Here is a 144,179-nt window from a genome sequence, read left to right on the forward strand (position 1 = left end):
TTCCTTCTTCCTGTTGTTGAGGCTGGACTTAAACCTGCCATAGTCCTGTCTCAGCTTCCCGAGTACTAGAATCACAGTGTGTGCCACTGTACCTGGCTCCTATCTATTTATTATTTTGTGGTGCTAGGGATTGAAGCCAGGGGCATCCTGCCTCTGAGCTACTTCCCCAGCCCTATTTTATTATTTGGAAACAGGGTCTCGCTAAGTTGTGGAGGGCATCATGAGGCTGTTGACATTGGTCGTGAACCTGCCATCCTCCTGTCTCAGCCTCCCAAGTACTGGGATTACAGGTATGTGCCACCATGCTGGGCTCCTGTTTTACTTTTTATTTTGACACAGCCTTGCTAAATTGATGAGGCTGGCCTTGAACTTGTGATCCTCCTGTCTCAGCCTCCTAAGTACTGGGATTACAGGCATGTACCATGATGTCTGGCTCCTTTTTATTTTTCATTATGAAACAGAGTCTCACTAAATTGCTGAGGGCACCCAGCTTAGTGACTTCTTTCTTAAGACTCTATTTAAAGCCAATCTTTTAGCCAGGCGTGGTGGCGCACGCTTGGCATCCCAGCATCTAGGAGGCTGAGACTGGAGGATCATGGTCCCGAACAGCCTCAGCTACTTAGTGAGGCCCTTTGCAACTCAGTGAGACCCTGTTTTAGAATAAAGAATACAAAATAGGACTGGGGGTGTGACTCGGGGGTAGACTGTCCTTGGGTTCCATCCCCAGTACCACTAAAGAAATATAAAGCCAATCTTACTTTCCTTTCTTCTTTCTCTTTTCCTTCCTTCCTTTCCTTTTTTCTTCTTCCTTCCTTCCTTTCTTTCTTCCTTTCTTTCTTGGCCTATTATAATTTTACATCATATCTGGCACCAAGTGTCTGAAAAATAAGTGTTTCTTTTTAAGTGACAGGAGTAAGCAAATAAATAGGTTTTTTTTTTTTTTTTTTGGTGGTACTGGGGTTCCTGGAAGCCCTTCTACCTCCGGGCTACACTCCCAGACCCATTTTTACATTTTTATTTGGAAACAGGGTCTCCTAAGCCAGCGCGCGCGGCTAGGTTTGAACCTGCACGATCCTCCTATCTCTGCCTCCCAAGCGTGGGGATTACAAGCGTGCGCCACCACGTCCAGCTACCAAATAAATAGGTCTTGAAAAAATATAAAAAATACAGGCCGGGCGTGGTGGCGCACGCTTGTAATCCCAGCATTCCGGAGGCTGAGACTGGAGGATCGCAGTTTGCGGACAGCCTTAGCTACTTAGTGAGGCCCTCTGCAACTCAGTGAGACCCGGTTTCAAAATAAAGAATAAAAAATAGGGCAGGGGGTACAGCTCAGAGGTCACATGCCCCTGGGTTCCATCCCCAGACCTGCAACACACACACACACACACACACACACACACACACACACACACACACATATATATATAATGTATACACACACACAGATGCATATCAAAAAAATATAAAATTTCTCCTCTTTCTACCTTCTTCCCAGCTACTCCTGGAAAAGAAACCCCACATCAGGGAGAAATGGTTACTTTTTTTTTTTTGGTGGTTCTGAGGGTGGAACCCAGAGGCTTTCTACCTCCAGGCTATACTCCCAGACCTATTTTATACTTTATTTGGAAACAGGGTCTCACTAAGTTGCTGAGAGCCTCACTAAGTAGCTGAGGCTGGCTTCGAACCTGTGCCATCCTCCTGTCTCAACCTCCCAAGTGCCACCACACCCAGTCAAATGGTTACTATTGTAAAATAAATGGGGGGGGGCACCAATTTTTCACCTCTAGATTCTACCCAAAGGAAGCCGGCCGCATGGCTTTGGGAGCCACTGAGCCACCCAGCCATCCGCTGGGTTTCCTCAACCAGGGCTGGTTCCTGCGCCTCCGTTCCTCTGCCCCAGCAGGACCCTGTCCTGTGATACGGCCAGGGTGGGAAAGCTGCTGCCCACCGGGGCCGCATCTGCCGGCTGACCCCAGCCCTTCCTTCCTGGAAGCCCTTCCTCTCCCTGTCTCTGACCCGCCATGGCCTCCCTCCAATGTCCGCTGACGTGCGACGCTCCGAGCCGCAGCCTCTGGGGGAGGCTCATCTGGAGAGATTAGGTCTGAGGAGTGACGTCATCCAGACCCCCATTGGCAGAGGCTGGGCCTCCCTGTGTGGAACGAAGACCGTGCCCTCTCGAGATGAGGGGAAGGGCCGAGGGAGGCGCAGGAAGTCACCGTGTAGTCACGGTCACTCCCTGCGTCACGGGATTTGAAAAGCTCAGATAGATGGGCCCCACACGTCGCTCACTGTGTGCGATGTGCTGAAAGAACAGAGAGGTAAACAGGAGCGTCCCCCTCAAGGACGACCCGGCCACGACACGGCCTCCTTTGGACAGATTAGTCTTTAGAGCTGGCATTACTGAGGCAGAAAAATCCTGAGTGATGGCGTCTCTTGTTAATGAAGTTCATGCTGAGTCAGGTGTGTAGGTGCGTGCTTGTAAGGCCAGCTATGCAGGACAGGGAGGCAGGAAGATCACGGGTTCAAGGCCAGCCTGGGCAACTTAGCTTTTTATGTCTTTATTTATTTTTGAGGTACTAGGATGGAACCCAGGGGCATTCTACCTCTGAGCGACACCCATAGCCTATTTTTATTCTTTATTTTGAAACAGGGTCTCACTGAGTTGCAAAGGGCCTAAGTAGCTGAGGCTGGCTGTGAACCTATATCTTTCTGTTTTTGCCTCCCAAATGCTGGGATTACAAGCGTGCGCCACTACACCTGGCTTAGTTCTTTCCTCAAAATAAAAAATAAAGAAGTTGCTTGGCCATGGTGGCACAATCCTATAATTTGGCAGTATTTGGAAGACTGAGACAGGAGGATTGAAAGTTCGTGGCCAGCCTCAGCAACTTTGTGAGGCCCTCCACAGCTTAGCAAGACCCTGTTTAAAAAAAAAAAAGCCAAACAGGGCTGGGGGTGAAGCTCAGAGGTAGAATGCCCCTGAGTACAATCCCCAGTATCACATACACAAAAATAAAATAAAATAAATAAAAAGGCTGGAGATGTAGCTAATGGTAGCATCCCACAAAAACAAAATGAAAACGTCACCTCTACATACTGGCCCCCACTTCCCAGCCTCCGAGCCTCCTGGTCCTGCTGGAGCTCAGGCCGTGGCGTTGCTGTTCCAGGCCCTGGGGAGAAAGCAGGCGAGAGGAAGGCATGTCGGGTCCTTCAACACCCACTCCCAGAAGCGGTACCCATCACTCCTGCTCCTGTCTCTGTGTCCAGAACAGAGACTTGTCACACCTGGCTTGGGGAGGCGGGGGCACAGTCTTTGCTCTGGGGTGCGTGCTGGGGTCTGGGAGGTATGTTGGAAGCTGAACAGGGAGGGCTGAGAACGATTCTCCGTCCTAGCCACGCTCTGTGGCAGTGGGATGAGGCCAGAAGACAGGCCCTTACAATTCCGAGGTCTGGGTTGGATCCAGCTGGACTTTGAGGGACCCGGTGTGTCGTGTGGAGAAAGGGAGGCACCCCAAGAGAAGGGGGGAGGCTAGAGCCATCGGGAACAGCAAGCAGCTGAGGGGCTGAGGCCTGATCGCCAGGGATACTGGTCTGAACACCTTGAACAGTAAACCATTTCCCCAGCGCCCCAGGGGGCAGCTCTGTGCTGAGAGCCCCACTGTGCACGGTCTCCCCATGAGCCACCGCCCACCTCGACGTCCCACGGCCCCTTGGAATCACACTGAGACACGTTGCTGCTGGCAAAGAGGAGCCCCTCAACCTCTGACCCCCTCGACTTCTGACCCCCTCAACCTCTGACCCCCCCAACCTCTGACCCCCTCAACCTCTGACTCCCTCAACTTCTGACCCCCTCGATCTGTTAGACCCCAGAAACCCCAGTCTCTCCTGCCACACAGGCCGGGGTGGAGGCTCCAGTCTTGCCGCTGAGGGGAGCCAGGCAGAGCAGGCTAAGTCTGAGGGCGTGGCCATGCCTCCCAGGGCGGGCAGTCTGCCCACAGTCTGCTTTTTCCATATTTACTCCTGAACTTTCCTTCAAACAATCAAGAGGAAATACTTTCAACCCCAGCTGGCCAGGATACACGTGTCTACAGCTTATTTCAGGAGGGACCTGCTGCGTCGGGGGTGCCGGCCGCAGGAAGGAAACCCGACCCACGCCATCCAGGAAGCAATAATCCGGCTTCTGGACGCACGCGGCTTCACCCTGCAGGCCTGGAGAGACGGGGAGGGCTTCTCTTGCAAACACGCGGTAAGGCCCGGGGTTGGCCCTCTCCACGCACCAGCACACAGCTCCTGAGAGGCTCCGCGGCCATGGTGTCCCTTCGGCCACGTGCGCCTGCCTCACCCCTACCTCGGGCGGCACTGAATCTCTCCCTGACCTGACTACACCCCGCCTTTTCAGCCTGATTCATAGGACAAGCCTCAATCAGCCTTCAGAGGGTCCTTTCTTCTGCTACTCCTGCAGGCCCTAACAGGGCAGGGAAGGCCACAGGGACCTGGAATCCATCACTGTAGAGACCCCCTGGGGTGTGGGCAGAGCAGAGCCCCCACAGTACTCAAGGCCCCCCTGAATAAACCAAGTAGCTCTGACCAGGGCCGCCAGATGTGCTACTGTAACACAGTGCCAAAGCCAGGTGGCTTAGACGATAGACATGAGCCTGCTCGTGGCTTCAGCGCCAGAGCGAGGTGTGGCAGGGGTGCTTCCTTCTGGGGCTGTAGGAGTCTGTCCCAGGCTTCTCCCAGCCACAGGGTGGGTTGCTGGCCATCGTCTTTGACACGTCTTGGCTTGCAGACTCACATTCCCGCCTCTGCCTTGACATCCACACAGCTTTCTCCCTGCGCACAGGTCTGTAGCCAAGTTGTCCCATTTGTGAGGGCGCCAGCCATATTGGATTGTAGCCTAGCTAGTGACTGCATTTTGAGTTTTTGCGTTTTTTTTTTTTTTTTTTTTTTTTTTTGCGGTACTAGGGATGGAATCCAGGGCATTCTACCTCTGAGTTACACCCCCAGCCCTATTTTTTATTCTTTAAGTAGCTGAGGCTGTCCGCAAACTGCGATCCTCCAGTCTCAACTTTCCAAATGCTGGGATTACAAGTGTGTGACACCATGCCCGGCTCTGAATTTTGATTTGAATATGTCTATAAAGACCCTGATCTCCCAAGTTAGATCATATTGGGAGGTATTAGGGGTTAGAACGCCAATAAATGAATTTGGGGGGCAGCACAATTCAATCACATGTGGGGTCCCATACAATAGTTGGAATTTTTTTTTGTACTACTGGGGTTCCTGGAAACCCTTCTACTTCTGGGCTACACTCCCAGACGTATTTTTATGCTTTTTTAAAAAAAAAAAATTTGGAAACAGGGTCTCTTAAGCCAGCACGGCTGGCTTCTAACCTGTGCGATCCTCCTGTCTCCGCCTCCCAAGCATTGGAAAATATTTTTAATAAAAATGTTTTTTTGTTTTGTTTTGTTTTGTTTTTGAGGGTACTGGGGAGGGAACCCAGGGGCATTCTACCTCCGAGCTACACCCCTAGCCTTATTTTTTATTCTTTATTTTGAAACAGGGTCTCAATGAGCTGCAAAGGGCCTCACTAAGTAGCTGAGGCTGTCTGCGAACCGCCATCCTCCTGTCTTGACCTCCGGAATGCTGAGATTACTACCACACCCAGCTTATTCTTTTATTTTTAAACAGGGTCTCACTGAGTTGCAAAGGAACTCACTAAGTAGCTGAGGCTGTCTGCGAACCATGATCCTCCTGTCTCAACCTCCCAAAGGCTGGGAATACAAGTGTATGCCACCCCACCGGGCTAAAAATTGACTTTGTTTTATCTGAAATTTAGATGTCACTAAGCATCTGTACTTTTTTTTTTTTTAATGGCAACAACCCTACTTTACGCAAATCTCACCTGTGAAAACTCAGCTATTCCCAACAGAAAAACAGAGATGGCTTTTGCTTTACGAAGTAGTTAGTCATAGGATGTCTTTAAATAGCAAATTCCTCTACACGCATCAAAGCAATATAAGTAACGACCAACACCCCCCAGACAACAGCAGAAAGGGCATGTAGAGACTTAGGGCCACAGGAGTCAGGGTCATTTTGCAGAGCACAAACCCTGGACTCCCTGCGGGGTGCGGGCAGGCCAGCCCTAGCAAGTCACCACCGTCGCTGAGCCTCCGTGTCCTCATCTGCAGGTTGGGGTGTCCCCCTCCCAGCCCCTGGAAGGCCATGGGTGTCCAAGCTCCTCGTGACCCTGCTGTCTGAGGCAGATGGGCAGATCCTGAGCTTTGGAGCCAGGGTATTTAACATCCTGGAGTTAGAGCAAGCAGGGAGTGTGGTGCCTTGCTTAAACTTGGGAGCTGGCCATAGAGGCTTCAGGGACTCCCAAGCATGAGGGTCCTGGCCACCTGACAAGTCCAGCCTGCCACGTTGCAACCCCAAGAACCTGTCCTACTTACAAGCCTTACATCCAAATAACAGAGCCTGGATGTCCCTAAGGGCTCCCTCAGGACCCCAGAGATGCCCAAACACCTCGAATCATCTTGTGACCACCAAACTGATGTCATCCGCACATCCCTCCTCCTACCCACCCTCACGGAGTCTCCTACAAGAGGAACAGCGAACCCCCGAGGCCTCTCTCCCACTCGAGATGGCGGCCACATCCCCTTGAACGTTCATCTCTTGCTCTCCTGTATAAATCAGTCTGGAGCTCTACTCTTTGTCTTGGACGTTCTTTTCCAACCCGTATTCACGCCCTGACAGGGCTTCTGGTCTGTCAAAACGTGCAGCGAGAGCTGGGGGGGGGGGGGGGACACACACTTGTAATCCCAGTACCTGGGAGGCTGAGACAGGAGAATCACAGGTTTGCAGCCAGCCTCAGATGCTAATTGAGGCCCTACACAACTCAGTGAGCCCCTCTTTCAAAATAAATAAAAAAGAGGGCTGTTGCAGTAGCTTGGATGTAGAATGCCCCCTGGGTTCCATCCCCAGTACCACAAAAAATAAAATAAATAAAAAATCTGCAGGGAGGGGACAGGGAGAAGCCACAGGTCACAGGGGTGGGCAAGTACAGCACAAGGCCTGCGGGCGGCTGCTGTGAGATGCTCGCGTCCCCTTCCTCTCGAGACAGCGGCCGAGGACCTGGCCCTCGCAGGCCCGGGACTCACCAGGCCAGGAGGTGAGGGGACCGGCAGCCACCCCGCCAGGCCCCCCTACACATCCTGCGCTCCACAGGAAGGCGGAGCTGGTGGGCTGTGGCCCTGCTGGACAGCGTGAAGACCACTTCCCTGATGACTGCGTTCAGTTTCTCAAATCCAGAAGCTATCCTGGCTGGCATCCCACCAGGGATAAGAGATTCAGACAGATAGCATCAGATGTGGTCAGAATTCACCCAGGGGCTGGATGTCACGGAGCTGCGCTCACCACAGCGGGAGCGGGGTGCTAAGTTGTGGTGTCTGTCAAGTGGGCATTGCATGTGAGTCAGCAGCAATTAGCCAAGGGGCCAATTAGCAGGACCAAGCAGAAGCTCACAGGAGAACAGGGTCCTGGCCCCAACGCCTGGTGCTGGCCCGCCTCAGCCCTGCGCATAACTCCAGGCTGAACAGGGAGATGGAGCTGGTCACCATGGAGGCGCCCCGGTACTGCATGCTGGGCCGAGCGCCACGCTCCAGCTCAGGAGCGGGCCCTCTGACATGCCGCTCACCACCTCTCCCTTCCTAGCTCCTGTGCGTCTGAGACATTCACCCCAGAGAGCTGAGATTCAAACACTGACAACTCAGGTCAAACCTCCAGAACCTGCCAAATGGGGAACAAGTTTCAGGGAGGTGTCAAGACCCCACCTATACCAGGGATAGGCAAGAGTTCTGAGTTTATACTCACTGTGTGGTATAGAAAGTCCATGCAGAAGCCGGGCATGGTGGTGTACATTTGTAATCCCAGCACTTAGGAGACTGAGACAGGAGAATTGCAGGTTCAAAAATATTTTTTCCTTGAACAGAAATCCCGATTTGATGAGAAGTGGGGATGTGTGGACAGTTGGTGTGACTCGGGCAAGTAACCCGTGGCGTCCTTCAGATGGGCCACACGTTGCAAAACAAGGCTACTGACACAGCGCTCTTTGTAAGGATTTCTTACCATTCACACACACATTCTCTGAATGAAGCAATCCATAGGTCCACCAAAATTGCAGATAAAATCCCTGCCCTTTCATGTGTTTCCTCTTATATGTGCAAGTTAGGGAATAATCAGAATACCAAAGGGACCCCGATAGTGGAGGAGAAACCTCGGTGGATCCAGGGAGAGGGTCTAAGGGAAGGGGAAGACTGAATTCATGAATGGAAATACCACCCTTAACTATGTGTACGCATGTGAATATACCGGGTCAATCCCAGGACTCTGAATTGCAAAGGGGGAGACAGGGAGGCAGGAGGGGCCACCAAGTGCTCTGTGCGTGCGCAGCAATGTCAACCTGATTTACATCGTGATGCGAGACTATAATGCACAATAAAAACATATTAAAAATGCCTGCCCCTAATATGAATGCATCACTATGAATCTATCGTGTACGACTGTAATGCACCAATAAAAACATATTAAAAATGCCTGCCCCTAATATGAATGCATCACTATGAATCTATCGTGTACGACTGTAATGCACCAATAAGGTTTTTAATCCTGCCCCAGAGGTGATGGGCACAGAGGGGTGAGGGGCATGCAGGGCCGGGCTGGCCCGGGGCAGGAGGCAGCAGGCCGGCGGGTGGGCTGAGGGTGCTCACAGGGGAAGGGGTCGGAAGCCCGGGCCAGGCAAGATGGGCATGGCCACGGATGGCCTTTCTCCGTAAGGCTCAGCAAACATCAAATAGACCCACGGACTCGAGGTTCACAGGCTTTTAAGTCACAGAGAGAAGAGTAAGGAGTCCAGCCAACACCGGGGGCATCTGGTGTGTCGTGAGCGAGCTGTGCCGTCCACACAGCACTGTGTCTTTCCACGATGTCGGAATTTCTTGAATATCAACAACAAATTTACAGGCTACATCACCGTCACCTGTTGCAATGCAAGGAGTACGCATGGGTAGTCAGAGCTGGATATATTCGCCAAGGCTCTCCAGAGTAACAGAAGCCGCAGGATGTGCACATTATAAAGGGGATCTAGCAAATCAGCTCACACACAGAAGTAGCATCGTCTTGCGTGGCCGCCTGTCCCCAGATAGCCGGGGGGGACCGGCAGCTGGTGGAGCGGATCCAAGCGCTGGAGTCTTAGGAGTGACCAACAGCACCATCCCAAGATGCAAAGCACAGGGAATTCTGTGAAGGCGCCTTGGTGCAAGTCCAGTTAGAAGAGCTGAAGACTGATGCCTGATACCCAGCAACAGCAGATGCATCTTCACTCCGCAAGAACTGTGCCTGCCTTTACACTGCTCCCTCCAGGTACGCGTCACAGGGATCAGCCATCCAAGATGGCGGGGACCCTGGCTGTCAGGTGTCAGCGACACCTGGCAGTCCTCTGACTTCATCCCCGCTGCTCCCAGTCCAGTTTCTGGGCCACCCAGCTAATTAACTGCCTTTCCTGCAAATGGAGTGGCTAAGAGCCCTGCCCAGCTCACTCCTCACACACTTGAATTTCCGCTTCCAGATGTATGTGTAAAGACAGATAAAAATCAAATAGCAGGTATTATTAATATCCAGAATGTATAAATAACTATTATAACAAAACACAATAAAAAACAATTAAAAATAGGCAGAGAACTCGGCCAGGTGTGGTGGCGCACGCTTGTAATTCCAGCATTTAGGAGGCTGAGACTGAAGGATCACGGTTCACGGACAGCCTCAGCTACTTACTGAGGCCCTCCGCAACTTAGTGAGACCCTGTTTCAAAATAAGGAGTAAAAAATAGGGCAGGGGGCGTAGCTTGGAGGTCAAATGCCCTTGGGTTCCATCCCCAGACCTGCAAAAAAAATAAAAATAAAATAAAAATAGGCAGAGAACTTAAATAGACATTACCCCAAAGAAGATAAACACGTGGTCAATTCATCAAAATGATCATAATAATAATAAAAATAGAAAACAAGCGATATGGAGGAAGTGGAACCCTTATGTGTTGCTGGTGGGAATGTAAGATGGAGGACGGCAATGGGAAGGGCTCAGCGGCTCCTCGGAAAGCCAGGCTTAGAATTCCCATGTGCTCCAGGCATTTTGCTCTGAGGCAGAGATCCAAAGGAACTGACAGCAGGAGCTAATGGATGGCGCCCACAGGACGCCCGTGTCATTATTCGTGACAGCCAAAAGGTGGAAGCAACTGGACTGTCGATTGCCACATGAATCGATAGGTAAACGATGGCATGCACACACAATGGGATATTGTTCAGCACAGAAAGGAGGGCAGCTGAGCCTTGATCACTAGGTTAAGTGAAATTCTCCAGGCATGAAAGGACAAAGGCCACAGTTCCACTTATCTGAGATGCCTAGACCAGGCAAATTCAGAGACAGCAGGTCAAATGCAGGTTTCCAAGGGGCTGGACGGAGGAGGAAATGGGAAATTAGTGTTCAGTGGGTGCAGAGTGTCAACTATGGAAGATGAAAAAGTTTTGTGCATGGATGGCAGTGACGGTAGCACAACTGTAGACATACTTAATGCCACCAAATGCACATTTAAAAATGGTTAAAAATCAGTTTCATCCACGTGAAAAGAACAGGCTATTTTTTCTTGTCCAGAAAGTGGCCTTCCCATTAAGCCGTGCCCCACTTAACAGGGTGAGGTCCTGGGCCAGGGCTTGGACATGGAGCAGGACACTGTTCAGGTACTGGTACCCACAGCCTCCATCTTCAAAAACCAGCTCTGTGCATGGAAACCATGTAAGAGTGGGGAGAGGAATTCACGTTGACTCCTGCAGGATGTGCAGCCCGGGCAAGACCTCCAGACTTGGCAGCCTGGGAGGAAATGATCTTATTTCTTAGCCTCCCCTGTCACCAAGATGCTCAGCTGGGACGACTCTGTTTCCTATCTCAAGATGTTTCCAAACAGCCGTGCTCCTGAACACCTTCACAAACACACGTCCGGGGGCGGAACAGGCCAGGCTCCAAGTCTCCGGCCCCGTGGCCTCAAGTGCTTTCACAGGAAAAGGCCCATGGGCAACAGACGACAGGAAGCCTGGGAGCTCAAGGGCTGCTTTCTGGAGTTGACCTCGGCAGTTAAAAAATAGCAAAACAAGCCTGGCATGGTGGTGCATGCCTTTGATCCCAGTATTTGGGAGGCTCAGCCGCGAGGACCACAGGCTTGAGGTCAGTAACTTAGACCCTCAGCAGTTTAGCAATACCTTGTTTCAAAATTAAAAGTATAAGAAGGGCTGTGGGTGTAGCTTGGAGGTAGAATGCCCCTGTGAAATGAGGGTTTCTTAAGAAGAAACCCAGTGTTTCATCAAAGATGAAATGGAGTTTCTTGAGAAGAAACTCGTCGTTTCCTTACCGGATTCTTGTCTACGGTGAGCGAAGAATGACACCTGCAGACCGCAGGAAGGGGAGTAAATGGTTTATTGGAAGCAGCAGTCGGAACTCTGGGGTCCAGCAGCTGCCTTCAGGATAATACTTGAGAGTAGCCCAAGCCGAATGCCTTCAGTTGCAAGCCGCTTTCTTCCAGAGTCCACGCGATCTGCCAGAAGAGGTGCAGGTCACCCCTAGGGGCCCTGGTTGGCCTTGATGTCCAGCAGAGGTCTTCAGGTCACTACCCAAGTGTAGCCCGAGCCACATACCCTCAACTGCACTCTGCCTTCTCTCAAAGCTAATGCGACCTGTGAGAGAGAAAAGCTCCCCAAAGGGGAGGGGTTCCCCGAGAGGGAAAAACTGTCCTGGTGGTTGGTCTAAAGTTTTATAGATGTCTGCGTGTCCTCTGTTGGTTGTGGTGAGTTTGGGCTCCTGGGAATTCTGGGAAGCAGCTCTCAGAATTTGCATGTCCTCTGAAGAGTCTCCTTTCAGTGAAGTGTCAGACTTGCTCCAGTGATGTCTCCTGGGTTTGTTGATTAGTAACCAGATGGTTTTGTGAAGCTTTGGTCCTTCTTATCTCTGAATCTTGGCCCCTCGCCCCTCAGGAATTTAAGATTTTTCTAAGTTTTTTTCTACCGAGGCCTCTTCCCTATCTGCCTATTTCCTTTCTATCTCCTCACCTGGTCTCACTACTCAGTACCAAAACAAAACAACCTCAAAAGACAAAAGGGAGGCTGGAGAGGGCAGAGGAGTAGCTAACCTGCAAGGCACCCAACCTGAAGACCAGGGGGTCCTGCTGTCGCTAGCCAGTAGGGTGTAGCTGGAGAAGGGAGTGGCCTTGGGAATATTGATACAGTTCCTCCTTCCCCCATTGGTTCTCTTGCTTCTGGCCTCATTGTGATGGATTGACCTGGGTGGTACCCGGTAGGTCAATAGATTATGGCTGGAGGTCCCTGGGGGTGTGACCTCGGGGATTATTTATATAGTTCCTCCTTCCCCCATCGCTCTCTTGCTTCCGGCCTCCATGATGTGAAGAGCACAGCCATGAACTCACACGCTCTCCGTCCGTCTCGGTTACCATGTCCTGAGATCTGTGATCCGCGGCCTCACATGGACTGAATCCGAAACCACAAAAACTTCATCTAAGTTATTCGGTCAGGTCTTTAGATTATAGCTGCAAGAATGCCGATGAAGACAGGCGGGTACTGTTATCACTCCCATTCTACAGATGAGAACTTTGCCTTGGGTCAAAGCTAGCAGGTGGAGGAGCTCAGTCCAGACATGAGGCTCAGATGAGACAAGGGAAAGCATTTGGCCAGGTGTGCCACATGACTGGGGCACGGGGCACGTCAGTGTGACAGGGGAAGTCTGTGTGTCCCCTTGACTGCAGGACAGGCAGGTCCTCTCCAGTGTGCGTGGGCCTTGCCCAATCTGACCAAGGCCCAAACAGAATGAAAGGTGGTATACAGTGAGCTGGTGTCTGTCGTCAGGCTGGGTCCCCCTTTCCTTCATCTGACTCCATTGGACACACTGGCTCTTCTTGGGTCTCAGGCCTGGGTCCATAGGGCCAGAATGACACTGTGAGCTCTCCAGGGTTTCCAGTTTACCAAATGCAGATCTTGGGACTTCTTAGCCTCCATAATTGCAAGCTGACTCCTTACAATAAATTTTGTTCTATACGTATGCATCCTGTTGATTCACTAATCAGGACTGTGTCTCTACTGTCTGCAGCAAGCAACCACCCTGAGCGTCCTGGGTGCTGGGCACTGAGAGTTTGCTATCCCAAGGTGTGGGTGAAGCGCTAGTGATATGCTTGGGAGGGTACGATGTGGTCTTGCTGCCATAGAGGGCACAGGCAGAAGCCAGCAGACATGGCAATAGCTGGCTATCACCATGTAACTACTGGGAAGGGACCCGTGCAGCTCCCAATCAAGATAGAAACCAGCCAAATAAAATTTACTTATTATTGTGAGATTTATGGCCATGTCTTTTAAATGTGTTTTTCAAACAAATCCGTCGTCATGGTAACCCTCTTAAAACAAGATGCGACCTGGCTCAGAGAATCTGAGAGCTAATTACAATGGTGCTTTGTGTTTAGCTACGCCTTTCTTCTGAGGAGGTTAATGGACCTCGCTCATTAAGCTCCACAAACATCCTCTGAAGTCTTTAGGGGACAGATACTATTAAACCCATTTTACAGACGCAGACACCAAGGAACGGGCAGGCTAGGTGACTTCGGCACTAACTGGCGGCTCGGCGGGAGCAAGTCCAGGCCAGGCCCAGGTCTCCTCCAGCTTCCTTCTGCTGTCTTTACTAATCAGACTCCATCCTGGATTTGAAAACCCTCCATCATTAAAGGATTAGAGTTTCCCACAGCCTGGTCTGGGGATCCCAGACTCTGCTGTCATTCATGTATAAAGGCTGCCGAGGGGGCAGGTACCGGGCAGCAGGGGCACCACTCACCCGACACCCTGTGGGACACACGACTGTCACCCAGCGGCACCTGCCCCATCCTAAGAATCCTCTGCCCTGTGCCAGCCCTGAGGCATCCAGGGAGATCCTGCCTCCGGGCCTTCGCCATAGCCCCAACGTCCTCGGGTGGGGTCTAGGCCAGCAGCAGCAGCAGCAGCAGCAGCATCAGGAATGTACATTATTTTGGAGCTACCTCTGACCCACTGAAGCAAAACTCTGTTTCACAGCCCTCCACAAGGCTTCTGATAATACTCTAACCTCTGTGTAGAACATTCCCGTCTAGAACAGCAATGTTCTGGCCAGTGCCTCTCAGATCTCACCTCCTCTGTGAGCCCCATTCTGATGCCGGCCGACCTCACCGTAAGCGACCCGGCCGGCTCTCCCAGGCCTGCAGGGCGTACAGCGCCTGCACTGCCGGCTGGAGTCTGTGGAAGCCCGTGCCGTCCCTCCACGCCGTCACCGGCGCGGTGGTCAACAGTGGTGGAGCACACCGTGGCTTTTGTCGGGGTCACGGAGTGAGCCGTGCAGAGGGGACAGGCATTTGGGAGGGCAGGTGGAGAGGAAGACTTTGTCTGAGTAGACCACGTCCTCGGCAGGTGGCTCTGGAATGCCAGAGAGGTGTCTGTAAGGCCATGAAAGGTCGATGGAGCAGGTCCACCCCTGTGCAAGGGAAGGGGAGGGGCCACAGGCAGCAAGGAGGTTGAGGACGAGGGAATGCAGAAGGAGGCCAATGCTGTGCGGGAGGTGAGGCTGGAGGAGTCTGGCTTGAGCTGCAAAGACTCAAACCGTTCTGCAGAGCCCTGCAAGGGTGGGGAAAGAGGAGGTGCAGGGAAGGAGGCAGGAAGGGCCTGGTCCACCAGGTGTGAAAGCAGAAATGGGCAGTGAGCTGAGGGCCAGGCTCGGGAAATCCAACTGGGCCGGTTCCGGCCAGCTGCACGGCACCCCTCAAATCCTGAGGGCCCAGAGTTCATCAGGTCGTCTTGTGTCTAAAAAAACTCAAGGCTGCTAAAAAAAATATAGTTGGCCTCCCTCCCGCCCTACAGCTTTGAAGTTCCATTTGAGTTTATAAAAGTCACAAACAGGGTCTGGAACTGGCGGACGGTCAGAGAATAATGACTTCCTCCTCCGTTAAGTCGTGTGTGTGTGTGAGAACTCTCACTAGGCAGGAAGCCGGCAGGCACAGCGGGCCTCCACGCACCTGTTGGGCGGCTCCAGCAGGCCACCGCGTTGGGAGCACTGTGGGAGCACTGCCCCCCCCTCTCATGGCTAGGCAGCCTCCGTTGGGCTAGGGCCAACTCCCGACTGTGCTCATGGTGAGCACAGGGATCTGAGGGGGAGCAGCACCGCCCAGACAGTTCACGCAGATGGAAACTGTCCTACGTTTATTGTATTAATTAACTTTCAAAAATTTACATGTGAACAAAAATTAATTTTTTTTGAGGTACTGGGAATTGAACCCAGGGGCATTTTACCTCTGAGCTACACTCCCAGCCCTATTTTTAATTCTTTATTTTTAAGACAGCGTCTCACTGAGTTGCAGAGGGCCTCACTAAGTAGGAACCTGCAATCCTCCTGGCTCAGCCTCCCAAGGCCTGGGATTACAAGGGTGTGCCACACCCAGCTAAAATTAATTTTAAAAATAGAAATTATAAGCTGGGCGTGGTGTTGCACGTACTTCTGTAAACCTAGTACGTGGGAGGCCGAGACAGGAGGATTGCAAGTTCAGAGCCAGCCTTAGTAATTTAGTGAGGCGCTCAGCAACCTAGCAAGTCCATTCCCAAATAAATAAAATCAGGCTGGGGAGAATGCAGCTCAGAGGTAGAACATCATACACACACACACAGACAAAAAGGTTAGAACTGATGAAGGCTAAAATTTCCCCCACATATTTAGAGATGTGTCGTGCTTTAAGTTACTATAGATGCCTACGTATAAGGAAACTTCAAATATAAGGAAATTCTGTATTTTCCTAAGGACAAAGAAAAATAATACCAATTTGTACATATGAATGCATCAGGGATATAAAAATAAACAAATATTTACTCATAGCATTTATATACACACATAAAAATCACTTATTTTAGTATCTTGCTATATTCTTCCAAGGTATTGTGTAGGATTCAGTCACCCTAAGACATAGCGCGTTCATTTACTTTGGACTTTTTCAACTTTAGGGTGGTATGTAGTGATTCTTAACTTTGGGTTTTAGCCATTTGTGGGACATGAATTCAATTTAATGAGTATGAACTTGTTTTTTTTTTTTTGGGGGGGGGGTGAATACAGGAAATGGAACAGAGTAGAACACACAAATAGACCCAGTCAGAACTATGCAGCTAGCTGGGTGTGGTGGCACACGCGTGTAATCCCAGTACTTGGGAGGCTGAGGCAGGAGGATCACAGGTTCAAGGACAGCCTCAGCAAGTAGTGAGGCTCATCAACATAGAGAGACCTTATTTCCAAATAAATAAAATCGGGCTCGGGGGTGTAGCTCGAAGGTAGAATGCCTCTGGGTTCAATCCCCAGTAAAACACACACACACACACACACACACACACACACACACACACACACAAACACAAGCTACTACTGAATTCCTGACCCACTGAAACTGTTAGGTAATTGTTATCTTGGGCCACTAAGTTTTGGATTAACTTGTTACACAGCGACAGGTAACTACTACACCTGTTGATGGAGCCATGCGAGTGACTGCGCACACTGCCGGTGTCACACCTTCCCCTCCTGGCCCGTGCCAGTGGCGTTCTGACAAGCTGTACTTCCTGTCATATTAAAGAACTTGCTCCTGGGTCTCATGTGTCCTACGTGTTTCCCGGTATCCAAAGCCTCCCAAGCGTTACCCGTTTCTGACTTCTTTTCTTCATTCTCTCGGCTGGGGCAGTTTAGGTCCTCCAGCATCCCAGCCGCTCTCAAGCAGCTCCTGTCAGATGAGAGTCGCCCTCCAGTAGAACGTAAATCCGATCTCGGTCCTCATCTGACCTGACTCCGTTGTCCACTGATTCACTGTCAAGGAGCTTCGTGGAGCCAGGCACTGTCCTGGGCCCTGGACATCCAGCAGAGAGCAGACCGAAAACCCTTCCCACCCTTGGCGAGGACGAGCCAGCAGCAAACAAGTAAACAGCTGTGTGAGTATTCATGGTGCGACGACAGGACGTCCAGGACCCAACGTCCCAAATAATGGGGAGGGGTAAAGAAGACAGGCCGTCTGTGAGCCGCTAGCGCTGGGACGCGGGAGCTCCCGGAACCCTTCCTCACCCTGGCATGTGCTTGACGGTCTTCATCAGGTGTCTTTAAAAGCACGCTATGTTGGGTAACACCTGCAACCCAGGCGCTGGGGCGCGCTGGAAGTGGGGCGAGACCCAACGTGGGTGAGAGTGCCAGGCAGAGGGGACTACAGCTGAAAGGGCTCTGGCTTGATGCCCACATGCTTGGAATGTTCCAGAATAGCAAGCTCAGCGCCATGGCTGTGAGGGGGAGTGCAGTGACACCGGCAAGATATGGCACATCTTGTAGGCCACTGTGGTGGGGTGGTCAGGCCGCCACTGCGTGAGGAGGAGCCATGGAGGATTCTGGAAGAAGGAATGTGATCTGAACTCCGCCATAATTCAGAACTCCTCCTTACCCCTCACCCTTACCTGCTGCCCAGGGTCAGTCAAGGACAACTCCCTCCCTGCACTGCCAAGGTCACACAATCACCGTCACAGCCAGCTCCGCACCTTCCGGTCCTCCACCCTCGCGCCACAGCAGCCCCGCAGCAAGGAGCTGGCCCCACGCCTGCCTGGCTCGGGGCCTCCACTCCCGGCCCAGACCAGCAGGAAAATAGAAAGAAAGAAAAAGGAAATGATGTGGGCCACTCATGAGAGATGGAAAGCCCAGACTATTGTCTTAAGAACAGGAACTTCACTGTCGGCAAAATAAAACACTCCATAAACAGTGCTAAAGGGAACGTTATTATTAAGACGAGTCCAAGTACAGTACAATACGCTTCTGCTCTAGGACAGACGGTGGATAGAAAGAAAGCTATCCTAACTAGTACTTGGAATCCTCCCTCAAAGAAAGAAAAACCCCGAAACGCTCAAATGACACTTCCACTGGTTTCTACAGACAGGGCTTTCCTAATGTTACTATGTTCACTCTAAAAAGCAAGTTATTTCTTAAAAAGTCCTTTCTTTATATTTTTAGGCCAAACCACAATAGGCAAAAAGATAAATTATAGCTCAGACATATAATGGAATACTCTGAAGTTTATACAAAAGGCGGAGGCAGATTTCCCAAATACGTACAGACTTGGGAAACGTCTACATGATGTTAGTTATAAAGCCCAAGCTGAGGACGCGTGCCTAGGTGATGCTGTGCACGCCATCAAAACACGTGTATACTGTTGTCTATGAAGTGCATTTTGTCGTCTAGGAACAGAAAAATACTCGAAATAAATGTCTTCTTATACTGTTACAAGTTATCTCCGAGGACGAGACAGGCCCGGATTTATGAGGAGTGTGTGTCACTTTGATCAATGACACTTTCTAATTCAAGTACAACGTGCACGGAGAGCAGGCCGGCCTCGCGTGGTCCAGTGCCCGTGACGAGAACCACCCGGGATCTTGGCCGCCCGCCGCTCCCCGTCGCCTTCCCCTGAGAAGCGGGGTGGGGCCCTAGCTCTGCGGTGGGGGAGCCCGAGGTGGGTCTGGAGCTTCTGGGAGCACTCTGCAGGCAGAGGCCCGGGAGAGACAGGCGGCGCCCAGGGCTGGAAAGAGTACATTACAGTCCAGTCGAGAACAATGGAGTCGGGACAAAACGTACAAAACCCAAGAGGAAACTTCAAAGACACGAGGAACGCAGCGGCCTGGCAGGCGCTGAGCCCTGAAGAGGCGGCCTGTCTTCAGGGACCACAGGTAGGGACAGGCAGTGGATGGAATGGGGAGGCTGCAGGCCTTTCTGCAGGCCCTCGACACCTCGCACCGCAGCCCAGGCTGCTGGCTCTCACCTCGATGTTAAAGGGCAGGCTGGGTTCAGAGGTGCAGGTGAGAACCAAGGTGAGCGGATGGGGTGGAGGGGATGCGCTGCAGGTGCCCCCTTCAATCCCACAAACACTAAGTATCCAGCGGGTTTTACATGTGGAGAGTGACTCAAAGAGTGTAAAATCAAAGCATGCGAGGCCGGCAGGCAGCAGAGCGGGGAGTCAGCCCAGGGTGGAGGTCTGGACCATGCCACATGCCTGCCTCTGACGTCCAGAACTGATCTGCACACGCTCCTGCACTGGCGCCCTCACTCCTTGCTGCATAGAGCGGGTGAGCCCCTGGGTGCCGCAGCGCTGCCCGTGGAGTTTACCACGGGCCCAGGGAAGGCAGGGACGGGGCGGAGGGCCTGACCCCAGAAATGGTCTGCAGCACCGTCCCCAACTCCTGGGGGCCCCTCCCCAGCTTCTCCTGAGGCTCCAGCCTGAAAGGGAGCAGCGAGGAGTAACTGGAAGGGGGGCCGGCCGCTGGGGCGGCTCGCGGACAGGAGCTGGGGGGGCTGTGAGGGCCGGGGACTCGGGCCCGCGGCACTGCCGGCGCCCACCACATCCGCGCACCAGACACTCACCAGGCGGTGGGTGCTCAGGAGACTTCAGCTCACACCACAGAGGCGGATGGGGGCAGGAAAGAAGAGAAGGGGGGCCCTAAAGAGCTGGGGAGCCGCTGAGACAGGAGGGAAGGAGAGGGGAGCTGGCGGGACTCCCACCGGGCCCAGGTGCGGAGCTCAGTCCTTGTTAACTAACCCGTCTGCCCTCTGGCTGACGGCATTTCAGGTGACTATCACTGAAGGCCCGGTTCCTATTTCACTTGTACAAAGAAAGCCAAACCCTACAAAGGCACCTCCAAAATCACAACACCTGAAAAACTATGGAAACTAAAGGTAGTTTCCAAACTAACCCCAGGCATGGGTCTCTTCTCAGGGAAGCTATTTAAATGCACGTATTTATTCTTATGTTTTCTCAGCAAGCTGACCTCTAATTGCACTTAAACAGAAAAAAGACCTTATTTAATCTTGTGCCAAGGTACAAGAATAACCAGTAGTTTCTATTTCTTGTTTATTGTTATTACAATTAATTTATACTGTTTGTATAAAAATAGTTTAAAAATATATCAAACCGATACATAACAAGCACACAAGCCTGTCAACATTAATTTATCTGCATAAATGGGCCAATTTGGGCACGAGGTAAGTCTTTTTGGGTGATTGAAGGGAGACTGGCATTAGATAATGCAAGGAAAAGTACTAGAACATGATAAGCCTTTGTACACCTCTGACAATGTTAAAAACTACAACCTGGCTTGCCTGATTAAAACCAGGAGGAAAGGTCGGTATAAGGGTCGGTGATTAGAAAATGCACCCAGGGCTCTCCGGTGGCCAAACCTTTCCCTCCGTGCACAAGAAGCACGTGTTCCCTTGCTCGGGTTCAATGTTCTCATGTGAGGAGGCCTCCGTCCTGATCACACGCAGTCCCGTCAACTTCAGTGAAACGACCGGCCCCTCCTGGCCCTGGACCTGGACCTGGACCTGAGGTGGCCGGCTGAGCGGCGGAGCTGCTTCCTCTCCTGCCGATGCAGCTTCTCCGCCTCCTGTTGCTTCTTCTGCTGTTCCGACTGAAAGAGAAAAGGAGGTGAGCACAGGCAGGGAGGACTGAGAGGCCAGCGCCGAGAGCCTCAGCAGGCACGAGCACCGCGGTCGGCCTGGGGCCGCACTGCCCCCGGGCACAGGGTCTGGCCACGGGGCCGCACTGCCCCCGGGCACAGGGTCTGACCACGGGGCCGCACTGCCCCCGGGCACAGGGTCTTACCACGGGGCCGCACTGCCCCCGGGCACAGGGTCTGACCACGGGGCCGCACTGCCCCCGGGCACAGGGTCTTGCCACGGGGCCGCACTGCCCCCGGGCACAGGGTCTTACCACGGGGCCGCACTGCCCCCGGGCACAGGGTCTGGCCACGGGGCTGCACTGCCCCCGGGCACAGGGTCTTACCACGGGGCCGCACTGCCCCCGGGCACAGGGTCTGGCCACGGGGCTGCACTGCCCCCGGGCACAGGGTCTGGCCACGGGACCACATGCCACTAGCAGGCGGGAGTGGCAGAACCGAGCCCAACGGTCGCCCTCAGCATTAGTTATTGTATTACTGTGTGTGTGATGAACCCGGCCTTGCTCAGGTCCCTCTGAAAGCAGGAATTCCAAGCCCTCAGCTAGAGGAGAAGCGCCCAGCACACCAGCCTGACAGAGTCGGAGACTAGTTTTCGGCCAACACACACACTCCCGGGATGCTTTAAGAAGCTATGGAGAGCCACCTGACCATACCCCGCTGCTCGCCACAGGCCCGCCTCTCTCTAGAAGTCCTGTGCTTGTAAGTGGGACCCATAAGTTTAATCACATTGTCTTAAAACAGAAAGAACTGGGAGTCCTGCAAGAGCATTGTACCCACGCTTGATTACTCATTCACCACAAGATTTTTTGGATGTTTCCCAAAAGACCAAACTGGCCACCGACAGCAGAGATTTGCTGCCCAGCACCGACGGGAGCAGGTCAGGAAGCGGGGGCTCACCGACGCTGGAGGCCCCCGGGCGGGTGGGCAGTAGGCGCCTGCCATGACGGCGCCCCTGTGGGTTCCCACCCGTGCTGCTGCCGAGCGGGAGCTCCTCCCGACCCACCCGGCCTCAGGTCGAGTCACAACTTCAGCAGAAAATCTCAGAAGAGAAACAACAGAGAATCCACGGGACTGGAGATGGGCAGGCTCGGCTCAGCAGTGGAGGATGCACCTGCACCCTGAGGCTCTGCAACCCCCCCCAAGCTCTTGAGGTGGGGAAGAACCATGTCTCGGGGCTCACTGGGTTGTGGGGTGCCTCGCAGACCCCAGATCTGCCTCCCAGGAGCTATGCTTCTGCAAATATTCACCTGCACTCACTCTGGAAGGACTCCATGTGCCCTGCCCATGGGTGTTGCTCAGCATTTTAAAGTTAAAGAAGAGAGGGGCGTGGTGATGCTTGCTTGTACTCCCAGCATTCAGGAGGCTGAGACAGGAGGATCACAGGTTCAAGGCCAGCCTCAGGTACTTAGTGAAGCCCTCAGCAACCCAGTGAGACCCTGTTTCAAAATAAAAAATAAAAAATAGGGCCAGGGGTGTTGCTCAGAGGTAGAATGCTCCTGGGTTCAATGCCCAGTACCGCAAAAAAAAAAAAAAAAAAAAAAAAAAAAAAAAAAGAAAAAAAAAGGAAAAGAAAAAGAAGTTAAAAAGAAGTTAAAAAGAGTGGTAAGTAAATTACATCATTTACAAAGGGAAAGAGAGGTGGGATCTTGGTCATCTTCACTCCCTGATGCCTGTATTGAGGACTGCCTGAACGAGAAACCAAGCCGTGCTGTTTCATCAGTTAACGATCAACGTTTAAGCGGTCTGTCCCTCCTCCAGCGTTATACAGCCCGTTAAAGAAATCAATCTAGAATCGACCTAGACCAGGATGACCACTGGCAGCGCACTGGCCCTGGGCCGCTGCAGCGCCTGAGCAACAGATGGACTGATGGAGCTGGAACTGGCCTCTTCCCAGTTATGTTCTTTCACACCCTTACACGGTTAAGATGCCCGCTCCACAAGGCCGCACCACAGGTGCAGTGCTAGAAGCCAGGGCGTGGTCGGCATCAACAGAGCTGCCCAGTCCCTCAGGCCCGGCTGCCTGCCGCGGCCTCCTCCTGGCCTCCTCTTGGAGGGAGCAGCCTGGGAGGCAGTCCAGGTCAGATGCACACAGACAACGGAGAGCCTCACTCCACGGGAATTAAAAAATGTCATTAAAACACAACTCACCCTCTTCAACGTGAATGTCAACTGTTTGCTGCCGACAGTGGTGTCTGATACATTCAATGTCCCATTTTTTGCTTCGAGTTTCAGACGGTCTTCAAGGGTTTTGCTGTAGGAAATTTTAAAAATGACACATTAATTTAGCATTATGTTCTGATTTGCCATTTGAAACAAATTTTAATCAGGATTGGTTGCACGGACCTGCTTTGTTTTGCAGTACTTGGGACTGAACCCAGTGCCTGGCAAATGCCAGGCAAGTGTCCTGCCACTGAGCTGCACCCCTGTCCCCACCACCATTTTTGTTTTGTTTTGTTTTATCTTGTCCAGGCTGGACTCAAACTTGTGATCCTCTCGGGTAGAAAGAATTACAGGTATGTGCTACCAGGCCGGGCAAAGTCTTTTATACCTGTGGTAAACAGAACTTATCACTCTCAACACAGGCTGTGGAAAGAATCAGCTACCCCCAAACTGTCATTTCTTACACTCAGTAGATACATGGTAAAACCACACATCCACTCAGTGAGTTTTTTAAATAGCAGTACCAAAAGACCTCAGTGATAACTACTTATCTTACGAACTCCTATTTGTGAAGCTAGATGCAAGGAGCAACCTCCTTTGGAAGCCTGTAATTTACTCAAGGCCAGGGGCATGTTTGACTCTAGGCTTAAGCTGTGCACAGTGACGCTGAGTCTTTGGGCAGCCTGCCCTCCTACAAAAGACGGCTGCAGGGTGAGGCCCCAGGAGCTCAGGGAAGAGCGACAGCAACTGATTCTTCCTTCACTTGGCTGTAACAGGCCATGACCTTACAACAGGAGCAAGTGGAACATGAGCACACCCTGAGTGCGCAGAGGAAGCAAAAGCAGTTTTGTTTTGGGTAAATGCTATGTGATTCAGCCTAATCACTGCTATCTCTCTGCAAGTCTTTTTTTTTTTTTTTTTTTTTACTTCAAATGTTCTTTCAGACATCTTTTATCTCAAAGTTAAATCTCTTTCCTTTTTGTGGGCCTTGTGCATGCTGGGCAAGCACTCTACTGCTGAGCTCCACCCAGCCCTCATTTCACTTCCTGATCGCGCTCTCCACACCCCTCTGGGTCTCTCTCCATGTGCCTGTGCTGTGGTTCACGGTCATCTGTGTAATGACATCCCTCCAGGGCTCCCCATGACCACGCTCAACTGGAACGCTGGACGGGTGACATAACACCCCGTGTGCTGCTGGAACGATGTCCTGCATGCACCAGAACGCAGGCCCTTCTGGTTAATGTACCTTAGTGGGAAAAGGCTGAATTAAGCCTAAAGACACGTAGGGGTTTTCCCCCTTTGAGGTAGCGGGGCTTGAGCCCAGAGGTATTCTATCTATCACTGAGCTATACCTGTGGCCTTCTTATTTTGAATCAGGATCTGGCTAAGTTGCTGAGGCTTCATCTTCCTATCTTAGCCTCCCAAGTACTGGGATTTCAGGTGTGTGCCACTGCGCCTGGTGAGACATCTTTTCAGTAAGTTCAGACAGTGAGCTTTGACCGAACCAACACATTCCCATCCTTATGCTGAGACGGGGAGAGGTTGGAGAGGGGAAAAAAGCTGAGAAGACAGTTTTCTATTCAGTTTTCTCCTCTTCCCCGAAAGCAGCACACTACAGTGCCCCTTCCCACCCAGCCTCCTCTCAACAACCACGGAGGCACCTCTAACGCTCAGACTAAAACCTTGATGGGCTAAGGCACTCGTGCGAGATGGCCTCCTTTCCCTCAAGTGTGCGCTTCATAACTAATCACCGAGCAGGACACATCCCGGGATCCAGAAGCCACGCTCCTTTGAATGCTGAAGCTCATGTCTGATGTTCACACCAGGAGAAGTTTATCTCTACTTTATAACCAAGAGTCATGTACTCAACACGCCTTCTTTATATAATTTGAGACATAAAGTGGTCAGCATAAAAGTGGCACTCTTTTCTAAGCAATAATGTTATTAAGAAGCACTTTTAAAGTACTTTTCATCTTCAAAGTTCTTTACAGACGAACTAATTAATCCTTTCAACATCCCTGAGACAGAAGTATTTATCCTTTATAGACGGCAAAAAGGGAGGTAAAATTTTAAATGACTGGCCCCAGGCCATGCAGGGATCCAAGTGGAAACCGTGGGCGCCAGCGGGGAGGGGGCAGCGCTGCGTTCCAGGCGTGTGCCGCCCAGGCTGGCTCTGCACCGCCCTGCTCAGGAAGCCTGGCCATCGGCATCCTCAGTGACAGGCTTCAACGACAGCAGGCTGGAGTGAGGATTCAGTTTGGCTTTTTTAACCAAGGACTGAAAGCGGAGTTTAAAGGGACGCCAGCCAGGATTGAATAGTGTCAGCCTCAGCGAATTCCTCAGCCTGTTCACGTCAGTTTTATTCTTTCCTTTCATAGCTATAAACTCTGAGCTTCAAAGTTAACAGAATTCTGAACAACGGAGACAAAGTGGGACACAGAGAACACTAATTTGGGAAGAAAAAGACTTTTCAAGTAAATTGTGGGAAATTACTACTCTTTTAAGCATGACCTTATTTCCTCCATGATAGGGTATATAAATTCTGGTTTTCTCTCAATGTACTTTCGAAGCGTGCCTGTAAAAACTTGTTGTGTCTTGGCTCCTTGGAGTTTTAGAATGAGCCGTGGCAGGAGATCAGACACGCAGGGGCTGGAGATTGCTACACTAAAACAGCCCGCTCCCTCCCTCTGAAAGCCGCTTGCTGAGCGCGGCGGCTGCCGGCCATCCAGCTGCCTGCTGTCTCGGTGTGACTGGCCAGAGATGACACCAGAGGAGACAAGACCCCCACCATACACATAGACAGCGTGTGGCAGAGGCGCCCAGCCAGCAGGCCCCGCCCACTGTCCTCCAGCACCCCTCCCTCCTCCTCCCCTGGTCGCACTGGGCGACTTCCTGATTGATGGTAAAGTTAAGAATTTTAAGGAAAAACTTAACTCGGACAAGGCGAACAACAATCAATAGCTCTCCCTACCTATGACTACTAAGAAAACAGACAGCCTTGAATGGGACCACTCAGTGCAGAACCTGAATTATTAATAAGACTATCTTAAAACAAAAAAGAAAAGCGGGCATAAACTACAAGGGAAAATTAAATTAAATATTTGTTGGATGCCCCAGGAAAGTTCAATGGCTTCTTTTAAAATACACACACTGAGCCAGGCGTGGTGGCGCACGCTTGTCATCCCCGCGCTTGGGAGGCGGAGACAGGAGGATCGTGCAGGTTCGAAGCTAGCCCCGCGCGCTGGTTTAGGAGACCCTGTTTCCAAATAAAAATGCAAAAATAGGTCTGGGAGTGTAGCCCGGAGGTAGAAGGGCTTCCAGGAACCCCAGTACCACCAAAAAATAAAATAAAATAAAATAAAATACACACACTCTACATTTTTTCCCCAGTACTGAGGATGGAACCCAGGGGCATTCTACCTCTGAACAAATGGTGGCAATGGTGGCCCAAATGAGTAGTTCTCTTCACTTGACCTAGTCATGGGGCTTCAGAAAGTACATGTGTCTGTCAACACCTGTTTTTATGCCTGTAGTTCTCCAACTTTATTGTGGATTATTCATTAACGTATCAGCTTCTCTGTTCATCAAACAGATAGAGGTACTTTACCTCTAGTCCTATTTTTTTTTTATTCTTAATTTGAAACAGGGTCTCACTGAGTAGCAAAGGGCCTCACTAGGTAGCTGAGGCTGTCCACGAACTGCGATCCTCCAGTCTCGGCCTTCCAAATGCTGGAATTATGAGCCACCACACCTGGCTTTATTCTTTATTTTGAAATAGGGTCTCACTAGGTTGCAGAGGCCTCACTAAGTAGCTGAGGCTGTGCTCCAACCTGCGATTCTCCCGTCTTAGCCCCTTAAGTACTGGGATTACAAGCCTGTGCCACCAGGCCCAGCTTCCAATTTCTTTATAATTATGAATACTTAATTGAAAGTAATGCTTCTCAACTAAGGAGAAGATAATATAAAGATATACCCGTTAGCACAGAGTTTAGAAGACTTCAGTGGAGAAGTAGAGTCTACAGGTGAATGATGTTTGAAGCATTCTGAAAACCTGGAAAACCTTTTCCTATACGTAAAGGTTATTAAAACTCTACTTCAAAAATTCCAGTTTGCACAGGTTGCTTGAAAGCCCCTGCTGAAGTCATGCAAACTATGTAAGCAGCTGTGGACTTCAGTGCCTCATCTAGCAGGGTAAGATCCAACAGGACCTCTGGTCCCCGCCGCTGCTGAGTGTAGGTTAACAGGCACTATGCTAAGCGCGCACAGCGCTCAAGCCTGTGGAGGGCAGCTTGGCCGTATCACGTCCCCTCCCCTTTGATCCAGCAGAGTTCATTACTCTGCTGGATCAAATAGGTGTTTCCTGAATAAATACTTAAGCTGAGCACAGTGGTGCATGCCTGTAAGCTCAGTGCTTGGGGGGCTGAGACAGGAGGATCACAGGTTCAAAGCCAGCCTTAGCAAGTTAGCAAGGCCTTCAGCAACTCAGCAAGACTCTATTTCAAAATAAAAAATAAAATAGGCCTGACATGTAGTTCAGAGGTAGAATGCCCCCGGGTTCAATCCCTAGTACCAGAAACAACAACAACTTTGTGCACATATTTGGAACTGTGAAGAGAAAAACAAGAAACAGCCTAAACGTTTACAATTAGGGAAACACATAAATTACGGCACATCCATCTTAGAAAATACTTATGTCGCCATAGGGAGACCTCTTATACTAAAAAAGCTCTCTAAATCATTTTAAATGAAAAGAGCACGCTAAGCACTGATTAGCACGTTCCACTCATGTTAGAGCAAAGCGACACCAACGCTGTGTGTGGGGCACGGCCCGGGCGGCTCTGCAGGTGAGGGCGTCCGCGCAGGCCCGGCGCGCTCATGTGTTGTTATATGTTATAAGTGCTGTTCCCTGAGCAATAGAAGGCTCTCCTTTTTAAAGTCTCTATTTGGAATTGAATTACTTTCGAAATTAGATTTTTAAAGTGCTTATACATGACTTCAGCTCTTATCCACCATGAGCACGGAACATCAACTGAGGAAGAGAACAGAGTCATGGTTAATCCCAGGTGGACCAGGCGTAGCCACGCCAAGATGCTCACCTAGCACTACACTCCCCCCCAGGGAAGATCAGCTCCTCCAGGACAGGACTGTCTTAAAAATCTTTGACTTTTCAGGGCCCACTAAAGGGCAGGCCCTTCAAAGAAGGGCTACCCAGCAGCTAGTACTTATTACCCTAGAAGAGATTTCCTCAGCAGCTGGAGTGCTGGGCTTCTCGTTCTGAGGACCTCCATCCTCGTCCACACTCAGACAGTAACCTCAGCAAGGCTGTGTCCTGCAGGCCATGGCTGCAGGGCACCAGAAGAGGCCCCTGCCCTGGGCCAGCAAGCACCAAGCCCCTGGCTCCCGTCAATGCAGCTACTTCCACACGTGCCGACCACTCTCCCCACACCTCTGGAGATGTCTGTCTGTCCTTGCCACAGCTGTCTCCTTCACTTGGGCTCCCAGGGCGATCTGCTAGGATGGGAGCACCTTGGCACGTGCCTTTCCTTCCCGCCCCAGGGTGCAGGATGGCGCTTGGCTCCTATCGGCCCTCAATGAATGTTTGATGAACAGAGAGACTGATACGTTAATGAATAATCCACAATAAAGTTGGAGAACTACAGGCATAAAAATAGGTGTTGACAGACACCTGTAGTGTCTGAAGCCCCACGGCTATGTCAAGCGAAGAGAGCCACTCACTTGGGCCACCATTTGCTATTTACTTTTCCCTTCCTAGAAAAAAAGTCTCTACGTGGGGCAAGTTCAAGGGAGCGTTTACGACGCACTCAATTCTGAGGCTATCTCGTGTCCGCCGCCCATGGCAGCTCGCAGAGTGAACAAGGAGTCACGCGAGTCCCTGAAGGACAATGGGTCACTGCTCCACTGAGAATATCAAGACACGGCAAGCTCAGGATCTGCCACAATCATCCAGCCAGGACCAGACTCAGTAAGGAGTCCGTGCCAAACGCTCGCAACCTGGCAGCTATTCATACACAGTGGTTATTTATTTTTTTTGGTGGTACCGGGGTTCCTGGAAGCCCTTCGACCTCCGGGCTACACTCCCACGGGCTACATACTCAGACCTATTTTTTAACTTTTTAATGTGGAAACAGGGTCTCTTAAGCCAGCGAGGCTGGCTCCGAACCAGCGCGATCCTCCTGTCTCCACCTCCCAAGCGCGGGGATTACGAGCGTGCGCCACCACGCCCGGCGACCCAGTGGTTATAACTAAACAACAGGACTTTTCTCTCTGAGTTCATGAAAGTATTGTTACTTATGCAGCACTTCTTCTCACAAAGAATGTTTAGCTTAGCAAGAAAGTTTAACTGCAGAGCATTCGCTCAGCTACTGTTTATTCTTTAATACAGAATTTCTGTTTGTTTTTTACATTAATTTCCTGCTCTAAGCCACAGGCAGAAGGAAGAGTATTAGTGAGATTGGTCACACTCTCACCCCATCTTGGTCTTCTCCTCCTGTAGTTTTGCTCAAAGCAACTGCTTCCCATTTCCTCGACACGACTGATTGCTGGGGAGATGAGTTACTTTTGAGCAGGTCCTACAGGGCTGACTTCCTGAGCCGCCTGTGTGACCAGGGCTCAGAGAGCTGCACTTCCAGTGAGCGTTTATCAAGTTTATTCCATTCTAAGCACTAATACAGGAGCTAAAGTAGTACAGGAAGCAAAACAAAACATCAAATAATCTGACAAATTCCCTCCACAGAACTAGAACACCAGAAACAAGGAGAACTCCCGTGCTTCTGAGTAGGGCTCCAAATAAAACATCTAAGAATAACAGCCCTGGAAGAATGAAGCTCTCCGCGCTTGGGTGCCAGCGGCAAAACCACTTGGCAGTGCGTGCCCCTCGGCTGAGCAGAGCTGCTGCAGACCTGCGCCTCCCTCCTAGGGGCCGCCGGGATGACCGGGAACACTGTCCGAGCGCTCTGTCGAGCGAGGCGCTGTTCATCACAGCCTCGGCGTGGGCTCAGCCCATGTGCCGCCAACTGACAACTGGACAGATAAAACGTGCTGTGTCCGTACACTGGGATACCATTTAGTAATAAAAATGAGGAGCTGATACATGCCCTGACATGGATGAACATTAAAAACACAGCAACACACACTTTAATTCTATTTATATGAGCTGGCGGAATAGATAAATCTATAAAAACAAAAAAGTAGAGAAGGGGGCTGGAGTAAATGAGGTGTGACTATTAATGGGATACAGGCTTTTCCTGGGGGGATAAAGTGGTCTAAAACTGTGGTAATGGTTGGACAACTTTGCATACTAAAAACCTAATGAACTGTGTGCTTTGAGTAGGCCAACTGTATATTACATACATTGTATATCAAGAAAGCCATTTCAAAAACAGGGAGACCCGGAGGCAAGGAAAACATCTTTGAAAGATATCAAGACTATTACCAGCTTCTTTATTCACCAACATATCTTGTGTTAATCAGGCCCAGAATTTTGGAATGCTTCTGCGTTCAGAACGGAAGGCTCCCAAATGTGTCCTAACTTTGTGCTTTGAAGCTGAAGATGAGAAAGACAGGTCTCAATTCTAGAAACAACTCGGCCTGTTACTAATGTCCTTCCCACCTCTTTCCTCCTCCCCTTCTGAAAGCAACCAACAACAACAACAACAACAACAACAACAACAACAACAACAACGCGCGTTCCTGGGAAAGCTGGGTGGTGGAGATGTACACGGGAAAGGCCCTGGCCCAGCCTGCTGCCGGCCCAGCGTAGCCCGCCTGGCCCGCTCCTCCTGCACCTCAGCTGCTCGCAATCACAACCAGCTCCTCCTTCCAGCCGGCTCCCAGGACCATCCTGCACTCCAAGCCTGGCCTATAAATATTCTGTCTGGAGATTCCACAAACAGAAACACAGCTCAGAGCGGGTGCACGTCTGGACCCGAAGACTCAGCATGTTCCTTGCTTAGAGACCCGATGACAGAAAACTGTTCAAACAACATCACCTCATTTCTGAAGGCTGATTTTTTCTGTTCTGGTAAATGTGCATGGCACAGCACTTCCTATTTTAACCACTTGCAGCCTGGCAGCTCTACGCCCTCACACACCCATCTCCAGAACGCCCGGCTTCCAGAGCGCAGCCCCGCAGCAGCCCGACGCTCATGCTCCTGCGCTCCCCCCTGCCCGGGCCACGCTGCGCTTCCTGCCCCATACGTCTCACTGTTCTAGAAGAGCATGCTTTTCTTATCTCAGTTTCCCTGCTGAGGGCTTCAGATTTCTGGCAAGCTTTCCAAATGGAATGACCTTCTCAGTAATCAAGTAAACAGAGTGGTAAACAAAACTGAGTTTCTCATTTTTAAGAGGAACGTTTTGTTAAGTGGCCAAGAGTCTGCTACCTCATTGGGGCCGTGCCAGAGGCTTCACTCTGGTCTACAGGGTGCGGAGTGAGACCAACAGCTGGAGAAGGACACGATGGGAAAGTAAGGACGGCCAGGGCACGGGCCTTCTGTGCTTGAAAGCCTTCTCACGAACCGGGCGTGGTGGCGCACGCGTGTAATCCCAGTAGCTGGGAGGCTGAGACCGGAGGATCGCAGGTTTGAGGACAGCCTCAGCAAGTAGTGAGACTCTCATCAACCTAGTGAGACACTGCTGTTTCAAAATAAAAATAAGAAATAGGACTGGGGGTGTAGCTCAGAGGCAGAATGCCTCTGGGTTCAATCCCCAGCATAGAAAAAAAAAAAAAAAAAAAAAAAAGAAAGAAAGAAAATTAAAAAAGCTTTCTAATGTGTATGTACACTACTTACAGGGCTATACCTTGTGTTTTAGTGCAAGTAAATATACTTCCCAAGACAAACTGGGGTCAGCTCCCCCAAGCCCTCGCATCGCCTCACAGGGCCATGCCCCTGGCCCTGCACGCCTTCACCCCTGCAATCCCGCCATCCAAAGCAGACAGGGACTGACAGGTGGTGTCTCGGCGTGTGGAGGGCCACACTCACTTCATCAGTTTCTGCTTTGTGGCAGAGTCTTTGAAGCTCCTGAACTCCTCCCCCGCTTTGATCTCGTAGAACTGGGGCTTCAGCACGGCCTGCCGGTCTTCCCGGAGCTGGGCCTGCCTCTGCGCCTGCTCCTCCTGCTGGAGAAGTCTGCGCTGCTTCCTGACCTCTTCCACCCAGTCCTTTTCATCATCGGAACTCTCCGAACTCTCCGCATCACTGGGCTTTCCTTCTGGCTCTTCCTCCGCTTCCTGAAATTAAAAATAGTACGAGGAGCTCCTTCCCTCCGACGAAACGCTGACCCACTGTTTCTTTTCAATAGCACGAGCCCGTTGAAGGGCGTGACACTGCTGGGTTGGAAGAAGCGCCTTGGTCGGCGAGCCGCGCTCCCCTGCAGGACGTCTTTCGGCCCGCACGGAATGAACCGCATCACGTGCATACACACACAGGCTAACGTACAGGGAGAACCAGACTGAAGAAAGAGGAGCGAACTCTAAGTGACAAGGAGTACAGTACCTGTTCACGAAGTTCTTGCTGCTCTAAAAGTCTTAACTTCTTCTTCCTTTTCTCACTGATTCTTGAGACAAGTGGATTCAAAAGCCTAAATTCTTCACTTTCTTCATCTACTTGGAAGTCAGGGTTCTCAAACATAACTTTAAATCGATCATCAGTGAGAATATTAGGAAGGTCCTACAAAAAAAGAGGAAAGGTATGTAAAAATTTAAGTTAACAAAGGAATAAAATCAGCCGGGCATGGTGGCGCATACTTGTAATCCCAGCATTCAGGAGGCGGAGCAGAGGATCATGGTTCGCAGCCAGCCTCAGCTACTTCGTGAGGCCCTCCACAACTTCATGAGACCCTGTTTCAAAATAAAGAATAAAAAATAGGGCAGTGGGTGTAGCTCGGAGGTCAAATGCCTCTGGGTTCCATCCCCAGACCCCCTCCCCCCCGCCACACACACAAGGAATAAAATCTAAACCAGAGAGATGGTTTAAAAACACTCACTCTTATAAAAAGCTGTTGGAGGCATAAATTATTAACTTAGGAAATTTCTTCAGAACTAGTTTCCAGAACTTTGCAACTGACCCCGAGTTTTAAGCACCTACCGACAAAACACATCCTATGGCAATGACCTGCACTTCTGGCCGTAACACATACTGGGCTAAGATCAAACCTTTTTGCTATCTTGGTGCTGCGTGTATTTATATATATGTGTCAGAAGGGATTTTCTTCAACTGATGTTTTTAGCGCAAAGCAACACTTTTCAGGTGGCACGGCACCCACACCCGTACCCCAGCAACCTGGGAGGCTGAGGCGGGAGGGTCACAGGCTTGAGACCAGACTGAGGAACACAGAGACCCTTTCTCAAAAGAAAAAGGGCTGCTGCCCTGGGCTCAGTCCCCAAACCAAGTGCTGGGAAAGAAAAACAAAATAAAACCCACACCTCTAGGAAATACATAATTGTTTGAAACATGGCTTTTAAAAGCACAGTCACTGCATTGAACAAGAGCAACTGAGTCTTTCAACTTCACACTCAAAACTACAAGAAGTGCGCGCCGGTAATAAGCTGTCAGCCAACACGGCGGGGAAGGAGGGACTCGCAGAAGTCCACTGGGCTCCACAGAGCCATCTGGAAGCACGGGGATGCGCCCATCCGTTGTCGGAGATAAAAGGATAGCTTCATCAGTTATCTTTCCTGGGCTCCTTAACTTTGTCGACTGAGACCCATTTGGATAACTCAGGTCTGACACTATAATCTTTTTTTTTCTTTTTTTTTTTTTTGTACTGACGATTGAACCCAGGGCTACTCTACCACTTACATCTCCAGCCCCCTTTTTATATATATCGATAGGATTTTGCTAAGTTGCAGAGGCTGGCCTTGAACTTGTGATCCTCCTGCCTCAATCTCTAGAGTAGCTGGAATTACAGGCATATGCCACCATGCCTGGCTTACATTCCTGGATGTGTGTGTGCTGCTGGGGATTGAACCCCGAAGCATTCTACCTCTGAGTTACACGCCCAGTCCTATTTTACTTTTACTTTGAAACAGGGTCCACTAGTTGATGAAGGTCTCATACTTGCTGAAGCTGGCCTTGAATCTGTGATCTTCCTGTCTCAGCCTCCCACATACTTGAACTGCAGGTAGGCGCCACCAAGTGTGGCTTAAATTCCTTTTATTTGTACTATATTTAGGCACTGCCCCTCTACTGGTGCGAGTAAGGAAGGGTGGAAGCAGCTGAGTGCTCAACACTGTATTTGTGTGACCGATTTACATAAAAATATGGTAAATCATAATGTACTAAGGAATGTGGCTTATTAGTTGTATGTTCCTAAAAACTGATAAGCCCTTCGCTTGAAGTCAGAGATACTCAATTGATGCGTCTCCCCTGATTAAAACATGCTTGGGCCCAAGAGAGAAACAATGGCAAGTCTAGTCCTGGCCGCCGCAGTGGAGCGGCCTTCATCCCGTACTGGGAGACTGACACGGGAGGATCACAGATCGAGGACAGCCTCAGCAATCGACAAGATTCTATTTCAAAACAAAAAATGAAAAGGGCCAGGGGTATAGCGCTAAGGTAGAGTGCTGCTGGGTTCAATCTCAGTGCCAACAAAACAAAGACAAAAACACACAAAAACACAGATCCAGCTCTCCACACCAATTCTGTGAGGAAGGAGACGACGTAATCAAGTTTGCTACAGGCATCGTAGGAAGGACGCGCATGGAGGTGAAGGCCCTCAAAGAGGTCAGTGAGTCCCAACAAGGGGACCCACAGGCGCTGCGGGGACAGGGACCTGGGAGGAAGGCAGAAACACAGGTGCTCTCAACAGGGAGAAACACGACCAAGGAATGGGAAAACTTGATGACATAAGGGGTCTGGAGTAACTTGAAAAGACATTTTTTTTATTAGGCCAGACTGTAAAGGATTTTTAAAATTAAAAAAAATTTTTTTTGGTACTGGGGGTTGAACCCACAAGTATTCTACTTCTGAGCTATGTCCTTAGCACTTTATATTTTGAGAAAGGGTCTTGCTAAAATTACTGCACGCTGGCCTCAAACCTGGGATCTTACTGTCTCAACCTCACAAGTACTGGAGTTATGTCATGGTGTACCATGTCTGGTTTCTATAAAGGATTTCTTCCTTCCTTTTCCTTTTTGTGATCCTGAGGTTGAACTCAGGGGCATTCTACCTCTGAGCTATCCCCCAACTCTATTTTATTTTTTATTTTGAAACAGGTTGTGAAGTTGCTGAGGCTGGCCTTGAACCTGTGATCCTCCAGTCTTAGCCATGGCAGAGGAGGTGGAGGAGGCAGCAGCGGCGCAGGGCAGCGGCGCAGTGCTGTACACAGAGGGTGCTTCGGGACTCTCAGCAGAATTGAGTGGAGGTGTGGAGCGTGTGGCGGATGAGTGAGGGGAAGCTGGGCCCCTGAGGAGGCTGAGCGGCCACCCTGGAGTGGGGGAAGAAGCAGGGCTGGGGGGGGGGCACCAAGAGGACGGGACACACCTGCCAGGGAGCACCAGGGAGGAGCTGCTGCGTGGAAGGTCTCTGAGCCGCGAGCGCCGAGAGGCAAGGCAGGTGAGATGGGGACCACGAGGAAGGCAGCTGAGGGGCTCCCCTCAAGTGCTAGAAGGAGGGCGAGGGCTGATGAAGAGCAAGGGGTGAGGTCCACATGAGACTGGCTGAGGGCGGTGCGAGGGCCAGTCCCAGGGTCTTCAAGTCAAGGCTGTGTGCTGACTTTTAGGTGGAGAGTGGGTCTTATCGTCCTACTGTATAAACTAAGGTACTAATCACACTTGTATACATAACAGAGAAGAAATATCAAATACATTGCTGGTATTCTTGAGATTTTTCCCCTTAATTTACTAAACAAACAGATTGCACTGCCTAAAGACAAGTGTGTTTTAGATGAACAATTACAAAGTAAAACTCTTCTGACCCAGCTGTAAAAGTAGTTCCTCCAGGGACTTCTCCTAGTCTGTTTGTTTTCATAGCTGTCTTAGTAGGACAAGGACAGTTATGATCTGCAGCACTTTACAAGTGTCTGGCTCGGGGTCTGCCCTGGAAACACATCCGCACGCTCAACACTTACCCTTAAAAACTGGAAGTAGTGCTCCTACCAGAGCCCTGAGAATTGTATTTGTAGGTCTGGGTAGGATGGTTATTATTAATATTCTGTCCCGATAATGCCTGTTAGAAAACATTAACTCTCTAGCACTGTCCCTTTCCAGGGGAGAAGGAGGAAGTGCGCTGGTCACAGGAGAGGACGTGAAGTGGGTCCGGGGGCCCGGCGCTCCCCAGGCCTGCAGCCCCCAGGCCTCCGCGCTCAGGTAGGAGGGCCTGACCACCAAGAGAGACCTCAGGCATGACCTCGGAGCTTGCCTTGGGCAGTATGGCCTGCGCCCACATCCCCGTTTTCTAACTCCTTTATTTTTCACAATGAACCAATAATCAAGGATCACAAGCAAAAAATTAAATAAAAGTTTTTTGAGAAAATTCCCTAGGACTGAAGACCAAGCTTCTAGGATGAAGGTTTGCGGAGCAGCAAGCCGGGCCACTCTCTCCCTGTAAGTGGCACACAACACAGCAGTCAGTTATCGCTCCCGAGACTCCCCGGGACGGGAAGCATCTGCCTCGCAGTGTGGAGCACTGAGCACCTGCTGCTGCTCTGAGAACCTTTGCCACACCACCCCACACTCACTGGCCACTGTCTGAGGTATGAAACAGGGTTGGACACTATTCCTTCACAAGACGGAAGTGTCTTTTAATCTTCGTCCTACATGCGGGTGAGGTGGCATGGATCCCCAGAGAAATGATAAAGGAGATCCCAGATCAGAAGGTGATCAGGCCGGAAAGACAGGGCAGCAACTTCTCTAGGAAGGTAAAATGAACACAACATCTGACCTCCTGACTCTCCCCAGATAAGCCACTGGTCAGGAACTAGTGGTTGATTAGTGATGACCACACAGAACACAAAAGAAGCAACTTGAGCCTCCAGGGGAAGCTTAAGGCTGTGTGAAAGAGTCACCGAGTAGCACTGGCTCCCGTGGCTGTCGGCCGCACGCAGGCAGCTGCAGCAACATAAGTGCCCAATACAGAAGCGGCCAGCGCCACAACATGGCTTCACTGCGAGGGAAGGTTTGTAATTTAAAACAGTGCCTAACACTAAAATGTCAAGAAGCAGTACTACAGAGAATATGGAGAGAGTTTTATGTCAAAATAATCAACTGAAAGCAAAAGTGGTTGTCTCAGAAGAGGTGGAAATGGGAGGAGAGAAGAGGAAGAGAATAGTGGGCAGGTCATGTTCCCCACAGAGCCTTGAGAGATGTTTCAGAACTACGTATGGGTAGCCATTAACAATAATAATATTAACCACAAAAATTTTAGTTGGTACTAAAAGACCCTTAAAAATAATACTATGAGCTGGGCGTGGTGGTGCGTGTTTGTAATCCCAGTATTTGGGAGCCTGAGATAGGAGGATTGCAGGTTTGAGGACAGCTTCAGCAAGTAATGAGACTCTTATCAACCTAGAGTCCTTGTTTCAAAATAAAAATCAGAATCAGGCTGAGGGTGTAGCTCAGAGGAAGACTGCCCCGGGTTCAGTCACCAGTCCCCCCACCCCCCAAAAAATACTGTGAGCCGGGCCTGGTGGCACACACCCGAAATCACAGTACTTGGGAGGCTGAAACAGGAGAATTTTAGGTCCAATGCCATCCTCAATGACTGAGGGAAACCCTGTTTAAAAGTAAATATAAAAGGGCTATATAAAAGGGGTATAGCTCAGAGGTAGAGTGCCTCTGGGTTCATCCCCAGTACCAAAATAAATAAAAGTAATAATTCTGTGGGTGTTGAAACTGGGTGACCCAACTCAGAACAGAATCTATATAACCATACCTTTTCCCTACAGAGAGGGGCTCTCTACATAAGCTCCTACTGACTTTGTACTTCCTAAGGCCAAGACACCTCTTCCAGTGTCCTCTAGGCTGTGAACACACACAGCCTAGAAGTCTCAAACAGGACCCCCCGGCTGGGCTACTGCAGAGCCAAGGAAAGTGCAGCCACACGAGACCTCACACACAGCCACAGACGGCTGAAAGGCTACATGCAGAAAGGGCTCCACGGAGGGCCAACCCAAACTCAAACCCCACACACCAAGTAGACGGCAGACATCCACCTGCTCAAACTGCTCGCGTACACCTGGAGCTCAGTATGTATTACTGAAAACGAGTAAATGAATTCGGAAGTAGAACAACTACCACGTCCGTAAGTCCGGATAACGTCCGGGTAATGCTACCGACACCATGTGGTGGGTCACCTCCCCTGGAGGTTCAACATCAATGGGACGGTAACCATTCTTAGACGTTTATTATGTTATCACAGTTAGCAATATCTGGAAACATTTCACTGTCTGCCGCCATTAAATTTCAGCTGGAGCCGAAGCAGAACATCCCTACAAGATACTGACTTTCAAATCAGGAGCTATCAGAGCTAGTAAAGCTCCTGAGGTTTTAAAGAGCTCAGTTCAAAGGCAAGGCTAATGATCTGCTGGTAGAATTAACAATTCTTTCAAGTATTCTTTCCAATTATAACGAAGGATGTGTGTGTGTGTGTGTGTGTGTGTGTGTGTGTGTGTGTGTGTGTGTTACTGGGAATAGAAGCAAGGGGCATTCCACCTCTGAGCTACAACTACACCTCCAGCCCTCTTTTACTTTTTTCCTTTAAAACAGGGTCCAAATTGCTGAGGGTGGCCTGGAACCTGCACTCTTCCTGTTTCAGCCTCCAAGTACTAGGATTATAGGCATGTGCCACCATGCCTGGCTAAGAGTGATTCTTCTTCTTTTTTTTGTGGTACTGGAGATGGAACCCAGGGGCACTGTACCTCCAAACTACACCCCCCAGCCCTATTTTTTAGCCTTTTTAATTTTTCAAACAGGGTCTCACGGAGTTGCCAAGGGCCTCGCTAAGTAGCTGAGACCATCTGTGAACCGCGATCTTCCAGCCTCCACTTTCGGAATGTTGGGATGCCCAGCCTAAGAGTGATTCTTAAGGTAATTTCCCCACTAACTATCATAATCACTTTGCGTGTTTCCAGTTTGAAGGTCATTTCTACCATCCTGTGCTACAGTGCATTCTGAATCTTCTCCAGCTGCTCCAACCTCTGTGAAAGGATCTCAGAGGAAAGAGGGGCACGAGAAGGCGATTTCCCCTGCATCTTTATAGTTACAGGGCCTTGTGAAGAGGTTCCAGCTTACAGTGCTCCAGGAGTAGCACAGTTAAATTTTAACCTGAGCGCCCCAGCCTCTCCATCATTAAATCATGGCGAGGACTTGCAAGCACAAAACACACACGGATCCACGTACTACAGCCCAAAGCAGCCCCGCTCTCTTCCTGCGGAGGCTTCGGGACACGTAGATACAAGGATCACTTCCTTTAACTTGTCAGATGACATTCTGAAGCCGCGGGCACCACCTGATCATCCTCAGGCTTTGCGAACCAGGAAATCAGGGTGAATGGTGAAGGAGAAAGTGCACGCAGCAGGAGGCGCTCACATGAAACACGCCCAGGTACACAGACACTCAGGTATCTTGGTGCCAATTAGGACGGTGCAGAGCCACGGTATAAAGACACACTGAAATATTAATGAGCTTAAGTTACCGTCTCAACACTGGTGAATTATTTAGGTAATGAAAAAGAAAACATAAACGCCATCTACCTATTTATTTAAGAAAGGCTTCCAAAAGTTAAGATTTAAATAATATGTTAGAATATAACAGACCAGGGTTGAAGGGACACTAGGAGACTAAGGACGAGAGGATGGCAAGAGGGAGGAGTGAGCCTGCATTCGTGCAGAAGCCCCGGCACTCGAGGCCCACGTGTACCCCGGCAGGTCACAGATGTAAAGTGGTGACCCAGAGGAGCTGAGGGCGTCACCCAGTGCCACCCCCGGTGAGCAAGCCCGCAGCAGCAAGGCCTGCGGCTGAAATCCCTGGCTTCTGAGAAAGAAGGGGTGAAGCTAAAATGTGCGCATTAAAGGCTCGCTACCTCGCGAATACATGCTAGTTTAAAACCAGAAGTGGGTGGTGGTGCACACCTGTAATCCCCGTACCTGGGAGGCTGAGACAGGAGGATCGAAGGTTCAGGAGCAGCCTCGGCTATTTAATGAGACCCTCCGCAACTTAGTGAGACCATGTTTCAAAATAAATAATAAAAAATAGGGCTGGGGGTATAGCTCAGCGGTAGAATGCCCCTGGTTTCAATTGCTAGCACCACAAAAAAGCAAAAAACAAATGAACAAACAAACAAGAAACAGAAAAGAGAGAAAGAAGGAACAAAGCAAAACCTTCCCACAGGACCTCGCAGGTGCCAACACACCGAGGACTCGGGGCTCCAGGCTCTGGCAACTGGGGCCAGTCCAGGCCACGCTTGGCCTCTGCCCACTCTGAGGACTCGTGAAGCCTGCCTGTTTCTGGGAAAACTTTGGACAAGAGCAGCAGCGTAAAGCATTAACCTCTGCTCATTTTATGACTGATGTGTGTCTGCTTTCACACCAGGAAGAGGATGGCAGGTAGAAGTCAGAGGCCAGCCTGCCCACTTCCAATAATGCCAAGTCTAATGAAAAGCTGGCTACCACAAAGATTATATACAGACCAAGCTCGTACAAAAAGGATAAGCAATCTGTACATTTACGAAGAATTAAGTAAATTATAATACATTCATAATACAGGATAGGCAGCTATTAAAAATATTTACAAAGGATTTTTAACAAAATGGGAAATCGCCCATGTTATTTTACAAAGCTAAGATAAATACGTTTTCATACACAAGATTATCTTGCTATTATAGTTCATAAATCTAAGAGAAGAAAGACAGGAAGGAAATGACTAAAATATTAATTAATGATGCCTTTCTCTGGCTAGAAGAATACGGGTGACTTTCTTCTTGATTCTTTTTTCCTATTTTTCAAATTTCCCATATTGAGCACATACCATGTTGTGGGCAGAAAAAAAGAAACCACCACAGGTCTTTTTAAAGTAAAATAAGACAAAAAAACAAATTACTTCCAGAAAACGCGGAGAGGTTTTATCAATATTTGCTCTGCCTTACAAAACCTTACCTTCGCTTTCTTTTTCCATGTTGATTTTTGCTTCTCTTCTTCTTCCTCAATTAATTTAAGGGCCAGCTCTTTGTTAACTTTTGGCAATTTCTAGTACAGAGAGAAAAAAAAACTACTAAGACATCTACATTTTAGCTTTAAAGGTTAACAGTTCTATAAGGAGTATAATTTCATGAACGGAAGACAGCTAATTCTTCTTTATAAAACTGATTACCCCAGAGTGGGAAATAACACAGACTCCTGTTCTCAGGTGGGCCGCTTGACGCAGAAATGGCCACCGTCCACCCGCCGCTGGGAGCCTGCTCTCCCCAGCCTCTTCCCAGCACACTGAAAACAAGATGGTGCCTGTGCGTGCCCCATCAGCCACAGGGCCTGGGACGCTACCACAGAGGCCAGCTGGCCTAGCACTGTAGCCTCCGCTAGGGCTGCTAACGTGCTAATATGCTTTCAATTAACATACTAATAACGCTCACTGCACTGCTTCCTCATCCAAAATGGCAGTGTTCTAAAGGGAATTCTAAGGTTACCCTCTTCTACTTGGTGCATGGTATCCCGTGGTATTAGGAAGTAAAATACAGCTCTGACAGTAATGAGCAGGGGCAGACGAACTCTGCAACCCAGCCTCTCCTGCGCGTGCACGTGCATGTGCGCGCACACACATACACACACACATGCACGCTTAAGATTTTTGAGGACAGGGGTGCAGCTGATGGTAGAGTGCTTGCCTACTATGTGTAAGGCCCTGGGTTGGATCTCCAGCTTCAAACACACACATACACAAATTTTTTAATGAAGTCTAGAAAAAGAAAAAAGTCCTCAGGTGATTTTAGAAAACAGTCTGCTTTTTGTCTTGAAAATATATGCATATATATTACTCATATATAATATAGACACACACACTTTTTCTTTTACCAATGTTTGGTTATAAATATTTGGATCACTGGTGATTCCATTTATCCAACGGGGAGGCCTGAGAGAGACTGGAAGGCAGGAGCAGCAAACAGAAGCTCCTCCCTGTCTGCTTGCTGTCTGCCGGCCACACACGGCAAGGGTGCTTCGTCACGGAAGCAACAGGTGGCTCAGCGGCAGCGGGGACGCCGGCGTGCAGCTCCCAACACGCCCAGGCCCAGCCTTGCTGACGGGAAGCACACAGCCTCCAGCCTCTCAGACGTCTGGGCCCTGCTTCCAGGAGCTCTGCCCTGCCTGCTGCCCAGCCTGCAAGTGGCTTCTGCTCCCTATCCACACCTGTTTCTGCCCTTCAGGTCTCTGCCACTGGTTTTTTATGGAAACTTCTGTCCTTTTTTGTGGAACTGGAGATTGAAACCAGGGGCATTCTACCTCGAGCTAAACCCCTAGCCCTTTCTATTTTTTCTTCTTAAACAGGGTCTCACTAGGTTGCTGAGGCTGGCCTTGAACCTGCAATTCTCGTCTCAGCCTCCCAAGTACTGGGATTACAGGTGTGTGCCACTAAGCCCGGCCATGTTAAATCCTCTTTACCAACATAATTGGTGCAGCTGGCTTCCTGACAGTCTAGTGACCATTCCCGTGACCCAAACAGCGAGCCCGCGAGCCTGAGCATGTCAGCAGAGCTCCATGTTCCCGGCTGGGAAGCCCTCCGAGAACACTATGGGATTCTTCTCAGTCAGGCGACCATATCAGTCATTCTAGATGATTTCCAGCAACACCATTACCATATAGTTACTAATGATAAAACTAGATATTTTGTTTGCCTCGTGACAAACAAAATATACCAAAGTATAAGTAAAAGAAGTAAATCAAAATCAAAACCATGAAAAGGAGGGCATATTTCCTTGGAATAATATGCCAAATGTAAATTAACTATTTTTCTCTAGTAAATTCAGTGGTGAGTCTAATATGTACCTTTAATTGAACTCTCTGTGCACGTGTTTCTTCTATCTTCTGTCGAATTTTATCTTTCCGATATTCTTCATAAGCAAATGGATTTACCATCAATTTCACCTTTGTGACATGGGGAAAGATTAATAAGTAAAGCAATGGTGTTTAGTGACGTTTCCCATCTACCACGACTATTATGTCAAGGAGCCGAGTGCTCCCTCGCAGACACGCGAGCGCCTCAGACACTGTAGGCAGAAGCTCCCCGGAAGCAGCTGTAGTTTTGCTTTACCTTGTGATAGAGTCTTATATCCATGAAAAATCCATGCATGTATGCCCGGAGAAAAGGTGATCCAATGAGATGCGTAAGCCCTGGGGAAGTTAATAACAAGGCAGGGCCTCATGAGATCTTGGTTAAAACGGAATGGTTTTCTTGGACAACAATTTGATTATGATCTGATTTCACTTCAAAACAAAAATTTAGAGATTAGAATCACTAATTCTAATCGGTTCCTTATAGCAGTGGTTCTTGGATTCTGGAATTCTGCCATGGCGTTTATTTAAAAAAATATTGGGGATCAGCAGTAAGTTGTCAACTTTATACTGAAAAGCGGTAATGGGGGAGGAGAAAGGGAGGCGGGAAGAGAATCAGGATCTCCCTTCATTTCCCAAAACTAAGGGCACATTTACACCAAATACATAAACACATATTGAGACCTGATTATTTACACACTCACTTTATCGTGGAGTAATGAGAGGCTTGCTGCCAATCAACGTTTGAAACCGTGCCTTAAACAACACCTTTCATGGGTTTCCTAATAGACTATACTTAGAACTAGCGCTGCTGTTGGTCACTAATACTATATTAAAAATAACTTAGGAAATAAGGAACACTAGCTCTATAGCCTTATTTCCATGGCAAGAGATCTTATCATGATCTCTTAAGGAGGTTTTATAGATGATGCAGGAATCTGTTAAAAAATGATAACCAATGGGTCATTGAGTATTAAAAGAAGGCCGGGTGTAGTGGCGCACGCTTTTAATCCCAGCGCTTGGGAGGCTGAGACAGGAGGATCATGCAGGTTCAAAGCCAGCCTCAGCTACTTAGTGAGGCTCTCAGCAACTTAGTGAGACCCTGTTTCCAAATAAAGTATAAAACAGGTCTGGGAGTATAGCCCCAATGTAGAAAAGACTCTGGGTTCCACCGCCAGTACCACCCCCCCCCAAAAAAAAAGATGAGCAATACACATAAAGATTTATAAAGATGCCTTCACCTATCACTGCTACTTGCTGACTATTATATGTATTTCTCTCTAGCTTTAAAATCAGCAGTATGATTACAGATTACTTTTTTTTTTTTTTTTTTTTGGTGGTACTGGGGTTCCTGGAAGCCCTTCTACCTCCGGGCTACACTCCCAGACCTATTTTCACATTTTTATTTGGAAACAGGGTCTCCTAAGCCAGCGTGCGTGGCTGGCTTCGAACCTGCGCGATCCTCCTGTCTCTACCTCCCAAGTGCAGGGATTACAAGCGTGCGCCACCACGCCCGGCTTCAGTATGATTACATTTTAACAAAATATCTGAACTTATAAAGACAGTTTTCCTCACTCAAAAACAGTAGAGACTGAAAGGTACCCAACAATATACTACAGGTGCAGTTTAAAAGAGACCACAGAACAGCAACGACTTTTCTGCTTCCATTGAAGGAGGCGGCCGAGTGCGGCCCAGGAAGCTACCGCACTCGCTGGAGACAAGAAGCGCTTCCCGGAAGATGCCGGGCCTCCTGCATTCGCCCGCCACTCAGGAAGCGCTCCTCTCCTTTTAAACTCGTTGAAGGTTAAGTGACTATTTTTGTGGTAACTGGTAGAAAATAATTCTGTCTGGATTAACTGTACTGTGACATACAGGTTTAAGTAACATTAAAGAACTGCTTGATTAATCTAACTATCACATGGCTCTCTTAATATCCATCTGCAGTTCCCATCCACTTGTTCCACAGGCAGCCGAGTTGTCTGACTTGTGGAGAGCGGGTCCTTGCTGCGTTGCTCTTTGTCAACGACAGGACGAGACTGGCACGGTCTACTCTTTCTGCCATCCATGACGGCCGGAGAGCAGGATAAAAAGGCTCTTCCAGGGCATGGTGTGGTGAGGTAAAGAACATGGCTGCCAGCTTATCTCTCAGGGTCAAGTGTACTTTGCTAAATAACTTTTACCCTCCAGTGCCTGTTTCCTTCTGTATAAAATGTTTCTAATTGTGATTGTATGCATCCTCCGGGTTGTGAGGATTAAATGGGTGACAGCTTTGTAAAATGCTTAGAATGGCAAATGGCACAAAGCAAACCCTTTACATGTGTTTGTTCTTTTTGGAAGATATTTCTGGGTTTGTGAGCGGCCCTGATCTGAAATGCTTGGCACCAGCACCAGAAGTGTTTCAGATTTGAGAAGTTACTGGATTTGGGTTTGCACAGACTTCACCTGCTCAACTAGCCTGAATCTTAAGTGTTCCCTCGATACGCAGTAAGGCCTGGTCTTCAGAGTGGTGCTGCTGGAGGTGGCAGAAACTTGATGAGGCGGGGCCTAGTGCGAGGCCTTAGATCGCAGAGCCTGTGCCCTTGCCACACACTTCTACCATCATGTGCTGCCTTCTCATGGGTCTAAAAGCCATCATGGGCAGAAACCTGGAAACTGTGAGCCAAAACAGTCCTTTTCTCTTTATAAATTGATTATCTTAAGTACTTATTATTGGGACAGAAAACTGATCAACATTTCCCCTGAGCTGGGCACGGTATCGCACGATTATAATCCCAGCAATTGAGAGGCTGAAACAGGAGGATCGCGGTTCATGAACAGCCTCAACTACTACTTAGTGAGGCCCTTTGCAACTCAATGAGATCCTGTTTCAAAATAAAAAATAAAATAGTGCTAGGGGTATAGCTCGGAGGTAGAATGCCCCTGGGTTCCATCCCCAGTACTGGGGGGAAAAAATTCCCCTAAGCATTCCTAACCCCAAAACCCAATGCTCCAAAATCTGAAAATGTCTTGGGTATCAGATCAGTGCTTAAAAAGCTCTAGATTTGAAGCATTTTATCTTTTTGGACTGGGCATTGAACCCAGGGCGGTGCACTTGCCAGGCAAGCGCTTTGCCACTGAGCTACATCCCAGCCCTAGATTTGAAGCATTTTAGATCTTGGATTTTCAGATGAGAATGCTTAATCTATATCAAGGGTCTTCTATATTTGAAGATTCAACCTACAGACTTCAAATTTTGAATTAGGTCTTTTAGAAACAAATCTAAAAGAAAACCAAAAACTATTTACTTGTGGTTTCTGAAATATTTTCAAAATCTTATTATACTCAAATAGTACTAGAAATAATCACTGCTTTCTTGACAGATATTTTTCCTGTATTAGCTAATTTGCTAAAAGAAACTGCTTTTCCTCTAAGGTACAATAAAGCTTTTGGAAGCTGAAATTTGCCTAAAACTTTAAGCAGAAATCTCAAATTTGATAATTTATAGTATTTTTAATATCAGATTTTGGCAGATAAAGGAAGATTTACAAAACTAGGTAAACATAGCTCCGCAAATTTTAATGTTCTAAACTGGAAACTGTGGGAAAAATTATACAGATAGTATCGTAATTTTTTTTACCTAAATTTTCAAGGTCTTTCTTGGTGACAAATTTGTAATCATCATAAACGGTGCTTTCTGGATTCTCTTCTAATTCTTCTGTCAGGTTGTCTAGGAAGGAACACCACCGAGGAGCAGGACCCAAAACCTGTTGGTGTTTGTTAAAAGTTAACACATGAATATCCTTAGTATGAAACTAAGTCTTAGCTATTGTACAACCATATTTAAAAAAATATATATATATTTTTTGTGGTACCACAGGGACATTCTACCTCCATGCCTCACTCCCAGTCCTATTTTTTTTTAAGTCTTTTGATTTTCTGACACAGGGTCTCACTGAGTTGCGAAGGGCCTCTCTAAGTAGCTGAGGCTGGTCACCGTGATCCTTGTCAGGCTCCCGAATGCTGGAATTACAAGCGTGCGCCACCACACCCAGCTACAACCAGATTTTCTTAACTAAAGCTTATAAGTGATTATTCAAACACAAGTATTAAAAATAGCTGCAATATGTATAGTGAACAAGTAGAGAATGAAAAAGAATAAACAACAGAATTTAGGCTTCTAAGGGAAAAACCTCACCTGAGTTTGGGATACATGAGTATTGATGAAGGTTCTTACATTACAGCTATCACAATGCAGATACTCAAGTACCTACAATGACCTCCGTCCACTCACCCATCAGCCCCCTCTCTCAAAACAGTACCAGAATCTACAAAAACAGATTTTAAGATGTTTGTCAACCGTAACAAACAAAAGTCTGTGAGGAATACTGTCTTTCAAGATTGTTCAGCTAATTACTTAAAAATTCTAATTCTAGAGCCAAGCGTGGTGGTCAGCCTCAGCAACTTAGCAAGACTCTGTGTCAAAATAAAAAGGGCTGGGTTTGTAGCTCAGTGGTAGAGTGCTTGCTTAGCGTGTCTGAGAACCTGGGTTCAATCCCCAGTGACAGGAGAAAAAAGTTAATTTTAGGCTACTGCTAATAACCATGCATTATACTCTTAAAAACTTACTCTTAAAGATTTTAGGTGTTTGCATCACAAAAATAAGTATATGAAGAATTGCAAATGTTAATTAGCTCAATCTAACCATTTCACATTTACAGTATATGTATTTCAAAACATGTTGTACACAATACAGCATACACTATTTTCCTTGTTAATTTAAAAATCAATGAATTAAAAGGTTTTCCATACATGGAATTCTTCAGACCTCACCTTAAGTAGGTGGACAGAAAGGCTGAGGAACAGAAGACTTAACAAAACTCACGACTAAGAACCCGCGAGCAGCTAAGCCAGTCCTTCCCTGTTTCCATAGCGACTGGCTGCTGGGCCCTGTTTCACAGGCTATGGATACGGAGCCTTTCCACGGCCAGGCCGCACCCACAGAGGTCGGTGCTTAGTTCAGGGAAATCTGTTCAGTCCATGGAGAAGATAATGCTTCTGAGAGCGAACACTGGGTTCCGTGTGGAACTTCCAGTGACGGTGTGCCTATATGTTTCAAAAGTAATTAATTGTACAAGGGAAAAACCCAAATCATAATGGAAATCATTAAATCTAGCTTAACCTTTTCGGAGAAGAGAAGGTAGGAGGAGGAGCATTTTATAACAACAACAACAAAAAAAACGAGTTGCAATTAATACCCTCTTCAATTAAAAAAGGTAGATGTTAGATATGAGTATACTAATATTTAATTAAATTATTTTGCCTGATTAGAAAGGGTGGTTCCCTGACTCCCACCACAAAGGACACGAGGCTCAGGAACACAAAAAACAAGTTTTGTGGGTTTTTTTGGTACTAGAGATTGAACCCAGGGGTACTCTACCTCTGAGCTACACCCCCAGTCTGATTTTATTTTGAAACAGGGTCTTGATAAGCTACCACGCGCTGACCTAGACCTGCGATCCTTCTGTCTCAGCCTCCCATATACTAGGATTACAGGAGTGTACCACCATGCCCAGCTGAAAAGCAAGATTTTTTTTTTTTTTGGTGGTTCTGGGGGGTGGAACCCAGGGGCTTTCTACCTCTAGGCTACACCCCCAGTCCTGTTTTAGAATTTATTTGGAAACAGGGTCTCACTAAGTTACTGAGAGCCTCACTAAGTAGCTGAGGCTGGCTTCAAACCTGTGCGATCCTCCTGTCTCAGCCTCCCAAGCGCGGGGATTATTATAAGCATGCGCCACCACGCCCGGTGAAAACGAAGTTGTAATGAGCATTAAAGCAGCCTTACATACAAGTGTGATATTAGTGTAATCTGTACAATTTTTTAAAAAAAGTAAAAGCGGCTTAACTCTAACCACAAACAACAACCTTTCAAGAAATCAAGGCGCCTTTGAAGGCTCAATGCAGAGCACTTGTCAGATGGACTGCTATGGTTTTAAGCAATTCCAGGAGAGCGGCACGAAGCCAACCAGTACACTCAGTGCGACCACATGTGAAGCACTGCAAACGCGGACAATGACCATGACTCCCCGGGAGGGTGACCTCACCGCAACGCAAGGCAAATGCTCGTGTGTGCGTGCGACACGTGCCCCATGGAGCCGTGGAGAGCGGTGGCGGCGCCTGCGCTCCAGCAGAGGCGAGTGCATTTGAGAGGACTTGGGTTTATGAAGTCAGGCCGGCTGAACATGTCCCGGGCAGCTTCTGTGGACACATGCACCCTGTGCTTGCACACGGGGCTGCCGGTCAGCCATACATCTGCAAGAGCAAACTCTGCCTACAACAGCAACGTTTCCTTCTCTTAGACACAACAAAAGCACATTATTAGCACTTTTCTAGAATATATGACCCAAGATACTGTGTTCTAGGGAGGTGAGGACTTCCTCTGTTTCGCTAGTCGCTGAATTCCAGCATCAGGAACAGTGCCTACCCAGTAAGTATTTGATAGTCTGTTCACACTTAGAATACATGAATTTCATGTACACGAAGTACTCAAATTAAGGAGGTCTTCTTAAGCAACAGGTTTTTTGTGGGTTTTTTTTTTTTTTTTTTTTTGGTGGTACTGAGGTTCCTGGAAGCCCTTCTACCTCTGGGCTACACTCCCAGACCTATTTTATACTTATTTTATTTTTGGAAAAAGGGTCTCTTAAGCCAGCACGGCTGGCTTCGAACCTGCGCGATCCTGTCTCCGCCTCCCAAGCGCGGGGATTACAAGCGTGCGCCACCATGCCCGGCTGGCAACAGTTTTTTTAAATCGTCTAATTTTTTCTTACTCAGATAAAAATATTCACACAACTCACCATACAACTACTAGATATGAGAACACTTTCAACTCCTATGCAAGGTGGTACTGGCTAGCCACAAGAGCTCAAAATAAAAGAGCCATCCCACAGTCCTCGGGGGATTGGTCCCAGAACCCCTGCAGACACCACAGTGCAGAGTGCCCAAGTCCTTCCTATCAAACGGTGTAGTATTTGCTCATAACCTTTGCACATCTGCCCGTATCTTTTAAATTTTCTCCAGATCACTTATAAAACCTAATACAAGCCAGGCGTGGTGGCGCACGCTTGTAATCACAGCATTCAGGAGTCTGAGACAGGAGGATCAAGGTTCACACACAGCCTCAGCTACTTAGGGAGGCCCTCCGCAACTCAGTGAGACCCTGTTTCAAAATAAAGAATGAAAAATAGGGCAGGGGGTGTAGCTCAAAGATAGAATGCCCCTGTTCCATCCCCAGTACCAAAAAAACAAAAAACAAAAAACCGAATCTAATGCAAACGCCATGTAAATAGTTGTTATACTATATTGCTTAGAAAAACGGCAAGAGAAAGTCTGTATGTGTTCAATACAGATGCAATACAAATGCAACGTTTAGAATACTTTCAATGTTGAATCTATAATGTAGAACCCACAGACGGTAAGGTCTGACTGACTTCCCTTTACAGCAGTCGTAAAAACAGGGTTCAAAGACAACGAGAAGACTAGGCTGTGTGTCCTGACGCACAGGAGTGAGGGCGGGAAGGAACAAATACCAGACCACCTGCGTTTGCTTCCGCATGGTCGTCTTTTATAATGTTCCACAACATTCTTTTTGATTAGCTACCTGGGTTTTAATGGAATTGTTTCAAATTGCCTCTCAGGAGACAGGTCTAGTTATGATAACTAATCTCTGCAATCAGACTCATGGCCATTAAATTTTATAGAAGGAAATATTTCCATCAAAAACAAATCTAATGGTTGACTTTATTAATCATTTTCCTCTAGTTCAGAGAGAAAAACATCAGAATCATCATAACAAAGTGGAAATCACTGATTTAGACTGCTATTAACCACAGGTTTTATGTACCTTAGGGTTTTTCTCAGAGGCCTTCAAAAGAGTCGCAAAAATAGTGGTCACCTTAACCAATCAGGCAGGCTTAAACTCTGATGTACCCACAGTGACCATCTACTAAAGAACACAAACCCCTTGCTATATACACAGTCATAACATCCTAAACCTCAACTGATCTTAAAAATATATCAGTCCCTACATTTCAGGTTTTACAACTTGAAGAAAATGTCCTTTTAGCCTCTGATGGGCTATTACTATGAAGTCCAAAGTTCTGGGTTTCCTTGGCTGGGGATGCAGTTCCGTGGTACAGTACATACCTAGCCTGACTGAAGCCCCAGGTTTTCTGTATGTCATCATATTGCTATCATTTACACACCTGCCAAAACGGATTATTGCTTATTGATCTATGTTTTTAATGTTCCTTAAGAGACTTGTTTCAGAAGATTGCTAAGACTGTTCTATTTTAAGGTTCTGTGAGCTAATAATGACCTTCCAGTTTTGATTTCTAGGAATTTCCTAAAGTCTCAGGTCTGTAAAAGCAGAAAACTAAAAAGTGATTCATCAGATCGCAATAATAACCTTATCGAGCATTCTAAATATGTAGATACTCGGGCCAGGAGTGGTGGCATACCCTTGTAGAACCTGCATTCGGGAGGCTGAGATAGGAGGATCCGGGTTTGCGGACAGCCTCAGCTACTTCATGAGGCCCTTTGCAACTCAAGTGAAACCCTGTTGCCTCCTGCACCTTCTGTGGAGGCGGGGATGGTGGTATATCCTCCGGCCCATTCACAGTCCACAGCAGAAGCACATGCACTCACCACAGGCCTGGGGGCAGAAAGCCTCACATCTGGCTTCTGTCTAATGACCAGGTCAGGTTGCAGCAGCTCGCGCTTGGCCACCATTATGGTAGAGAAACAACTGCAGGGCTGTGTGGACCGAGAACTGCACGTACGAGATGATGGGGCTAGAGCATAGCATACGCATGCTGAATTCAGATACACTGTACTAAAATACAGCAGACCACGATGAGGGCTAAGGTAACTTGTCTTTTTGGTGGTTCTGGGGGTGGAACCCAGGGGCTTTTCTACCTCCAGGCTACAATCCCAGACCTATTTTATACTTTTTTTGGAAACAGGGTCTCACTGAGTTGCTGAGAGCCTCACTCAGTAGCTGAGGCTGGCTTCGAACCTGTCTCCGCCTCCCAAGTGCTGGGATTACAGGCGTGCGCCACCACGCCCGGCTTAATGGTAACTTTTCTAATCGCAGAGCCTGCAGCTCCAGTGGGAAATGGGACTTTGCAAAGTAAGACAACCAACTCTCAACAGAAGCTCCAAAGAAAATGTCCTCCACTACTGGCTGAAAGGCCCACTGGTACCAGCACGCATTTTCAAATTTTGATGGCTGAGGCTTTGGAATAAAGGATCACCTGCTAGGACCAGAGAAACAAGTGGGTGAGCCAGAGGGAGGGGCCATGACTTTCAGCGTGTAACTACACTTGCAACATAATGAGCTGCCTCGTTGCACACCCAGGTTCACACACACTTGCCAACTCTGAGTCACTTACAGCGCTCTTGCGTTCTGTCTCCCATTCCCAAAAATCAGGCTACTACAACATTTTCCAAGACTTACTCTTTAAAAGGAGAAAAATTATTATCTGCCCCAATTCAATTCTGATTTAGCTTTTGAAAAAGTAGTGTAGGCACTGAGGTGAAATGTGAAAACAAGTGAGACTGTTCACGCCCGTCCCCGTGGATGTGGTGTGAGGGGCTGAGTGTGCCCGTGCGCAGAGCGCGGGTGACGGGACGCGCCAAGGCTCGGCTTCAACACAAAACCCAGCCGAAGTTCAGGACTGCGGGGAGCTGCCGGTTGGGGATGGCACCTTCTCCCCTAAGCCATGTTAAAATGACAGCAAATAGATCTGAGAAGGTATTAACCTTCAAGGCAAAAGAACAGAGGAAAAGAATACAGTAGTTTGCGGGACTTAACCTGGCGAGCCTGAGCGTAGAGGTGGCCCCTCTACCAGAGGCGAGAGCAGCCTCCCCCATCCCAACGAGGCCCAGGATCTGGGCTGACAGGGTGAAGCACAGGCTGAAGAGGGGTGAGGGGCTGTGGATACCCATTCCCACCCGCCTTCAGGAGCCCGGGGATGACTGTGGAGGGGAACCTGGCACCAGAGGGGGACACAGGTGGGGGACAGCTAGCCGGCAGTCCACGGTCAGGCCGGCTCGCAGTGCCTTCCCAGCTCCCAGAACGCCAGCACGAGTGCCTAGAAGTGGCTATGCCTCCACGGCAGGCAGCCTGAACCCCCAATGCCTCAGAAAGAAATGGGACTCTTCCCTAGAGAAAAAGGTGGTCCTGGAAGACAGACCAGAGACCCAGATATCTGGGAAAAGTCAGTAGGAAGGTCAGCATGAGGCCTGCCTGTGGACATGGTCCCGAGCAGCAGCCTGGTGCCTCGTCAAGAACAGACTGCCAAGCCGGGCGTGGTGGCACACTTGTAATCCCAGCACTTGGGAGACAGGAAGGTCGTGGTTCGAGGAAAGCCTCAGCTACTTAGTGAGGCCTTTACAACTTGGTAAGACACTGTTTCAAAGTAAAGAATAGAAAGCAGGGCTGTGGGTGTATCTTCGAGGTAGGATGCCCCGGGTTCAATTCCCAGTACTGGAAAAACAAAACAAAACAAAAACAGAACAGAACAGACTGCCAAGCTGGGCATGGGAGCGCACACTTGTAATCCCAGTACATGGGAAGCAGAGACAGAAGAATCGTAGGTTCGTGGCCAGCCTCAGCTACTTAGTGAGGGTTTCACAACTTAGTGAGACCCCGTTTCAAAATTAATAGAAATTAATAGAAATCAGAGATAGAGTGCCCTGGATTCTTCTATCCCCAGTACCACAAGAAGAAAGAGAGAGAGAGAGAGAGAGAGAGAGAGAGAGAGAGAGAGAGAGAACGAACAGACTGCCAGGGGTCCAGCAGCATTAGGCCCTTCGCCACAAATGGGTGGCACGGCGGGCAGGACACAGGGGCACCGGCCTCACAGGGCTTGCACTCCAGGGAGGGGAACAGCAGAGAGACCCGGAGGGCTACAGAGTGACCGAAATAAAGCAACGGGGGTGATGGTGGGTAGAAGGGAAGAGGAGGGAGGCAGGGAAGCCCACACCACAGTGACACTGGACACAGGCCCCAGGGCAGGGAGCCAGGAGAAGACCTGGCAGCTCAGAGGCCCCAGGTCAGGAGTGCTCGGCGTGTTTGGGGAGCAAGAGAGAGGAGGGCTGGACCACATGGGGGTGCTCAGCCACCGCAGCGCCTCACCTCCGATTCTGGGCGGGGCTCGCGGCCACTCAGTGAGCTGGAAGCCCTCAGAGGGCTCAGCACAAGGCCCACGCACTGACCCAGCTCACCAGGAGCATCTGGCAAAGGCTGGGAGGTGTGCTGGTTACAGGCATTTAAGGAAATCTCCGTTTAATCACTAGCTCCAATTAGGCAAACCAAGTGGAGACGTCAGTGGCCACATACAACAGGAATCAGATCTTAGAGGGAGTAACCCAAGAGGGTCACTAAGCAAACAGTGACAAGTGCTAGACAGGGAAGTCTGAGTTCCAGAAGTTCCAACTTACCTTAAAGAATCAAGTTATCAGTAAAAAATTAAGAAGCATGCAATAAGCCAAGAAAAGCACAGCCCATACATACTGGAGAAAGCAGCCAACAGAATTTGCCTTTAAGAGACAGATTCCTAGCCAGACGTGGTGGTGGTGGTGCATGCCTGTAGTCCCAGGCCTTGGGAGGCTGAGACAGTGAGACGGGAGGATCGCAAGTTCGAGGCCAGCCTCAGCAATGTACTTAGACTCTCAGTAACTTAGCAAGATCCTGTTTCTAAACCAAAAATGAAAAGGGCAGCAGATGTAACAGAAGAGGCAGAATGCAACTGGTCTCAGCCCTCGTAACACACACACACACACACACACACCCCACCTCCCTTTAGTAAGTCATAGACACTGAGCAACTGACAATGGGGCAAGGTGTGGTGACCCACACAATGGAGCGTCCCTCAGCAAAAACAAAGGAAGAGATGAGGTACGGATACAGACCCACGTGGATGGACCTTGACGACACCACGCCAGCTCAAAGACAGACCACTTCCTAAGTGTCCAGAAAGGGCAACTCTGCAGACAAGGAGGTCGGGTGGGGTGGAGGCTGCAGGGAGGTGGAGAGGAGGATGGGAAAGGAACTGTCAAAGCGGCTTTAGTATGATGAAATGTCCTAGAACTATAGTAGTGACCACTGCACGATCTGAGCACACTAACACTCACTGATTACACACTTTTTTTTTTTTTTTTTTTGGTGGTACTGGGGTTCCTGGAAGCCCTTCTACCTCCGGGCTACACTCCCAGACCTCTTTTTACATTTTATATTTGGAAACAGGGTCTCCTAAGCCAGCGCGTGCGGCTGGCTTCGAACCTGCGCGATCCTCCTGTCTCTGCCTCCCAAGCACGGGGATTACAAGCGTGCGCCACCACGCCCGGCCTGATTACACACTTTTAAAGGATGAACTTCAGAGTATGTGAATTGAATTTCTTTCCTTCTTCTTCTTCTTTTTTTTTTGGTGGTACTGGGGTTCCTGGAAGCCATTCTACCTCCGGGCTACACTCCCAGATCTATTTTTAAATTTTTATTTGGAGACAGGGTCTCTTAAGCCAGCGTGGCTGGCTTCGAACCTGCGCGATCCTCCTGTCTCTGCCTCCCAAGTGTGGGGATTACAAGCGTGTGCCACCGCGCCCGGCTTGAATTGAATTTCAGTAAAGCTGCTTTTAAGTCTCAATAAGGGTCGGGTGACGTTACGTCTCTCTGGCTGAGCTGCTCTGATCTGGAAGAGCCATGTCTTTCTGTCACTCGGGGTATCGACACTGCCCACGAGCTCAGGACAGCTGGTCTGGGAGGTCCCCACCATCTCGAGAGTGGTTCCCCATAATTAGATTAGGCTGACTGCTCCTCATAGTTAGATACAGTAAAGTTTCTGGCAAGAACCCCACAGGGGATGCTGTGCCGAGAGAACGCTTAAACTCTCCTCACTGTGTGGCTTTGCATGATTAACATTTGTGAACTCATGGGTGGGCCTTTCTTTTCTTTTTTTTTTTTTGTGGTATTAGGGATTGAAACCCAGGGACATTTTATCCCTGAGCTACAGCCCACCCTATTTATTTATTTATTTATTTATTTATTTATTTACTTATTTATTTATTTATTTAGTGGTACTGGGGTTCCTGGAAGCCCTTCTACCTCCGGGCTACACTCCCAGACCTATTATTTTTATATTTTTATTTGGAAACAGGGTCTCTTAAGCCAGCGCGGCTGGCTTCGAACCTGTGCGATCCTCTTGTCTCCGCCTCCCAAGTGTGGGGTTACAAGCATGAGCCACCACGCCTGGCTTATCTTTTATTTTTAAACAGGGTTTCACTAAGTTGCAGAGGCTAGCCTTGAACCTGTGGTCCTCCTGTCTCAGCCTCCCAAATCTGGGATTACTGGCATGTACCATCATGCCTGGCCTTAACTCATATGTTCACAGCATTCTATTTTCATAAATCTTTGCACTTTTGTATTTTCACTATTTTTGAGTTTTTGATATAAAATGAGATTCCAGGAAGGAGGAGCCCAATAATCGTTTGGGGGCCATCTCCTAAAATCCAGTTAAGAGTAAATTTCTGACAAAATTAATAAGAGACTCTTGCTCAATTTAGGAATGGAGAAAACAATCAACCTCAAATGAACCACTGCAATTTACACGAGCAAGAACTTCATTCAAAATCCCGAGCCGGGCACGGCGGCGCACGCTCGTCATCCCAGCATCCGGGAGGATGAGACCAGAGGATCGCAGTTCACGGACAGCCTCAGCTACTTAGTGAGGCCCTCTGCAACTCAGGGAGACCCGGTTTCAAAATAAAGAGTTAAAAACAGGGCTGGGGGTGTAGCTCAGAGTCAAATGCCTCTTTGCTCTATCCCCAGACCTGCCCCCCCAAAAAAAATCCTGAAATTCCTTCATAAAATTAATCTCTTATGGTTCCCTCTTAATTATTCAAAATTAGGGTTATTTAGCCTAAGTAGTTCTAATGGGGTAGAAATGACAGGCTTTACATTTGTCTGCTTTTCAGGAAAATGTACAACATTAAATAGCATCTTGGCCTCTGTCTTCCTTCAACGCTCAAGGGGAAAAAGCAAAGCAAAGCGAAGCCAGTCTTCACATGGTCCCAATCGTCTTCAAAGGCCACTGTCAGCTGAGTAAGAAAGCCATGTTTCTCGTCAGGTCACTCCTCACTCTCCCTGCAGAGCCTGGCCTGGCCCGCGGCACAAACCATCTGATGTTTATCATCACGGACACTTGGAACTCCAGAGCACTTCCTAGAGCCCAGATCAGAGTCTGCAAAGAGCACGGCACTGAGCACTGCTAAAGTCCTCTGCTTCCAGCCTTTTCCGATTTCCTAACTGCACTAAGATGCAAAGCCTTGCACGCGTAAACACACACCCCACGGGTACCGGAGGCCCAGGCCAGCTGTCCTGCACGAGAATGCGTTTATCTTTTGATCACACACCTGGCAGTGAGCACTCCCCGGGACCTTGTTTAGTCATTTTATTCCTGCCAAGTCACACAGATGGTTTAGTGTGCTACCCTTGGTGAGCACACCACTCGTTTCCGGTTCTACCCTGCTTCCTTGCAGAAAAAGGTGTTTGTTAATAAGTTTTCAGCATTTTTAATGCCTTCCAAATTTTCATTCTGAAGTCTGTATAAAAACTAGAGCTAGTTGCACATTTAAAAATACCCAGGGAGGGAAACGCGTCGAAACAACGGAAGAGTAAATAAAACTTTAACACTTACTCAAGGTTCTGTGCCTTAACACTGCTATTCTAGGAAGGTCAAAAGTATTTTGCCACCAGTTAGCAGTGCCTCATTATCTCCAGAGGTCAGGCACGGAACTCGGAAGTGCTGGAGAACACATTTCCAATCCGAGCAAAGTCAGAGTTCCCGTATGTCCTCCACATCAGGCCCAGCAGAGCAGCACGCGGCACAGCACAGGAACCCCGTCTGCATCCAACTGAGCCAGAGGAGCCCGCGCACGGGTGGCCGAGCGGCCCTCACACCCGGGGCCGGGGGCGCCCATCCTTAACGTGTGCATCACCTCTGGGTGAGCAATGGGGCTCCACGCGTGCGGCAAGGGCCTTGCTGAGGCCTGGGTATGTGCAGGGCTGTGGGAGGGAAGCCCACGCATGTGCTACTGGTCCCTCTGAGTGAAGTCCTGGATAGATCAAAAGATTTCACGTAAAATCTAACCGTCTTCACAAAGACTTTGAAGAATTTTTCAAGCAAAAACCATGCATGCAATGAATGTGGCTGGGAGCGAAGGGAAAGCCAGGAGTTGGTGGGGAGGACTAGAGTCGTGCGCGAGTTGAGCCAAAGGCGTAACTCTGGCTCCCTGCTGTGCAAAAGGAGATGTGCAATAACGCAGAGACCCCTGGCCCGATACGGGAAAGACACTGCTAGGCCGGGAGGGGAAACTCCATCTCAGAACTGAGCTGGGGGAGCATTCTAGATCTGGAAGGGCTCCCGTGGTGCCAGCATTCTTTAGGAGAGGCTGCCGAGGGGAACCTGACGCGGCTGCGCCACACCAACCAAGTTTAACTGTGACTTATGGTCAAACGAAGGGGTCTGAGCAAGCAGCACAACTGAACGCGACCCTGTAGTGGCTTCGAGAGGCGCTGTCAAGACGCCAACGTGGTAGAGTCTAGCCTCAATTAAAACCAAAGGGAAGCCGAGTGTGGTGGCGCACGCTTGTAATCCCAGCATTCGGGAGGCTGAGACCTGGAGGATCGCGGTTTGCGGACAGCCTCAGCTACTTAGTGAGTGAGGCCCTCTGCAACTCAGTGAGACCCGGTTTCAAAATAAAGGATAAAAAAAAAATAGGGCAGGGGGTGTAGCTCGGAGGTCAAATGCCCCTGGGTTCCATCCCCAGACCCGCAAAAAAAAAAAAAAAAAAAAAAAAAAACCCAAAACAAAACAAAATAAAAAACAAAACAAAACAAAACAAAAAAAAACAAAGGGAAAACCCAGTCCCTTAGGCATGATAACCACACTTCAAGTGCTCAATAGGCACCTGTAGCTAGCTGCCTCCATACAAGACAGATAATCAGCTCAAACACTAGTGATCTGCTCTGGTTCAGAAAACAGAAAAATACAGGTGGTAAGTATCAACTATGTGAATAAGTTACGACATTTAGACAACAAGACACTATGCAACTACTAAAAAGAATGAGTTAACGACCCGAGCGTTATACTATTAAATGACCCCCCCCCCAAAAAAAAAAACCTTTCGGAAAGATGTCCCGAGAGCTGGACTCTGTTAATACCATGCCTTCGTGTGGATGCTGCATGTGGCTGGTCTCAAGACAGAGCGCGCCAACAGCTTGTCTCCAACAGGACTGGGAGAACGGTTAGGAAGGGCTATGCCTTTCTCGGTATGCATTTTTACAATGTGGTTTTTGTGTGTGTGTGTGGGGTGTCTGGGGGTGTAACCCAGGGGCATTTGATCTCCGAGCTACACCCCCAACCCCATTTTTTATTCTTTATTTTGAAACCGGGTCTCACTGAGTTGCAGAGGGCCTCTAAGTAGCTGAGTCTGTCCCCGAACTGCGATCCTCCAGTCTCAGCCTCCCGAATGCTGGGATTACAAGCGTGCGCCACCACGCCCAGCTTACAATGTGTTTTTTAAAATTAGAGTATTTTTTTTCCCTAAAGCAAAACAAATAACATCCCCAACAGGGCTCAGGCACAAATATAAATAGAGATGCTGAGTGGGTAACAAACTGCTTCCACTATGAAACCAAAACACTAATTATTTGAAATACTCTATACCAGAGCAGCGACCCAGCTTGTGACTGGGACTGAGGCCACCCATCCCTCGGATGAGTACTCATGCTGTTCACTGAGAGAAGACCTCAAGCATAGAGACTGAAAATGGCTTTTTCCTCCAGAGAAGTACAGAGCCCAGCATAGTCTTTGATCCTTTCTTTGTAGCCAAAGCAGAAAAGGTAAAACTCCCTCCCAGGAAGTAGTTTAGCCGCTCAATGGCATCAACAAGGGCAGTGAACACAGCACCCACTCCCCACTTTTCCTCTGAGTACTGCCATGCGCCCAGTCCCCTCCTCCCTCATTCGCATGTCCAATGGATCCAGACTCTACCAGTTACATAGTATTTGTTATATATTATATGTATTATTTTTTGCCCTCCCCTCAAAATACATTGTTTTTCAAGAATGTAAATACACAACTTAATTGGAGATTCATGCTCATGTACAGATCAAGTATTCATTCCCATTTTATAAATTTCAGCAATTACCTTCTAGAGCAATTAAAAGCACTGATAATATAATCCAACTCCAACTCCAACCCCTCAAAAACAGCGCGGGGGGAAAAGCTGAATATAAAGCAAAGAGATGGGTGGATAAAGCTTCAATATTTTTTCCTTCTATTTTTATGTATACTTGAAACATTTTAATAATTTATAGAAATAAAGTACTGAAAATAGTCATTCCTCCAAACCAGTATAGATTTAAGAGAGTTTATGAAGTTCTAAGAACAGAGACATATTGAAAAGTAAAACAGAGTTGTTGCCTTGTGGAGCTTCTATCCTATAACTGGGCCTCAGAAGACAAACGTCCTTGGAGTTTGAGGCCATAGTGCAAGATGACATTTCAAAGGATGTAGCCCAAATGTCTTCCTACGTGTATAACTTGCCGCCACCTTCCTCCTCCTCTTCTTTTTAAGTGCTGGGGACTGACCCCAGGGCCACTCTACCACTGAGATTCGCTCCTACCGCTTTTTATCAAATTGCCCGGGCTGGCTTTGGAGTTGTGGTCTTCCTGCCTCAGTCTCCCAAGTAGCTGGGATTAGAGGCATGAGACACTACACCTGGCTACCTGCCTTTTATTTTTAAGGGAATAAAACAAAAAATAGGTAATGAGCATATTAATAAAAAATAAAACTACCATATAAGATTCAGGTGGTCAGGCAGTGTCGGGTGCTAAACCAATCACTGTATGTGTGCTGCGTCCTACCCTGCCCCGAAGGACCACTCGACAGGACACTGGAATCTGAGGTTGACTTCCCACTCTATCCTGTCCAAAACAAAAGTGTTAATGAGATCAGCTCGGGCAGCCCCAAGGTGGAGGAAGAATCCGAGCTAAGAGACAAGGCCTCCATCAGAACCCGGTTCAACATTCAAACCAGAGTCCCAACAGGAGGTCAGCACTTATTTCCAAGATAATGGGCAGCTAGACAGTCATCTGCTTAAGCAAAAACAATGGTCATTTGATATGTTAGCCATGCGTACATCAAACATTTCCATGTAGACATTACATAAATTCTGACCCAATCAGAACCGAAATTAGCTTTTGAATATGTGACAGGATGCTCAGAAAATTACTTCCTGATTTTCACACATTACTGCTTTCTGTATATCTGCTATTCTATAAATTGTGATGGGAAATGGAGAGGATTTCCTTTGTTGAGAAAAATGCCATAGATACTGTTACTGCCTGAAAGTGTTTATACTAAAATAGGAAGCCCCCACTTCCCCTCTGTAAGTCGCAAACAACTCATTTATATTACAACAGCATATGTATTCACCACCTGACATTTTTGTCTTCCCACTTCATAGTTTGAATATATAAATGAAAAATTACAAACAATACTGCGTATAAAGCAACTTCATGCATCAGATAAAATGCAATTCTGACAGATTTGCTGTAAGCTTAGGTTAGTAAGGAAAAACAATAAAAAGAAATACATCTCCCTTCCTATCAGGAAAAGGTAATGAAATTATGCAGTTTGAAATTTAACTCTTCTACTACCCTGCAGGGCTCTGCTGATAGTGGCATACATGTTTTTCTCCATACAATTAGGTCTTTTACCTTGTGTTAGATGGCACAGCCTTCCAGATCTTTCCTATAGGCTTGGCTTTGATTTTTTTTTTTTTCTTTCAGCACTGGGGATGGAACCCAGGGGCATTCTACCTCCAAGCTATACCCCCAGCTCTATTTTTTATTTATTGTTTTTCTTTGGTGGTACTGGGGGTGGAACCCAGGGGCTTTTCTACCTCTGGGCTACACTCCAGGACCCATTTTATACTTTATTTGGAATCAGGGTCTCACTAAGTTGCTGGAAGCCTAAGTAGCTGAGGCTGGCTTTGAACCTGTGCAATCCTCCTGTCTCAGCCTCCCAAAGCGCCGGGATTACAGGCGTGTGCCACCACGCCCTGCTATTCTCTCCTCTTTGAAACAGGGCCTCACTGAATTGCAGAGACCCTTACTAAGTAGTAGCTGAGGCAGTCCGCAAACCGTGAGCCTCCGGGGTCGGCCTCCCAAATGCTGGGATTACAAGCATGTACCACCACGCCCAACAGCTTTGATTTTTCAAATGTTTTTATTGGAACATAAAATTGAGCACATGTCCCCCTCATATCGTTAGGAGCTGAGACATTTATAAGATTGGCGGCTTTGAATCAAAGGGAATCGCGCTTTCACCCAAATGTGCCTTTCTTCCTGCAGCGGCTCTGCGAGGGCGGCGCCCTCCGGGGCTCTCCCTCAGTCTTCCTCAGCCCCACGCCCCGTGCTCTCTTCATCTCCCAGAACGTGCCTTTCTTTCATGATTTTATTTTTGCCTACATCCCGTGATAATACAACTCTTGAACTCTTTCCCAACTTTCTCTAATGTGCAGCCACTGAAAATACTTCTCAGGAAGCCTGCGTACATTCGGGCACATCGAAAGCCCAGGACGAATGCCTCCACCACACACAGGGAATCACTCCCAACTCCTAACATCTATTCCTTGGACTTCAGTTGACCAAAGTCCCTCCATCTTTAGATAGGTGGATGGATCCAGATAGAGACAGAAACAGGAATATAAGTATAGCTGTTGCTGCTAAGGCCCAGCTTTCCCATTCTGAACTCTGTGACTCTACTCACCTTTCCCCTTCTCCTAGTCTACCCACTGCAGCTAATGTTTCTGAAGTTTAATTTCACTGGCTTAACCCCTTACGTAGACACCAGGTTCTAAAGTCAAGCAGGTAAAGCATAACCACAATTAAAGTAGAAAATCCCTTCAGAATCATTTCCTCTGCTCTTGGAGTGGTGGGTGGCTCGCATCCGGGTCACATCACACCAAGCTATCCCACATCTTGAACCACCAGGAACACACCCCGGCAGGGGTGGGAGACAAGCCCTTTGCACACGGCGCTCCTCACCTTAACCACAAACACAAAGAGGGCCGAGCAGGAGTTTCAAGCCCATCAGTGACACCCAGCTAGCCCAGGTGCTCCCCAGCCCTCGAGGGAGCGGACTGAGGCTGCAAGCTCCTGGCTGGGAAGGGCCCCAGCTCCAAGCTAGTCCCAGACCTCCGCCCAAGGCGCCGCCGGCACGGCCACACACTGGCAACTCTCCAGTGGGCAGGTGCTCCCGGCCCGCACCCCGTCCTGCTAGAGAAACGACAGCAGGGGAGCAGCTCGTTGAGAGATGGCACATTTGTAGGTGGCAAAGCTGGAATTCAAACTCAAGTTCCATCAATTCCAAACTCTGGGCTCTTTCCACCATCCAGTGTGGAATGAGGAAATGCTCCTACACCCAGCTCTGCCAACAGCGCTTTATCTGACCCACAAGTAACTTGAATCCTCAGCTCTAAATTATGGGCTTAGATGACCTCAAAGGTCTCTCCAGCTCTAATGGTCTATGCTTCAAAGCACACTGACAGCCTCTTTAGTGTGGAAATTTCAGCAACTACGCGTCCAGTCTATGTTCTGTCTTGTGCATCCTTTGTTGGCAAATTCCCCAGAAGAGAGTTTTCTTTGCATCTGGCACTATATCCCAAAACCAGGAGAATATGTTGCTACTAGTATCATAAAGTTGTAATTTCTAACAAAATCACTCTGCCACCATGTCTAACAGTGGCTCTCCTTAAATGAGCACCTTCGGTAAAAATGATCATCCATCACTCCAAGGGCTTCGCATGGACACTAATATATTCAGGGCCCTTTCGGAATACATTTAGTAGGCAAAAAGCTTTCACATCTGCGGAGCACTCCAGAAAATCATGAGTAAACACAGAGGAGACGCTAGTGTTGGCTTTGAGCGGACGGACATGAACAGGACAGATCGCAGTGGGGCGCGAGCCCAGGTCTTCGGAGGAGCACGTGCAGTGCTTCCTCGCTGCCCTGCGGAGCACAGGACGTCCAGGAAGAAAAGCAGAGGCATCAGTTCCAGTCTTCCCAACGGGTAAGTCCACTGCCCTACGTGTAAAGCCAACTTCTGCACAAACTCCAAAAAAGGCTAAAGAAGGGCTATGTGCACTTCCACCAACGTTTTTGCGTTTTTCTAGGAAAGCGCTGACTCACCTGCATTACTAACAGTCTCTGTCACATCTTCTGGACAAGGCATTGCTTGTGAAATCTGCCAGCACACCAAACACAACTCTGCCCCACACCAAGGGCCTCGGACCGGCTGATGAGAACGCGGAGTCGGAGCAAAGGTAACGCTGCTGAACACACCTGCAGGAAGTGCGGCCCTCGTGAGGCCGCTCTCCATGTCCGCCTCCCTCTCCTTCTTCTCCCCTCTTCCTCTTGTCTCACTCTCTCTTTCTCTTGCTATCTCTCCTTGTGGTACTCGGGATTAAACCCAGGGGCATTCTACCTCTGAGCTACACATCTAGCCCTATTTTATTTTTTAATTTAAAACAGGATCTCCACAGGGCCTGATGGTGCACACTTGTAATCCCAGCACTCGGGAGGCTGAGACAGGAGGGCTGCAGTTCGCGGACAGCCTCAGCTACTTAGTGAGGCCCTTTGCAACTCAGTGAGACCCTGTTTCAAAATAAAGAATAAAAAATAGAGCTGGGGCCGGGCGTGGTGGCGCACGCTTGTAATCCCCGCGCTTGGGAGGCAGAAACAGGAGGATCGCGCAGGTTCGAAGCCAGCCGCGCACGCTGGCTTAGGAGACCCTGTTTCCAAACAAAAATGTAAAAGTAGGTCTGGGAGTGTAGCCCGGAGGTAGAAGGGCTTCCAGGAACCCCAGTACCACAAAAAAAAAAAAAAAATAGAGCTGGGGGTATAGCTTGGAGGTAGAATGCCCCTGGGTTCCACCCCCAATACTGCAATAAATAAATAAATAAATAAATAAATAAAAGGGGATGTATAGTTCAGAAGTAGAATGTTTCTGAGTTCAATTCCTAGTACAAACAAAACAAAATGTGTGTGTGTGTGTGTGTGTGTGTGTGTGTGTGTGTGTGTTTGCTAATTTTCACACGAGTGAGCTCCTACAGTGTGATGCGCGTTTCTCCAGGTGCGAGGGATGTAACGGGAAGAGACGTCACGATGTCTTTATGTCCATGTTCTACACAGTGATGGGAGAGACACCAGGAAGCAGATGCGCACAGGCTGGATGCTGCAGGCCACGGGCCTTACGGTCCATCTCACAGTCGTTCAACTGTGCCACAGAGTCAGAAAGCGGCCACAGACAATAGGTAAATGAAAGAAATACTGCCCCGATAAACCTTATTCACAAAAACAGGCGGCTGGTGTTAAGTTTACCCAGCCTCTGGTCTAGCACACACCCTTCTAGATCATCTGATCCTGAGTCAAAGAACCCATTTTACAACTCTGCAAACTGAGCAATGTAAATGAGCCGCCAAGAGACAGGCAGATGGACGATGCTGGCCCTGGGGCCCTGGGAAAGCCCGTTTTGCGCACTCCCAATTCAGCACAACTTTATTCCATGGAAATCTGTGCCTTTCTAAGCTTCTCTTTTGATCTGGTTGTAACATGCAGCTGGTTCTCCCATTTAATTAATGGGTTAAAGTTTTAACATGTTTATTTTCTATCTGCCTAAGAGTCATGACTTCACGTTTTTTTTTTAATGTTCCCTTTAACAATTTTGGAGGGCTCGCTTAGATGCCCCCCGACAGAGTTGGGTAAACTTCCTCCCTGGAAAAGCATCTCACTCAGGGTAAACCCAGGCTCAGCTTTCCTGTGCTCTCAGAGATGAATCCAAGAGGGCGGTGGCACTTGGCTGTCTTTTTCATTTTCATTTTTTTTTTTTTTTTTTTTTTTTTGGTGGTACTGGGGTTCCTGGAAGCCCTTCTACCTCTGGGCTACACTCCCAGACCTATTTTTACATTTTTATTTGGAAACAGGGTCTCCTAAGCCAGCGCACACGGCTGGCTTCGAACCTGCGTGATCCTCCTGTCTCTGCCTCCCAAGCGCGGGGATTACAAGCGTGCGCCACCACGCCCGGCTTTTTTATTTTAATTTTTTAATCAGCTGTTCATACACAGCTGATCTGGCTGGAGATCTGGCCGGTGTGGCTGGGATTTCATCCCCGAGGGTGGCTGTTTGGCCATCTCTGTGCGTGGGTAAATGGTTTCCAGAGGTCTATTTTCTGCTGGGTGAGAACTCTGTTTTCTCTGTTTTTCATCTTTTTCTGCTTGTCTATCTGTAGAACGGTTTACGTTAATGTAAATAGAGTTGGGACGTTGTTCCGATCACAGTGAGCAGGCGCTAGGGATGGCTGAGCAGTGGATGACCTCCGTGGCGTTTTGTTCATAACTGCGCATTTTTAGGGCGACTCAAGGCAGCCAAGGTACGCAGCAGCACGGGTTCAGAGCCAGGGCGCAGCCGGCGACTGGATGGCGCTGGAGTGGGGCTGCCCACTTGGGAGTGCGCTGGAGTCTCTGTTGTGGATGTACTAACACGGTGTGTGGCTAGAGGTGTCCAGGAGGCTGGTGGATACACACTCTCCAGCTCAGAAGAGAAACTGCAGAGAAGCTTGGGAGTCATCGGCGCACAGCTGTCCATAAAGTCTAGGATAAGTGAGCTCCCCAGGAAAAAAGGTAAAGAGAAGAGACAGGTGCTACGCCCGAGGCTCACTAATCTTTAGAGGGGAGGCATAGAGAGCGAGCCAAGGCCAGGCCCTGGGACGCGCCAGCAGGAGGCAGCACCAGCAGAGACCAGAAGGGCCAACTGGATGAGAGGAGGAAAATCAGGAGAAAACGTGTTCTACAAGGGGCACAGAGTGAGGGCAGCCTGGTCAGTCGTGGGGATGAGTGGAGTAGATGACGTGTGAGACACACGCTGAGGGAGAAAGAATCGACTGACTGTCGGCTCCTGTCCTGGAAGGAGCCGCCATGCTTGGCCCCACTCTCTCTACCGCTCTCCAGCCTCCAGAGATGCGGGACAGACAAATAACATCAGCGACCATTTTGCCCCATGTGTCCCATGGGCCTGTCTCCGAGCCCCGAGGGAGACAGGCCAAGGAGCAGTGCTGGTCTCAGGAGACCCTGCTCTGCCGTGGTACCTCACTGCAGGCGACACCTGCACTGCACCCACGACATCTGGCAACACCTGCTGTACAGCTCTGGCTCTGCACGCTGCGTTTGCTAGTGCGCGGCAGTGCTGTCAGCCTGGGGCCTCAAGCAGGGAGGCGAGTGCTCCGCCACTGGCCTCACCCCCAGCTCTGGGTACGTTGTATAACCCTTAACAGCCAGCACCCTCACTTTCAAGACGGGGCTTTGTGGGGTTTGTGAATTACGCTGAAGCAGTTCCAGCCACTTTGAAAATTAGGAGCACAGCGCTGGTTAGAAGTCATCCCGCCTGTGCATAACTCTGCCCCGTTTGCAGGGACTTTGGTTCCAGAAGTACTTTCCAAGTTTTAAATTAAAGAGTACATGTTAAAATACTTAGTTTTGCTGATTATTATAAGTAATATTTTAATAGAATGTTTTTTCCTAAGGAAAGGTTTTACAATAGAATACCTGCCAGTTCAGTGACGTTTCATATTACCTTTAAGGCAACTTAGATGTACATGTTTAGAACAAAACAAACCTACACTCCTATGTAACTGAACTGTTTGTTTTAAATAGTGTTCTAAACAAATGATAACATACTTTCCTCTTCTGCTTCCCCCCAGGCTTACACATCCATCTTCCCAAGCCCGTGGGCACCAAGGGCCCAGGGCCGAGTGGCCGCAGGAGCTCCTGCACACGGGGCTTGGACCCGGACCACTTCCAGCAGCAACAGTAGTAACCACAGGTTGTGAGTGGGTGCCCGGGACTTGGATACCCCATGGAGTCTGCACAGTTGCCAAACTAACTTGAGATTAAGTTTCCGTTTCAGAGGCAACACAAATGTGAGAAACCATTGCTGGCATCGGTCTCTGAGCTGCAGATGAACCACGCCCTGATGCAACAAGCGAACCAACAGGGCCACAGAAGCCCATCTCTGAGGGCGGGAAAGGGGGTGCCGAGAGAAGAGCAGACCTGCAGACGGCCCGGGCTCACAGGGACTAGCCGGCCATGTGGATATGTAAGGAGAACAGACGGCCCGGGCTCACAGGGACTAGCCGGCCATGTGGATATATAGGGAGAACACGGCAGACAGCCCAGGCTCACAGGGACTACCTGGCCATGTGGATGTGTGGCGTGTGGGGAGAACACGGCAGACGGCCCAGGCTCACACGGGACTAGCCGGCCATGTGGACATGCAGTACAGCGGGTAGTGTAAACCAGGAAGTGCATTAGTCCACAGAGACTTCAGGCATTCAAGAAAGACAGTACAAGCCGGGCGTGGTGGCACACGCTTGTAATCCCAGCATTCGGGAGGCTGAGACCTGGAGGATCGAGGTTCGCAGACAGCCTCAGCTACTTAGTGAGGCCTCTGCAACTCAGTGAGACCCAGTTTCAAACAGGGGGTGTAGCTCGGAGGTCAAATGCCCCTGGGTTCCATCCCCAGACCCGCAAAAAAAAAAAAAAAGACAGTACAGAAAGGCAAAAATGAACACGCTAACAGTAAGCTGTCTTCTTTTTACTCAGCCCCATGGGGGATTTTCATACCTGATTTATATGATGTGAGTACAAATCACATCCAGACCGCCTAAACTTGGCACACACCACGCATTAACTACACGTCTCTGGGTCCATGGCCTCAAGGAAAACATTAAGCCAAGCGTCAGCTCCGTAAGTTTGATAAAAATCTGATGACAAATGGCAGGCTTTAGCCGCTGGGCTCTGAAGGATCCTGACAACGAGCAGGCTCGCAGCGAAGGCAGTGGCGCTGCAGGGCACCTCCAGTGCAGCGGTGGGGGTGCGGCTGGGGGCAGGAAGCGGCAGCGCGGTGCTCAGCTCAGCTCAGCTAGCTCAGCAGAAGCAGGCCCGGCACTGCGCCGGGGAAAGGACTCAGCCCCGTGGAGCCCCAGTTAAGAAGCGGCTAAGAGGGCAGCTTCTCACTGCCTGCCTATCCTGGACCCTCCCAGCATGCTGATTAAAGTCTTTCCCTTTCTACCCCACAAGCCTTCAGTCTCCCACACAGCACATGGCGAGGCTCGGCCATGGCCTCTCTGGAGAACCATGCCCGGCCTCTTCCTCGGCGCCTGCTCACCTCCCACCAGGCTGGCTACTGACTTTGACATGGAGAAGGCAACTCAGACTGCGGCGCTGACAGGCAGTTCCTGAAGGTGAGCACACAGTATGCACTCCCTACAGGAAGATGAAGAGGCCTTCCTGGGGCAAAGGCAAGGGCCAGCTGACTTCTCTACCTCTCCTGCCCAAGGTCCCAGGGCGGAGCCTGGGAGAGGACTAAGATGCTGGGCCAAGGAAGGCATTTCTTTCTGAGACACACCACCAGGCGCTTGAAGGACAAGCCCCCTAAAATTACCATATGCCACATTGGACTTCTCTCACATCATCTTAGAACACAAAAAAGTCACAACCGCCCCACAGGGAGGCCTGGCGCAGGCCACAGGGGCACCACCATCCCTCCTGTGGACGGCCACAGCCTGCTCCTGCTGCTGGGGATCTGGTCTGATCTAATCCGTCTCCTGTGGCAGCCAGTCACCTTTCCAGAACACAGATCTGATCCCATCAACCCTCCCCAGGACCATGCCAGGACTCCTTGTCCTCCATCCCCACCAGGCCCACAAGCCCCCCCCCCCCCAAGCTGGCTCCTGCCCAGCCAAGCCAACCATTTTGTGCCCCGGCAGTACACACACTGTTCCCTCTCCTGACAAGATGTCTTCCATTCTGCCCCCATGCTGCCCACCCACACTCCTAGGGGTGACTCTGGAGAGCTCCCACCAGCTCCAGCCCACCTCGTGAAGGGCTTCTCCATGCACTCGCAGATCCCCCTCCCCACTCCTACCAGAGCGTCGGGTGCTAACCTGAAGCTGCCTTACTCCTGCCTCACCCTCCCTCCTGCCTCAGGGACGGGGCAGGGCCACGCACTGTGACGCTAACAGCAGACACCTGGAGCCTGGCACCCAGCAACATCCCCGATACCGATAAAGCAGTGAACACAAGGAGAGATGGGTAAACTGACCACAAGATGGAAGCAGGAACTGAGAGTCCAGGGGAAAAAACTAGATGACAACGCGGGAAGCCAAAGGCCTCCTGTTGGAATGGCCTTCATCTCAGCCTCAAGCCAAAGAAATACTGCAGAGCGCCTTCAGCTTCCTGGGGCCACAGAGGCTCGGCCGCCAGCAGAAGGCTCTGAGAAACTCACACGGGTTGAGCTGTCCAAAAGGCGCATCACAAGCAGGGAGAGTTTCCAGCTGGTGGTGCCGTGATCACGGAGGGCTCGCGCCCTCCAGGCCGGGTCTGAGGCGCCCTCTCACCTCGCCTGCTCCCCAAGCCTCAGGGAGGCAGCCGCTGCCGCTTCGTGCGCTATGCACATAGCTCACGACATCATGCTCCTGCTCCTTTCCTACTAAAAGCAGAAATAGCATGGTGGGAAAGCTTCTGGCAGAAAAGGATTCTTTAAGGAAGAAAAACCACAGCTGACTGTAGGCTTCACATCACCTCTGATCATTCTGATCAGTTCAACCCAGGATGCTTTCTTTCACATGTAGTTGTTTTTTTTTATTATTATTATTATTATTATTATTATTAGAACTGGGGGTTGAACCCAGAGCATTCTACCTCCAAGCTACACCCCCAGCCCTAGTTTTTATTCTTTATTTTGAAACAGGATCTTACTAAGCTGCAGAGGGCCTAAGTAGCTGAGGCTGGCCATGAACCTACGATCCTGTCTCAGCCTCTTAAGTACTGGGATTACAAGCGTGAGTCACCATGCCTGGCTTGTAAAAAGGCAAACTATGGTGAGATGACTACGAGCATGCCGGCTTTTATCTTAGGTTTATTTGAGGCTAAAAATCAATTGAGCCTCTTGATCAACAGCTGGGAGATAAGATTCTGAAATATTTGGAAACAAAGAACAAATGTTAAGTCTGAAGGATAAATATTAATTTCTACTGTCTATTTTAACATGATATAAAGCGTTTCCCATACAGGACTGTGTAGCCATTATGACTCCAGGAAGCAAACCCAGCCTCCCCCGCGTCTGCGGCGCGTCACTGATATCGCGTGAGGCGCCAGGGCCTCAATACAACCAGGTCAAAACCAAGGGCCTGTGTTTGTCCCATTTATGCTACAGCTCCTGTCTGTATTTCTTACCGGAATGTAATAGATGCCCATCTTGGGGGTCTCGCTGGCAGTAAGCAGCATTCCTAAAAGTAAACACAATGAAGAGCGTAAACACACAGGAAGTGCTGCCTTCCATTTGTCTTCCACTCCGGAAGGCCTGAGGCGCTCAATGCCTTCGGTTCCGCTTCCCCCAGGCAGCGCCCTGGCCCTAAGAACTAGCCTCCTTGTCTGCAAATGCCAGGTGTGCCAGGAAGCTCTCAGCAGCGCCCACTGCGAGGCGCTCGGTCTACACAAGGTGGGGGAAGGTTTCTAGCTTCAAACACGCGAATAAAATACGGCTTAATGCATTATATTAGAATAATAATGAGGGCCGCGCAGAGCGGCACACACCTTTAATTCCAGGACTCGGGGGGCTGATATAGGAAGACAGCTGGTTCGCAGTCAGCCTCAGCAAGTAGTGAGACTCTCGGCAACCTAGTGAGACCTTGTTTCAAAGTTAAAAAATAAAATAGGGCTGGGAGTGTAGCTCAATACACCTGTGTTTAATCCCCAGTACCACAGGAGAATATTTATAATTAGTAATAATAATGAGGAGGAGGAAGGTAAGAAAGGCTTCCTTCTGCTAATCAGGATTCAAAGAACCAAGGTAAAGCATTCTTCTAAAGGTCACAGCAAATTCCCAATTTCTGTACTAAACTGCACACCTGACTAAAACCAAGCTCGCTAAGGGGAACGCTGATGGAGCTCACAGAATCAGCGTGGGATCCCTCACCACGCCTCGACCGCGTGCTTGTGAGGGAGTGTCAACGGAACGAAGCCAGACGGCCAGTTCAGTCTCCACAGGACCAGCACTGTAAGAAGGCGGAGCTGAAGGGCAGGACAGCGTCTGGGGTTCAGGAACTCCCCACTACCCTTTGGCGCTAAGCTCTTCAGCAGTGCAGTGCCCACGTGGCTCGGTTTTGCCCTCTTTCCTCTGATGCTTTCGCAACATGCGCCCCCACCCCCCGAGTGCTCTGAAGCAGCTCCAACATGGCAATAGGGGACGGCAGGCGCGCCTGCCCCTGCTTTAACTTCGCATTGAGGGGGGGACGTGGGCGTTTACTATGCAAGGCACCGAGGACATTTACAGAGGCCCCAACAGTTGTATTCAGAGGAGGCTGATGAAGAACAAAAAGCTATTTCACATTTAACAGCGTAAGCAGTTTTCAATAGCTCTGTGAGAACGAGAGAAGGTCGAGGCTGGGTAATTGTCATAATTGTAATGCCTGAAGTAGGGCCTTCTTGAGCCCGAAGCCCGTCTTCTTTTTTCTCTCTCAATGGCTCTAAAATCACTAATCCTGCCTCCACAGGTCTGGATGGGACTCAGACGCGTGTAAGCATGACCGGCTTCCTGTGTCATAAATCTGATGCGCGCCAATGTCCCAGCGCCATGCTGCCTGTGAGTGCCTGGACCTGCACGGAGCAGCTGCTCAGCACGGGAGAGCGGCGGCACAGGGCTGACCGCGCACAAGCCAGCAGGGCAAAGCCATTTCTCAATATCCTGAACAATCCTGCTAGTACAATAAGGTGATTAGGCCTTAATTACTCCAAATGAGTAAGTGATCAGATAAAGAAAGAAGGTTTGCGCTTTCCTAAAATATGACTGAGCTCATAGTGATTAAGCACAGAGCGGGGGAGTGGAGGGAGGGAGGTGTGGTAGAGCGAGGAGAGAGGGCAGCCTGCGGCCCAAGTGCGCGTGGGCCAGCGCCGGAGACAAGAGCCGGGCTGGCCTGTGTGCTGGGTACCCTCAGAGTCACTGACAGGAAGCTGTCCCTCTGTCCTAGGCATCACTCCTAAAATTCTTCTTCTTCAGAAATCCGCTCTTGGTGGTAGAAGGATCCTGTTAAACTGCGCTGGCCCTGTCCTCACCAACAGGGGTGGTCTGCTGTGCTGACGTCTCGGCCTCGCACGCAGGGCCTGGCAGCCTAATGTTACTCCTCTCCAAAACACTTAGGCTGAACTTAATCCAGAGCCGGTCTAGGTCCCCATCACTCTGCACTACATTCTGATGAAACACGACACCCCAATAAGAACATACAGAGAAGGAAGGAAGGAGGGTCACTGTCACGGAGACGGAATGAAGGCGGCCACACCGGAGCGAAGCCCCTCGCCCTGCCGCCCCCGCTCCTCACTTCCGTTCTAACTCTCCTGCGTCGCTTCACTCAGCCTCGGGCTTTGCCCAGACCCCCGCGTGCCCACCCGCAGCATACCCCTGACCGTCCAGAATGGGACGGCACACGCGGCTAGCATACGGTCCTGTGACCTCACAGGTAAAATAAGAAAGGCAAGGCCCCCAGCGGCTTCTCTCAACATGTAACAACAAAAAGCTCATTTCAAAAGGTTCTGATGCCACGCCACACACCAACCCTGGCAAATGATTCAGTTGTTCTGACCGCCTGAGAGGCAAGAAAAGAAACAGAGAGAAAGACAGAAAGGAAGAAGAAAAAGTGTGGGCCTTTGATCCTACAGAGCCACAGGAGAATCAAACAGTACTGCAGCATCCAGCATTCAGATCAACAGCACTGCAGCACCGAGGGTCTCAGTCCTGCCCCGGAGCCCAGCTGCTGTGACTGACGCCGCACCCGGGCCTCAGCAATGGCGGCCCTTCTCCTCTCTCCAGGAGCCAGCCCCATCCCTTCCATCTCCCTCCCGTCTCGATCTCATTCACTCCCACCTCCCAGATGCCCTCTATTTACACAGGTGCTTAACCCTAGACCGCAGAGTGTGGGTCTGCGCTGGTGCAGGGCTCGCTGCGCGAGGCGCCTGGGAAGTGCAGGAGGAGCGCATTTCTCGCCGCTACCCACTCAATGCCAACGATGCCCGCTCCAAGGCTCTCCTCACGGCGCTCCAGGGGCACAAGGACAGGACTTCTCGTCTCTGCGGCCTGTGCCCTCACCAGAATTACTGGTGCATGTCTGTCCCCAGAGGACACAAGCCCCAAATTCTCCACATGTGCATCAAATGTGCCGTTAAATTTTGGAAATCTGTCACGTAATTTGCTGAACAGCAGGCAACACAGGACATGCTAAAGCCCATCGCTGCACGAGCCACCTGGGAACTATTTCCAAAGCCCTAACCTCTATTTCCACACACTACTACTAATCACATAAAGGAGCTCCAGAGCACACCAAAACAGCGCTCACCTGCCGCCCACCTGCACGCGGCTCGCTCCCTGAGAGCACGGCGGCGGGCCAAGTCGCCGAGGGCCTTTCTGAATCTCCCGCACTGCTTCCTGCTCTCTACTCCTCCAAGTCCCAGGGCTGCCTGACCTAGCCAGACTCCAGCTCAGGAGTAAAATCAGCTTCAACCCCGCCACGCAGGGGACACTGGCCTCACCAAGCGACTGCATGCGGCATGATACACACCTGAGTTGGGATACAGGCACACATCATTGAGGTCGTGTTCTGGTTCCAAGGAAGTAAATATTTTCCCCTAAAACGTAAGTAGAAGTTATTAAAATGCTACAGACAGCTTTAGGAAATGTCACATAAAGAAACTGGAGCTATAACTCAACCACCTACTGCTACATAAAGGAATGAAATAACACAACCGAAGAAATATGTATTTTAAAAATGTCAGATAATTTATCAAACGCTTCCATTTTAGAGATGAAGATTGAAGCCCAGACAGATAGTTTACCTGAAAAAAAAAATTTTATGATAATGCCTACAAGGTAGGAAAAAGTTAAAGTTTAAAAAGTTGCCAAGGTTGGTGGCACACTCAGGTAATCCCAGTACTACAAGGCTGGGACAGGAAGATCACAGGTTCAAAGATAATCTCAACAAATTAGAATAACCTTTGCAACCCTATTTCAAAACAAAACAACAAAGAGTGGGCTAGGAGTACAGCTGAGAGGTAGAAGCCTCTGGGTTCCATCCCCAGTACTCGACAAAAAAAAGTTTAAAATTAGTTGTGCAACAACTTTACAACAAAAAACAAAAAAATTGTATGGTTTGTGACAGATACTCATCTTAATTTGTGCTCAAAGAAACAAAGATGTCCAACACAGGTGACAGGACATCTGCCGAGCCTGTACACCAAGGCCCAGAGGAGGAGCGAGACAACGGACGGTAACACCAAGTAAAAACTTCTGAACACACAGTACTCATTATGTAGTTTGTTTGTTTGTTTGTTTTAGTGGTACTGGGGATGGAACCCAGGGGCATTCTACCTCCAAGCGACGCCCCCAGCCCTATTTTTTTTTATTCTTTATTTTGAAACAGGGTCTCACTGAGTTGCGAAGGGCCTCACTAAGTAGCGAGGCTGGCCTTGAACCGTGATCCTCCTGTCTCAGCCTCATGAATGCTGGGATTACAAGCGTGCGCCACCACGTCCGGCAGTTATTATGTAGTTAAAGCTTAAACATTTCTATTTTAAAGGCAGAGGTAGTGTGCTGTAGTTTTAAAATACCAAGAGAAGTTTTAAAAAAAAGGGATTCAAAGGTGGGTGTGGAGCAAGGCAAGGAGAAGGCTAAACGAAAGCACGCCATGCAGAACCAAGTAGTCTGGATGTTGGGCAAGAGGAAGCATCTAGGCACAAGGAACAAAAATGCCTAAATAAAATTTACTGTAGCGATCACAGTGTGACACTTTCAAGAGGCCATACTGCAGTCCTCCGCTCCTGCAGTTCAAGTCACTACCAGAAGACTGCGCGAGGCCGTGGGAGCTCCCGGCGGAGGGGAGGGCGCAGGAGCCCGGCAAAGGGGCGTTTCATGCTAAACTAAAAACGGCAGCCAGGTTCTCAATCAATAGAGTAACACATACACGGCTGCTCCCTTCTTCTCAAGTTCCTCCTGAAACAGGAAGGAGGAAAGGAAAGGAAGGGAACCAGGACCATCATAGCATGGATCACACAGCGCTGGAGGCAGAGGAATCCACTGCAGAAAACCTGCCACAGTTAAAGGACGTTATTTTTAAATGAGAGTTGAGGGAAAGGAACGTCAAAATATTCATGTAAAAATATTGTTTATATTTTAAGAAATTATTGTAGGGGTCTCATCTCAAAAATCAATTAAGGTGGGCAAAAGATATGAAACCAGGATGTACAAAACTACTAACATGGAAAGATAATTTGTAGCCTGTGAGCACTTTCTCTGGGCTAAGAGAGAGCCTTAAGATCTTGAAGGTTCTCAGAAACAGACTCTTTTAAACAATGACCTTTCTCTCTATCTAACTTAACATCAAAAATGCAAGCCGGTGCTAGCCGGTCAGAAAAACAAAAGGAAGAATGCAGTGGTGCCAACCGTATCAAAACCCAGCCGTGACCTGCTCTGAACCAACTGGCCGCCCACCAGCTCCCAGCTGGGCACTCAGCATCTCTAAGAGAAGCCACGTGACTCACAAAAAGCCAAGCAAGGAAGAAGAGCGTCCAGAACAGTGCAAATTAAAAGTGACTTCAACAACAACAACAAAACACATACCGAGTTCTTATTCCACATTTTGATAATTCGAGAGTCTGCAGACAAAATCAAGTCTAATGAATCCTGGAAATGGACCGACTTAATGGGCAGCCCGTACTGGTGATCCTTAACTAGCAAGGGCTTATCAGATCGGAGATCATATAATAAAACCTACAAGAAAAAAAACAGTTACTTCTGTTTGAACAACCTAATGTTTAACCTTAAAAACACACAAATGAAGCTGGGTGTGGTGGCACATGCTTGCAATCCCAGGACCTGGGAGGCTGAAACAGGAGGACAGCAGGTTCAAGGCCAGCCTCAGCAACACAGTGACACTCTCAGCAACTTGGTGAAACCCTGTTTCAAAAGAAAAAATACAACAGGCTAAAGGAACAGGTTGGAGGTACACTGTGCCTGAGTTCAATCCCTAGCACCATAAAGGAAAAAAAAATAGCATAATGGCTGCAATTTGTTCCATTCCATTTTCTATTTTTTAGTTCTGGGATGACAGGCTTGCACCATGTTGGGCTCATCGCCTTCTTCTTTTTTTCATTACCTTTTTAAAAGCATCCTTACTCAAGACTGCTAACAAGTCACCCAGCAATACCTAGAAAAGCCTTCTAAATTACCCTTAGAATGTAGTTTTATGAATCCAACCCTGAAGGCAAAGTTTAGGCACAGTAAGTTTGAAATTACTGATCTGTTCAAAGAAAGGGACAAAAGGCAAGTCTAGCCGGGCGTGGTGGGCACGCTTGTCATCCCCACGCTTCAGAGGCAGACACAGGAGGATCGCGCGGGTTCGAAGCCAGCCGCACTGGCTTAAGAGACCCTGTTTCCAAATAAAAATATAAAAAAATAGGTCTGGGAGTGTACCCCGGAGGTAGAAGAGTTTCCAGGAACCCCAGTACCACCAAAAAAAAAAAAAAAAAAAAAGGCAAGTCTACGGGAATTTTTTTCATTTGTTAATTCAACAACTATATCCTGAGGGGCTAGTATGTACCAGGCCGTGTTACAACTGATATAAACTGGTATAAATGGAAACAAAGGCAGAGTAAAGAACAGCTCTGGTGGACCGAGGGCAGGTGGCGGCGAGGCTCTGCTCCCACAGTAGAGGCGAGGGGCTCTGGAGGAGCTAGGCCTTAAGCAACCACAGTGACGTGTCCCCACAGAGGCAGCACCTCCACAGAGGGCCCCAGACCCCTTGTGGGCTGAGGGCAGCTGTACAACTGCATGGGCCAGCTCAGGCGGGCTCTGCCGACGCACGCTTCGGTGACCACTCACTGCACACGAGGCGGTCAGTGGTCTATGTGAAGAAGTTTCCATGCACGCACAAGTCTTGGGGCTATCTACTAAATGCATTTCTTGCCTGCAGGACTTCTCAGATCCTTGACTATGTATCCAAGGCCCCTGTGAACCCCCAAAAGTAAGGGTTCCAGACTTTCTTGACCACGGCTCCTCCTGTATACTCTGGAAAATTTGGTTCCAAATCCTGATCAGGCAAACAGCCAGGGCAACCCCTTGGAGTTCTAACTCCAAAGAGTCTCAGACCAACCACTCAGACAGCTTTGTTCAGGAGCTGGAGCCCAGCATCCTGCGTCCATCTGACTCTGACCAGCACGGCAGTGCCTCAGCCTCCGGTCCCGAAGATTCGTCTGACACAGCCCTCCGAAGCCCCACGGCACAGGCCTAAACAGACCTACCTCCAACCTAAACAGACCCACCTGCCCCGTAGACGTTCCAACTGCCATGGTCAAGGCGCCATTAAACTTCAAAGCAGAGATGGTTGGTAAGCTGTTTATCCTGAAAGGCAAAAATATTCATTTTCCGTGAACATATAGCCAAAAGTCTAAGTAACAAGTTCATTATGCCCCTTCACTTCAAATCTAATGGGAAAATCACCTTCCTAGCCTTCTGTTTAGAGGGCAAGTGCACCCAACCTTTCATAAGCAAAATTTTAAAAATATACTTTACGCGCAAATATGAGCTACCTTTATCTTCCATTTTTAATGAAGGCAGGATATGGTATTTTTAGAAATATCTTCATTTTTACTTAAGAAAAGCTATTTTATTTTTGGACATGGGTATACTCGTCACACTTTCTGCTTAGCTACATCCGGCTAATTTCTCCAGGGGGCCAGGGGCCTCTGAAAGACAGCGGCGCGGCCACGCCTGAGCGCTGCTTCTCGCCAACCAGGAGCACGGGCGGGGCCTGAGTGGGCGTGGCCACCGCCAGCTGGGGAGGCTTTCTGCCTGGTCACTGGAGTGGTACATCCCTGTTCCTATCACTAGATCACACAGAATTGGAATATAAATTCCTGTAATATTTCTAACAAATTCTAATGGTAACTAAAGAAAGAACGCATTCTGTGTGGTCTTTTAGAAAGCATTTCTATGTGGCTGGGCACGGTGGCACAGGCCTGGACTCCCAGCCACTTGGCAGACTCAGGCAAGAGGATGACAAATTGGAGGCCGGCCTAGGTACCTCAGCAAGACACTGTCTCAGAACAAAATTCTTTTTTTTTTTGAGGGTCTGGGGGTGGAACCCAGGGGCATTTGACCTCCGAGCTACACCCCCAGCCCTATTTTTTATTATTTATTTGGAAACAGGGTCTCACTAAGTAGCTGAGGCTGACTTCGAACCTGTGGGATCCTCCTGTCTCAGCCTCCCAAGCATGGGGATTACAAGCGTGCAGCACCACGCCCAGATAGAACAAAATTCTTAAAAAGAGGGAGCATGAGGCTGTGGCTCAGCTGTGGAGCGCTTGCTTAGCATGTTTAAGACCCTGGGTCCAATTCCTATGCCACAAAAAAAGAAAAACTAAAATTTAATTTTTTTTTTTGGTGGTACTGGGGGTGGAACCCAGAGGCTTTCTACCTCCGGGCTATACTCCCAGACCTTTTTTATATTTTATTTGGAAACAGGGTCTCACTAAGTTGCTGAGAGCCTCACTAAGTAGCTGAAGCTGGCTTCGAACCTGTGTGATCCTCCTGTCTCAGCCTCCCAAGCGCGGGGATTACAAGCGTGCGCCACCATGCCCAGCTTAAAATTTAATTTTTAAAAAATGAATGGAGCCTTATCTGGCTCATCTACTGTGACGGCTTTTATTTATTTATTTATTTTATTTATTTATTTTTTGTGGGTCTGGGGATGAAACCCAGAGGCATTTGACCTCCGAGCTACGCCCCCTACCCAATTTTGTATTCTTTATTTTGAAACAGGGTCTCATTGAGTTGTGAAAGGCCTCACTAAGTAGCTGAGGCTGTCTGCGAACCGCGATCCTCTGGTCTCACCCTCCGAATGCCGGGATTACAAGCGTGCACCACCACGCCCAGCCTGTGACAGCTTTTATAAGAGAAGGTTTTCATGAAAAACAATCACAGACACTACAACTTTCGATATGTTTTAAGAGTTTTGTCAGTCTTGGTACACATCTGTAATCCTGGTACTTGGGAAGCTGAGATAGGAGGATCGCAGGTTTGAGGCCAGCCTCAGCAATTTACTGAGAACCTGTTTCAAAATAAAAAAATAAAATAGGGCTGGAGGTGTAGCTCAGAGGTAGAATGCCCTTGGGTTTAATACCTAGTACCAAAAAAAGAGTTCCATCCTTTAGCAACTTATTTGAATTTCGTATTGATTTTTGTTCTATTCAGAAAGCTGATGAACATTCATACAAATGAACCTCACTTACTCTGAATCTGCTGTGACACTATTTAATGCACAGTCCAACAGGCCGACTCTACTTCGAGTTCTTGGGTCCCAACACTCCACTCGACCCTAAACAAACAAAAACAAGCTCAAGTAAGCGTTGCTTTAGAAAAACTTTTAAACACACACAAAAATAAAATGTATTAACATTGATAATCTCCTGGGAAATTAAATTTAACTTTGCCTTACATCCTTTTTAGTACTATATAAATATTCTACCATGAGATGATTCTTTTATAATTAAAAATAAGAAAAAATGGATAATGAAAAGGTCCAAAATAAGTCAGGCGTGGTGGCGCACACTTGTAATCCCAGTACTTGGGAGGTTGAGACAGGAGGGATTACAGGTTCTCAGCCAGCACCAGCTATGTAGTAAGGCCCTCCACAACTTAGAACTGGTTTCCAAATAAAAAATAAAAAATAGGGCCAGGGGTGTAGCTTGGAGGTAGAATGCTCTGGGGTTCCATCCCTAGTACCACACAAAACAAAACAAAACCAAACCCAGCAGCGTGGCTACCTGCAGTCTCCTGGGCCACGCGCTGTGCACAGCCGCCTACCTACCACCTTCTCCAGCCAGTGTCCCCGTGCGCCCGCTCTGCTGCATGCAGGGCAGGCGGAAGTTGTGACAGCTGGGTCTCTGTGTGGACACATCAGTGTTACATGCAAAAAGTAAACCAGTGCCCGCCGCCTCAGTCTGCCCGAAGGAATCAACAACTGTCTTTAAGTAGAAATTATACTCATTGTCAAATGTAAAACAAATATTGTTTTGTTTTGTTCTGCAGTCTGGGGATTGAACCCAGGGGCATTCTACCTCTGTGCTACACCCCCAGCCCTCTTTTATTTTTTATTTGGAAACAGGGTCTAAGTCAATGAGGCTGGTCGTTGACCTGCGATCTTCCTGTCTCAACCTCCCAAGCACTAGGATTACAAGCATGTGCCACCACACTCAGCTTAAAAACAAATATCTTAAAAAATAAAGTCAATATGTGCTTACCTCAATCGTCCCTGTGGCAAACAGGCCATGCACTGAATTTATGTCACAAACATTATTCTCCCTAAAAGAGTAAAGCAACAAGGGAAAAGCGGGAAGTCAGCGCCTACTTTGGGGGCGAAGAGGGATTCACCAAACCGTCCAAGCACACAACGACCCAAGTTCCGAGGAGACAGGCAGGCGGCTCAGAGTTAAGTGAGCGGCTCACAGCCCGCGGAGCAGCCGATCCCCGAGCTGACTCTGCTGCCAGGTCATATGAAGGCCTTCCTTCTGAAATACTATTCCGCCCTCAAGAGAAGAAAGGCTCATTCTATTTTCTTCCAAGGCAAGGCTGCACTCTTAAGAACACCGCGTCACTATGCCAATCCTGAGGTGGGCACACTGAGCCAATCCTGAGGTGGGCACACTGAGCCAATCCTGAGGTGGGCACACTGAGCTGGGCCTCTCTGCTTTCTCTGTACAGTGGATGTTTCACCTGCCTTACTGGGTACTTGTGAGGATTAAATGCAAAGACTGCAAAACGGAGCTTGAACCTACAGGCATTCTACCTTAGAGTTATACCCCCAGCTCTTTTTAATTTCAAAAAAGGGTCTAAGCCGGGCGTGGTGGTGCACGCTTGTAATCCCCGTGTTTGGGAGGTAGAGACAGGAGGGTCGAGGCCAGCCGCGCTGGCTTAAGAGACCCTGTTTCAAAAATATAAAATATGTCTGGGAGTGTAGCCCGGAGGCAGAGGGCTTCCAAGAACCTCAGTACCACCACCAAAAAAAAAAAAACCCCAAAAAAACGGGTGTAAGTTGCTGAGGGTCTATCAAAGTTGCTGAGACCTGGCCTTGAATTTGCAACCTTCCTGTCTCAGCTTCCCAAGCAGTAGAATGACAGGCATGTGCCACCATGCCTGTAACATTGTTTGTGATAAACAGAAATTATACAGCTAAAGAATAGGTAATGTTTTCTTTTTTTTTTTTTTAGATTAGGAAACATTTTATTTTGCAGCTCGTCCTCTATGATCTTAATTTTATACTTTTTTTAAAAAAAATTTATTGGTGCATTATATTCATACATCATATTGGGGTAAAAAACTTGTGTGGACATACATGTACACATCACCAATTTAACCCCTACCCAATTCCCACCCCATTCTCTCCTTCCCTTGCTTGGCTTAGTGGTTGACTTCTATATGTTTAAGTACCCTGATAATGTACTGTGAAGTTACAAGGTTCTTAAAAAAATAAAATAAAAGTACTTCAAGCCAATGTGGATCAAAAATATCTTTTTCTTTCTTACTGTGTGTGTGTGTGTGTGTGTGTGTGTGTGTGTGTGTGTGTGTGTGTGTGACTGGGGATGAACTCAGGGGCATTCTACTTCTGGGCTACACCCCAGCACAGCCCTATTTTTATTTTTATTTGGAACTAAGGTGTCACTATGCTGATGCGAGTCTCACTAGTTGCTGAAGCTGTCCTCAAACCTGCAAACCTCCTGCCTTAGGCCACCAAGTACTGGGATTACAAGCATGTGCCACCATCCCTGGCTCAAAAATATCTTGAGCCTACTATTTTACCACTGTATGTTCTTCTAACTTTAAAAAAAATCCTCTCGAAGCCGGGTGTGGTGGCAATCTATTGTCTTTGGAAAACTTGGTAAAAAAAAGTCTTGAAGTAGGATGGCTACGTAATGCCTGGCACACAGCGGTTCACTCATGATTAATAGCCAATGATGGTAATGACAGGTTCATTCCTGTGACATTTGTCTCTGATTAAAACATAAGCCTATCTGATGTTGTACAATAAAAGGAATAATTTTAAAAGCCTTAAGTATCCACTAGTAAAAAATAAAAATTAAAGAAATGGCACTATAAACTGGAAATGGTGGCATACAATTGTAATCCAAGTACTTTTCGTAGACAGCCTAAGCAACTTAGTGAGGTCCTCCACAAATTAGTGAGACCCTGTTTCAAAATAAATAATAAAATAGGGCCGGGGTATAGGTTGGAGGTAGAATGCCCCTGGGCTCCGTCCTCAGTACCGTGTGCGCGCGCGCGCGCGCGCGCGCACACACACACACACACACACACACACACACACACACACAAACACACCCCAGCATTGTAAATTAGTTAAAAGCTTCCCACAATACCACAAATCATGAATAAAAACTCGGCACTACACATGAAAATAATAGGCCGAGTTTCATCTTAAGTGAATGTTGGGTGGGTGGTGTCGTGCTGGGGACAGAATCTAGCTCCACCACTGAGCTATGCCACCAGACCTTTTCACGTATGTTATTCTAGACAGTCTCACTAAGTTGCCAAGGCTGGCCTCAAGCTTCCGGTCCTTCCTCTCAGCCTCCACCATGCTTGGCTTGGAAGTTTAGAAAGTGAGAATTAAAGTTTATTTTAAATCTCCAGGTCTCTGAATAGTTATTTAGGAACAAATTTAATGGTACTCTTTTAATTATTTATTTATTTATTTATTTATTTATTTATTTTTGTGGTACTGGGGATGAAACCCAGGGGTATTCTACCTCCTTGCTATACAACCCTGTTTTTTATTCTTTTTATTCTGAAACAGGGTCTCACTGAGTTGCAAAGGGCCAAGTAGCTGAGGCTGTCCTTGAACAGCGACCCTCCTGTCTTGGCCTCCAAAATTCTGGATTACAAGCCTGAGTCACCACACCCAGCTCAATGGTACTCTTTTTAAACTAAATTGCCAAAGTTTTCTTAAATGCAATACATGTTATCTGGCTGAAACATGAGTCTCTGGCTCCCTCTCCTGGTCAAAGTGAGTACAGCATTATTTTTAAAACTACTCACGCAGCATCCGTTTGTAGAGGATTCAGATAACGTCCTTGTTCTAAATTTAATCTATAAACTTCAGAGCTGCAAAGTAATAAAAAAGAAACTGAATATTTGGTAAAACTACAATATGCTTATAAATAAGTAAATATAAATTTTAGAAATATAGACATACAAATCACTTGTAAGCCAGCACTTCCCTTTGTAAAACTGATTAAGAAATTTACTCTAAATAGAAACTATATTCGCCTCACATACGTATAAAAGTGAGTTAAAGCACTCATAACCCAAGGAAATATCATGAAGTCATTAATAGACTATTTACAAATAACATGGAGAATAAAGCTTAAGAAAGAAACTACTATAATGTATACATGTATCTAAAAAGTATGTGTAATGTATCTAGTATGTATTAAAGAAAAGACTAAAAAGAAATACAATAAAATACTAATAAGGGCTTCCTATGGGTGGCATAACTATGAATTTTTTCCTTTTTATACTTTTATACATTTTTACAATTTCCCAAAGTTGATAAGTTGTTATCTTTATATTAAAAAAGAGGCTCTTAATAGAAAGTTTTAGGATACTATTCAAAAGGACTAAAAAACTGACTTCAAAGCCGGGCGTGATGGTGCACGCTTGTAATCCCAGCATTCGGGAGGCTGAGACTGGAGGATCGCGGTTCGCGGACAGCCTCAGCTACTTATTGAGACCATTTGCAACTCAGTGAGACCCTGTTTCAAAATAAAGAATAAAAAATAGGGCAGGGGGTGTAGCTCAGAGGTCAAATGCCTCTGGGTTCCATCCCCAGACCCGAAAAAAAAAAAAAAAAAAAAAAAAAAGAAAGAAACTGACTTCACCAACATATCCTGTAAGTTACCTACTGGCTCCCAGATCTAGAGTGCCACGCTAACAGAACTCAGGGTGTAATTCCTACATGATTCCTACATGATTCAGTCACCTTGGAACTTGAAGCAACTTAAAGACAGGGGCATGTCTTAGTTTTCTTTAAAGCACTCTCCCAAATGCTGCTTAACTACGCCCATAACCGTATACAGCCTTATAAAATGGTCCAGATGGAAACTCATCACTGATACTGAACTTAAAACAGGAACTACACATTTGGGGAAGTAAACCAAAATCTGGGAAAAAGAAAAATAAACAATATTGTGCCTCATAAATTGGGAACTAGACTATACTGAACAGGCTTTTACATTTCCCACCAGTATTTCATGGTTTAACTGTGTGTGTGTGTGTGTGTGTGTGTGTGTGTGTGTGTGTGTGTGTGTGGTACTAGGGAACTAAAGCCAGGCTTTGAACCTGCGCTTCATCCCTAGCCTTATTTTTTAAGTTTTATTTTGAAACAGGGTCTCACTAGGCTGATGAGCATCTCACTGCTGCTGAGGCATCCCCAGGCCTGCAGTCCTCCTGTCTCAGCCTCCCAAGTACTGGGATTACAGGCTTGCGCCACCACGCCCGACTTTTCTGGTTTAACTTCTGTTGACCTAAAGCTATCATACAAACTTTGAACACTAGAAGAGATTTTATTATGCAAAATAAGTGATTAGATGTTATAACGATACCACTTATACATTAAATGCACCAACATGTAGGTGACTGGATTATTATTTTTTTTTTTTGCTTATTCCTTGTTTTTTCTTCTTTTCTTTCTTTCTTTTTCTTCTTTTCTTTTTTTTTGAGGGTCTGGGGATGGAACCCAGGGGCATTCTATCTCTGAGCTACACCCCAAGCCCTATTTTTTATTCTTTATTTTGAAACAGACTCTCACTGAGTTGCAAAAGGCCTCACTAGGCAGCTGAGGCTGTCTGCGAATCTTGATTTCCCTGTCTCACCCTCCCAAATGCTGGGATTACAAGTGTGCACCACCAAGCCCGGCCTGTTTTTATTTGGAAACAGAGTCTTGCTAGGTTGCTGAGAGCCTCACTACATTGCTGAGGCTGGTTTCGAACCTGTGATCCTCCTGTCTCAGCCTCCCAATGTACTAGGAGAACAGGCACGTGCCACTGCATCGGCTGCTTATCCCTTGTTTCCTATGATTTTTCATAAAAGCCACATATCACTTTATTACTATTTAAGTGGATGAAATGTATAGGCAGTTTAAGGAGAGAAGTTATTAGGGGGCAGAAGGGAAAGCAGAGTGAGTCTGTCCCATACCTCGCACCAACAAAGTACAAGTCACAGGATGGATAGTGGTAGGAGAAATCTCTCCCAAACTTGGGTATCCTGGTTTTGTAGTAAAAACCTGATTGTGAGTGAAATTCAATGTATCTATCATTGTGTAAGAAGACAATCTGAAAATAAAACAAAAAAATTATTTTACTTAGGTTTCTACATAAAGCGTTTGCTTCATCATCAAAACCAGTAAAGCAGGAAATGCCCATCCGTGCTCTTTCTCTGGACGCACGAGCATGCAGCTCTGCAATGGCATGAAGGGCCCAGCTCTCCGCTGCTCCCTCAGGTCTGCCTTCGCACCCTGCTGGACTGCGCCAAACCTCCGCCTCTCAGCCTCTGCGGGAAGAGCCAGAGCAAGGCCCTCCACGCACCTGGCTCCGGCCTTGTACACCGTGAGCGCTCGGCAGCCTCCGCGAGCGCCCGCCTCACCAGGGAGCGCATTCCACCGAGCCCACGATCCTCACGCTGCGTGCGTAAACTCCTGCTATACATTTAATTTAATGTGCTACAAAGATAACTGAAAAGTCTGCAAGTGGCATTTCAATGTAAACTTATCAATATTAGAGAAAACAAGCCAGGCGTGGTGGCGCACGCTTGTAATCTCTGCGCTTGGGAGGCTGAGACAGGAGGATCGCACAGGTTCAAAGCCGGTCTCGGCTACTGAGTGAGGCTCTCAGCAACTTAGTGAGACCCTTTTTCCAAACAAAGTATAAAATAGGCCTGGGAGTATAGCCCAGAGGTAGAAAAGCCCCTGGGTTCCACCCCCAGTACAAAAAAAAAAAAAAAAAATTGGAGAAAATACATTGTAAAATCACATGGGCCAGAGGCAATGGCTCCACAGACAAGAATAAGCTGTACCTCGTACACCCCAGAACTACAGACGACATGTAAATCCATGTCAGCTGAGAAAATTGAATTTGTCCTCAAGATGACATCTAACATCCGTTAAAAAATGATTATTATTCAATTTAATGGGCAAATAAAAACAAAATTGTATCTTAATTATGCGGTGTTTAATAAATCATTTTAGATTAAGTACTCTCTTAACAATTGTATAGCTATTAAAAGTAACCACAGAGCAGAGCACAGTGGTGCCACCTGTAATCCCAGGACTGAGACAGGAGGACCACAGATCAGGGGCCAGCCTAGGCAACGAAGACCCTGCTTCAAAATAAAAAACTAAAAAGGGCTAGAGTATAGCCCAGAGGTAGGATGTCTCTGGGTTCAAGCCCTATTAAAGAAAAAAAACCTGAATAATAAGAAAACAAAAAAGGACCATAAGAACTGAAAGATAAAACAATGGCACCATGAGATAAACCTCTAGCTGGGGTTTGAATTGTATCAGAAGAATCATGACCGCTGCTAGGTGAAGAGAACTAAACATACAACACCGCTTGTTCACTTTTTTTTTCCACATATGAGTAAAAACATGAAAGCAACCTGGCAAACTCAAGTTAAATCCAACAATCTAAATTATAAAAAAATAAAATTATCAACTTTCTTAATAAAAATACAAACATAAGCTGGGCATGATGGCTCACGTTTGTAATCTCAGTACCTGGAAGGCTGAAACAGGAGGATCACAGGCTCATGGATCCCTTAGCTACTCAGTGAGGCCCCATGCAACTTAGTGAGACCCTGTTTTAAAAAAAAAAAAAAAAATAGGGCTGGGAGTGTAGTATGGCGGTAGAATACCCCTGGGTTCCATCCCTAGTACTGGAGGGTGGGGGCGGGGGGTGGGGGGGATGACTGCTATTGGTGATTGAAACCAGGGGCATTCTACCTACCCCAATCCTATTTTTTATTCTTTATTTTGAAACAGGGTCTCACTGAGTTGCAAAGGGCCTAAGTAGCTGAGGCTGTTCGCAAACCAGGATCCTCCTGTCTCAGCCTCCCAAATGCTGGAATTACAAGCATGCACCACCACGCCCAGCTTGCTAACAATTCTTAAAAATATATAAGGTTTCATATGTGACATGGAAAGCTAAATTAGAGGCGCCAAAGATACCTCTACCACAGTTTCAAAATAAAAATAAAATAGGGCTGGGAGTGTAGCTTAGAGGTAGAATGCCCCTGGGCTCAATCTTCAGTACCACAAAAAATAAAATACACTACACATCATATATGAACCAAACTGAAAGTATATTAAAAGAAAAGTGAGTTACCTATTAATACACAACCATTTGAAATTAAAAATGGAAATATCATAAGATACTGATAAAATACATTCCATTCACTCGTTTCTTTAGGAAAGCCAGTACGAACCTACGCTATCAAACATACCTTGGAGTAGTCATCAGACAAAATTTCAAAGGTGACAACTGAAAAACAAGAACAGAAAAAAGATAATCAACTCTCTTAAAAGAAATACAAACAATAAGCTGGGCACGGTGGCTCATGCTTGTAATCCCAGTATTTGGGAGGCTGAGACAGGAGGATCATAGGTTCAAGATTAGCCTCCACAACATAGTGAAACCCTGTTTCCAGCTAAAACATAAAATAGGTCTGGGGGGTGTAGCCCAGAGGTGGAAGGCCCCTAGGTTCCACCCCAGTGCCACATACACAGAAATACAAACTTGATGCAAAATTCTTTTTGCAGTACTAGTGATTGAACCTAGGGGCATTCTACCTCTGAGCTACACCCCTAAACAAATATTTTATTCTTTATTTTGAAACAGGGTCTCACTAAGTTGAAGAGAGCCTCACTAAGTAGCTGAGCTGGCCACAAACCTGTGGTCCTCCTGTCTCGGCCTCCCAAGTACTGGGCTTACAAGCGTGCCCACCACGCCCGGCTCAAGATTCCACTTCAACAGACATTACACACAAATGCCACATAACCCTTGATGAAATTAAAACTTCTCTAGTGCTCCTGAAATACCAAATAAAAGTTTTAAGGCTTTAGTTTTTCAGGATATATCTAGTTGTTTTTAAATAGAACTGAAGCAAATTTACAAAAGAAGACTTCTAAATTTTGCCACTATTTTACTGGAATGTTCAAAATAATTTTAAGACTTACAAATATATTAAAGAAAAATTTTAAAATGTTGCCTGAAAAGGGTAACAGTAGCTTTTTATCTAATCACCAACGACTTGCTAAATAAAAATAATGAAAACAGCCATTAGTAGTGGCACACAGAGGTCCCACCGTTCAAAAAGCAAACGGTGAGAAATTAGGAGAACAGGCTCATAATGCCATAGAGCACACATCCCTCCTAATGCCATGGAGCACACATCCATCCTAATGCCATGGAGCACACATCCATCCTAATGCCAGAGAGCACACATCCCTCCTAATGCCAGAGAGCACACATCCCTCCTAATGCCAGAGAGCACACATCCCTCCTAATGCCAGAGAGCACACATCCCTCCTAATGCCAGAGAGCACACATCCCTCCTAATGCCAGAGAGCACACATCCCTCCTAATGCCATGGAGCACACATCCCTCCTAATGCCAGAGAGCACACATCCCTCCTAATGCCAGAGAGCACACATCCCTCCTAATGCCAGAGAGCACACATCCCTCCTAATGCCAGAGAGCACAAATCCCTAATGCCATAGAGCACACATCCCTCCTAATGCCATAGAGCACACATCCCTCCTAATGCCAGAGAGCACACATCCCTCCTAATGCCATGGAGCACACATCCCTCCTAATGCCAGAGAGCACACATCCCTCCTAATGCCATGGAGCACACATCCCTCCCTTTAACTTCCACTTCCACTACCCCAAACACTAGCCCAGCTGGCAAAAGCAAACCTTTCCATTTTACCTTGCCCTCTGTGCGAGGCTGAATTCTGAGAATGACCCCCAGTGACCTTCACCCTTGACACCTCCTCCCTTCTCTGTGACTTGTGACTTGGTGAGACACCACCCGTGATTATGTTATATTACACGACAAAGATGAGATTTACAATCACAGAACTCTTCAGAGCAGAGTCTCTGGCCGGCAGCAGGATGAATCAGAAAGATCTGAGCACAGAGGATTCCAGGAACTGCTGCTGGCCTGAAGGCAGAGGTGGCCACGAGAAGGGGAGGGACACAGCTCTAGGAGCCGGGCGGCCCCGGCTGACAGCTAGCACGAAATGGGACCCTCAGTGCTACATCAAACTGGATTCTGCCAACCCAAGACTCTGGCAGCAGACTGTGGCGAGCCCCACAGAGTAAAGCCCACCTGGCTGATTTTTCCCCCTGAACACAGAACAATGCACAGCTACACGAACTTATGACTTACAGAACAGCAAGATGCTTTCAACCACCATGTGTATATTAATTTATGAACAACAGAAAACTAACACGCATGCTGGGAGTGGCAGCACACGCCTGCAATCCCAGGGCTTGGTAGGTCACGACAGAAGACTGAAGGTTCCAGACCAGCCTCAGCCACTTGGGGAGACCCTAACAACTGAGCAAGACTCTGTTTCATTATAAAAATAGAAAGGGCTGCGGGTGTACCTAGGAAACAGAATGCTTCTGGGTTCAATCTGTAGTACAAAAATGAAAGGTAGAAAGAAAGAAAGAAAGAAAGAAAGAAAGAAAGAAAGAAAGAAAGAAAGAAAGAGGGAGAGAGAGAGAGGGAGGGAGAGAGAGAGGGAGGGAGGGGGAGAGGGAGAGGGAGGGGGAGAGGGAGAGGGAGAGAGAGAGAGGGGAAGGAAGGAAACTAATAAACAGGCCCACCCCACCACTTTTTTCTTGATGTGTGTGGTGCTGGAGATTGAACCCAGAAGCATTCTACCACTGAGCTATCCCACCAACCCTTTTTATTTTACTTCGAGAAAGGCCTCACTAATTGCCCGGGATAGCTTCCAACTTGCCATCCTCCTGCTTTAGCCTCCCTGGTAGCTAGAATTGTAGCTGCACACCCTCATGCCGGGCCCATCCCCATTTTATAAAATGAAAAGAAAGGAAGACAAATATAAAAAGCATTTTATTTTATAAATTTTATAAATTCAAAGTCTGTCCCTTACTCACCTTCTGAATCCAAACACCTTTCAAACTTCAAGGATAACTGGTAGGTGTCGTAACATCGAACCCGGGGTTTATATGTTCCTATAAAAAATTAATATGATGTATAAACCTGAAGATACACTTTTTATAGTAGTCAATATCCTGCAGAATTGCTAAGCATACTTTCCGTAATGAATCCTGCTGAGAGAGGCAGGATTCATCACGACCAAACCAAGCAACGGGAGTGAAAGCAACCCCTCCCAAGCACCCCAAGGGGAAAAGAGCGAAGCGGCAGACAAGCACGCCCCGGAAACAAACAGCAGCGACGAGCAAGCCCCACGAATCTGGCGATCAGAAGCCGGGTTTGTCCATTAGAGCGCAGACAGAGAGGGAGTGAGGTTAACCCCACATCAGGAAAGGGCGCAGGAGAGCTGTTCTTACACTGCTGGGGATTCGTGTAAATGTATACAACTTGTGAGAGGACAATGCAACAGCGGTGAACGCGATGTTCATACACCTAGAAACTGTATTTCAACTTGTACAAATCGAACCTCAAGACACATATCCACAAGAATAAAGAGATGAGAATGTTTGCTGCGGCACTGTCTGTAAATGGCCAGCAACTGAAAGCAAATAAAATGCCCATCAACAGAGAAACGCTTAAACACACAGCGGTAAATCCACACGAGGGAACATCATGCACATATAAAGGCATGAGGAGATCTGCAGCTCCTGACCTGGACGGCTGCCGGGGTGCAGTACAGAGAGAGGACAAAGAACAGCACCCAGGGTCAACGCTGCCGGGTGTGGCGCGCACACCCATAACCCCAGCGCTCAGAGGCTGAGACAGGAGGGTCACAAGTTCTAGGACAGCCTCGGCAACACCACAAGACTCCCAGCAACCTAGTTACGAGTCTGATTTGGAACAAAAAATAAAGAATTTTGAGGTAGCTCGGAGGTAGAATGCCCCTGCATTTAACCCCCAGTACCACAAACACAAAAACAACTCAATTCTGTAAAACTAGACACGGATAGCTTCTACACAGGAAAAGTGTGGCTATTTAAATTTGAATTAACTATTACTGGGCTAGGATGTGGCTTAATGGTAGAGCACTTGCCTACCATGTGTGAAGCCCTAGCTTCAATCTCTAGCACTGCAAAAAATAGTTGATTAACTACTATAAATTAAATAAAAAATTCAGTTCCCCCAGCCAACTAATCATATTTCACATATTTTTGATGAAATATTATTTTAAGAAAAATAAAACCAAGGTACTCTGGAGACTGAAAAAGAAAAATCACAAGTTCAAGGTCAGAATGGGCATCGTAAAGAGACCTTGTCTCATTAAAAAAAAAAAAAAGCCAGCGGTGGTAGAGCACGCCTTAATCCCTCTAGTTGAGAGGCTGAGACAGGAGGATCACAGGTTCAAGGACAGCTCTGAGACTCTCATCAACCTAGCAAGACTCTGTCTCCAAATAAGAAATAAAATCAGGCTGCGGATGTAGCAGCTCAAAGGTAGAATGCCTTTAGGTTTAATCCCTAGTACCACCACCAAAAAAAAAAAATATATATATATATTTATATTTAAACAATATATATTTAAATATATATTATATATTTAAATGAATATATATAATATTTAAATATATATCTTAAAAAATACACACACACACACACACACACACACACACACGTATGTATATATATTTATATATTCATTTAAAGGGCCAGGGATGTAGCTCAGTCAGTAGTCAGTGATGAGTGCCCCTAGTTTCAATCCCCTAGTACTACAAAAAAATAAAAATAAAAGCAAATAGAATAAGAAGGGCTGGGGAATGTGATCTAGCAGGTAAAAGGCCCTGGATTCTTTAATCCCCAGTACCACTAAACAAAACAAACCCAAAGGGTTCTAAAAAAGGAAAGAAAAGCAATTAGTTTTGCCTGGTGGTAGAGAATGACTTATGAAAGAAGTTGTATTTTACCAGCTCTAGCTCTTAATCTGCATCCTAGCTGTCCTAGGCACTATATTTATTACCTATGCATGTATCTTCTCTCTAAAAAGGCAGAACCATAAATTCTAGTTATGGACATGTTGAAGTGCTTAAGGTAAAGTAAGCTGTTATCTGCAAATTGCTCTGAAATGAATAAAAAAACCCAAGATGGCCGGGCATGGGGGCGCACGCTTGTAATCTCGGCATTTGGGAGGCTAAGACAGGAGGGCCTCAGTTCAGGGACAGCCTCAGCTAGTGAGGCTCTTTGCAACTCAGGGAGACCTGTTTCAAAGAATAAAAAATAGGGCTGGGTGTAGCTTGGAGGTAGAATGCCCCTGAGTTCCATCCTCGGTATCAAAAAAAAAAAAAAGATGGACTGATGGACGAGCAGAGAGCTAAGCAGGAATATGATAAAGCAAAAAAGTGAACAGAGCTAGCCATGTCTTGCAGAACCGAGGGAGTGCAGAGACAGTGCTCACCAAACAAGTTTTTCAGTATTTCTGCATATCTGAATTTTATAATAAAATGTTAGTGTAAAAGAGGCGATCTTTTCACTCCAGCATTTCCTGCTGTGTAATGTATGTAAATCATACTAGAACAGACGCTTACCAGTTGCTAAAATATACTGCCCATCTTTTGACACCTTAATAGTGGTGCACACAGTAGGCATTTCAAAATCTTGAATAAGTTCAATTCTCCTGCGGACATCTATAAAGAAAGATAAAAAGCAACTGATTAACATGTAGCAATCTCTATCACAGGCAAACCAGCCACAGTATAGTAACAGGCAACACCTGCAACATCCACCCCAGGCTGCCCCGCACAGCACCCCACCAAACACCAAGATTTCTTTTTTGCTTAGTTCATACATTAATTTTCTAAGCTGTGTGCTACAGTTTGGATCTGGAATATTCCCCTAAGGCCCAAATGTTAAAGACAGATTAAGTTCTGGGATGGTGGGGAGATACAGTTAGTGAACAGTTTTTCCCTAAATATAACATGACTGTGTTCTGTTGTTACACATGACAGCAATGAAATGTGAGAACAGGACAAAGTCAGAATCTCTAAGTATTTAAGCAGCAATTTTTGTTTTCTTTTGACTTAAAAATTTAACTTTCCAACTGTAGCGCTATATAAAACCTACTTTTCTTAGATGCTGGGATTTTGACCTAAAATCTAGAAACCCTAGCCAGACATGGTGGCGCCACCTGCAATCCAGTACCTGGAAGGATCACAGTCTCAAGGCCAGCCTCAGCAACTTAGCAAAACCCATTTTCAAAATAAAAAATTAAATTGAGCCAGGCATGAAGGCGCATACTTGTAACTCCGGTAATTGGGAGGCCGAGACAGGAGGATCCCAGGTTCAAGGACAGCCTCAGCAACTAGTGAGACTTTCAACCTAGTGAGAGCCTTGTTTCAAAATAAGAATAAAATAGGGCTGAGGCTGTAGCTCAGAGGCAGATAAATTTTTCAACTATAACAAGTTGGAATGAGGAAATCTTATTCACCAAAATGATCTAAGTTATGAATTAGTTTTACAATCCTATTTTCCCTACTGCTGTAAAAAAAAAAAATTAAAATCTTCTGCAATGATCTTTTATTATTTATGTTCACATATCCTATATATACACAATTCTTCTGTTCGAAACAAAAATGCTTACTGTCTCTGAATATCAAAAAGAGACCAATGCCGGGGTGCAGTGATGCACACCTGTCGCCCAGTACGTGGGAGGCTGCGACAGGAGGATCACAGGCTTAAAGGCCAGCAGTGGCAACTTAGCAGACCCTCGACAACTTGGTGAGATGAAAAATAAAAAACAAAAAGGGCCCCTGGGTACAACCCCTAGTACCAAACATAATTTTTTTTTAAAACAGAGACAAATGAGGTCAGCAGATGTTGATGCGTGGAGAACAGAGCGACTGTGGAACCGCTGGGGGAGAGTCCATGGGCCTCTCATGCTCCTACACGTCTGCAAGTCTGCAAGGCGCTGGCCATTCCTAGCTGAGCCATTTCTCAGGGGTACTGATGCGCTGCAAATCTCAATGGCTGAGGTCACACGGCCTTCTGGATGAAGAGCAGGCTTGCCTACAGCCTGCGATCGAGGCGGTGGACTGAGCCGGGGATATGGCTCACGACAAGTACTTGACTAACGTGTTAAGGCCCTGGGCTCCACCAACACACACGCACACACACGCACACACACAGCAGTGAGCTTCCCAGCTCCTCAGCTCCAACACAACCCAGTGAGGGAGCATCCAACTGGCCTGTGTTGCGCGCCCCATGGGACTCAAGGGAAAATGCTACAGGCACCCTGCTATCTGCTGTGTGTTAGTGTAAAGGTCCCGTCCGACCCAGGAGTCCGCCATCACCCATGAAACAGTATAAGGCCAACCACTAGCCTGCAAATAGAGTAAAATCAAATCCCACACCCACTAGGAACATACCAACTATAACAAAAAGGTTCTTAAAAAAAAGGGGGAGCAAAATGTTTTTATTTCCATCACATTAACTCCACTGCATCTTTGTAACTCCTCACTTATACGCGTTCACAGTGGCGAGCAAGGGCATCGTGATGCGGACGATGGAGCTGACGCAGGAAGGACACTCACCCACATCCTTCTTCTGCAGTGCTCGCTTCTTCCTGTCGGAGAGCCACTAAAAGAAAACGAAGAGACTTCATTTTAAAACAAATTTACCTACATAGATTCTGCTTACAAAATACATGTTCATATTAAAAAAGTCAAACCCAACAAGAATATATTACATAGAAAGTAAAAATAGTGATAATCCTAGCTCTGCAGGTAATAGTTGTTCTGGATTTTTTTTTCTTGTAAAAACTTATAGAGCCGGGTGTGGTGGCACACACTTGTAATCCCAGGCTGAGACAGGAGGATTGCAGGTTCGCAGCCAGCCTCAGCTACTTAGTGAGGTCCTCTGCAACTTAGTGGGACCCTGTTTCAAAATAAAAAGTAAAATATAGGGCTGGATATATAGCTTAGAGGTAGAATGCCCCTGGATTCAATCCCCAGTACCACAAAAATAAATAAAAAATAAAATGCTTATATTTTAAGCAAATTTTTTTAATCCCTATGTTTTACACAAAAGAAAATTTAATTCATTTAACCAACCTAAGAGAAAGCAGTAAGCCTCAAATATGGGTTATAAATGCCAGGCATGGTGGTGCACATTTGTAATCCCAGCACTTGGGAGACCGAGACAGGAGCATTGAAGGTTTGAGGCCAGCCTCAACAACTTAGCAAGACTCTGTTTCAAAATAAAAACTAAAAAGGGCTGGGTGTGTATCTTGAAGACAGAATGCCTGTGTACTCAATCCCTAGTACACACACACACACACACACACACACACACAATAATATATGGAATACCTGCATTTAAGTGAAAAATCTTAAAGTAAAATATTAAAAGGAGAAAGATTAAAATATATTCTTACAAAGAATAAAACCAAATAACTGACCAATTAAGTGACAATGGTAATAAGCAAATGGTACTTTTTGCAGTCATATTTGATCTGTACCCCAGTTTAACAGAGAAATTCCGCTCCATGAACGGGCGGGTATCATGGTGTAGCACTTGTCAATTATGATTACCCTAAAGAGACGGCTCTCAACTGGTGTGAATCTCTTCCCCAGAAGGCATTTGGCAACTCCTGAAGATCTGACTGGCTGTCACAACTGCGTGGTATGCTCCTGGCACTGAGTGGGTAGAGACCAGTGATGCTGCCAAACGTCCTACAATGAATGTGGAGGACGAGTCCCAGAGACAAGGCACAGACCAGCTCAAAATGTCAATAATGGCAAGGAAATGTGGCCGGGTGCAGTGACATAAGACTGTGATTCCAGTGGAAGGCTGAGACAGGAGGACAGCAGGTGTGAAGCCAACCTCAGCGAGTTATCAAGGCTCAGTGAGACCTTATTTCCAAATAAAAAATACAAGGGCTGAGGTGTTAGCTTGGAAGTAGAATGCCCTTGGTTTAATCCCCAGCACCATTAATAATAATAATAATAATAACCAAAAAAAACCAAAACATTAAGAACAAGCCGGGCGTGATGGCACACACTTGTAACCCCAGTACTTGGAAGGCTGAGACAGGAGGCCCGCAGGTTTGAAGCCAGCCTCAGCAGCTTAGTGAGGCTGTCGGCAACTTAGTGAGATCATTTCCAAATAAAATATAAATAGGTGTGGAGCTGTAGCTCAGAGGTAGAAGCCCCTGGGTTCTATCCCCAGTACCACACGCACACACACACAAAAAAAGTAAAAAAGAAAGAAAAATGAACAGATGTCTTCTAAAAACACGAACTCAGTGTACAGCCCTTCTTACCTTATTCAATATCATCAGCTGTAACATATCTTTAGGACTCTGATGACAAGGCCTGAGCTGTGTGTACATTTGGAACAGGATACTGTGAAGAACCTGAATATGAACCAGAGCCTTCCTCCTGCCTTTGTATTTATAGAGTATGCTAGTCTTTGTGACTGTATCCCTCAGATTTTATTTTAGGCAGTAATGTTTCAATTAAAGGTTACAATGAAGATGGGGGTGGTGGCACACTTGTAATCCCAGTACTTGGGAGCTTGAGACAGGAGGACTTCAGGTTTGCAGCCAGCCTTAGCTACTTAGTGAGGCCCTCCCCAACTTAGTGAGCCCCTGTTTCAAAATAAAAAATAAGCCAGGCATGGTGACCCACACCTGTAATCCCAATATTTGAGAGGCCAAGACAGGAGGATCGCAGTTCCCGGATAGCCCCAGCTACTTAGTGAGGCCCTCCCCAACTTAGTGAGACCCTAAAGAATAAGCTGGGAGTGTGGCTCAGGGGTAGAATGCCCGAGTCAAAACTGAAGAAAAAAAAAAAAAAGTAATAGAGCTGGGGGTATATCTCAGAGGTAGAATGCATGGCCCTGGGTTCAATCCCTAATACCACAAAAAGGGGGAGGGGACTGGAGGTGTAGCTCAAAGGTAGAATGTCCCTGGGTTCAATCCCTAGTACCAAAATTAAGTTAATTAATTAATTATTAAATTTAATATAAAATAGGGTGGGGTGTGGCTCAGATGGTAGAATATCCCAAAATTCAACCCCAGTGCCAAAATCCAGACCTGAAGAGTTCTCCATACCTTCCTCTCCTCCTCAATGTCTCTCTACCAGCATCTACTGCGTCAGCAAGTTGCATCAACCTACCTCCAAACCCCCTGCATCCCACCACGCCTCAGCAGCTCTGGTGCTGCCATCCTGACTTGAGCCACCAAAGTCTCTCACCTGGACATCTACCTCGCTCCTTTCCCTCCCCTCCCCAGCTGCAGATGGCCGCAACGCGGCAGCTCTGAAACCCCACAGTAACTTCCAACAGCATGAAGAATTAAAACCCTAACCTCTTGGCTGTACTGCCAAGGCCTCCTCTCCGGCCTCATCCACTATGGCCACGCGTGTGGCTCTTCTGGTCCTACATGCTCAGCGCAGTCCCCTCTGGGGCAATGGCACCGAGAACTCGTCCCTCACATCCTGACTGGCGCCTTCCCACCATTCAAGTTCCTGCTCAAATGCCCCTTCCGGAGAGAAGCCTTCCCTGCAGCTTCATCGCAACACTTTCCCCAAATACTTTTATCCACAACAGCTTAAAGTTAATCAATCCTTGCTGAGAGCACTTTTCGTCATCTGAAATTGTGCTCTCACTTGCTTATTATCCTTTTCCCAACAGGGAACTTACTTGACATGTTCAAGGTGTACTTTACCACTTAAAATAGAGCTGCCCTGGCTAAAGGTATAGCCCAGTGATCCAGCACATGCCAGGCATGTATAAGATCCTGGGCTCAATCCCTAGAAGTGCAAAAAGCAAAAACAGAGCTGCCTACACAGTCATTCCTTAATAAATGAGCGGAGTGAAGAAGCAAAATGAGAAAGACCATGTGTGTAAAGAACGATGGGAGACAAGAGAATTATTTAAACCTGACTTTTGAAAAGAAAGGAACAATCTAATTACTGGCTCAAAAATGTTCAGGGATGGGGAGCACACAGAAGACGATGTTTCTTCTGTTTCCCAAGGGCTAGACAATGATCAACAGTAGCATGCTGTCGGGTGACATATTTTTAAACTACTTCCTAGGAGGTGCAGAGATTTTTCAAAACTTTTAAGCTGAGGCTGTAAATGTTTACTTCATTGAGGCTGGAGACTTGCAAATAGAAATAAGCATCTGAGGACAGGCGTGGTGGTACACGCTTGTAATCCCAGCATTTGGGAGGCTAAGACAGAAGGATCGCAGTTTGCGGACAGCCTCAGCTACTTAGGCCCTTTGCAACTCAGTGAGACCCTGTTTCAAAATGGAGAATTAAAAAAAAAAACAACAAAAAAAAACAGGACTGGGGGTGTAGTTCGGAGGTATAATGCCCCTGGGTTCCATCCCTAGTACTGGAAAAAGAAAGGAAGAAGGAAAGAAAGAAAAGGAAGAAAGAAAGAAAGAAAGGACGCATCGGCAAAAAGCTTCCTTTAGCTAGAAGGACTTGGACAGAGGCATAATCATCATTTATAAAAAATAAAATCCAGGGTGTATTCATTTCGAGTCCCCCTCCCCATGCCATTTTGGCATGGGGCTGTATTTCTATTTTCTGTATTTCTATCTTTTTAATAAACTTCTTTAAATCTTCAAAAGAAAAAGAAAGAAAGAAAGAAAGAAAGAAAGAAAGAAAGAAAGAAAGAAAAAAAATCCAGCCAAGTGTGGCAGTGCATGCTTGTAATCCCGGTACTTGGGAGGTTGAGACAGGAGGATGAAAAGTTCAAAGTCAGCCTCAGCAATTTAGCAAGGCTCTCACCAACCTAAGGAGACTTTGTTTCAAAATAAAAAATAAAATAAATTGGGCTGGGAGTGTAGCTTGAAGGCAGAATGCCTGTGGGGGTTCAATCCCTAGTACCAATAAACAAACAAACAAGATCCAAGCTTCAAAGCCTGGTGTGGACCCTGGGTAAGGAAACTTTCTTCTCATTAGATCTCAGCTACACGTTTTAAATGTGAAAAGACTGAAGAATTGCTAATTTGCCCACGCCCCTTCCTCCCAATTTTGATGTTCTGAGACTATGAAATTGAGTTCCCCAAGGTTCGAAAATACCCTCCCCCCCTACACCGTAACTCCTGCACGAGGAAAGCCTCTTTCTGTCTCGATCACTGCTGTGTCCCTAGGATCTGGGATGACTAGGGGCTCCACCAGGAGCCGACGGGCGTATTTAAGCAGACAGGACGCTAAAATGGGGCGAGAGCTGTCTGTCAACCCGTCTGTCCGCGCTCTCCTGCTCGGCGCGGCAGAACATCCGCAGAAGCCCAAGGAGCACTCTGCTCTGTGTAGCACCTCAGGGCCGTTCCGGCCGCGCTCGTCCACCCTGCTCACGTCTGGGGGGCTCTGGCGGGGTGACTGCAGTGCGTCGTCTACGCGCGCCGCCCGGAGCCCCAGCGCACCGCCGCTGGACAGGGCGGGTGGGAGCCCGGCTAAGGCCGCGGCCAGGGGGAGCAGAGCGGCTCCCCGCGAGGGGCCAGGAGTTCACGAGTGGGGAGCCGGAAGGGACTCACCTCGGGAAGGGACTTGCCGCAGCTGAGACTGTAGATCTTCACCTCGTTGAGGCTGGAGACCTGCATGGCGGCACCTAGAAGCGGCGGCCCGGGTGGCAGTGCCCGGCCCGCTCCCACCTGTGCGGCCCGGCATCCGAATCCCAGCAGCGTGCGGCGGCGGCGCGGTGCGATGACGATCTTCCGGGCGCCGGAAGCGCGCGCTGACCCGGAAGCGCGGGGACGACGGGAACCCGGAAGCGCAGAGGCCCGGAGAGCGAGTTAAGTCGGGCCGGGCTGGTAGCGACGCTGACCCGGGGAGGTCAGGCCCTGTCCTCCTCCTCCTCCTCTCCACGTCGGGAGCCGCAGCGAGCGGCCTTCTGATCCCCGGCCATGCCGAGATGTCGTGGTCCTGGCGGACCCGGAGCCCAGCGGGCGAAGGCGGCCAGCGTTCGAGTTCCGAGGGTAGTTAGTCTTTTCTTGCCTTCAGCGGTTCAGCAGCATGACGTTAGAAATAAAAAATGCCCTAAGCCGGGCGTGGTGGCGCACACTTGTAATCTTCGACACTGAGACCGGAGGATCGCAAGTTCGGGGACAGCTTCAGCAAGTTAGTGAGACTCCCATCAACCTAGCGAGACCCTGCTTCAAAATAATAATAAAATAGGGTTGAGATGTAGCTTATGTGGGTAGAATGCCCTGGGTTCAATCTTCAGTACCAAAAAAGAAAAATGTTCTTAGAGAGTGGCGTCTTAGCCGGGCGCGATGGCCAGACCTGTAATCCCAGCTACTCAGGAGGCTGAGACAAAGAGGATCGCAGTTTCCAGGACAATTTAACAGAGACCTTGTTTCAAAATAAAATGCAGTGAACCAGGTGTGTTGGCACACACCTGTAATCCCGATTCTTGGGAGGCTGAAACAGGAAGATTGCAGGTTACAGGCCAGCCTCAGCAACTTAGCAAAACCCTTCAGAGTAAAAAGTAAAATAAGGCTGGGGGTGTAGCTTGGAGGTAGAGTGCCCCTGGGGTTCAATTATCAGTACCAAAAGAAGAAAGAAAAAAAATAAGCGAGCTTCAGTAATACGTTGTTTTCAGACCTGCGGGTGGTGGTGCAAGCTTGTAATCCCAGTACTTGAGAGGCTGAGACAGGATCAGAGGTTTACAGCTAAACTCAGCTACTTAGTGAGGCCCTCCACAATTTAGTGAAACCCTGTTTCAAACTAAAGAATAAAAAATAGGGCTAGAAATGGAGCTTGGAGGAAGAACACCCCTGGGTTCCATCCCTAGTACCGAAAAAAAAAGAAAAATGTTGTTTTCATCTGTCCTAGACATTGACTTACTAATGAGGGAAAGAAAAGGCAAAATAATGAAAGAAGGCGTGACAGAGGAGTGGGTTTGAATCTGATGACACACACGTGCACATACCTACAGGTGCGTGGCAGTAATGACAGACGTAGCCCTTCACGTTCGCAGGGTATTCAGAATTTTTTCAAACTCTCTCTGTTGATTGTTAATACATAGAGAACTACCGCTACTGTTGCGTAAACCTGAGGGCTTGAGGCCTCTTGACTTAGCCACACGAATACTTAAGGGAAAAGTGTAGATTGATTGTGCCATCAGGGGGACCTTTTGAAATTGGAACATAGTACCCACTTCCCTTACTAAGAAGTGTTTGCCTTTTTCCAAATCAGAGACTGGGGAAAGGAGCTGATTAAGTGTTCAGTGCCCCCGAAAGAGCCAGGAAGCCCTGCCACCGTACATTCTGTCTTTAAGGCCAGCGGTATTGTTTATGATAACTTAGCACATAGTGACTCAAATATAAAGGAGTCTCAAAAGCCATTTTATGCCTTCAAAACTAGAGACTTTTCTGGCCTCCAGACCCAAGCTCCTGCTTGAATACCAGCATGATGACTTCCCAGCCTCCCACCTAGAATGTCTACAGCTCACCCTAACTGCCTCTTCCAACGGCCTCTTGTGCGCTTCTCCTTGGCGAGTCGCGTTACTACTGTCTTCACAGCCATCTAGGCCAGGACTGTTGTCATCTCCAGCCCTTCCCCATCTCGTCGGTAGCTATCCTTGCCATTCCTAATTCTGAAATATCTTTTAAAAACTCATTCTGTTTTCACTCTTTCTTCCCAAGTTCAGATAGTCATCATTTTTTATTCTGCGGATTGAACCCAGCCTACCTGCAAGCTGCACCCCTAGTCCTTTTTAGTTTGCAACAAGTCTTGCCAAGCTGCTGAGGTCTTGCTCAGTGGTTGAGGCTGGCCTCAAACCTGTGATTTTCCTGTCTCAGCCTCCCATGTACTGGGATGACAGGCACATGCCACCACGTCCGGCTCATTTTTGGATTGTTATGTTTCCACCTGGCCTCCCTACCGCCTTTCTTTCATTTAATGTATAAATAAAGCCATAGTTCCTAAAACCCAAACATGATTTTCTTGCCCCTTGCATTTGAACTGGGCTGAGTTCTTTGTGGACGATGTCACTTGTTTTTATAATCTCTACCTTGTGCACCCCCCCACCCAGTACCACACAGTGCCTGGAGGCATTGCCACGTGTTCATATTTAGCAATGTAAATAGGATAAATTCCTAAATTACTTCCTCAAATTCAAGATTCTTCCATGAACTAATCTGTTACACTTAAAGTAAAGCACTGTGTCATTGGAAAGGCAGCATAATTGACTACTCAAGCTAGCGGACTGGAGCCAGACTGATAGGATTCCAATCCTGACTGCCATCTTTAGCCAAATGGCCTTCAATAATTCACTCAACTCTGTGCCTGTGGAGGGTGGAGAAAACAATATTATCTGCTTCGTAGAGTTATTATTTTTGTGTGTGTGGCACTGGGGATTGAACCCAGGGGTGTTCTACCTCCAAGCTACATCCTGAGCCCTATTTTTATTCTTTGACACAGGGTCCCACTAAGTTGCCGAGGGCCTCACTAAGTAGCTGAGGCTGGCCACGAACCTTCGCTCCTCCTGACTCATCCTCCCAAGTACTGGGATTACAAGCATGTGCTACCATGCCCAGTATTCATAGAGTTATTATAAGAATGAAATATATTCATGTTTGTAAGGTGCTTTGATCTCAATGCCTGGGACATAGTAAATACCATGTAAGTGTTTGTAAAATAAAGCTGAAAATAAATGCTACATACTAAATAAATATAAACCTACTCAGATTCCATTAGCATTTTCTTCTAATGTAAAGTTTACCAATTTAAACTGTAGGGCCAGCCGGGCTTGGTGGTGCACGCTTGTAATCCCCGCGCTTGGGAGGCTGAGACAGGAGGATTGCGCGGGTTCAAAGCCAACCTCAGCTACTTAGTGAGGCTCTCAGCAACTTAGTGAGACCCTGTTTCCAAATAAAATATAAAATGGGTCTGGGAGTGTAGCCCAGAAGTAGAAAGCCTCTGGGTTCCACCCCCAGTACCACCATAAAAAAAAAAAAAAGTGCCGGGCGTGTTGGCACACGCTTGTCATCCCCGTGCTTGGGAGGCGGAGACAGGAGGATCACGCAGGTTCGAAGCCAGCCACGCTGGCTTATGAGACCCTGTTTCCAAATAAAAATATAAAAAGTAGGTCTGGGAGTGTAGCCCGGAGGTAAAAGGGCTTCCAGGAACCCCAGTACCACCAAAAAATAAGTAAATAAATAAATAAATAAACTGTAGGGCCGAATGTGGTGGTGAACACTCGTAAGCTTAGGACTTGAGAGGCTGAGACAGGAGGATCACAGGTTTGCTGCCAGCCTCAGCTACATAGTGAGGACCTATGCAACTTACAGACACTCCGTTTCAAAATAAAGGGTAAAAGAATAGGGCTGGGGGGGGGAGGGTCTCAGAGGTAGAATGGCCCTGGGTTCAATCCCTAGTACCACAAAAAATAAAAATAAAAAAATAAAGTGTGTAGAAGTCCCTGGGTCTGATCCCTAGCACCACACAGAAAAATGTTAAGTGTACAATATAGCCAGGCGTGGTGGCACACACTTGTAATCCTAGCATTTGGGAGGCTGAGACTGGAGGATTGTGGTTCACGGACAGCCTCAGCTACTTAGTGAGACCCTGTTTCAAAATAAAGAATAAAAAATAGGGCTGAGGTGTAGCTTGGAAGTCAAATGCCCCTGGGTTCCATCCCCAGACCTAAAAAAAAAAAAAAAAAAAAAAAAAAAAAAGTATACAATATCATGACTTCCAGGATCCTCACAGACTTGTGCAACTACCCCTACAATCAGTTTTAGAACATTGTCATCATCCCCCAAAGAAACCCCGTTCCCATTATCAATGACTCCATTTCCCATGGTAGCCCTGAATGACCGACCCTCACCTTGCACTTTCTGTGATCATTTTTTATGACTTGATTTCAGCTTTACTTTCATAACTTCTTGCTTTATCTGTAATGTTAAACATCATAAAGTCGAACACGCTTTCTTTGTACAAGGGCTGGGATTGCCCTTTTTCCACTGAAGAAATACACGGCACCCAGTTCTGTAAACATAACCACGGTGGGAATGTTAAGCAACGTGCTGTATTCTGTCAGGACACAGCAGGGTGAGGACTTCTGGGCCGAGCGTTATCTGTGCGTACGTGTGTGTTCTAACCATCTAGAAGTTCCCTCTGAACTCTCCCTTCTGCCAGAGACTTTCCCTGATGAAGTCTGCAGGCCTGCCCTTCTCTAAGAAACACAGTGTGTAAGCCGGGTATGGTGGTGCACACTTGTAATCCCAGCATTCGGGAGGCTGAGACAGGAGGATCGCGGTTTGCGGACAGCCTCAGCTACTTATTGAGACCATTTGCAACTCAGTGAGACCCTGTTTCAAAATAAAAAGTAAAAAATAGGGCTGGGGGTGTAGCTCGAAGGCAGAATGCCCCTGGGTTCTGTCCCCAGTACAAAAAAAAAAAAAAAAAAAAAGAAAAGAAAAGAGAAACACAGTGTGCCTTAGTAGAAAGACCATAGGCTTCAGAGTGATAGCAAAGTCAGCCTGTTAAACAAGGCAGAAAAATAGAAAACATTTCCCAAAATATGCAAGATGGTTTTAAAGAAATAATATTTTTCACATACACAAATACAACTCATTGTTCAAGAACGTGTTGTAAAAGCCTTTTGGACTGTCAAACACTTAGGCTAGTGTTAATAAATACTTATAAGTGTTATCGGTGAAATTCCTAAGTATATCCTCCTGACTTTTTTTTTTTTTGGTGGTATTGGGGTTCCTGGAAACCCTTCTACTTCCGGGCTACACTCCCAGACCTATTTTTATACTTGTAAATTGGAAACAGGGTATCTTAAGCCAGCATGGCTGGCTTTGAACCTGCGCGATCCTCCTGTCTCCGCCTCCCAAGTGCGGGGATTACAAGTGTGCGCCACCACGCCCAGCTTTATCCTCCAAACTTTGATAATTGAGGGCCCTAGACCTTTTCTCCCTCTCCTCTCCTCTCCTCTCCTCTCCTCTCCTCTCCTCTCCTCTCCTCTCCTCTCCTCTCCTCTCCTCTCCTCTTCCTTCCCCTCCCCTTCTTCCTCCCCCTTTGTGGCCTTCTTCTTCCTCTTCCTCCTCCTCCTCTCTCCCCCCCCTCTCTTCAGTACAAGAGATTGAACCCAGAGACATTCTACCTCTGAGCTACACCCCCAGCCCTATTTTTTATTCTTTATTTTGAAACAGGGTCTCATTAAGTTGTAGAGGGCCTCACTAAGTACCTAAGGTTGGCCGTGGCCCTGCGATCTTCCTGTCTCAGCCTCCCAAGTTATTAGGGTCACAAGCGTGCGCCACCACGCCTGGCTGTCATTCTGCTTTTTAACCTTGCTGCCCTGAACTCTAGAATACCTCCACCCTCCCTCAGAGCTCACCTGTTGGATACTTTGCTCATCTTTCTAGGCTTCTCCATGCGGTCTGCAACCTTTACAGCAGCTACATGCTTTCTGAATGCTATACTTTTACTACTAAAACACACAGTGATCTTGGTTCTTTAGTGCACTACTAAAGGACGCAAATGTAACATTCCATCAGCAGGCCCTACAGTTTCCTTAAGTCACCAGATCACTTCAGGGCTAATAAAAATGCCATTTTAAAGAGGCCGTGAATTAATCTCCATGCATCTTGGGTTGGGCACTTTTTGAACATGCGAGCCTCTCTTTTTTCCTTTTCCCCTCCCTTTATGACCATAGGAAATTGCAAATGTATTTAAATGTGTAATCGTGGACTGTGTTCTTACAAGTATCACTCAGCCTCAACAGTCCAAATGCGACCATCTTATGTGAGCTTTGCTCACTCCTCCCTCTTCCTCGGACTGTTTTGGGTGTGTTTGAAGCAAATCTGTGGCCGTCATCTTCCTGATTTCCCTGTACTTCTCTGGCCAGGACATCCTCCCCCACCTAGGCTTGATGACAAGATCAGGCCTTACTCATTTCTGCCTGGTGTCTAAGACATTTGTAGTAAATACCCATCAGTAAAACTGAACCCGTTGTCTCCTGAGTCCATGCTGCTACCACAGCAGCAGCAGCAAAATACGGAGTGGCATATAAACAACAGAAGTTTCTCCCAGTTCCGGAAGCTGAGAAGTCCAAGGTCAAGATGCCTGGGCTTCTGGTGTCTGGTGAGGGCTGCTTCCTCCAGAGACAGCTTCTCCCCGTACCTTCAGTGGAGGAAGGAATGAGTCCCTTGAACCTATTTTATAAGGTCACTGTTCCCATTCATAAAGACTCCACCCTAAGACTTGATTACCTCCCAAAGGGTCCTCTCATGGGTTACGAATTTACGGGAATGTGAATTCTAGGGATGAGGAGGACCCAAATATTCATATAGCACTCCTCAGCCTGACCCAAAGCCCTGCTTAACTGTTCCATACATTTCAGCCTTCACTAATACTGATTTTTAGTATTTATTTTTCTTTATTTGGCACTGAGGAATTGAACCCAAGGGTACTCTACCACTGAGCTACATCTCCAGCCCCTTTTTATTTTTTATTTTGAGACAGAGCCTCACTGAATTGCCACAGCTGGCCTTGATATTGCAGTCCCCCTGCCTCCGCCTCCCGAGTTCCTGAGATTACAGGCGTGGGCCAGTGTCCCTGGCAGCCTTCAGTAATACTGAACACAGCACAGCCCCGCGCAGGTGAGTGCTTCTGGTGTCAAACACATCCACTTAGACCGCTCACTCTCCAACAAGAGGGCCACAATTTAGAGTCAATAGCGTCCCCCAAGGAGCAGAGTGTTTTCTTCTAGATAAAATGGGGTCCTCATGGCCAGAACAGCTCCCTCTCCACATTCCGGTCAGAAAGTGTGACCTGTCTCACTCCCGGTTGCTTTCCATTGAGGGTGGACCTATAATGCAGGGTGCAGTTTCTCCAGTGTTTCGTGTATCGTGTCTAACAGCATCCGGTCCCTGGGTAGCGTGAAAATGTCTGCAATACTGCACTGGATGCCTGCTCTTGAAGCCACAGCTCTACACCGCCTGGGTCTGGACGCTGGCTGGTTCTACCACTCACGACCAGTACAGAGCAATCAACCCAACCCTCTCTGCTTCTGCTTTCTCATTTGCAAAATGAGGGTGATAACAACGCCTACTTCAGAGGGTTGCTGGGAAAATGGATGAGTTTATGCCATGAATCATTGCTTGAAGGATACCTATTTTTTTGTTTGGTGGTACTGGGGTTCCTGGAAGCCCTTCTACCTCCGGGCTACACTCCCAGACCTATTTTTATATTTTTATTTGGAAACAGGGTCTCTTACACCAGCGTGGCTGGCTTTGAACCTGCGCGATCCTCCTGTCTCCGCCTCCCAAGCGCGGGGATTACAAGCGTGAGCCACCGTGCGCGGCTCAGGATACCTATTTTTAACATCCTTGAAATCAGGATGTGTCCTGTGTATCTGGCATGTTTTATTGGCAGTATTTTCCCCTCTGGTGCTGTATGGTATAATGGGCCATCATAGAGTAAATGGACTTTTATTTTGTCATTATTGGGGTTTTTTTTGTTTTTTTTTGTTTTTTTTTTTTTTTTGGTGGTGGTACTTGGGTTCCTGGAAGCCCTTCTACCTCCGGGCTACACTCCCAGACCTATTTTATATTTTTATTTAGAAACAGGGTCTCCTAAGCCTGCGCGCGCGGCTGGCTTCGAACCTGCACGATCCTCCTGTCTCCGACTCCCAAGCGCGGGGATTACAAGCGTGCGCCGCCACGCCCGGCCTTTTGTCATTATTGGTTTTTTTGTGTTTTGGGGTTTGTTTGTTTGTTTGTTTGTTTGTTTGTTTTTGGTGGTACTGGGGTTCCTGGAAGCCCTTCTACCTCCGGGCTACACTCTCAGACCTATTTTTACATTTTTATTTGGAAACAGGGTCTCCTAAGCCAGCATGGCTGGCTTCGAACCTGCGCGATCCTCCTGTCTCTGCCTCCCAAGCGCGGGGATTACAAGCGTGCGCCACCACGCCCGGCCTTTTGTCACTATTGTTTTAAGAGACAGAAGCTCACTGTGTTGCCCAGGGTGGACCTGGACTCCTGAGTTCAAGTGATCATCCTGCCTCACCCTCCTGAGTAACTGGAACCCTAGGTGCAGGTCACCACACCTGTGGACTTTTAAATTCAATAAAATAGAGTTCCTGTGAAAGAAAGCCTTATACAATAAGCATTGTGTAAGTCTTAGCTATTAGGACCAAAACACAAAACACTAAGAGAAACTGGTTCGGTTACTGATTCCTACTGATTGTAAACGTGTTGGTCTTACTTGTTCCAGAACTCCAAATCACACCGAAGGCCCCTTTGCCGGCTACTAACCGCCATGGCCAGTGCGTCTCCAAATCCTCTGGAGTCTGTCTTGCAGGTTCCAGATTCAGTCTCTTGGGCTCCCACTATTGCAGTTCCTTTTTTGGTCTTCTGTCTCCCACGAGAAACAAAGTCATCTCTTAACAGGCAAATGTGATCAAGGCACACTCAAAGCATTTCAATCCTCCCACAGCCAAAAGGACACATACGAGGACTTCTGCTGGACCCACCCCCTTCTTCCAGCCCTTCACAGTGTCCATCTTCCCCTGCCACCCACATACTACTGACTCCCAAACCAGAATCGCTTAGAGCTTGGATAAAAGATGCTCTACCCTCACCCCTCCTGCGCTCCCTCTGCTCTTCTGTCTGGTAGTAACACCCTTGCTGGCCAAGTGAGACCATGTTCACCTGTAGTCCCAGCTACCTGGGAGGCTGAGACAGGAGAATCTCTTAATTCCAAACATTCAAGAGCAGCCTGGGTAGAAGACCCCATTTCAAAACAAGAGAAAGGGAGAAAGGAGAGACAGACAGACAGACAACACCGAGACCCACTTCTGCACACCTGGGCATCTTCCTTAACTTCTAGGATACTCCAGATGTCTACATTCTCACCATGTAGACTGTTGCTGCACTGTTTCTTACACTAGGGTCTACACAGTAAACTGTAGGGGTCTTTTTTTTTTGTATTTCGGTGATAATCTTTTCGTCAACTGTTAGCCGCGTATCCGCCCCTCTGCCTGGCCTCGCTCTGAGAAGTGCCGCCGCTCGACTTTGGTGCCAAGTTTGTATTGGAGGTTACAGTTGGCTGGTGCCACGTGCCGCTGGTTTTATTGTCTCCATTCAGCGATTAGGGGAGGGGATGATTGGAAGTAATATCACAGGGACAAGCTGGAGCCAAGTGAAATGAGGTCACAATCCACTGTGCAAAGTTGGTTATACAGTTGACCAAACCTAAGTCAGCGTACGATTAAATCAGCCACAGAACTGAGAACGTAGGGATAGAGAAAGCAAGAGAATGCTTATTATATTGTCTCTTGAGGTTTTAATGTTTTGTCTGAATTTTTTTTTTTTTTTTTTTTTTTTTTTTTGCGGATCTGGGGATGGAACCCGGGGCATTCGACCTCTGAGCTACACCTCCTGCCATATTCTTTTATTCTTTATTTTGTCTTTTTTTCCCCCCAGTGGTACTGGGGTTCCTGGAAGCCCTTCTACCTACAGGCTACACTCGCATACCTATTTTATACTTTTTATTTGGAAACAGGGTCTCTTAAGCCATCGCAGGGCACCATCCTCCTGTCTCCACCTCTCAAGCACGGAGATTACAAGTATGCGTCACCGTGCCCCGCTTCATTCTTTATTTTGAAACTGGGTCTCACTGAGGCGGAGGGCCTCACTAAGTAGCTGAGGCTGACCATGAACCACAATCCTTCGGTCTCAGCCTCCCGGATGCTGGGATTACAAGCGTGCGCCACTATACCTGGCTTGAAAAAAGTTTTGCTCAAAAATAATGTACAAATTTATTTTGGTTTATAGTAATTCAAGAGTTAAAAGCATAATATGTTTTTGTTCTATGACACTGGGAGTTGAACTAGAGGCATCTTACCTCCAAACTACACCCCCAGCCCTTTTTTTTTGTTGTTTTAAAACTGCATTTTTGCTGAGGCTGGACTTGAACTTGTGGTCCTGTTGTCTCAGTTTCCTAAGTACTGGGATTACAAGCATGCACCACCATGCCTGGTACATAATATTTTGGAGGGAGTGGTGCTGAGATTTAACTCAAGGGCAGTCTACCTCTGAGCATCACCCACCCTTATTTTATTTTTTGTTTTATTTTTTATTTGGGAACATGGTCTTGCTAAGTTGCTGAAGCTGTCCTCGAACCTGCAATCCTCCTATCTCAGCCTCTCAAGTACTGACATTATAGGCATGTACCACCATGCCCAGATTGCATAATATGTTTTAGAGTGAAGTTTGTATTTATGGGTGTGTGTGCATGCATGTAAGAACATGCTCAAGAACATACTGAGAATTGAACCCAGGAACTCAAGAATGCTAAGCATCACTCTGCCATGCAGCTGAACCCTAAGCCCATGTTTGTGCACCCTTAATAACAAATGCAAAACAATTAAGTCTTGAATTTAAGTGGGTGTTGGGTTAGATGCTAGGACAGACACTAGTAGAAAAACTGGTAATATTTAAATGCAATCTGTTGCCGGGCGTGGCGGCGCACGCTTGCAATCCCAGCATTCGGGAGGCTGAGACCTGGAGGATCGCGGTTCGCGGAAAGCCTCAGCTACTTAGTGAGGCCCTCTGCAACTCAGTGAGATCCGGTTTCAAAATAAAAAATAAAAAAATAGGGCAGGGGATGTAGCTTGGAGGTAGAATGCCCCTGGGTTCCATCCCCAGACCCACAAAAAAAAAAAAGCAATCTGTTGAGCTGAGCGTGGTAGCACATGCTTGTAATCCCAGTACCTGGGAGGCTGAGACAGGAGGATCACAGGTCTGAAGCCAGCCTCAGATGCTTAGTGAGACCCTGTTTCCAAAAATCTAGATCTGGGTGTATAGCCCAGAGGTAAAAGACCCCTGGGTTCCATCCTCAATACTACTACTACTACTACTACTACTAATAATAATAATAATAATAATAATAATAATAATTGCAACCTATAGTTTTAATTTAATAGTGATACCAGTATTAATATCTTAGTTTTGATAAATAATGTCATGATTATACTCATTAAGAAAAGCTGGATAGAGGATATATAAGGACACTCTGTAGTAGTATAACTACAAACTTTTCTCTACATCTTAAAATTATTTTCAAATAAATGTTTTTCACAGAAATCAACATTGAGATTTCCTTTCCGCTTACAAAGCTGAACACTATTCAAGTCTGAGGAACACTGTCTTATACTCCAACCTTTTTTTTTTTTTAACTTATAGCACCATAGGGCTATAAACCACAAGGTCCGTGATCAGATCTCTGACACTTCAAAGATATCGCACCCCACCGATGCTCCTTAAGTATATGTTAAAAGAATAACACTAATGAAAATAGCAGAGTTTTTCTTGGTGTGTGGGGGGGGGGTTGTTTTAGTGTTTGGAACTTTTAAAAAATGTTTTGTACTGAGGATTGAATCCAAGGGTATTCTACCTCTCAGATACAGTCCTTTTTATTTTTTATTTATTTATTTTTTTTGTGGTACCAAGGATACAACTCAGGGGCATTCTACCTCTACTTGCAGCCCGATTTTTTATTCTTTATTTTGAAACAGGGTCTCACTAAGTTATGTAGAGCTTTAAAAGTTACTGAGGCTGGCCAGGCGTGGTGGCGCACGCTTGTAATCCCTGTGCTTGGGAGGCGGAGACAGGAGGATCGCGCAGGTTTGAAGCCAGTCACGCTGGCTTAAGAGACCCTGTTTCTAAATAAAAAGTATAAAATAGGTCTGGGAGTGTAGCCCGGAGGTAGAAGGGCTTCCAGGAACCCCAGCACCACCAAAAAAAAAAAAAAAAAAAAAAAGTTACTGAGGCTGGTCATGAACCTGTGATCCTCCTTTCTCAGCTCCCCAAGTACTGAGATTACAAGCATGTGCCACCATGCCTGGCTTATTATTATTTTTTTGGAAACTGAGTTGGTGAGGGTCTTGCTAAGTTGCTGAGGCTAGCCTGGAACCAGCCATCCTCCTGTCTCAGCCTCCCAAGTACTGAGATGACAGGCATTACCCACCACCGCGCCCAGCTGCCCAGAGTTTATTGAGTGCGTGGTAGGCATTTTATTTTTTATGTGTTTTTATTGCTGCACTATAGTCTCACATCATAATGAGGCATTATGTTTTACATAACGTGTCTTATACAAGTTACCCCACCTAACCTCTGCCCCAACTTTATAAGGAAGGTTAATATTAATTTTCCAATTCTACAAATGAGGAAAATGAGACAGGTTAGCAAATTAGAAACTTATCCAAAGATGTTAATAGCTGTTGAATCCAGGTAAGGGGGTTATAATTGTTGGAAAAAACTGTTTTCTCAACTTTTCTGTAGGTTTGAAAGTTTAGAAGGAAACAAAATAAGAAAAAAGCTTGCCCCATTTGTACCAGAGAGCCTGAGTCCAAACACTGGCCTGGAAGCCGGGCGTGGTGGCGCACGCTTGTAATCCCTGCGCTTGGGAGGCGGAGACAGGAGGATCGTGCAGGTTCAAAGCCAGCCTCACAGGCTTAAGAGACACTGTTTCCAAATAAAAATATAAAAAATAGGTGTCTGGGAGTGTAGCCCGGAGGTAGAAGGGTTTCCAGGAACTCCAGTACAACCAAAAAAAAAAAAAAAAAAAAAGGAAGAAAACCCTGGCCTGGGTGATGTGGGCCTTTCCCCTCCCAATGCTCCTCCATGTTCCCTTCACCACTTCCTCCTCCCTCTCCTCCACTTCCTCTTCCTTCTCTCTTTCTCTTTCTCCTCCACTTCTTCCTCTTCTGCTTTTTCCTCCTCCTCTACTTCCTCTTCCTCCTCCACTTCCTCTTCTTTGTTTTTTCCTCCTCCACTTCCTCTTCCTCCTCCACTTTCTCTTCCTTTTCCTCCTCTTGCTCCTTTCCCTATCCTGTGGCTACACCCTACTTCTTTCTGGGTTCTTAGTTGTAAACAACAGTTAGACTGTGGCTAATCCAGAAGGAAAAGGAAAGGTCAGGAGAGATGTCCGTCCAGCAGCTCACAGGACCCTCAGGAAGGTTGAGAAGCCGCTCAGAACCCACAGGGGAAGGAGGAAGGCAGACAGCTCTGGGACCTTGTCTATACCTAGCCAACACCAAAGACCCAGGCCTCCCGCAGCCCAGCTCCAGAAGAGCCCGCCTGTTCTATCTTCTTCGCCCGCCTTACTCTTGTTTAGACGGCCATGCCCTTTTAGCAGCCAGCCCAAGCCACAGCAGGCTGGGAAGCGAGAGTCTGGTGCCCTCGGCTCACATGCTGGGCAGTCCTGGGCGAGCGTGTCCACTGCGCATACACTCAGGTCTGTGGTCCGTGTGCGCGCTCTGGGTGCCTTGCCTCACTCAGCGCACCGTCCAAGGATCTGCAGGAGTCGGCTTCAGGGAGTTCTAAAGCAGCTCAAACTGATGAAAAGTACTTGTGCCTTTTCATGTGGAAGAGATGGCGCCTTGTCAAATTCCTGGAGGGACTGGGACCCAAATGAGGCTCTCAAATTACTTCCTGGTTTGGGTGTCAGGAACAAGCCCATCTGACTTTGCCAGAGCGCACACCAGACCAGACAATGCAGTCACACTGAATCCAGGTTAGGTAGTAGGTTTTGCTTCTTTCTTTGTTTTGTGGTGCTGGGGATGGAACCCAGGGGCATTCTATCTCTGAGCTACACCCCAGCTCAATTTTTTATTCTTTATTTTGAAACGGTCTCACTCAGTTGAAAAGGGCATCACTAAGTAGCTGAGGCTGCCCGCAAACCGCGATCCTCCTGTTTCAGCCTCCCAAATGCTGGAATTACAAGTGTGCGCCTCCACACCCGACTCCAGGTTAGATTTTCATAGATGGCAGCACCAGCCCGTGGCATTCCTGTGTCTCTTCTAGAACCCACTTTGTGTGTGTGTGTGTGTGTGTGTGTGTGTGTGTGTGTGTGTGTGTGTGTGTCTGGGGATTGAACCCAGGGACATTCTCTGAGCTACACCCCCAGTCCTATTTTATTTTTTATTTTGAAACAGGGTCTCACTAGGTTGATGAGAGTCTCACTACTTGCTAAGGCTGTCCTTGAAACTGCGAGCCTCCTCTTTTAGCCTCCCCGAGTACTGGGATGAAAGCCATGGATCACCATGACTGGCTCAGAACCTGCTTCTTTCTTTCCTTTCTGGAGAATGTTACAAGAGGCTTTGGAATATAATCTCCATAATTCACCCTTAAACCCCAGTTTCCCCCCCCCTACACACACACCCGATCTTCTTTATCTCATTAAGGGGGATCGTCAAACATATTCACTTCTTCACCTCTCAAATCTGATCAACCAGAGTCTCATCTGCTTTATCTCCAGAGAAGATTTTCTGACTTTTGACATCACTGCTACCACCCTAGCTGCCCATGCCCCAGAGTCTGCTGGTCTCTCTCAGGGTTCAATCACTCTTGGTGTCAGTCACAGTGTTTTTGTTTTGTGTGTGATTTGGGGGATTCGATCCAGGGCCTCAGGCATGCTAGGCAAGCACTGTACCACTGAGTTCCAGCCCCAGAGCAATCTTTTAAAAATAGGACAACCTAAGGCCGGGCGTGGTGGCGCACGCTTGTAATCCCCGCGCTTGGGAGGCGGAGACAGGAGGATCGCGCAGGTTCGAAGCCAGCCGCGCTGGCGTAAGAGACCCTGTTTCAAAAATATAAAATAGGTCTGGGAGTGTAGCCCGGAGGAAGAAGGGCTTCCAGGAACCCCAGTACCACCAAAAAAAAAAAAAATAGGACAACCTAGGGAGTATTAGGAATACCAGTGGGACTCCAGATAATGGAGGGGAAACCTCAGCAAAGCTAGAATGGAAGGAGAGGAGAGGAAGAAGGCTGAGGTTGATTAATGGAGGAGCTACATCTGAATATGTGTAAACATATGAATGTAGCATGGTCATTGTTGGGAAGGGGAAGAGGAAGTGGGGAGGGCCACCAAGCACAGTCTGAATGTATGCCATTTTCAATATGGTCCACATAAAAATAAAAAATAAAAACAGTACATCAGAGCCAGGTTTGGTGGTACAGACTTGTAATTCCAGTACTTGGGAAGCTGAGACAGGAAGATGGCAGGTTTGAGGACAGCCTCAGCGAGTAGGGAGACTCTCATCAACCTAGTGAGATCCTGGCTCAAAATAAAAGTAAACAAGGCTGGGGGTATAGCTTGGAGATAGAATGCCCTGGGTTCAATCTCCAGTACTGCAAAAAAAAAAAAAATGTGCAGCGGGCTGGGTAGAGTGGAGTGCTTGCTTGGCATGCACAAGACCCTTGGTTCAATTCCTAGCGATGCAAAACAAGAAAAGAAAAAAAATACTAGTAGGTCAGATGATATTGCTCCCCTGAGTAAAACCAAGCGCCCTCACGGTTTAGTGTAAATTCCCTCCTGCTGCTGACCAGGCCCCGCAGGTCCTGGCTCGGCCGTCTTGCCGTCCTGCCATCTCGCAGGCCTCCTCCAGGTGCTCTCTCTGCTGTTTACCTGCTTTTCACGCCTCAGGGCCCTTGCACTTGCTGTCCCCTCCACCCAGCATGCTCTGACCCCAGCTCCTCCACGGCTGGTTACTCTGAACCATCCAGATCCCAGCTGAAATGTCACCCCCTCGGAGATGCCTCCTCGGAGCCAAGGCGTCCCTCCCCGCCCCGGCCGCCTCCGCCAGGCCCGCGCGCGCTGCTGTTCACGCTGCACTCGTTCCTGGAATGGCCTTGCTGTCTGGCACTCTCGCCCTTTTGTCCTTGGAGTCCTCTATCCTGTAAGCTCTGAGAACACGCACCCTGGCAGCATCTGACGCTGCGATGCGGGGCCCAGAACAACGCCCAGCGCGCACTGGATGCATGCGTGATGGAGGGAGATGTGATCGCAGCGGCCACCGGAGACTCTGCCCCATCCTGCAGACTCTTGTCGACCTCACCATCTCCTCCCTGCCTTGCGGGCCTCTGGCGTCTGTCTGCCGTATCTCAGTTTCCTGGAGTCCTGACATGCCCCAGAGCTGACCCGGATAGAACGCCAGGACCACTCACCTGCATTTTCCTAATCATCCCTCAGGGTCGCTCAGGACCTGAATGTGTTCCATTCTTTGGACGCTTGTGATCCCAGCATTCGGGAGGCTGAGACAGGAGGATCACAGGTTCACAGCCAGCCTCAGCTCCTTAGTGAGGCCCTCCACAACAACTCAGTGAAAGCCTGTTTCCAAATAATTAAAAATAGGGCTGGGGGTGTGGCTTGGAGGTAGAATGCCCCTGGGTTCAATCTCTAGTACGACAATAAATAAATTAAATAAATAAATAAATAAATAAACAAATCACAAAGCCAGGTGTGGTGGTGCACACTTGTGATCCCAGTACTTGGGAGGCGGACACAGGAGGATCACAAGTTCCTGGCCAGCTTCAGGTACTTAGTGAGGCCCTCTGCAATTCAGTGAGATCCTGTTTCAAATAAAAAAAAAAAATGGGCTGGGGGTAACTCAGAGTAGAATACCCCTGGGTTCAATCCCAGGTAACACACACACACACACACACACACACACACACACACACACACACACACAAACAACCTGGTACGGTGTCACACATCTATGATCCCAGTACTTGGGAGGGAAAAGACAGGAAGATCGCTGGTTTAAGGCCAGCCTCAGCAACTTAACTTAGTAAGACTCTTTTTTGTTGTTGTTGTGTTTGTTTGTTTGTTTGTTTGTTTTGCAGTACTGGGGATGGAACCCAGGGACATTCTACCTTCAAGCTACAACCCCAGCCCCATTTTTTTTATTCTTTATATTTTTGAAACAGGGTCTCACTAAGTTGCAAAGGGCCTCACTAAGTAGCTGGGGCTGTCCGCGAACCATGATTCTCCTGTCTCAGCCTCCCAAATGCTGGGATTGCAAGCTTGCGCCACCACACCCGACTTGACCCTGTTAAAAATAAAAAATAAAAAGGGCTGAGGGGAGAGGCTGCGCATGGTGGCACAGCTTGTAATCCCTGCTTGGGAGGCGGAGACAGGAGGATCGCGCAGGTTCGAAGCCAGCCGCTCTGGCTTAAGAGACCCTGTTTCCAAGTAAAAATATAAAATAGGTCTGGGAGTGTAGCCCGGAGGTAGAAGGGCTTCCAGGAACCCCAGTACAACCAAAAAAAAAAAAAAAAAAAGGGCTGAGGGTGTAGCTGGGTGATAGAGTGCCCCTGGGTTTAGTCCCCAGTGTAAAACACACACACACCATGAACAGCTGGACTAGTTATCTACAATTGTGTAACAATGACTACCACTAACTGAGTGGCTTAAAACAACACCCGTCTACTAGCTCACAGTGATGTGGGTCAGAAGTCTGGCCCAGCATGGCGAGGTGTTCTTCTAAGGGCGCTGCAGGTAGAAATAGAAAACAGAACAAGGTGTCGGCCAGGTGAGTTCGTATCTGGGGAGAAATCAGCTTCCAAGGTCACTTTAGTTGTTGACAGAATTTGGTCTTTCACAAGGTTTTTCAGGACTGAGGCCCCGCTTCCCTGCTGGCTGTCCCAGAGGCCATTCTCACGTCCTTCCCCTCTGGTACCAACAGTGGTGCACAATTAGGATTCTTGCGTTCTTTGGAGCCAGCCAGACTGGGTCTTCCTGACCTTGTGCAGCAGAAAAAACTTCTGGCCCGGGGAGCTCTGCCAGCCCTTTTATTTTTCATTTTGAGAATTTTTTTTCAGTATTGGAGATTGAACCCAGGGGTGTTCTTCTACCTCTGAGCTACACTCCCAGCCCTATTTTTTTATTCTTCATTTTGAAATCAGGGTCTCGCTAGGTTGTGAAGGGCTTCACTAAATAGCCAAGGCTGGCTGTGAACCTGCGATCCTCCTGTCTCAGCCTCCCATGTACTGGAATTACAAGCATGCATCACCACACCTGGCTTCACTTTGAGATTTTGAGACAGGATTTCACTAAGTTGGCCAGACTGGCCTCAAACTTACAATTCTCCCATGCAATCCTGAGTAGATGGGATTATAAGCATGCACCACCATTCCTACCTAGTTAGATGAGTTTTCTCCTCCTCCTCCTCCTCCTCCTCCTCCTCCTCCTCCTCCTCCTCCTCCTCCTCCTTCTTCTTCTTCTTCTTCTTCTTCTTCTTCTTCTTCTTCTTCTGTTACTGAGGATTGAACCCAGAGATGCTCTACTATTAAGCTAAATGTCTGCTCCTTTTCATTTATTTATTTTTATTTTGAAGCAGGATATTTCTAAATTGTTGTGTGCTTCCTTGAACCTACAAGCCTCCTGTCTCAGACTCCCAAGTACTGGGATTACAGATGTGTACCACCACAACTGGCTTCTGGATGGTGATTCTAGAAAAGACAAAACCCATTGGTTTCAGAAGAAAACAACTCACTTCACAGATGACTGGATTGGAACTGTCCAAGCTCTTGGGCTGCCTGCTTCGTGGAAGCAAAGACAATAACACATATGTGGTGTGCAAAGGCCCTGTGCCATCACACGGGGCCCTGATCAGAGGGACCCACGCTTAATTTAATGCTCTGCCATCACATCGCTATAAAGAAAAACAATAACAATGAATCCCAGGATGATGGGTAATTGTAATGCATCAATAAAAATTAATTTAAAAAGACACAGTTAAGAAAATCAACAGGGAAGACAGAGACTGGGAGAAAATATTCACAAAATATGTATCTGACAAAGGACTAGTATTCGGGATATACAAAGAACCCCTAGAACTGCATAGTGAGAAAACAAACAATGCAATAAAATATACTAGTATATTAATGGCCAATAAACACATGAAAATGTCCTCGACATGATTAGTCATCAGGGAAATGCAAACTAAATCCACAATGAGCCGTCATTATACATGTATCTAAATGGCTAAAATTAAAAATTTCAACACTAGCCGGGTGTTGTGGTATATGTTTATAACCCCAGGACTTGGGAGGCTGAGATAGTAGGATCGCAAGTCCGAGGACAGACTCAGTGAGTACTGAGACTTTCATCAACATAGTAAGACCTTGTTTCAAAATAAAAATAGAATAGGCTGGGGATGTAGGTTGGAGGTAGAATGCCCCCGGGTTAAATCCCTAGTACTATAAAAAAGAAAGAAAAATCTCAAGAATACCATGTAGTGGTAGGATGGAGATGCACTCACACCTTGCTGGTGGGTATGTGAATAAACACAGCCACTTTGGAAAGCTATTTGAAATTATCTACAGGGCATGGTGGCACATACCTGCAATCCCAGTATTTGGGAGGCTGAGACAGGATTGCAAATTTGAGACCACTTCAACAATTTCAAGACTCTATATATGTATATATGTGTATATGTGTATATGTATATGTATGTAATGTATATATATGTATGTATATATAATATATAAAATACATATATTTTTGGTGGTACTGGGAATTGAACCTGGGGCATTCTACCTTCAAGCTACAACCCCAACCCTATTTTATGCTTTTTTTTTTTTTTTTTTTTTTTTTGGTGGTACTGGGGATGGAACCCAGAGGCGTTCTACCTCCAAGCTATACCCCCAGCCCTATTTTTTATTCTTTATTTTAAAACAGGGTCTCACTGAGTTTCAAGGGGCCTCACTAAGTAGCTGAGGCTGTCTGAGAACCACAATCCTCTTGTCTAAGTCTTCCAAATGTTGGAATTACGAGTGTGTGCCACCACGCCTGGCTTTTATGCTTTATTCTGAAACAGGGTCTCACTAAGTTGCAGAGGGCTTCACAAGTTGCTGATGCTGGCTGTGAAGCTTTGATCCTTCTGTCAAGACCATATTTCAAAATAAAAAATAAAATTGGGCTAGGAGTATAGCTTGGAGGTAGAATGTTCCAGGGTTCAATTCTCAGCATGCGCACACACAAAAAGAGTGAGCACTGTGATTCTGTTGTGGTAGGAGGAGCCGGGTGATGGCTAAAGTCAGGAGAGCTATTTTCCTGGGAGTAGGGAGGGGGCTGTGGCTGCAAGGGTCTGTTAGAGGAGCTTCTGGTCCCTCTCAGGGCTCCTTTTCTTGACAGGAATTATGGCTCAGTTGGGTGTGGTATTATGTCCCAGCAACTGGGGTGTGGCTCAAAGGTAGAATGCCCCTGGGTTCAATCTCAGGATCAAAACAATAGTAATAATAACAATAAATATTTAAAAGTACTGGGGATGTCATCAGGCATGATGGCGCATGCCTGTAATCCTAGTACTTTTGGGAGGCTGAGATAGGAGGGTTGCTGGTTTAAGGACAACCTCAGCAAGTAGTAGAACTCATCAGCCTAGTGAGACCCTGTTTCAAAATAAAAATAAAATAGGATTAGGGGTGTAGCTCACAGGTAGAATACCCCAGGGCTCAATCCTCACTACTACTGCTACTAATACTGCTACTGCTGCACACACACCCCATGGCTGGGACTGGGGTAGAGGAGCTCAAAGATAAAATGCCTCTGGGTTCAATCCCCTCTTTCCTTCCCAAAAGAAAATGGTCCTGTGAGTATCAACAGACCCACCCTGGGAACATGTACACAGTATACAGAGCTTAATTTGGAGCTCATAACACTAGAGGGACCCCCCCCAAATAGCCCTTGATAATGTTATGTAAAAAATCACGTACAAGCTGGGCGTGGTGGCGCACGCTTGTAATCCCAGTACTTGGGAGACTGAGACAGGAGGATCACAAAAGTTCAAAGCCAGCCTCAGCTACTTAGGCTTTCAGCAACTTAGTGAGACCCTGTTTCCAAATAAAATATAAAAAAGAAATAGGTCTGGGAGTGTAGCCCAGAGGTAGAAAGCCCTTGGGTTCCATCCCCAGTACCAAAAAACCAAAAAAAAAAAAACACCCCAAAACAACAACAACAACAAAAAAAACAATTTACCTATGTGATGTGTGGAGTTTTATTCGCAGACGAGATCAGCAGAGAATGAAAGGAATCTATTCCCCTCCAAGAGATCTGAATCTCCAGTGTAGAGAAAGAGAGGGGTGGGCAAGGAATGGGGACACTGAGGACGAGAAAATGTGATGGGAAATCAGAGCGAGCACACCTGGAAAGGAGCCAGGCTCTGAATTGCCGCAGCCACGGGAGGACCAGGAGAGTTGCGATTCCTGGGAGCCGCCGAAGGGGTGGTGCCAGAAGGGCATGTTGTGCAAGGTTAAATGGAGAAGGCAGGACTAAAACTATGGCTGAACCTGTTTGTTGGGCTTACAGATGAGAGGAGTATTGTGTCCAGGGAAGCCGTGAGGAGGGCCGGCTCCCACCCGCATGGGCTTCCCTGACCAAGGCGCAGCCTCCTGGCACCTAGCACCCAGCACCCGCGTGCTTTTCCCTCTGCCTGTCCCATCACTGGGAACCTTCAGGCCCCGCCCTCCCTTCCTGGATTTCCCCAACTGGTCCAGCCTCAGTGTCCCTTTTTATCTTCATAGCACTTTATTGTTTTACACACTTTTACTGGTGCATCAGTCTCACATCAGAATGGCGTTCACGGCACTTGGCAGGCTTCCCCTGTCCCTCCCCACGCCCCCTTCCACCATCCAAGGTACTGAACTGACACTGCCATCCTCATGTAGGTATACAATGTCAGTGGAAGTGTTTCCTTCACGACTCTCCCCCGCACCCCCTTCCCCAGACCACATCTCTGGCTCCACTGAAGTTTCCCCTCCATTATCTGAAGTCCCTCTGCTAACCCGATGGTGCAGGTACTGGGAAATTGCTCTGGTGTTAATTCCAAAATGTAAAAAGCAATCAGAGCCTGGGTGCTACAGGGCTCTCAGGCAGGGAGGGCTGGTGGCTCTGCAGAGCTCCCCTCTCAGCCTGCCCTTTATTCTAATGATTAACCTATAAAGGAAATTAAAGCCTTTAGCCTTAGAAGTCCTAGAGACCATTGAAGACTTTGGCCTTAGAAATATGTAGAAGCAATCGGCACCTGTTTACCTCCTCTTCTTTGTGACCTGGCCGGGGTATAGGAAAGGCAAACGCTATTGCTGCTTCAAAGCAAAAAAAAAAAAAAATATATATATATATATATATATATATATATATATATATATATATATGTATACATAGGCAACCAATGCAGCCCAAATACAACAGGTAAGGTAGGAGCAAGGGAGCTCATTGACCCCTACACTTAGTAAGTACACTGTCCAGAGACAAATGTCCACCCGCCTAAGAAATAAGTTACGGGTGTATTCATTTCGAGTCACTCCTCCATGCCAGTCTGGTATGGAGCTGTATTTCTATTTTCTGTATTTCTATATTTCTAATAAACTTCTTTAAATCTTCAAAAAAAATAAGTTACTAGCCTGTTGCCTTGGTAACATACAATGTGACAATAAAACATTTTTTTTTAAAAGATACCAATACAAAATCTGTATTCAAGAGATAGAGAGGGGGGCAGAGTTCCATTTTCCAGCTCTCCAGCGTGCCTGCCAGCCATGCTGCTATTTCTCCTCTTCCCTTTCTATTTCCTACTGATTTTGTAATAAAAAATTGTTAAAGCTGCACCAAGCTATTAGTTTTAATTTCCCTATTCAACAAATTCTAGTTGAATAGAGGAAAAGCGCCCACGGCTCTGGTACAACCGTAACACCAGGAACTCCCTAGCTTCTGCTAGGGAGAAAATACTTCAATTTCTGTGCCTGGCTCGTCTCATTTAACATAATCTTTGCCAGGTCTATCCATTTTCCTGCAAATGACATAATTTTATTCTTGATTACTGAGTAGAACTCCATTTGTGACCATCCCACAATTTTGTAATCCATCCATCTATGTAAGACACGTAGATTGGCTCCGTAATTTGGCTATTGTGAATTGTGCTGTTATGAACATCATATGCATATATACTATAGTTCTCTAACTTCATACCTTTGGAAAGATACCCAGGAGTGGTGTAGCTGGAGCATATGGTGGATCTATGACTGATTTTTTTTTTTTTTTTGGTGGTACTGGGGGTGGAACCCAGGGGCCCCTTCTGCCTCTGGGCTACACACCCAGACCTATTTTATATATTTTTTTATTTGGGAACAGGGTCTCTTAAGGCAGCTGAGGCTGGCTTCGAACCAGCACAATCCTACTGTCTCAGCCTTCCAAGCACGGGGATTATAGGCGTGCCACCACGCCCGGCTTATTACTGATTTTCTGAGGAATCTCCACACTGATCTTGATAGTAGCTGGACTAATTTGCAATATCCTGTAGAAGAGTTCCTATTTCTCCACATCCTTATACCAGCACTTATTGTTCTTGTCTTTTTGATGATAGCCATTCTAATTGGGACTAACAGCACTTTATTTTATTTTGTTTTTGTTTGGTACCGGGCATTGAACCCAGGGTGTTTACCTCTAACACCATTTTGAAACAAGGTCTTATTAAGTAGCTGAGGTTGACCTCAAACCTGTGATCCTCCCATCTCAGCCTCCCAAGTACTGGGATTACAAGCGTGCACTACCACACCCAGCTCCATCTCATTTTCTTGGGTCGCTGTCCTCACCCCCTTCTCCATGGATTCACACCCACCAGACAGTGGGAGGCTCTTGCTGGAGAAAACAGTGGGGAAGAGGACAGACAAGGCTGCCGACCTCCTGAAGCTGATGCTCTGGTGCAGAAGGCAGGAAAGAGGCAAGCACGCAGGTAAATAAAAGCGAGATATGCACATATCCTTTTAAAGTGCTATGAAGAAGCCAGGCATGGTGGTGCACACCTGTAATCCCAGTACTTGGGAGGCTGAGACAGGAGAATCGCAGGTTGGACGCCAGCCTCAGCAACTTAGCGAGGCCCTCCGCAACATGGAGACCCTGGCTCCAAAGAAGATATAAAATTGGGTTGGGGGTATACTTTGGAGGTAGAATGGCTCTGGGTCAATCCCCAATACAGAAGAAGAAGAAGGAGAGGGAGAAAAAGAAGAAGACAGGAGGAGGAGGAGGAAGAGGGAGAAGGAGGAGGAGGAGGGAGAGATGAATAAGAGGAGGAGGGAAGATGATGAAAAGGAGGAGGAGGAGGAGGAGGAGGAGGAGGAGGAGGAGGAGGAGGAGGAGGAGATGATTGGAAGGGAAGGAAAGAAAGTAGCTAAAAGCTAGCAGGGGCCTCAGGACCAAGCCTGACCATGTTAGACAGTGTTAGGACAGAAGGCAACTGAGCTTATCTGAAAGCCGGGGGAAGGATCAGCGGGAGATGGAGGAAGTGAGCGCGTAGCTGATGTGAGGGGTGAGCAGGAATCGGGTCCGCTGAGCTGGCTGTGATGGTCTGAGCAGGAGGAGAGAGAAGGGAGAGTGAGGAGTAGCTCCAGGGCTGAGCGCTCACCTCACATGTATGAGGCTCTGTGTTACAACCCCAGCACTGCAGGCAAAAGCAAAGAGCTGGGAAAGGTGAAGCCGGGTGTAGGGGCAATAAGAATATATGTTTGGGCCGGATGTGGTGGCACACACCTGTAATCCCAGCATTTTGGAGGCTGAGACAGAACGATTGGAGGTTTGAGGCCAGTCTCAACAACTTAGTTATAACCTTAGCAATTCAACAAGATCCTGTTTCAAAATAAAACAGGGTTAGGGCTGTGTCTTGAAGGTAGAAGTCTCCTAGGTTCAATCCTTAGAACAAAAAAGGAGGAGGAGAAGAAAGAGAAGAGGAGGAGGAGGAGGAGGAGGAGGAAGAGGTGGGGATTATTTGGCCTTTATCCCTGGCTCCTGGTACAGGTTTCTAAAATCCTTTAGCCTTTGGTTCCAGATACAAGGGTTTCTAAGATCCTTGGAAGCCAGGTGCAGTGGTACAAGTCTGTAATCCCAGCACTTGGGAGACTGAGACAGGAGGCTCACAGAGCCAAGGCCAGCCTTGGCAACTTGTAATTGCCAGAGCAAGGAGGGGCTAACTTTGTGTACTAATAAGGTGACTCTTGGAGGCTTTACACAGCTTCAGGCTGGGTCAGGTCCCTAGAAAGAAACCGGGTCTCACTGAGTTGCAGAGGGCCTCACTAAGCAGCTGAGGCTGGCCACGAACCTGTGATCCTCCGGCCTCAGACTCCCAAGTACTAGGACTACAAGTGTGCACCACCATGCCTGGCTTATCATATGCTTTACATGGTGGATTGCAGTCCTTCACAACATGATGTAAATCATGTTGACAGTTACATACATGCATATAGCACTTGGTGCCCTCCCAAACACTCCCATCTCCTCCCTTCCCAATACAGAGTACTGAGATTGATGTTGATATATTCATATATGTGCACATAGTCGATGGTAGTGATTGTATTGATGAACCTCGGTCTCCTCCTCCCTTTCCCATAGACCACCTCCTGACTCCAGTGAGGTCTCTCCTCCATTATCTGGAGTAATTGGTATCCCGATTACTCCCTAGCTTGCACGTATTAGAGAAAACATATGACCCTTCACTTTCTGTGACTGGCTAACCTCCCATTAAAACACTAACCAGGCCTGACCCTACTTAACTTCTGAGATCAGACAAGATTAGGCGCGTTCAGGGTGGTATGGCCCTAGATAGTCTAATCTCAGTATGACGTTCTCCAGGTCCTTCTATTTTCTTGCAAATGACATAATTTTGTTCTTCTTTATTGCTGAGCAGAATTCTATTTGTGTTTTTTCCATAATTTTGTAACCCATTCATCTGTTGTTGGACACCCAGGTTGGTTCTATAATTTGGCTGCTGTGAATTGTGCTGCTATGAACACGGCTATGCATGTATTACTGTAGTTCTCTGATTGTGGCCCCTTTTGGAAAGATACCCAGGAGTGGTATACCTGAACCCAGCCCAGTTTTTTAATTTTTATTTTGAAACAGTGTCTAGCTAGGTTGATGAGAGTTTCACTACTTGCTGAGGTTGTCCTTGACAGGAGGCAATCCGATCCTCCTGTCTCAGCTTCCCAAACACTGGGATTACAGGTGTGCACCGCCACACCCAGCCATAAACCCAAGCATCTAGCCAGGTGTGGTTGCTCATACCTTTATCCTGATACCTGGGAGGCTATGACAGAGAATCACAGATTTGAAGATAGCCTTAGAAAATTAGACTCAGCAACTTAGACCCTGTTTCGAAACAAAAAATAAAGTCGAGTGTGGTGGTCCACGCTTGTGATCCCAGTACTTGGGAGGCTGAGACGGGAGAAGTGCAGGTTCCTGGACAGCCTCAGCTACTTAATGAGACCCTCGAAACTTAGTAAAACTCTGTTTCAAAATAAAGAATAAAAAATAGGGCTGGGAGTGTAGCTCGGAGGTAGAATGCCCAGTACCACAAATAAATAAATACATAAGTACATAAATTTTACAATAATTTTAAAAACCAGGCATGGTTGGGCATGCTTGTAATCCCAGCATTTGGAAGACTGAGACAGGAGGATTGCAGTTTGCGGACAGCCTCAGCTACTTAGTGAGGCCCTCTGCAACTCAGTGAGACCCTGTTTTATTATTTATTTATTTATTTATTTATTTATTTATTTATTTGGTGGTACTGGGGTTCCTGGAAGCCTTTCTACCTCCAGGCTACACTCCCAGACCTATTTTTACATTTTTGTTTGGCAGCGCGCATAGCTGGCTTCGAACCTGCGCAATCCTCCTGTCTCTGCCTCCCAAGCGCAGGGATTACAAGCGTGTGCCACCATGCCCGGCCGACCCTGTTTTAAAATAAATAAAAAATAGGGCTGGGGATGTAGCTCAGAGATAGAATGCCCCTGGATTCCATTTCTTGTACCGCTAAAATAAATTAAAAAATTAAAATAAAATAAAATAATTTTTAAAAGCTGGGATTTTAGTTCAAAGGTAGACTACCTCTGAGTTCAATCCCCAATACAAGAAAAAAAAAAAAAAGATTGCTAGGACCCTTTGAACACTAACTACTTTATAGACTGGAGAGTTATCTGATTCTAGAATGAAAAAAAAATAAAGAATATTAAACCACTTTATTTTATTTATATATTTATTTACTCATTTATTTATTTTGGAGTTGGGAGTTGAACGGGTGTGCTAAGCACACACTCTCCCACTGAGCCTGAGCTACAGCCCCGCTTTGGCCTTTGGTAGAAGTTATTTATCTACCTCCTGTCTCCACTGGCAGGTCAGCCCCCTGAGGCCAGGGTCCTGGCCCTACTTTTTGGTGACTCAGTTCCCACAACCCTGGACAGTCCTGGGTCAGGGTGTAGCTCGCCACGCATTTGTTGAATGTCCGAAGGGGACAGTAGGGAAAAGGTCGTGCAGCGGGAGCAGATCCAAGATGCAGGCAAGGAGGCGAGGGGATGTCCTGCTACTGACCCCAGGGAGGGCTTTGCTGAGAAAGACGGGACAGTGAGGAGGAGGAGGGGGGGAGGGGGAGGAGGAGGAGGAGGAGGGCCACGGGAATCCGGGAATCCGAGGCTCTGGCCAGACAGAGGATCAGATGGTCTGTGAGGCTCAGACTTGGCCAGAAAGACGCAGAGGAGGCGGCATCCTGAGAAAGCAGAGGTGTGTGCAGGAACGAGGTTAGGGGACGTGCAGGAGGAAGCTGGAGGGGTGGGGAGCGCCCAGGCTGTGGCAGAGAGCGGAGGATGCTGGAGGTGGAGCAGTTTCAGCGATGACAGGGCACAGGGCGTGGCCACCGGAGTGGGCAGAAAGGGCAACAGGGAAGGTCCTGGAGATGGACTCGGGCAGCCAGCGACCGGGTTGTCCCCAGGGATGCTGAGGCACCGTTCTGTGGGCTGGACGGAAGTTCTGAGTCTGTGCCGCCAGGGGCGAGTGGCTGCGAGAACGGTTCATTCCTTAATTCTCCATTCATGTATCCATTCAAGAAACACACTTTTTTTTTTTTTCCACTGTGGATTAAACCTAGGGGCATTCTACCTCCAGGCAACACCCCCAGCCCGTATAATATATACATATATATATATATATATATATATATATATATATATATATATATATATTTTAAATTTGGAAACTGTATCTTACTAAGTTGTAAAGGTTGGCCTTGAACCAAAGGTCTTCCTGTCCCAGTCTCCTAAGTACTGGGATTATAGGTGTGTGCCACCGTGCCCAGTTTATTGGTTTTTGTTTGTTTGTTTGTTTTATGGTACTGGGGACTGAACCTAGGGACATTCTATCACAGAGACACACTCCAGCCCTTTAAATTTAATTTATTTTTATTTATCGATTTATTTTGGGATGGAACCTGGGGTCTTTCTACCTCAGAGCTACACCCCCAGCCCTATTTTTTATTCTGTATTTTGTTATTTTTATTTTTATTTATGTATTTTTGGTGGTACTAGGAATGGAACCCAGAGGCTTTCTACCTCCAGGCTATACTCCCAGACCTATTTTTATATTTTATTTGGAAACAGGGTCTCACTAAGTTGCTGAGAGCCTCACTAAGTAGCTGAGGCTGGCTCTGAACCAGCTAGATCCTCCTGTCTCAGCCTCCCAAGCGTGAGGATTACAAGCGTGTGCCACCTTACCCGGTTTATTCTGTATTTTGAAACAAGGGCTCACTGAGTTGCAGAGCCCCTCACTAAGTACTAGCAGAGGTTGTCCTCCAACTGGGATCCTCTTGTCTCAGCCTCCCAAATGCTGGGATTACAAGCATGCGACACCATGCCTGGCTTAAGTTTCTTCCTTCTTCCCTCCCTCCCTCTCTCCCTCCCTCCCTCCCTCCCTCCTTCCTTCCTTCCTTCCTTCCTTCCTTCCTTTCTTTTCTTAATGAAACAAGGTCTCAAGTTTCTGAGGCTGTCCTCAAACCTGCAATTCACCCGTCTCAGCATCCCCAGTTTTTGGATTACAGGTGCACACCAGGGGGCCCAGTGGCTTGGGTCCTTCTAAAAGTGATCTCGGGAGCCTCTTTAAGGGAATGGTATGTTTGAGCCTCCTCTGACTCCCAAAGGAGCTGCCTTCCCTGGCTGCGGGGGCCAGGGGCGTGGCCTCTCCCTTAGCTAGCAGGAGGCTCTCTGTGTAAGATGAGGGTGACAGGGTCTGACGTCCTCAGGCCCACCCTGTGTTCTCAGCCTCTGCCTGCTCGCGCTCCCCCATGGAAGCGCAGGTGTCCTCCCAGGCCAGGCCGAGCAGCCCGCGCCTTTCCCTAGCACGCACTATGGGACAGCGTGCCAACGCCAGGGGCGCAGGGATGCTTCAGAAGGAGGTTCCGGGTGGAGGGATGTTATGAGGGCCATCTGGGGGCTAAGGACCCAGGGAAGGAACCAGAAGCTGTGCTGGGGATCCAGGCGGCAAGGCCCAGCCACACTGGCCACCTACACAGTGACTCCTACCCAGGAAATGCCGGCTGCACAGCACTGTGATCAAGATAGAGGTCAAGTATTGGGAGAATCTGACATTTCTGACCTTTTAACGTTATTATTAATCATAGCGTTTTTCCAGAACCTCAGTTTCAGCAGCGCTTGTCAGCTGTTGATTAGCTAAAGACATATTAATAGGGATATATATATATATTTAATAGATACACATAATATCAAATGAAGAATTAATGCATTTGTTAATTTCTTTTTTACAGTACTGGGGATGGAACCCAGGGGCATTCTACCTCCAAGCAATACCCCCAGCTCTATTTTTTTTTTTTTTTTTTTTTTTTTGCGGGTCTGGGGATGGAACCCAGGGGCATTTGACCTCTGAGCTACACCTCCTGCCCTATTTTTTATTCTTTATTTTGAAACCGGGTCTCACTGAGTTGCGGAGGGCCTCACTAAGTAGCTGAGGCTGTCTGTGAACTGTGATCCTCCGGTCTCAGCCTACTGAATGCTGGGATTATAAGTGTGCACCACCATACCTGGCTTTATTCTTTTTCTTTTTTCTTTTTTTTTTTTTTTTTTTTTTTTTTTGGTGGTTCCTGGAAACCCTTCTACCTCCAGGCTATATTCCCAGACCTATTTTTATATTTTTATTTGGAAACAGGGTCTCTTAAACCAGTGAGGCTGGCTTCGAACCTGCGTGATCCTTCTTTCTCTGCCTTCCAAGCATGGGGATTACAAGCTTGTGCCACCATGCCCGGCTCTATTCTTTATTTTTGAAACAGGGTCTCACTAAATTGAGGAGGAGAGCTTCACTAAATAGCAGAGGTGAGGCTGGCTGCAAACCCGGATCCTCCTGTCTCAGCCTCCCAAGTAGTGGGATTAAAAGCATATGCCACCACAACCGGCTTGTTATATTTTTAAATGGCATGCTTGTCAAAATAATTATGAGAAGTCACTCATTAAAAAACATGTGCTGGCAGCCTACTTTGTGTCCTGCACAGTGCTGGGCCTGAACGCAGAGACAATGGCCAGGGTGACCTTTCCCACTGGTAGCTCGGGGTGCAACACAGGAGGCGGACAGGGATACAGAAATGCAGCCTCAGCACCAGCAGCTTCCACCGAGGGATGGGAGCTGCCCGGGGGATGGAAGCCCGATAAAGATCAGGAACAGTTTAAAAGGTAGGACATGCTTGAGCCAGCTGTTTGCTTTTAGGTTACCTTTTTCAGTAGTTGACATTTAAAGTTGCTGTCTTTTTTTTTTTTTTTTTTTTTTTTTTTTTTTTGGTGGTACTGGGGATGGAACCCTTCTACTTCTGGGCTACACTCCCAGACCTATTTTTATATTTTTTATTTGGAAACAGGGTCTCTAAAGCCAGTGAGGCTGGCTTCGAACCTGCACCATCCTCCTGTCTCTGCCTCCCAAGCGTGGGGATTACAAGCGTGCGCCACCATGCCCAGCTTGAAGTTGCTGTCATTTTAAGGTTACTTTTTAGCCAGGCGTGGTGGCGCGCACTTGTAATCCCAGAATTTGGAAGACTGAGACAAGAGGATAGCAGGTTTGTGGACAGCCTCAGCTACTTAGGCCCTTTGCAACTAAGTGAGATCCTATTTCAAAATAAAGAATAAAAATAGAGCTGGAGGTATAGCTCGAAGGTAGAAAGCCCCTGAGTTCCATCCCCAGCACCACAAAATTAATTAATAAATAATTAAAATAAAGTTACTTTTAAATTGTTTTTAGAGGCTGGGTGTGGTGGCGCACACTTGTAATCCCCGCGCTTGGGAGGCTGAGACAGGAGGATTGCACGGGTTCGAAGCCAGCCTCAGCTACTTAGTGAGGCTCTCAGCAACTCAGTGAGACCCTGTTTCCAAATAAAACACAAAAATAGGTCTGGGAAGCCGGGCGTGGTGGTGCACGCTTGTAATCCCAGCATTCGGGAGGCTGAGACTGGAGCATCACGGTTCGCGGACAGCCTCAGCTACTTAATGAGGCCCTTTGCAACTCAGTGAGACCTGGTTTTAAAATAAAGAATAGAAGCTGGGCATGGTGGTGCATGCTTGTAATCCCCGTGCTTGGGAGGTGGAGACAGGAGGATCGCGCAGGTTCAAAGCCAGCTGCATGCACTGGCTTAAGAGACCCTGTTTCCGGATACTTCCGGGAAGATGGCGATGGAGAAAAGTGGGGCTTATAAGCCCCGCTAACAACCAATCTCTATTACCACAAAATCAGCACCTTTCATAGCCAGAAAACACAATCAGCAGAAAAACAAAAAATGTAATTTCAAGGGACAAAGAAAAAGAGGGCTGGAAAAACGAGACACCAGAAACCAGACCGCAGTGCTGCAGCCGAAACCGCGGCGCGAAGCAGCGGGCGTCATTTTCCCTTGCAGCACCAGGCTCCAGAGAGGAAGGGAACTCATAACGGAGCTCAGAGCCACAGAGGAGATACGCCGGCCTCACGCCCAAGGACGCGGCAGCAGCACCTTACTGCTGGCGGCAGCAGCGAGTTCACCGGACAGCACCAGACCAACGCACTCAACAGCCCACCAGGCTCCAAAGAGGAGCGACGGACAGCGAGCTGAGGTGAGACGCTGCGGATCAGCTGGGAGGAATTCGGCAGATTTCTCAGTGCAGGGAGCATCTAAAGCTCCCAGAGGCTGGGCTCAGCACACCCTGCAGGGACTCAGAGCGGAGCTCAAAAACAGAAAAGAAATACGCCAGCCTCATGGCCGAGGGCGTGACAGCGGCACCATATTGCTACCAGCGGCAGCAGCAACGAATTCACCGAGTCCACGACAGCTCCATCTGCGTACTCAACAGCAATGAGTCAAATTGTGGCCCCAGAGGAGAAATCCCAGTACTGTACTCCCAGGGACTTGACCCAGTGGGGGAGTGGCAGTGGCAGAGATATCACACCATAGGAGAACGCCCAATCTGGCACCCTCCATGGTCTAAAGCAGCCTCGATTGACTCCCAGGGTCTGAGACTCTGCGATACAACCCAGTAAAGGAGTAGTGGTGACTGAGATACCACAGACTCGAGATCCAGAGCACCTTAAGTGAAGTCGTAGTGACCCAGGGAAGAACCCAGAGAAGGCACAAACTTCCAAAATCATGGGAAAGAGGAATAACAATGGAGCAATGAATGCCCACAACCCACAGCATCAGAACCTGATAAAACAGAAATTCAGAGATTTCTAGAAGATCAAATCAGGAAAATAACTAGAAATAATAGAGGTGTTTTGAAAAGAATTCAGAGAGAGCCAAAGAGAGATAAAAGATGCAATTAATGAAGTAAAGGCCTCAATTCAAAGTACAAACAACCGACTGGACCACATGTAGAGTCTCGCTCCTAGAAGATGATCTTTCAAAAAATGAACTCATAGTTTCTAATTTAGAAAAAAAAATCCGACAGCAGGAATCTGACATTGAAGAAATATGGGCCCATTTTAAGAGAGCTAACCTAAGAATGATTGGAATAGAGGAGAGAAAAGAAGGTGAAACTAAAGGGATCAACAATCTCTCAAGGAAGTAATAGCAGAAAATTTTCCAAACATAGAGCAAGAGGTCGATACACAGGTCCAGGAAACTTATAGAACTTCCTTTAGAGAGGATCAGAGAAGAGGATCCCCACGCCACATAATTGTCAAAATGACCACTGTGGAAGCCAAGCAGAGAATCTTAAAGGCAACAAAAACAAAGGGCCAAGTGACATTCAGAGGCAAACCAATTAGAATCACTCCAGACTTCCCAAACCAAGTCATGAGAGCCAGAAGGGCTTGGAGTAACATATTCCAAACTCTGAAAGAAAACAACTTCCAGCCAAAAATTTCCTACCCAGCAAAACTTTCTATCAAATTAGATGGGGAAATAAGAAGCTTCCACAACTAACAGAAACTGAAGGAATTTATGTCTTCAAAACCAGTGCTAGAGAAAATACTCAAAGATATTAACTACAAAGAAGAAATAGGTAACACACACCAGAACCAGAGAAACAAGATTTTCCATCCAACAGACAACTAAGACTGGTTATCTGTGGAAGTAGCTGAGGCTGTCCTCGAACCGTGATCCTCTGGTCTCAGCCTCCCAAATGCTGGGATTACAAGCGTGCGCCACCATGCCCGGCTGATATTTTATTTTTAAACAAGATCTTGCTAACTTGGGCTGGCTAGAACCTGAGATCTTCCTGTCTCGGCTTCCCAAGTACTTTAGTTACAAGCATGCACCGCCACATCCAGCTCCACTCATTGTTTATACTAGGGACTGAACCCAGAAGTATTCTACCTCTGAGCTGCACCTCTGGCCCCATTTTATTTTTTATTTTGAAACAAAGTCTTGGTAGGTTGATGAGAATCTCACTACATGCAGAGACTGTCCTTGAATCTGTGATCCTCTTGTCTCATCCTCCCTCCCAAGTACTAAGATTATAGGCTGGGCACTGGACTACCACACCCTGGTTTAAAATAGCTTTATTGGGAACTGGGCATGATAGCCCACTCCTGTAATCCCAGTACTTGGGAGTTTGAGACTGGAGGATGCAGATTTCTGGCCAGCCTCAACAACTTAGTGAGACCCTATTTTTTAAAAAATGGACCTGCCGGGCGTGGTGGCGCATGCTTGTAATCCCAGTGCTTGGGAGGCTGAGACAGGAGGATCGCACAGGTTCGAAGCCAGCCTCAGCTACTTAGTGAGGCTCTCAGCAACTTAGTGAGGCCCTGTTTCCAAATAAAATAGAAAAAGGTCTGGGAGTGTAGCCTGAAGGTAGAAAGCCTCTAAGTTCCACTCCCCAGTACCACCAAAAAAAAAAAAAAGGACCTGAGCATTTGTAATCCCAGTACTTGGGAGGCTGAGACAGAAGGATCACAGGTTCAGAGCCAGTCTTGGCAACTTAGCAAGCTCTCAGCAACCTAATAAGACCCTATTTCCAAATTAAAAAAAATAAAATTGGGCTGAGAGTGTAGCTTGGAGGCAAAACCCCATCTGGGTTCAATCTCAAGTACCTAAATAAATAAGTAAATAAATAAATGAGAGCTGGGCATGGTGGCACACACTTGTAATCTCAGCATTTGGGAGGCTGAGACAAGAAGATCTCGGTTCACGGACAGCCTCAGCTACTTAGTGAGGCTCTTTGCAACTCAGTGAGACCCTGTTTCAAAATATAAAGAATAAAAAGAAAAAATAGGGCTGGGGATGTAGCTCTAAGGTAGAATGCCCCTGGGTTCTAGCCCCAGTACCACAAAATAAATAAATAAATAAAGAAAGAAAGAAAGAAAGAAAGAAAGAAAGAAAGATAAATGTGATATAATTGAGGCTTGATTTAACTGAGATATAATCAGCCAGGCGTGGTGGCACACGCTTGTAATCACAGAATTTGGGAGGCTGAGACAGGAGGATCATGGTTCATGGACAGCCTCAGCTACTTACTGAGGGAGGCCCTTTGCAACTCAGTAAGCCCTGTTTCAAAATAAAGAATAAAAAATAGGGCTGGGGGTGTAGCTCAGAGGTAGAATGCCCCGGGGTTCCATCCCCAGTACCGCACACACACAAAAAATCCATTTTCTAATTTACAGTCACATTGTTTACTCCTTTATTTTCTTCTAAGAGTTTTATTGCTGCAGCTCTTACATGTTGCATGGAGTGATGGGAGCGTGCGGGGTTTCTCCTGAGACTTAGATTTGAGAAGCAAAGTCCTGTACTGAGGGTGAAGACAGGGGGAGAGGCACTGAACGCGGCAGGAGAGATATTAATAGCAGACTGGGAGGGCAAGAGAGAATGGACCAGGGCAATCCTCTATTGCTTGGTTACTGGGCTGGATCAACTTAGGCTCTAAGCCACAAACAGAGCTTACTGCCTGTCAGAATATAGTCCTTTCCCCGTCTCCTGCAGCTTCAGGACTTAGGCGTGGGACAAGTAGGGACTGGGTGGGGTTTTTGTGTGTGTGTGTGTGTGTGTGTGTGTGTGTGTGTGTGTGGTACGGGGGATGGAACCCAGGGGCATTCTACCTCTGAGCTATACCCCAGCCCTATTTTTTATTCTTTATTATGAAACAGTGTCTCCCTGAGTTGCAGAGGGCCTCACTAAGTAGCTGAGGCTGGCCTCGAACCCAGATCCTCCTGTCTCAGCCTCCCAAGTGCTAAGATTACAGGCGTGTGCCACCACGCCCACCTATGACAAGTTTTCTAGGTAAGCCGGATGTCCCAGGAGGAGGGCCTGGCGTCCCGCTTCTTACACATCGCTCAAGTTTCCCTAGTTTCCCGTCATTGTTTGTGTGGGATAATTGCTTTTACGTGAAGGGAAATGAAAGTTCTCCTCCTCGGTGACTTTTAGCACCTGGAAGGAACAGGGTGCTGTCTTTACTTTGTGTGTGTGTGTGTGTGTGTGTGTGTGTGTGTGTGTGTGTGTTACTGGGGATGGAACCCAGGGGCTTTTACCTCCAGGCTACAGTCCCAGATCTATTTTATATTTTATTTGGAAACAAGTTCTCACTAAGTGGCTGAAGCTGGCTTCGAACCTGCGCATACGCCTATCTCAGCCTCCCAAGTACTGGGATTACAAGCATGTGCCACCATGCCTGGCTTTTTTTTTTACATCCCCCCCCACCCCCGTGGTACTGGGGATTGAACCCTGAGGCATTCTATCTCTGAGCTATACCCCAGCCCTTTTATTTTTATATTTATTTATTTTTTTATTTTTTGTGGATCTGGGGATGAAACCCAGGGGCATTCCACCTCCAAGCTACATCCCTGCGCTATTTTTTATTCTTTATTTTGAAACAGGGTCTCACTAAGTAGCTGAGGCTGTCCGAAAACCGCCATCTTCCCGTCTCAGCCTCCCAAATGCTGGGATGACAAGCATGTGCCACCACGCCTGGCAATTTATTTATTTATTAAAACAGGGTCTCACTAGGTTGCTGAGGCTGGCCCTGAATTTGTGATCCTTCCCTCCCACCCTCTCAAGTAGTGAGATTACAGGTGAGCATTTATTTATTATTTATTTATTGTATTATATAGTTTGGTTTATTCTGCCCTATGAAAATCTTAAGGCTACATTAATGCACTATGCACTGGTATGTCATTAGTGAAATGCAACACTTGTTTTTTTTCCTTTTTTCTTTTTTATATTTTTATTGGTGCTTTATAGTCAGACATCTCAATGGAATACATGATTTGTGAGGATATCCAAGCACACATCATCCAATTAGCCTCTTTCCAATCCCCATCCCATTCCCCCCCTCCCTCGATCCCATGCTTGATTTGATGATTAACTCTGATATATTTGTTTACGTACATCATGCGTTTTAAAGAGATTCCATCTTTCCCCATCCCATCCCCTCTGATTGGTGACCTTAATTGCTCCTCCATGGGGCCCTTTCTTCAACTAGATCTCCTCCTATTACCCATTTCTTCCTAGTTTTTTCATATTAGGAAAAGCATCTGATTTTTTATTTTCTGCGATATTTCTCTGTGTACGCCACATTGCAAGTTCCAATCCCACTCCTGAAGGCCCTGGCACTGGCCTGGCCACCCAGCAGATTCTGATCCTGGCCTCGCTGACTCAGTACTGGACTTGCCTCATGGCAGGCCCCAATCCTGGCCTCGCTGGCCCCAGCACCGGCCTCACCCCTCAGCAGGCTCCGATCCTGGCCTCAGAGGCCCTATCACTGGCCTTGCCTCACTGTAGGCTCCAATCCCGGTCTCGCTGGCCCCAGCACTGGCCTAACCCCCCGGCAGGCTCTGATCCTGGCCTCGGAGGCCCCAACACTGGCCTTGCCTCATGGCAGGCTCCGATCCCAGCCTCACTGGCCCTGGCACTGGCTTAATCCCTCAGCAGGCTCCGATCCTGGCCTCGAAGGCCCCCTGCACCGGCCTTGCCTCAAGGCAGGTTCTGATCCCAGGCTTGGAGGCCCCATAACTGGCCTTGCCTCATGGCAGGTTCTGATCCCGGCCTCGCTGGCTCCAGCACCGGCCTCATCCCTTGGCAGGCTCTGATCCTGGCCTCGGAGGCCCTAGCCCAGGCCTTGCCTCATGGCAGGCTCTGATCCTGGCCTCGCTGGCTCCACCACTGGCCTCACCCCTCGGCAGGCTCTGATCCCGGCCTCACTGGCCCCGGCATCGGCCTCACCCCTCGGCTGCCTCAGGTCCCAGCCTCAGGGGCCCCAGCACCGGCCTTGCCTCACGGCAGTCTCCGATCCCAGCCTTGCTGGCCCCAGCACTGGCCTAATCCCTCGGCAGGCTCTGATCTTGGCCTTGGAGGTCCAAGCACCGGCCTTGCCTCATGGCAGGCTCCAATTCCAGCCTCCCTGGCCCCAGCGCCAGCCTAGTCGCCCAGCAGGCTCCTATCCTGGCCTCAGAGTCCCTGACACCAGCCTTGCTGTGCATCGGGCTCTGGTCCCTGTCACTATGAGCAGGTCGTCTACAGATGTTCCTTTCTCTCTCTCTCTCTCTCTCTCTCTCTCTCTCTCTCTCTCTCTCTCTCTCTCTTTCCTTCTTTCCTTCTTTCTTTTTTTTTGTGGTACTGGGGGTCCTGGAAACCCCTCTATCTCTGGGCTACACTCCCGTAGACCTATCCCTCCCTCTCATTTTTTTTTTTTGAAGATTTAAAGAAGTTTATTAAAAAGATAGAAATACAGAAAATAGAAATACAGAAAATAGTTACAGCCCCATGCCAAAATGTCATGAGGGGGGAGGGTGGCCCGGCCAACTCACCACTCCTCCCCTTTTTTTTTTTTTAAATTTGGAAACAGAGTCTCTTAAGCCAGTGAAGTGAGGCCAGCGCGATCCTCCTGTCTCGGCCTCCCAAGCGCGGGAATTACAAGTGGTGCCACCACGCCCGACTTTTTTTTTTTTTTAAATATGAGAAAGCAGAACATGTCTTTTGCAAAATCTGGGACGCCAAATTCCTAATGGCAATAAATTTTGTCTTCCCTCCAAAGGCAGAGGTCCACAGCTTCTCTTAGGAAAGCAGGCTCCGCTGTTCCATGTGCACCCCGGCCTCCCGCTCTGAGCAGAGGAGCGCGGTGGCCATGGGGGCTGATGACTCCCAGAACACGCAGCGTGTAGGCCCATCCCGCATATGCGGGCTCCCTCTGATACTCTTGCCACTTAGCCTGTTGTCCAGACTTCTCAAGCATGTGTGGCAGGTGCAGTCAGTCCACTCTTGGGGGAGACTTCCTCAAGTGCTCAAGGTGGCCTGGACTGGCTCTGTCTGCCCCTCCAATTTCTACCTTTGGGGCAATTTCTTCAGTAGATAAGATAGGTTGAATCAGGTCTCTGTCTCTCCAAAATAATAGCCTCCACCTCTGTCGCCGGCACTAGCACCCGCACCTCTGCGTGGCCCTGCAGGTGCCAAAGGGTGCTGTCTTTTAAGGAAAACAATTTTTGACTGTAATACTGGCTGGAGGTCTATTTTGCACTTTTTTTTTATTTTTGGTGGTACTGGGGTTCCTGGAAGCCCTTCTACCTCCGGGCTACACTCCCAGACCTCTTTTCACATTTTATATTTGGAAACAGGGTCTCCTAAGCCAGCGCGCGCGGCTGGCTTCGAACCTGCGCGATCCTCCTGTCTCTGCCTCCCAAGCGCGGGGATTACAAGCCTGCGCCACCACACCCGGCTATTTTGCACTTTAAAAGAATTATATGCATACTAAAGAGACCCTGATAAAATTTACAAATACACATCCCCCACCTTCCCCGGCTCCAATACATGCTCTGAGGAAAGGGAAGAGTGTGAGGAGGTCTCGCTCCTGACAACGGGGACAGTTCCGTTTTTCTGTAATTGCATGGCATCCAGTCTAGGCTGAGATTCTGCAGTGATGGGTGGGTAGAGGGACCACTGGAGAGGGTTCAAGGAGACTGGAAACCGGGGCGGCCAGGGCCTTTTTGCTGTGACTGAGATCAGCAAGCACAAGACAGGAACAGGTTTGGCAAGGCGAGGTGCCAGAACGAGAAGGAGTGGCTGGGGGTCTGTCGGTAAGAAGAGGGGCAGTGGGTGGAGCGTGGTGATGCACACTAGTAATCCCAGTACTTGGGAGGCTGAGACAGGAGGATCGCAGGTTCACAGCCAGCCTCAGCAACTAGTCAGGCTCTCTGCAACATAGTAGACCCTGTTTCAAAATAAAGAATGAAAAAAATAGGTCTGGGAGCGTAGCTCAAAAGTAGAGTACTCCTGCACCAAAAAACAAAACAAAACAAAAAAGGTAGCTTTTATTAATACCACACCTTTGCTGATTGCTGAATATAGACTGGTCCTTTGCCATATCCTTTAATTCCTAGGAAAATGTCCTGTCTCAGCCTCCTAATTACTGGGATTACAAGTTAGCACCACCATGCCTGGCTATGATTATCTAAATTTATTAACTTATTTATGGTACTAAGGGTTGAAACCAGGGCACATTTCCTCTGAGCTACATCCCCAGCCCCATTTAATTTTTTAAATTTTGAAACAGTTCTCTAAATTTCTGAGGCTGAGCCGGGCATAGTGGCACATGCTTGTAATCCCAGGATTTGGGAAGCTGAGACCAGAGGATCGCGGTTTGTAGATAGCCTCAGCTACTTAGTGAGGTCCTCTGCAACTCAGTGAGACTTGGTTTCAAAATAAAGAATAAAAAATAGGGCAGGGGGTGTAGCTCGTAGGTCAAATGCCTCTGGGTTCCATCCCCAGACCCGCAAAATAAATAAATAAATATAAATTCTGAGGCTGGCCTCAAACCTGCAATCCTCCTGTCCCTACCTCCCAAGTAGTATGATTACAGGCGTGAGCCATCTTGCACCTGGCTTGAATATATATATATATATATATATATATATATATATATATATATATATTTAAGTGAAATGTAAAAAAATGTGTTTCTTTATTTTGCTAGCCTCATTCAAGTGTCCAATAGGCTAATAGCTTCCATATTGGAGAGTACAGTTTAAAACCTTCCTATGGTATAGAGAACATTCTGAGTGTGTGTGTGTGTGTGTGTGTGTGTGTGTGTGTGTGTGTGTGAAGGAACCGGGACGGGAAGGGCTGGGAGTCAGGGGCATGGACCCCCCTGAAAGGGCTCTGCGCAATGATTGACCAGCAGCATACCATGCTCCAGGAGTCCAGGTACTGTTTTCTAAACACTGCTGTCCACTCCATAGAAACAGGGCACCTTGGAGAAATGGGTGGGGCCGGGCTAGCACGTTGGTCAAGGAACATGCTGTCTTCTACTTGTTCTCAGAAGCTTCAAAATGATAATTCTGTATAGATATAGAATAGACAATGTGCAGGACAACTGTACATTATTTAATACATACTCTACACATATACACACATACATCGCTTCCTTCCTTCCTTCCTTCTTTCCTTTCTTCCTTCCTTCCTTTTTTTATGGTACTGGGGTTCCTGGAAACCCTTCTACCTCAAGGCTACACTCCTAGACCTATTTTTATATTTTTTATTTGGAAACGGGGTCTCTTAAGCCAGCAAGGTTGGCTTTGGACCTGCACGATCCTCCTGTCTCCACCTCCCAAGCCTGGGGATTACAAGCGTGCACCACCACACCCGGCTATTTCTGTATCTTTAGGTTGCTTTTGCAACTTTTCTGTGAGATTGAAATTATATTTAAAAAAAGTTAACAGTCAACATCAGAAAAATCCCCTTTGGCAGGCCTCCAATTAGGAGCCTCTTATAAAGCCACTGGTAAATTGGGCATGGTGGTACCTGCTCGTAATCCCAGCCCCTGGAAGGCAGAGACAGGAGGATAGCAGGTTTGAGGACAGCCTCAGCAAGTAATGAGACTCTCATCAACCTAGTGAGAACCTGTTTCAAAATAAAAATAAAACAGGGCTAGGGGTGTGGCTCAGAGATAGAATGCCTCTGGGTTCCATACTTAGTAATACACACACACACACACAGAAGCCACTGGTATTTAATTCTTTCTCTTTTTCTTTCTTTCTTCCTTTCTTCTTTCTCCTTCCTTCCTTCCTTCCTTCCTTCCTTCCTTCCTTCCTTCCTTCCTTTCCTGCTGTCTTTTCTAGCACAGGACTAGTTAACTTTCCCAGCATGGGTTTATTAACTTTTCAGTTTAACAAACAACATCAAAGGTAGTCTGGTGTGGTGGTGCACACTTGTAATCCCAGTACTTGGGAGGCTGAGACAGGAGGACCACAGGTTCGTGGCCAACCTCAGCTACTTAGTGAGGCCCTCCGCAACTTAGTGAGACCCTGTTTCAAAATAAAGAATAATAATAAAAAAATAGGCCTGGAGGTATAGCTCAGAAGTAGACTGCCCTTGAGTTCAACCCAAGTCCGCTGACCTTAAAAGACTTGTGTCCATTCGTGAGGTGAAGGAGTACAAAAGCCAGGAAGTTGACCACAGGCAGAGAGCTTGTACCTGTTCCTTGGACCGGGAGAGGGAGAGAGAGAGGGAGGCTTCGGTCGTACTTGGGAGGTATGGCCACCAACCGAGCTCCTGATGAGATCCTTAATCTCGCTGAGCTTGTTCCCTCATCTGTGAAATGAGGATCATGGCATTTCTTGAATGTTTACACCTCATTTCTCTGCAGGCCTCACATCCTGCCTGGGGTTTTGGATTGAGACGGGGTCGGGGCGGGTTCCTACACTTGCCGTGCTCTGCTATGGTTGGAAAGCTGTGGCTTATTTATTTATTTATTTATTTATTTATTTATTTATTTTTGGTGGTACTGGGGTGGAACCCAGAGGCTTTCTACCTCCGGGCTATACTCCCAGACCTTTTTTTATATTTTATTTGGAAACAGGGTCTCACTAAGTTGCGGAGAGCCTCACTAAGTAGCTGAGGCTGGCTTTGAACCCGTGCGATCCTCCTGTCTCAGCCTCCCAAGCGCGGGGATTACAAGCGTGCGCCACCACGCCGGCTTGTGGCTTATTTTTGTATAAGCCACTGTGCCTTTCAGATCTAGGGCGGGGAGAAACTTGTTAAGTGAGGAAATAGAAGAGCCTTTTCCTTCAGTGTGTACACTTGGGAAGGTCAATTTAGGGAAACCCTTGGACTTGTTTTTTTCTAACGAAAAAAAAATGACAGTTATCATGAGGGCTGTCCTCAAACCACGAGAGTTTTTAACTAAAAGAGAAAATAGAATAAAGTACTTTGGGCCCTTATAGGAAAGATCCTTTTTAAAGGCATAATCAGAGCGTGTCACCTTTAACACGGAAAACCTTAAAGCGCGTCTGAAAATAGTAGAAGAGTGAGAGGTGCGGGGAACCTGCACTCAGGCTCTTGTACTAAAATGTTCTCTCTTCTGCTCATAACAGACCTACAAAGTGGGCATAACTGTGCACCTGTTTCAGAGGGGAAACTCGAGACACAGCAGGGTTAAGCAGCTTATTCCCAGTGTCTGATTCCAAAGCCTAATCTGTCTCTACAACCCCACATTGACTCTCGTGGGACAATTTCGCTGATATTTCTCCCCCAGCTCAGAGCTGTCCCTCTAGAGAAACTTCTTGTGGGTTCTTCCCAGCAAAACCTAGAAAAATCCACGAGCCCATCAAGATGCAATTATGTCTGTCTGTGCCCCTTTGAAAAGGGCATCCTCCGGCGGCTGTGTATGTGAGGAAATCGAGTCCAGGAGTACGCCACCGGGGAGCGGCCGGGGAGCAACCGAGCAACCGGGCCAGCCTGGTCCTTCTGGTTCCCGAACCTGATGGGACGGTTCCGTCTTGCGCAGACTCTAGCCGGCTCGGTGCGTGACCCGTGCCAACTGCAATAACATTTGGGCACTCTCTAGCCAAGGCCCAATTCATAACACACTAGCGCTGAATTGATACAAGGCGGATGGTATTTGCTCTCTCTGCCTTTATTACCTGGAAGAGATAGTATTCATT

At 47.6% G+C, this 144,179-nt stretch overlaps 1 protein-coding gene across 3 annotated transcripts; it reads right to left on the reverse strand.

Moving 5' to 3' along the window:
- Window positions 1–20,450: 20,450 nt before the first annotated feature.
- Window positions 20,451–100,840, reverse strand: NOL10 (nucleolar protein 10; the record flags this gene model as incomplete). Of its 3 annotated transcripts, XM_080711098.1 has the most annotated exons (21): window positions 20,451–20,582; window positions 22,779–22,881; window positions 31,790–32,037; window positions 32,303–32,476; window positions 40,899–40,988; window positions 42,780–42,878; window positions 43,045–43,124; window positions 46,402–46,528; window positions 71,178–71,230; window positions 74,552–74,618; window positions 76,606–76,755; window positions 78,306–78,384; window positions 80,274–80,359; window positions 81,285–81,345; window positions 84,091–84,156; window positions 86,248–86,384; window positions 88,549–88,586; window positions 91,236–91,313; window positions 93,813–93,911; window positions 95,814–95,859; window positions 100,775–100,840. In XM_080711098.1, 21 exons carry the CDS (start codon window positions 100,838–100,840, stop codon window positions 20,451–20,453), a joined length of 2,079 nt encoding a protein of 692 aa, XP_080567224.1. The 3 variants fall into 3 exon arrangements, with proteins under 3 accessions (XP_080567224.1, XP_080567225.1, XP_080567226.1); XM_080711099.1 differs by lacking the exon at window positions 91,236–91,313; XM_080711100.1 differs by lacking the exon at window positions 76,606–76,755.
- Between the last annotated feature and the right edge of the window lie 43,339 nt (window positions 100,841–144,179).

The sequence above is a fragment of the Muscardinus avellanarius genome (assembly GCF_963383645.1).
Source record: "Muscardinus avellanarius genome assembly, chromosome: 15".
Lineage (NCBI taxonomy): Eukaryota > Metazoa > Chordata > Mammalia > Rodentia > Gliridae > Muscardinus > Muscardinus avellanarius.